Below are 132315 nucleotides of genomic sequence, written 5' to 3'. Positions count from 1 at the left end.
CTTTCTGCCCTCTGATTAATTACCATGATCATCCGTAATAAGTATAATGTCAAGGGTTTATGAAGCACGGCCCTGCAATTCACAGGTGCGGAAGGAACGACCGGTTTCCCATTTTGCAGATGGGTAAACTGAGGCACGGAGCCGATCAGCCGCTTGCCCAGGCCCGAGGGGTCACGGCGGTCTCTAAGGCACTGTGGGATGTGCCCCAGTACAGGACGAGGGAAACAGAGGGGTCCGGCTGGGCTCCCGAGATGCCGGGCGATGTAACTGGGACTTGAGCGAGCCAGTCCGGGTGGCTGGACTGGCCCGGCTGCGTCCACTGGAAGGAGGATGTGGGGATGTCTTAGTTTACTTGTGGTCTCAAATCTCTCCCCAGTGGTTCCTCTCCCAGCTTCAGTGCAGCGGTCTTCGAGAATTCTCCAGCCCTCACTCGTACTTGGGATGTGCCAACCCCTTGTACATCCCCAAGCCTTTGCAAGGGGCGGGTTACTCCTCCCGACGGCCCTTCCAGCCCTGGTCAAAAAATGTCCCAGGCAGAATTGGGGACTGATTGATACGAGGGCACAGCTCTACCTCAGGGCTTTGGATATGCTGCTCTTTTTCCCATGGATGTGTTAGCATTCTCCTTCTTACAGGTGAGGAAACTGAGGCAGAGAAGTAGAGGAACTTGCCCTCCCTAAGCAAGAGGATCAGTATGAGATCCTGAGCCCAGAGAAGGGAGGCTCGGATTTCCGGGAGAACCCTCATACCCTGCCACTCAGCCCCGAGCTCTAGAGGACACAGCAGGGCTGTTTCCCGGCCTGGCATGTGACATGTGTATCTATCAGCAGCCCACGCACTTGCACTTGTCTGAGTGGTCCAGCCACTTTGACCAGGAGCCTCCAGGTGTAACCCCGCCCATCCCTCTGCTGTGCCCCACCCCATGTCACCCTCACCCCAGCCAGCAGCCATCCTGGGCTAAAGTCCCTGCCTCGACTTTGGGCTCCTGGGAGCCAGGCTGGACAAGAAACATGGAGATGAGCAAAAATTGGTGGGTTTCTCCCCTCCGCTCTACCTCGTTCCAGCCCACACCCCATCATGGCCGGTCTCCCGGCTCCTGCTCTTGGCCCTTACAGTTTGTTCTCCCCTCAGTGTCCAGAAAGAGCCTAGAAACACCTGAATCAGGTTAGGTCCCTCCTCTGCTTAGAATCCTCCCTGGCTCCCACCTCATTCAGGGTAAAAGCCAAAGTCCTCCCCAAGGCCCACAAGACCCTGCATGATCCGCCCTCGTCCCCTCCCTCCTCCCCCACCTCTCCAGCTGCTCACCTCCTCAATGTCCTCTGAGCCCTAGAGCCCAGCTCCCGCTTCGCACATGCTGTTCCCCTTCCCACACAGGGCTGCCATTACCACCCCACTTTTGCAGATGAGAAAACTGAGGCCCAGAGAGGCGGAGCGACTTGCCCAATTTTACCCAGCGAGTCAGGGTCCGATCTGTGATTTCAGATTTGTTACCGGGGGAGCCTGATCCTGAAATGTGTGTTTCCAAAAACCCCCAGAGCCCCAGCCCAGGCTGGGCTGTGGGGCCCAGGGTGGATCTCTCAACCTCTCTGAGTTTCCATTTCCTCATCTCCTCCATGGGGGGAGCTTGAGGCCTGTCCTAGCACTAGGCACAGACCTGGCTCGGGAGTGCCAAGCTCCTGGCCCTTGTGGGAACTGATTCCAACCAGGAGCCGGTGGGGGCTGCGAGCCCTGTGACTCCAAGCTCCATCTGGGTGGAAGGGATACTTCAAAGATCCCTCCAAGGAAAGGCCCTGCCCCCGGCGCCTGGAGCTTGCTACCTGCCCTGGTGCCTACCAGACCTGATTGGTGAGACAGTTCCTCTTCAGGGCACGCCAGGCCTGACTCAGCCAGGCGGGGTGAGGGTAATCCCGGCAGCTGCTCAAACAGAGGCCAAGCTTGGCGGGGACTTTGGCCTCCTCTGGCTGCACAGAGGAACAGACTAGGGGATATGGGGACAGTGCCTGTGTACCAGGGAGGAGGGGCTGCCCTCGTCCAGGTGGGAGATGGCTGGGCCGGGTGGGGGTGGGGCTGAGGAGGCTGGCAGGGGCTGAACCTCCCTTCCCGTGAGTGATGGAGTGGAGCTGAAGATAGCTCTCTTCACACCAGCACCCCTGCTGTTCCCACCGCCCAGAATGCTGTTCCATTCACTCCCTCCTCTGACTTCCGGCACTCCATGAATATCTATTTCCGGCCTCTCTCTCCTCCATTCCCCTGAGTGGCTGCTCAGTGCTTGTTCTAGAACCTCACCGTCTGAGTCCATGCAGCATTATCTGTATGCTTGCCTGTCTTTCAATGTGGGGGCAGGGAGCACCTGCCTCCAGCCCTTGGCGCAGGTTGTACCCCTTGGCCCGGAATGCTGGCTCCCCTGCTCTTTACCTGAACGAACTTCTATTGGTTCTTAGGTCTTCCTCGACCCCCTCCCTTCCTTGCCCAAGCTGGCTCAGGGGCTCCTCTGGGTCCTCCTGCCTCCAACCCCTGGGGTTCCCCATCACAGCCCCGACTACACTCAGTTGTAACTCCCTGTTTCCCTGGTGTCCCATCTCTCCCACTCAAATGTCAGCTCGTGGACGAGGAGCAGGGATTTTTCTCTGCCTTATTCATGGTTATGTCCCCAGCGCCCGGCATAGGGCTGTGCATGTACTAGGTGCTCAATAAAAGAATGAATGAGGCAGAGTGGTACAGGGGTCTGGTGGTCAGGGGACTCTGACACCTCCCTGTCCCCTAGTGCCTACTACATCCACCATCAGTGTGGTGGGAGAAGCCAGCCCCATAGCAGGAGGATAAATGTCTCAAGCTCCCCAGCTGAGTGAGGGGTGCAGGGGGCAGGTAGAGGAAAGCTGAACGTGGGAACCCTCTGCCCCCTGGTGCCGATGATAGGAATGACAGGCTCAGCCCGCTCAGGACCCTCGCCCTGCCCTCCGCCCCTCTGCCCACAGGCACAAGGAAAGCCGTCCTCTTGCCACAAGGAGAGGTAGGTGGCGGAGGGGGTAGTGTGCGGGTAAGCCCGGGTAGTGGGCCCAGGATGCAAAGGCCATCTGTTCAACAGGCATCTCCTGAGCACCTGCTGTATGCAGGCTCCTACTAGCCAGCCCCCACCCCCATGGGGGAGGGGTGGTCTCATCACACGAGGTCATCAGCCTGCACGTGCAGGAAACTGAGGCTAAGAGAAGCAGCCACCCATCTCAAAAAGCACACATTTGAGTCATAAAACTCGAAACTGAGTCTGTTGTATTTCAGGAACGCTCTCCCCTGGCTCTTCAGATGATTTTGGCAACTTGGTGAATCACTTGTTGAATGAATGAATGAATGAATGAATGGACAGGTGTCTTGAAGCAGGTGGTGAACTCTGAGCAGGAATGGCCACAGGCAGGACTTAGAATCCAAAGAGACCTGAATTCCAGTCCCGGCTTGGCCACACCCAGACTGGGTGACCTGGAGCCTCTCTGGCCCTCAGTCTCCTCATCTGTGAAATGGGATGTTACCCTCAGAGCTGGCCCTATGGGGCTGTGATGGGGAACCATGAAGTGTTGCCAGGACAGCACAGAACCTGGGTGATGCCGCCTTGTCAGGCTGTGTTGCCTGCTGATTCTGGAGCTGGGAAGGAAGTTGGAAGCCGGCTCAGGGGCTCCCAGCCTGCCTTTGGGAGTTAAAGTCACAAAGACAAAGGCTGGGCTGGGCCCAGAGAGGCCAGAAGGGCAAAGTGCAGTCTTCCTGTTTTTCTTTGAGCAGATGGCCCAGCCGCCGGATGCTTGTCTGTCTGGATGCTTGTCCATCATCCCTGGAAATCACTCCTGTCTCTCTCAGTGACACCTCTGTGAAGTTTGCTCACCTTCTGGTGCTCTTACCACATCCCCACCTCTGGGGGAGGGACTCACCAGGGTCCCCAGACACCCAAGGGGTTTGCAAATAGAATTCCAGAGCTCTTCCTTAGAAGGAAAAACGTGCATCGCTCTTGCTCCCTCTGCTTCTACTCGTTGGAGCTGCCCTGCACCTTCTTATTTAATGTGTTAAGAAAGATGCCCACCTTCCATCCCAATTAAAACAGGTTTTGATAACTGTATCCCAGCGTAATGGGTTTCTGATGGGCTTCCTTCACCATCCTAGGTGTGTGATCTTGTGACCTTACGAACTTCTGCTAATAAGGGCCCAGGGCCCAAAAAGGTGCCCCTGCAAATAAGAGACATTTTCTCAACATGCCTTCCCGCTGCTCAAAGCCTGCTCTGGCTCCCCATTGTCCCAGGAGGGAGCCCTGTTCCTCCCTGTGACCTATAGACCCCTCAGCTGCTCCATAAGCCCGCCCCCTCCCTTTTCCCACCTCATTCCTTCATCCATTCATTTGTGCCAGCAGCATTTACTGAGTGCCTGCTGTGTGCCAGGCATGGGGGACTTCCGGAAGGAGGTGATGTCAGTGCTGAAGGGCATGTCAAGTGGGTGTGGGCCAGGCTGAGTTAGGGAGGGAGGGAGTTCCAGGCAGAGGGACCAGCAAAGCAGAGACTGAGAGGAGAAGTAGAAGTCATCTGTGTGGAAGACAAGCGGGAGAGGGTGGTGGGTTTCCAAGGCCTCCCAGTGGGAGCCCGGGCATAGCCCTTCAAGCAATGGGGAGCCATAGAAGGGTGCAGAGCCCCGCAAGGACACCCTGGGGTTTGTTTCCGGAAGAGCCAACCCTCCTGTCCATCCCTGGCAGAGGTGTCTTTAGGTAAATGCCAAACGGAGGACAAATTGGCTGGGTATTTAAAAATTACAAACCTGCAAACCCTCAGACTCAGCAAGTCCCTTCCTAGAAATCCAGTCTTTACATTGGAAATGACGAGGACACGCATGACTAAACGGGGTTGACAATAGTCAGGGTTGGAAATAACGATCCCCAAGGGTCTGGGTCCACGGCGCATGCGCAGCGCAAGGGCACGGCCTTGCGGAGAGTGGGAATTCTCTTTCAATAAAAGAAACAGTGAGGAGGGGCATCTGTGCAGCGCATGGAATGGCCTGGAACGAATAAAGCAAGGTGCAGATCAGGGTGTATAGAAAGCCGCCTTGGGTGTCAAATGTTAAGGAAAAACCCATGTGTATATCCGTCTTTACTTGATTTTCTAGATATTCTCTTCAAAAAATTCCAAGAAACTGGAGGGGCTGGGGTAGAGGGCAGGAAAGACGCTTTTCTTTTTTTTTTAACTAATAGACTTGATTTATTTATTTATTTTGGTGGGTGGGGGGAGGGGCAGAGGGAGAGGGTGAGAGAGAATCTCACGCGGGCTCCCCGCCCTGGTCGGAGCCCCCCACGGGACTCGATCTCACGACCCTGAGATCACGACCTCCGACGTTTAACGGATTGAGCCATCCAGGCTCTCCCCCACCCCCCCCCCAGTAGATTTTATTTTTTTAAAAGAGGTTTCAGTTCACAGGAAACAGAGCAAATAGTGCAGAGTGTTCCCGTGTGTTCCCCGCGCCCCACCCAGTTTTCTCCGTTAGTAACATCTCGCTTTAGTGAGCGACGTTTGTTACAACGGAGAGGTCATTTATGCACTGAAGTCCAGTAGTCCCCATTAGGATACACCCTGCGTGTCCTACAATCTGTGGGTCTGGATTGACAGAATGACACGTATCCACCGTAACGGGATCACACGGGATGGTTCCACCGCCCTGAAAATCCTCTGTGCTCCGCGGCTCATCCCTCCCTCCCTCCCTCCCACCCCTGACAACCACTGATCTTCTTAGCGTCTCCCTAGTTTTGCCTTTTCCAGAACGTCACATGTTTGGGATCATACCATACGTGGTCTTTTCAGTCTGGCTTCTTCTACTTAATCACAGGCAGCCTCCCTGTCTTTTCATGGTTTGAGACCGCATTTCTGTTTCTTGCTAAATAATATTTTGGGGCGGTTATCAGGGGAAAAAAGTTCCAGGGAGGGACACTTTTGCCTGATGTCCATCATTACTCCAGCCGCAGTCCACGCTCAGATTCTCGATCCCTTTGGTAGTGGGGACACTGAGGTTGAGCGAGCTGCCCCAAGTCCCCAGAGCCTTCCCCTGGACTGGCCCCTAAAGGACTTTTTCTCCGTCTGAGTTTCCTGTGCCATCTCTTTCACCATCGAAGCCCAAGTGTGGGTCCGTGTGTAGGACGAACTCTGCAGGAACTTTCTCCCTGGCTGCCCAGGGCTCCGGGGGACACCTCGCCTCTGTGACATGGGACTTCAGAGACGCATCCACCAGGTAACACAGCTGGGGTTCTGCAAGGTTCCGGCGACCCAGCTGCCGAGTGGGAGACAATGGGTTTGAACCCAGATCCCCCTCTTGTACCCTAACCTTGCTCTCCCACCTCGTCAGCCCATTTCCTCCTTAGCACAACCTCTTGGAGTAGATGGCAATGACTCTGAAAGAACTCCATCTTCTAGAGGGACCAGATTGTCTCAGCCCAGACTATTCCTTTACCTTCAGAAAGCAGCTGTGCCAAGAAAAGGAGGTTAGACGCTCAGATGCTTGAGTTCGAATCCTGCACTCCCACTTTTGGCGCCAGGCTTAAACGATTTTTGCTTTATGCTTACGAGAACAACTAAACTAAAAATACCGACAATACCAAATGCTAACAAGGATGCAGAGAAACTGGACGTCTCGGATGCGGCGGGTGGTGATGCAAAATGGTGCAACCCTTCTGGAAAAGTCTGGTGGCTCTTAAAACACTAAATGTGCAGTCATCACATGACCCAACGATCCCACCGCCACATATTTGAAAATGAAAACTGAGGAGCACCTGAGTGGCTCAGTCGGTTGAGTGTCCAGCTCTTGGTTTCAGCTCAGGTCATGATCTCAGGGTCACGGGATCAAGCTCTGCATAGGGCTTTGAGCTCAGCACGGAGTCTGCTTGAGATTCTCTCTCTCTTCTTCTCATCTCCCCACTCTGCCCCTCTGCCCACTCTCTCTCTCTTTCTCTCTCAAATAAATAAAATATTTAAAAAATATTTAAAAAGTAAAAAATAAAAATGAAGGGGCATCTGGGTGGCTCAGTGGGTTAAACCCTCTGCCTTCGGCTCAGGTCATGATCCCAGGGTCCTGGGATTGAGCCCCGCATCGGGCTCTCTGCTCAGCAGGGAGCCTGCTTCCCTTCCTCTCTCTGCCTGCCTCTCTGCCTACTTGTGATCTCTGTCTGTCAAATAAATAAATAAATAAAATCTTTAAAAAAATAAAAATGAAGATTTTGGGGGTGCCTGGCTGGCTCAGTCAGTAGAGCACATGAGTCTTGATCTCGGGGTTGTGGGTTCGAGCCCCATGTTGGCTGCAGATGACTTAAAAATAAAATCTTTAAAAATAATAAAACCCAACAGAAAATTTATGTTCACATAAAAACCTGTACATGATTATTTATAGAAGCTTTATTCATGATCACCAATAGCTGGCAACAATCCAGTTGTCCCTCAACGGGCAAATGTGGAACAAACAGGCGTCCATGGGTACAATGGAATATTCTTCAGTAACAAAAAGGAACGAACTATTGATACAGGCCACAAAGCTTTGGGCTCAAATGCTTTATGCTGCAGTGAAAGAAGCCAGACTCAAAAGACTATATATTGTATGATTCCATTTATAGAACATTCTCAGCAAGACAGAACTCTAGTGTGGGAGCGCAGATCGGTGTTGGGCTGGGGCTGGGGGGAGGGGCTGACACAAAGGGGCAGCGTGAGGGAATTTAGGGATATTGTGGAGTTTGGGAGCCAGCAGGACAGCAGATGATGATGACCCAGTAATCAGGAACGTCGTGGGGGCTCCCGGGCACCGAGGGAGCCCTGAGGGCATGTCTGACCCAGCCGGAGGGCATCTCAGAGGAGCGTGCATCGAAACTGAGACCTAAAGGCTGTACTGATAGCAGACAGTGGGCACAGCATGAGCAGAGGCTCCGAGGAGAGACATTCAGGAAACTGGAGCATTTATCTGACTGGAGTCCACAGGGTGTTTTTTGTTTGTCTTTTGGTTTTGATTCATTTGCTCTTGAGTTGAAAACTGGAGACTCCGTGGGTGGCAGGGCTGCCCGGGGATCCCACCCAGACAGCTCCAGGCCGGGTTCAGCCCCGTGCTGTGAACTCCGCCTAGCGTCGTTGCTCTCCCTGGTCTGTCATGCCCATTTTCCCAGACGAGGAAACCCACACTTAGAGAAGAGGTCCTTTATCACCTGATGTGACCTTGAGGGCAACTTTTACACAGGATTAATCACTCCAGATTCTGGGATCAGACAGGCCTGGGTTTGCTGAACATGTAAAAAAGGGTGGGAAAATCCAGGAAGCCTGCCTGTGGAGGTGACCCTGGAGGCTGTGGGATGAAAAGGAGCATGGTAGATGTGGACCTTGTAGTTGAGATCCTGGCAAACACGACTCCAACATCCAGATGCCTTTGTTGGAGACTTCTCCTGGAGGGTGCACAGAACCGGGGGGGGGGGTCGTATCTCAGAATCAACGCCCCCTGGGAGTAGCCTTCAGCCTGCGGGGGTGATGGATAAACACCCCCGCTCCCTTGCCCGCAGGTGGGATGACCGAGATGCATATCCTATGGTATCTCCCAGTGGTCCCCAGCGGGACTGAACCCCCAGTTGCTTGCTGGGCTAACCTGCCTTAAACACCCCCCCCCCCCCCCCCCCCCCCGCTTACAGGCTGCCTTTCCTTCTCAGTCTCATTTCCTTTCACAGATTGAATTATGTCGCTCCAAATTTGTATGTTGAAGTGTACCCCCCCGCCCCCGTAACTCGGAATCAGACTGTATTTGGAGATAGGGTGCTTAAAGAGGTAATTAAGTTGAAACAAGGTCACATTGAGACAAAACCCTCTCAGGGTACAGAAGATGGTACAGGTAGAGAGTCTTGGGCATCTGGGATTAGAGGGCCCCTGCCAGCCAGGCAGAGAGGAGACAGGGTGCTCTTCCGCGTTGGGGCCAGACCTCGGAGCCACGGAAGCCGCAGTGTTTGCCCCAAAAACCCATGAAGAGAAGCTTCGGATGTGGGCGGGGCGATGCCACCGCAGAAGCCTCCTCTGTGGTTTCAGGCCACAAAGGAAGGTTGCAGCTCATTTCTTCCCAGCCACAAAGGAAAACAGTTACTCGTTCTGGGCTGGGCGGACTTGACCTCAGCCATCTGGGCTGAGCGGCAGGCACTAAGCACCTCCGGGCGTCTCCTCCTTCGTGGGTCTTTCTGATTTATTCCCGCCGACGGAGAGCTGACCTTGGCCGTCTTCAGCGTGCAGCCTCTCTTGGCCCCCAGCTCAGAAGCAAAACACAGTTCCTTTTAAAGATAACTTTATTGGGGATGCCTGGGTGGCTGGTGTTAAGCGTCTGCCTTCAGTTCATGTCATGATCTCGGGATCCTGGGATGGAGCCCCACTTTGGGCTTCTCCTGCTCAGTGGAGAGTCTGTTCTCCTTCTCATCTGCCCCTCCCCACTGCTCATGTTCTCCCTCTAGCTCTGGAAGAAATAAATAAGATCGTTTTAAAAATAGCTTTATTGAGGGGCGCCTGGGTGGCTCAGTGGGTTAAGCCTCTGCCTTCCGCTCAGGTCATGATCTCAGGGTCCTGGGATCGAGCCCCGCATCGGGCTCTCTGCTCAGCAGGGAGCCTGCTTCCTCTTCTCTCTCTGCCTGTCTCTCTGCCAACTTGTGATCTCTGTCTGTCAAATAAATAAATAAAATCTTAAAAAAGAAAGAAAGAAAGAAAAATGTCCTGCACCCATTAGATGTCATTCTCCTATCCCCTAGTTCCTTGAGTCCTAGGCTACCCCTGGCCCACTATTTTGGACTCCTGTAAGACTACGGTGTTATATGTTATATGTGGTCTTGTTAAATGTTATATGTGGTGTTTTGCATCTGACCCCTTTCACTTAGTGTCATGTTTTCAAGACTCACTCTCACTGTACTGGAGCTTCCTTCCTTCTTGTGGCTAAATCACGTTCCATCATCCATGGAGGGACATTTGGGTTGTTTCTACCCTTTTTTTTTTTAACGATTTCTTTATTATTTTATTTATTTGAGAGAATGGGGGTGGGGATGGGTGGGTGGGGGAGGAGCAGAGGGACAGAACCTCAAGCAGACTCTCCACTGGGCACGGAGCCCAACGTGGGGCTCCATCTGATGATCTCAATACCATGACCTGAGCTGAAATCAAGAGTTGGATGCCTGGGGCACCTGGTAGCTCAGATGGCTGGGCGTCTGCCGTTGGCTCTGGTCATGATCTCCAGGTCATGGGATCGAGTCTGGTGTCGGGCTCCCAGCTCAGCGGGGAGTCTCTTTCTCCCTCTGTCCCTCACTCCTCCTCCACCGCCCACCCCCGCTCGTACTCTCTCTTTGTCTCTCCCTCAAATGAATAAAAAAGATCTTAAAAAAAAAAGAGAGAGAGAGAGAGAGAGAGTTGGATGCTTAACCCATTGAGCTACCCAAATACCTCTGGATTGTTTCCGCCTTTGCTGGTTATGAATAATGGTGCTCAGGATATTCAAGTACAGGTATTTGTGGTGTATGTGTGGATGCATATCCAGACGGGCCCTATGGTAATTCTAGGCTTAACCCCTTGAGGAAATGCAGGACTGCTTTCCCAGGGGCTGCTCCCATGTACAATCTGAGCAGCAGTGAATGCGGGAATTTCTCCACACCCTCATGTGAAAACACTTCCTGAGCCCATTTTGCAGATAAGACTTGGGTATCCTGAGGACAAGCAATGGATCACGGTCCCACAGCCTACTTGGGATCTCCCTCTCTCTCTCAAATACATAAATAAAAAAAAATCTTTAAATAAAATCATGGTAAAATATATATCAGATAAAATTGGCCACTTGAACTAATTTTAAGTGTGTAATTCTGTGGTGTTAATTACATTCACAGTGCTGTGCCACCACACCCCATTTCCAAAATTTTTCGTGGCCCCAAGCAGTTCTGCTCTCCTATAGCAATGACTTCCCACTGTCTGTGCTTCCCCTCTCTTCTACCCCGTCTCTGTAAGCCAACCTCTTCTAGGTGTTCGTATCTGTGACACTATATAGCACAGCCTACTTGTGTGATGAAAAATGGCCAGAATTCATTTTGGTTTTTAAATCTTTTTTTTTTTTTTTTTGGAGAGAGAGTGCAAGCAAGCGCGGGAGGGACAGAGGGAGACGGAGAGAGAGAATCCCAAGCAGGCTCCAAGATCAGCAGCACGGTGTCTGATGCGTGGCTCGATCCCTGGACCCCAAGCTCATGATCTGAGCCAAAACCAAGAGTCGGACACTTAACCCACTGAGCCAGCCGGGGAACCCTTCTTCTTCTTTTTTTTTTTTTTAAGATTTTATTTATTTATTTGACAGAGAAAGATCACGAGCAGGCAGAAAGGCAGGCAGGGGTGGGAAAAAAGCAAGCTCCCTGTTGAGGAAGGAGCCCGATGTGGGACTCGATCCCAGGACCCTGAGACCATGACCTGAGCCAAAGGCAGAGGCTTAACCCACTGAGCCCCCAGGCTTCCCTTCATTTTGTTTTTGAATAAAAGAAGCTAGGCCCTCGTGTGGGTATTAAGGAGGGCACGTATTGCATGGAGTACTGGGTGTGGTGCATAAACAATGAATCTTGGAACACTGAAAAAATTTAAAAAATAAAAAAATAAAAAGAAGCTAGGCAATGGTGCCAACTGCTACACCTGCCCACATTAAACACATAAAAGTGTCAGGTGAGGGCACCTGGGTGGCTCAGTTCGTTAAGCATCTGCTTTCTTCTCAGCATATGATCCCAAGGTCCTGGGATTGAGCCCCGCATCGGGCTCCTTGCTCAAGGGGGAGCCTGCTTCCCCCTCTCCCTCTGCCACTGCCCCCGCCCCCACTTGTGCACGTTCTCTCTCTCCCAAATACATAAATAAAAGCATAAAAAAAAAAGTGCCAGGTGATGTCTTGATGGTCTTCAGGTGTTAGAAGGACTGAGGATGAGGGTCAGAGGCCACTGCTGGCAGACGCCAGAGGCCAGGCCCAGGAGGAGGAGACAGCAATTTGGATATAAGGCCAGAATTCCAAAGGGACAGCTAGAAGGTCAAAGTCCCCTTTGGCTCATGGACGTCTGAGGACTTCCAGGCCCAAGGAATAAGGGGCTCACACTGGGGTCCACCAATAATGGACCAGGTTGCTTTGTTGGGTAGTGAGATCCTTGTCAACCCGGATCCAATGTTGTAATTGTCTGTTTACACGTCTGGGTCCCTCGAGGATCTGAGTCTACGATGGGAGGGATAGCGACTGTTTGGTTTGGTACAGCGGTTGGTATCCACTGGGCGCTCAATGGATGCTCTCTGAATGAAAAGTTGAATGCATTAGTGCACAGGCAGATTCCACCCATCGGGAAGGAGCCCCTGACTCTGGGCTCACAAGACAGCCTTCAGATCTTAGTAGTGTGGCCTGGAACGCAAGGCTGCCCCCCACCGTGCCCCCAGATTGTCGACGGTAAAAAGGGAAGAACGAGAGCGCCTACCTCCAGAGACAGAAGAGGAGATCCCGGTGAGTTAAACACTGGTGCAGAGTAAGGACTCCAAGAATCGGACACACCAACTCCCTCGGTTCTTTTAAGAGACAACGACAGAAAAACAGTTGGCGTGCAGCCTGTGGAGGGAATTCCAATGCTGGGTTGGATTGTTTTCCAGGATCCCTGAGATCATAGTGAAGTTTCGGGCCAGAGCTGTTTTTTGTTTCTGCTAATTCTCTCTCACTTCTGTGGTCAAAGATTGGGTCGTGGTTTTCTGATATCGCAAAACCCCCACCAGACAGCAAGGAGCATCCACTGAGATGGTGAGAAAACCCTTCCAAGAATACGGTGGTCCTGGTTGAGGACAGCACCTGTCATCCAGCCTGGGCACCTGTCCTTGGGTCCCCTGGGGTCTCCTTTTACAGTCACAGCATTCTCCCATTTTCTTAAAAACAGTTTTTTCCTGGGACGCCTGGGTGGCACAGTCAGTCAAGCGACCAGATCTCGGTTTTGGCTCAGGACCTGATCTCAGGGTTGTGAGATCAAGCCCCGTCAGCTCCCCACTCAGCGTGGAGTCTGCTTGGGATTCTCTCTCTCCCTCCCTCTGCTCCCTTCCCTGGCGCTCTCTATCTCTCTCAAATAAATAAACAAATCTTCAAAAAAAAAAAAAAACCCACAATTTTTTCCTGCGCACCAAAGGAATACATGCTCATCATAGGCAATTTGAGAACATTTTCAGAAAAGACCACGTTGGAACAAAAATAAGTTGTTCAACCGCTCACCAACACTGATGCTTTTGTGGCTTTCATTTTGGTTGTTTTTCTCTACAGAACAGGTATGTGCTCTGCTCTTTTCAAAAGTTATGATGGGTGGGGGGGCGTCTGGGTGGCTCAGTGGGTTGAGCCTCTGCCTTCTGCTTGGGTCATGATCTCAGGGTCCTGGGATTGGACCCCACATCAGGCTCTCTGCTCAGTGGGGAGCCTGCTTCCCCCCCTCTCTCTGCCTGCCTCTCATCCTACTTGTGATCTCTCTATCAAATAAATAAATAAAATAAAATAAATTTTAAAAAAGTTATGATTGCTCTGAAAACCCAACTTTGGAATCTGCTGTGTTGGGATAGTTTTTCCATACCATTGAACTTCCAAGGCTGTGATGGATTCTTTTTTTTTTTTTTAAAGATTTTATTTATTTATTTGACAGACAGAGATCACAAGTAGGCAGAGAGGCAGAGAGAGAGAGGAGGAAGCAGACATCCTGCGGAGCAGAGAGCCCGATGCGGGCCCGATCCCAGGACCCTGGGATCATGACCTGAGCTGAAGGCAGAGGCTTTAACCCACTGAGCCACCCAGGCGCCCCTGGATTCTATATTTTAACGTAAGAAAGACTATGTGTATGTCCTCATGGGCAGAGAGCTGGACAGGAGTCCTGCAATCACCAAAAGGTCTATGTGGTGGTTAAGATTGAGACCCTGGGGGGGCACCTGGGTGGCTCAGTGGGTTAAGCCTCTGCCTTCGGCTCAGGTCATGATCTCAGGGTCCTGGGATCGAGCCCCATGTCGGGCTCTCTGCTCAGCGGGGAGCCTGCTTCCCCCTCTCTCTCTGCCTGCTTCTCTGCCTGCTTGTGATCTCTCTCTCTCTGTTAAATAAATCTTAAAAAAAAAAAAAAAAGATTGAGACCCTGGGATCAAAATCTGACTTTTACCACTTTCTATATGTGACATCACCAAGGTGTTTAGACTTTCATGCCTCAGTTTATCCATCTGTAAAATGGGGATGTATGATTTCATTTATCTCAAAACAACCCTGGGCCCCCCAGTGAATAACTAGCAGAGATTTCCATGTTCCTTCTTAGAGATTTTATTTATTTGAGGGAGAGAGCGAGCACCAGTGGGGGGAGGGGCAGAGGGAGAGGGAGAAGCAGACTCCCTGCTGAGCACGGAGCCCCACATGGGGCTGGATCCCAGGACCCTGGGATCATGATGGGGGAGAGCAGAGGGAGAGGATGTCAAGCAGACTCGACTGAGCACGGAGCCCAACACGGGGCTCCAACTCATGACCCTGATACCTGATCTGAGCTGGAATCAAGAGTCAGATGCTTAACCGACTGAGCCATTCAGGCGCCCCAAGATTTCCATTTTCTTTCTTTTTTTTTTTTTTAAGATTTTATTTGTTTATTTGACAGACAGAGATCACAAGTAGGCAGAGAGGCAGGCAGAGGGAGAGGGGGAAGCAGGCTCCCCACGGAGCAGAGGAACATACCATACTGCCTTCTCAGCAAGTTATAAAAAATAATACCTACGGTACTATATTTTTTACACAAAGTTACAAAACATGCTTGCAATGTTGTCTGCTTTGTCATGATTCACTTGTCCCATTTAGAAGGCATATGTGTTTTATGGAGTTTTCTGCATTTGTGTTCCATTTCCTCATTTTAAAAAAGACTTAAAAAAAAAAAGTCAAATTACGCAAATGAGTTTGGAGCAAAAAACAGATGCCACCACCAGTGTTTTCTTTAAAAAAAAAAAATATTTATTTATTTGTGGGGGGAGGAGCAGAGGGAGAAGGAGAGAAAGAATCCCAGTCAGACCCCCTGCTGAACATGCAGCCAGGCACAGGGCTCGATCTCACGACCCATGAGATCATGAATGGAGCCCAAATCACGAGTGAGATGCTTAACTGACTGAGCTACGCAGGCACCCCTTCTTCTTCTTTTTTTTTTTTTAGTTAATAGAGATTACTTTTTTAAAGTTTTAGGCTTGAAGACTAATTGAATGTGAAGCAGAGAGTTACTACGTGTCTCCTCTCTCCCCAACCCGCAGCTTGCCCTATTATTAACGTCTTGCATTAGCGATCAATTACTTACATCCGATGGACCAATATTGATAAATGAAGGCAAAACGATGTTCCTATGGATGGAACCTGATCCAATATGACTGGTGTCCTCATATGAAGGATTAAGAGGCTGCCTGGGTGGCTCAGTCTACGAGGTGTCTGACTTTGGTACAGGTCATAATCTCAGGGTCCTGGGATCAAGCCGCATGTCCTGTTCTCCACTCAGCGGGGAGTTTGCTGGTCCCTCTGCCCCTCCCCCTGCCTGTGCTGTCTCTCAAATAAATAAATAAAATCTTTTTTTTCTTAAAAAAATTTTTTTTATTAACATATAATGTATTATTAGGCCCAGGGGTACAGGTCTGTGAATCACCAGGTTTACACACTTCACAGCACTCACCATAGCACATACCCTCCAAATTTTTTTTTTTTTTTAAAGAAGAATATTAAGAGACAGATTCTCCCGGAGGGAAGACCTCATGAAGACCATAGAAAAGACGTCCATCGGCAAGCCAAGGAGAGAGACCTCAGGAAAAACCGACCTTGCTTTCCTGCTTTCTTTCCAGACTTTTCAGTTGGGTAGTATTTTCTGACTTCTCACCTCTACCCCCAGTGATTATTAGTAAAATAACTTAACCGATAAAATGGCCCCTTGTTAGGGTCGGATCCAGGTTTTGTAGGACCTAAATGCACAAATATATCAATGCTGTTGATTTTACATGAACAATCAACCAGGTGAACCTACCCCCCCCCAGGCCCCTGTTGGTGGGCTCAGCATAATGCGATACTGGGGTGGGGGGTCACCAACGTGTGTGTATTTAAGATGCTTGATTTTCGGGCTCCTGGGTGGCTCAGTGGGTTAAAGCCTCTGCCTTCAGCTCAGGTCATGATCCCAGTGTCCTGGGATCGAGCCCCACATCGGGCTCTCTGCTCAGCGGGGAGCCTGCTTCCTCTTCTCTCTCTCTCTCTGCCTGCCTCTCTGCCTACTTGTGATCTCTGTCTGTCAAATAAATAAAATCTTTAAAAAAAATTAAAAAAAAAAAAAGATGCTTGATTTTCTTGGCTAGAGTGCTTTTGAAAAACATTTCCTAGGGACACCTTAGGTGGCTCAGTTGGTTAAACATCTGCCTTTGGCTCAGGTCATGATCTCAGGGACCTGAGATGGAGCTCTGCATTGGGCTCCTTGCTCGGTGGGGAGTCAACTTCTCCCTCTCCCTCTGCCCCTCCCCCAACTCATGCTCTCTTCCTCTCCCTCAAATAAATAAATAAAACCTTAAAAAAAAAAATCTCCTAAAATATAACGAAGGAGACCAGGCTGGGGAGAAATGATTTAGGACTATCTTAACACACCTTAAGCTCTATTATTAAGCAAATATTGGAGTAGTTCTATTTCTACAATAATGTTTAAATCTTTTCCTAATGGCTCTATAGCTTCCCTTCAAGAGCAGCTTTTCACGGTTTTCTAGAACCTCTGAACTATCACTGATAGATTGCACTAATTTTCTCTGTTTGTTTGGGTTTTTTGCCAAGCATCTGACATTTTACAATTCGCCGGATGCTTGCACAATTTGTAATTCGCCAGATGCCTGCACAATTCTGTTTCTTCGCACCAATTCAGTTGGCGTGGGATAGGGGGACTTGCAGGGTGCGTCACAGACACACTCCATTTCATCCCTCTGACCCGTGTGGGTCTGGGGCACCGAGGCGCACTTGGCGGTGGCTTGTCTGGGAGACTCTAGTAGGGGCCCACGTACGGCCGCGCTTTCCGCTGATGGCCGCGAGGGGGCGCGAGAGGCCGAGACGCACGCCTGGTCCTTGCCGGTAAGCCGGGGCGGGGCGGGGCGGGGGCGGGGCTGCCGCGCGGGGCTGCCGCGGGGGCGGGGCTTGGAGGAGGTACCTCACGCCTCCATCTAAGGGTCCTGTGTTCCTCTGGCCCGGGCAGGGTCAGCGCTCTTTCAGCCTCCAGTGGGCCTCCCATCCTTCCCACCCTTATTATTTTTTTTTTAATTATTACTTTTATTTATTTATTTATTTGTCAGACAGAGATCACAAGTAGGCAGAGAGGCAGGCAGAGAGAGAGGAGGAAGCAGGCTCCCTGCCAAGCAGGGAACCGGATGTGGGGCTCGATCCCAGGACCCTGGGATCAGGGCCTGAGCCGAAGGCAGAGGCTTTATTTATTTATTTTTTTTTTTATAAAGTGTTTATTTTGTTTTTTGTTGTTGCTTTTTTTTTAAGATTTTATTTATTTATTTATTTGACAGACAGAGATCACAAGTAGGCAGAGAGGCAGGCAGAGAGAGCGGGGGGAAGCAGGCTCCCCGCTAAGCAGGTAGCCCGACGCGGGGCTCGATCCCAGGACCCCAGGATCATGACCCGAGCTGAAGGCAGAGGCTTAACCCACTGAGCCACCCAGGCGCCCCAAGGCAGAGGCTTTAACCCACTAAGCCACCCAGGTGCCCCCTCCCCGCCCTTATTTATCCTTCATTTTCCCGCCCTCTTTGAGCACCAACCTTTCCTGTCCACTTTTGCCCACATTTTCGAGCCCTCATTTGCATTCCTGCGTTTTCCCATGCTCCCTTGCACCTCCATTTTCTCACCATCCTGCACACCCTCATTTTCGGGCCCTCTGCACCTGGCTCTTGGGCTCTTTGTCTCTTTATTTCAGTGAACGTTTAGAGAAAGTCGTGAAAGGACACACTCCTAGATGGGAACGTGGCCCGCAGTCGGGGAGGAGATGGTCACTCCTACGTGCAAATTTTTAGTTCCACATATTCCAAGAAGCAGATAATTTGACAAACATTCGTTAAATTAATTCAAATGTGTGTGCGGGGTGGGGGGGTCTTGATGCCTACTTGCACAATTTTTCCTCTGAAATGCCTGCTATGCACGTCTCATCGGGGCCCGCTGGTCAATGGCACTTGGGCTCAAGGAAATTTGCTTCACCTGCTGGGGCTGAGCAGAGGGAGAAAGGAAAGGTTTTGGCGGGAGTGGGGAGTGGGGCCGGAGTGGGGAGGGTGGAGCGCTGTCAGAGGTTTCTACCTTTATGTCTCTCTTGGAGTTTCAAAGCCCAGCGTTGACCTTGATCCCTGGGTCACCCTGAGCAGTTACCTTGTCCTCTGAGCCCCCTGAGAAGGGTGAGGATGAGTCATGTGAGCGAATGCGGAGGCAGAGGCTTGGGGGACCTGATGGCTTGTAGCCGGATTCTGCTTTCTGGAGCTCCTTCATTCATTCATTCCATATTGATTTCTCAAGCAACTACTGTGTGCCAAGCTTTGGGAACACAACCGTGACTAGGGCAGAGCTCAGGACCCTGCCCACTTGGAGCCCCCAGTCTAGTGGGGGTATTAACCGCAAGAGCGGTCAGTGCTGAACACTATGCCCACAGGGCCCAAGTGGCATCTGGGGGATACCAGGGCAGCCCATCATGCCTTTTCTCCACCCCTGGAGCGGCCTATTTGGAGGATGAGGAACCGGCAGGGGTAGCTCAGGGTACCTGCTTCCTGGGCACAGGGCATCCAATTATGACGTGATAGAGGCTTATGACTGCAGAGGGGTGGCTGCTGGGGCACCTCGCTGGCAGACGATCGGACAGCCAAGAGAGAGAGGGACAAGTCAGCCTTGGTGCCCCTGATCCTAGACCTATACCATCAGGGGAAACAGGAGCCCTGAGGTTTGTTCAGGAAGATGCTGACCTGAACGTCCGGAACCCCCAGTCTGGCCAACATGGATGAAATGCACACTCCGTATTCTTCCCGGAAGAGCCTGTTATCTTTCTTCAATGGCTTCATAGTTGTAAGTATGTCACCACCCAGGCCCTGGGGCTTTGCAGCCCTTCCTCTGTAACTGGCTCCCTCAAAGACAGAAATAAGTTGATCCAAATTCACTGGCATCCAGATCGGTGGTCCCCGGGGAAGCAGGAAAGATGTAGGGCAGACTGACGAGGAGCAGGACACACTGGGAACAGGTGTAGGCTCTGTTCACCCAGAGTCAGTGAAATCAAGCACAGAGGCGTGTGATGGGGGTGCTGGGAAGAAGGGGAGGGGGTTGGGGCTGGGACTGGTGGCAGAAGAAGAGCTTGACTCTAGGTCAAATCCTGTAGAACACTAAGTTGTTTGGGAAGGACAAGAGAGGGTGACTGTTGGGCACTTGGATGGCTCAGTTGTTAAGTGTCTGCCTTCGGCTCAGGTCAGGATTCCAGGGTCCTGGGATTGAGTTCCGCCATCAGGCTCCCTGCTTGGCGGGAAGCCTGCTTCTCGCTCCCCCACTCCCTTTGCTTGTGTTCTCTCTCTGTCAAATAAGTAAATAAAATCTTTAAAAAAAAAAAAAAAGGTAGTGGTTATTTTTTGGGGTCCTTTAAATTTCTCAAAACACCTTTTTTTTCTTTCTATAAAAGCGACCGAAAATGTGCATTGTTAACAAGGATTTGTTTTGGGGTGCCTGGGTGTCACAGTCAGTTAAGCGGCCAACTCTGGATTTTGGCTCGGGTGGTGATCTCCAGGTGGTGAGATCAAGCCCGCCCCCACAACCGTGGGCTGAGCACAGAGTCTGGCTGGGATTCTCTCTCCCTCTGGCCCTCCCCCACTCATCTGTGCTTTCTCTCTCTTTCTCAAATAAATAGATAAATCCTTAAAAAAAAAAAAAAAAAAAGACTCTCAGGCACCAGGGTGTCTCGGTTGGTAAATGTCTGCCTTCGGCTCAGGCTGTGATCCCAAGGTCCTGGGATCTAGTCTCTCATCAGGTCAATGGGGAGCCTGCTTCTCCCTCTCCCCTTCCCCTGCTCATGCTCTCTCTCTCTCTCAAATAAATAAATAAGATCTTTAAAAAAGATCTGTCCCTCCCCCTCTCGAAATAAATATTTTTTCTTTTTAAAGATTTTATTTATTAGATTTTTATTTTAGTTGTTTGCTTGTTATTATTTGCTTATTAGAGCACTGGAGCAGAGTGGGGGAGGGGCCGAGGGAGAGGGAGAAACAGGCTCCCCACTGAGCCAGGAGTCTGACGTGGAGCTCAATCCCAGGACCCCGAGACCATGACCCGAGCCAAGGGCAGATGCTGAACCAACTAAGCCACCCAGGCGCCCCTAAAATAAATCTACAAAAAAAAAAAAAAAGCGATTGTTTTGATAGCAGAATGGCATTAAGGAAAGGTCACCAGGAAAAAGGAGGCTATTAAATATCACTCCTCATCTTGTTACAGGTGTTGTAACATTTTCATGGGAATTAAATGAGATAGAACATTTAAAGAGCTTATGCCTATCATGGGAACAGTGCTGAATAAATACCATCACCACTTTCATACCCTTCCAGATTTTTCTATATACCTTTTAAAAACAGCAAAACGAACGCGGGAAAGCTATTGCTTTACAATCCACTTTTTCCCTTTAAAAAAATTTAACTTCCCGTCCTTTTGGATAGATTTTATTATTTTATTTTATTTATTTTATTATTTATTTATTTATTTATTTATTATTTTATTTTATTTATTTTATTATTATTATTTTTTAAAGATTTTATTTATTTATTTGACAGACAGAGATTACAAGTAGGCAGAGAGGCAGGCAGAGAGAGAAGGAAGCAGGTGCTCCATGGAACATAGAGCCCTATGCGGGGCTCGATCCCAGGACCCTGGGATCATGACCTGAGCGGAAGGCAGAGGCCTTAACCCATTGAGCCACCCAGGCGCCCCTAGATTTTATTTTTTAGGGCAGTTTTAGGGTCATGGCACAATTGAGCAGAAGGTACTGAGATTTCCCATATACCCCTGCTCCACACGTGCACAGCCTCCCCCACTAGCAACACTCCCCCGGAGCAGTAAGTTTGCTACAATTCAATCGATGAACTTCCATGGGCATTATCATCACCCAGAATGCATAGTTTTCATTAGGGTTCACTCTTGGTGTTGTACACTCTATGGCTTTTGACAACGAATCCACCATTTTAGTATTTATGGGGTAGTTCACCATATAATGCTGCTCTGTGCTCCACCCGTCTTCCCCACCTCCCCACTCACCCCTGGCGACCACTGGTCCTCTACCGTCTCCATAGTTCTGCCTTTTCCAGAATGACATATACTTGGAATTGTACACTGCATAAGCTTCTCAGATGGGCTTCTCTCATTCAGCAATATGATTTTGAGTTTCCTTCATATATTTTCATGGCTTGATGGCTCATTTCTTTTTAGTGCTAATTGTCCATTGAATGTACCACAGTTTATCCATTCACCTGCTGAAGGCTGTCTTGGTTGCTTTCCAGTTTTGGCAATGATGAATAAAGCTTCTGGAAACTTCCACGCGCAGGCTTTTGTGCAAACATTAGTTTTCAGCTCAGTTGCATAAATACTAAAGAGCATGACTGCCATATTGGTAAACATTCTCCTCCGACAATAAGGGTCAGACAACTACAGCCTTGTAAATTGAGAGGTAAATGGATAGATGGATATTATTTATTTGTAAATGAAATGTATTTGTTTATGAATTGTGCATGGCTGTCTTTAAGCTACGCTGACAGAGCTGAGTTGTTTCAACAGAGGTCTTATGGCATCCAAAACTCACAGTATCTGGGGCTTTGCGCGTGCGCGAGCGCGCACACACACACACACACACATACACATACACACACACACAGATTGCCAACCCTTGTCCTACAGCATCATTTGAAATAACTGTCTAGAGTCCCATTGCATGGCTGTGCCATGATTTACCTACCCAATCTGTATTATTGATTGCTTCAGGTAGTATCCTCCCTGAGCATTCTAATGCTGAGGTACGTATGTATGTGTCTATGAGGATATCAGATATTACACTGAATATCTACAAATGTAATTTCTAGGTAAAGGGTTTTATTGTAAAACCTTTAAGATTTTAAATATGAATTGCAAAGTGTCCTCCCACACGCCCTCTCCCTTAAAAAACCTTGTTGCCCGGCAACAGTATATAAGAATGTCTCTCCACATCCTCACTAACTCTGGGTATTAACATTCTTTAATGTTTTTGCTGATTTTATTGGCCTCTGCTCTTCCCCTCCCACCCCCTACACACCCTGGGAGAGTTCTATTTGTATACAACTAACAGACTATCTTTTCCTGTCTGATTTCTGTCCTAAAGATGTCTGGTGTGATCCTCATTGGCCTGGGCATCTATGTCAAATTCAGAGGGGCTGTCCTGGCAAGGGTCCTTGGGCTGTCCTCTGCATATCTCCTTAACACTGGCTGTCTGTGCCCAGCAGTGGGCTGCCTCATGGTGCTGCTGGGCTTTGCTGGGTGGTACGGAGCAACCAGAGAAAACAGAGGCGCTCTCTTGTTTGTAAGTTGGATCTGCACCCATCCCCCCAAACTCCCACCCCACCCCCAGGTGAATCCTTCCTTGCACTTATTACAAACCCCTGCTATCAGCATCCCCTATTTTTTGGTGCTTGTGGTATCTCATAGGATGGCATCACATCCATCCATCTTTTCCTTCATGATATATCTCGCTTAGAACTCCTACCCTACCCCAGGCCCTAACATTATAGTCTCCCAGGTTTTCTTCCCATAATTGGAAGTCTTGATTTCTCACTTTGAGCTCTTTGGCTTTTGGGAGTTTGCTTATGTGTGTGTGGTGTGAGGTAGGGGTCAGTCCTCTCCTACCTGCACTAATTTCCATTATCCTTGGGTCTTTCCTGGGCACACTGCTCTGTTCCATCGGCTCATGTGTATGTGTTCCCACTAACACAACACTGCTGCTATCATCATGTCTGCATTAGTACGTGTTCAAGTACATGAGATATGAAAGTTTGGAGCATGAGCAAGCAGACAACGTGTTGCCGATTTTATGCATCTTGCTTATTCTCACATGTAGGCCTTGGCTAACTCCCCAAAGGCCAGCTCCCAGCTTCCCCATTCCCATTTCCCTTAGAATTTTGTCTGAGTGGATTCTCCCACCTTAAGTAAAATTTGTCTCTAGAATTTTTTGTTTTCCTTCCTTACTGTGTTACTGCAAAACTCTGGTTATTTCAATTTGAGGTTTCAGACAGATCCTTAGTGGGGTCACCTTTCAGAGCATAAACAACCTTCACTGTTAAAAGCACCCTGCCCCCACCCTCCTTCTCCCTGAAGCTTTATCATCTCGTTTTCTTTCTTAATTACTCCACTCAGCAAATATTTATTGGACAGGTCCTGTGCCTGAAAAATTCCATTTCATTTTCAGTAAGATGTGGACGTTATTTTATTCATAGTTTAGCTTGGAGGAATCAAAGAGTCCTCACCCCCTACATCCAGCCCACCAGAGAATCTAATTGATTTTACCCTTTCCATCTGTCCCTCCAAAGCCTCTGAGATCTCACTCAGAAAAGCAAAATTGTTTTTTATGGTGTTGGGAGCCACAGAGGATTCTGAGCACTGAGGGATGCGCCCGGACTCAGGGGCTCACAAGCGCCCTCTGGTGGTCATTGGAGGAACAGAGTGTGGGGGACGAGGGCCCGTCTGAGAGAGGAGGGTGGAGGGACTGTGCTGGTCTAGATGGGAGAAAGTGGGGGCTGGGCCGAGTGAGGCTGTGAAGCCGGGGAGAAGTGGGCAGATTAGGGATAGATTCTGAAGATGAAACCTCTAGGCCATATGGACTCCTGGATATCTATCCAGCCACCTTGGTCGCCTAGAGGCAGGGAGGTAGTAATATTAATATTAATCCCCACAATCTATTACATGAACCACTTGTCGGGGGTCCCACAACTGCTAAGCCCTGCATCCACGTTTGTCCCTGTGGGCCCTGGCGTCGCCAGGTGTGTATCCATGGCGTGTTCCTGCCTTTCCATATCAGGACTAGGTAAGCCCAGCCATGGGATGGTCTGGCAACTCAGAGCCTCAATTAGCAAACACATTTTAATAATCATAATCAACTAGATGAAAGGAGAGCCAGGAGCTGACCTGCTTTGCCCCCATCTGGCCTCCAGACGCTCTCCAGAACTTACGGATGCCCCTTGAGCTGGTCCCATGCTCACATTGTATCTACAGGGAAACTGAGGCCCAGACTGAGCAGCAGGTTCTTGATGGGTGACTTCAGGACATCCCCTCTGCTGGCTGTCTTTCTCATTGTTTTCCATGGGGCTTGTGAATTTTGCCTGAAACATAGGCCAGCAAACGTAAGTTCCTCCCACCTCCCCACTAACCCTGCAGCCACCGACCTCTCACCAGGCATCTTCCCTACAGCGCCCCCCCCCAGCCCGCCCCATTTGCAAGAGTTCTCGCCTGCTTCTCCTCCCCTCCTCCTGTCTCCATTCTGTCCTTTCCACCGACCCTCCTGTGTCACCACGGGCGCCAGCTGTCAATGCACAGAGCCTTTACTGACCTGGAGGTCCCCTCCTAGGGTCTCCCTGGTGCCCAGAAAATGCAGGACATGAAATGGAGCTCCAGCTAGTGGTTCCAAGAACACCTCGGTGTCGGCATCCTGCACGACATGCAGGAAAACGCCCCGTGAAAGAAAGCAGCTCCACACCCCGCCCGGGGCTGAGTTCTTAACAAACTGAAGAAGCCACAAGACCTTGGGGTTGGGGGAGGGACTGTCCCCAACCCTGCAGGGACACTGGCTGAGCAGGCTCCCAGCCTCCTCCGGCCCCTCTGTGTCTTCCAGTGTCTCCTGTCCACGGTTACCATTCTCACCGTTGAAATCATAGTTGTCGCCGCCGTGGTCCTCGCCCTATTCCACATTGCGAGTTCGGTGCCGTTGTTCCCACCCCGCATTAGAAAGAAATCCAATAGCTATAGGCACTGCCCTTCCCCCCAGGAGCCATCCACAGAGTGATACCTGGCCCATGGGGCCGCAGATCGGGCCTCCAGACGTGGGGCGAAGAACCAAAACCCTCCGCCGTCCCCTCGAAGGCTCCAGGAGACGGGCCGAGTTAATTTCATTCACCATCTCCCTGGCGCTTGGTGTCGAAGCAATGGGCAAAGCTGTGAAAGCTGCTGGGGTTTTGAAAGGTGTCAGAAACAGAGGGCTATTGAGCCAAACCCGCCAAAATGACAAAGCACGGATGCTTTGACCCAGCTATCCCATCCCTAGAAATCATCCAAGCATTTGCTCGCTGGGGCCCCGAAGGACGTATATACCAGGATAGGCGGGAGATTGTAAGCATCGGTAGAAGGGTGGTTCATTTATACTGAAGTTCTTGGATTATTTGAGGGGGGATCCCAGGAGGGACCTGGAGGGACCGGGGGAGGTGAGGCAGGGAAGGGAACGCTGCCCATAAAGGAGGACCCTGTTGGGCAGTTGGGCTCAGTCCTGTGGGGGGAAGGGGGCATCTGGGAGCAGCACTGAACAGGGGGCTGTTTTCCACTCGACTGGCGAGTGAGCGGCAATACTGATTCACCTCCCATCAGTGTTGCTTGAGGGCACGCGTGGGCTGAGAGGCCACACAGGGAGCCCTCGGCTGCTGGCAGCGGGAAGCCAGACCCATGCGCCCAGAAATGACAAATCCCACTGGTACCAGGAGCCACTGCTAGTCTTGCTAACAACAGCCAGACGAGGAACCACGAGAATAGGATAAAGCAGGGAGAAGAATAATGAGACTACGCTTGGCTTTGACACACATCGAATATCTCTTCGGGGACACAGGAAACAGTCACCGTCCCCGTAGTGGAGTGGGAGGAACTGGTTGGCTGGGAGAAAAAGGTGGGAGGGAGACTTTTCGCCGTCTACCCCTCTGTGCTTTGTGGATTTGGAACCCATGTGACTCTTTACCTCATCCAGAAAACTTTTTAATTTAGACCTTGATTTAAAAAATAGAACATGGAATTTGCCCCTTTTGTGCAGCGATTGATTCAGTTGCTAAAGATGATCTTCAAATCTTTAATTGCATTCCAGCCAAATGGGGGAGGGGGGCGGAGCAGGCATGTGGGTGATTCAGAAGAGCAGATGATTCAAGTTTGTGGTGGGTACGACCAGATGCACGGAGCTCGAGACCCACGCTCTTCCCCATGTCCCTCTCTCGGGGGTGATGGCAGCCAGAATTTGTCCTCCTCCGGTGCAGACTCATAGCTGGGGGCGGGGGGGACTGTGAAAGAAATAAAAGAAAGCAGAAGGGAGGGCACCTGGGTGGCTCAGTTGGTTAAGTGGTTAAGCCTCTGCCTTGGGCTCAGGTCATGATCTCAGGGTCCCGGGTTCGAGCCCCACATGGGGGAGTCTGCTGATCACTCTCGCTCTGCCCCTCCCCCCACCCATTCTCTCTCTTTCTCTCTCTCTGAAATAAATAAAGTCTTGAAAGAAAGCAGAAGGGGAACCCCACCCACCTGCTCTGTCCCCAGGAAACCTCCCCACAGGGGGCACCTTGCTGTTTTGTGGGCCCATCACTTCTAGTTTCATCTATGAGGTTCAAGAAATGGCCTTGGAGCACATCTTCGCGACCCTGAGGAAGAATTACAGAGGTTACAATGAGCCAGATGACTGCTCCACAGAATGGGACTTGGTCACGGAGAAGGTGAGTTCCATCCACATCCCGGTGTGTGTTATCATGGTACAAGACCCCTAACATAAACTGGCATTCTTTTTTTTTTTTTTAAAGATTATTTATTTATTTGACAGACAGAGATCACAAGTAGGCAGAGAGGCAGGCAGAGAGAGAGGGGAAAGCAGGCTCCCTGCTGAGCAGAGAGCCCGATGCGGGGCTCGATCCCAGGACCCTGAGATCATGACCTGAGCCAAAGGCAGAGGCTTTAACCCACTGAACCACCCAGGTGCCCCATAAACTGGCATTCTTAACCATCTTTAAGACTCCAGTTCAGGGTATCAAGTACATTCATGTGGTTATGCGACCATCACCACCCTCCACCACCTCCCACCCACCATTCTACTTCCTGTCCCTGTGAATGTCACTCCGCTGGGGATCTCATGAAAATGGAATCCTGCAATATTTGTCCTTTCGTGACTGGCTTATCTCACTGAGCATAATGTCTTCCAGGTTGTAAGCATGGGTCAGAATCTCCTTCCTTTTTAAGGCGGAATCACCTTCCATTGTACAGAGATATACCACATTTGATTCATCCATTCCCCTATCAGTGAACACTTCAGTTATTCCCACCTTTTATCTATTGCGGATATTGCGCACGAACATGGGCATACGCTTATCTCTTCAAGTCTCTGTTCAGTTCTTTTGGGAATGCATATGGGAATGAAATTCCTGGATCATCTGATATTTCTCTGTTTAATTTTTTTGAGGGATTTCCATACAGTTTTCCACTGCAGCTGAACCATTTCACGTTCTCATCAATAATACACAAGGGATGGGGTGTCTGGGGCTCAGTGCGTTAAAGCCTCTGCCTTCGGCTCAGGTCATGATCCCGGGGTCCTGGGATCGAGCGCCACATTGGGCTCTCTGCTCAGTAGGGAGCCTGCTTCCTCCTCTCTCTCTGCCTGTCTCTCTGCCTACTTGTGATCTCTCTGTCAAATAAATAAATAAAAAATCTTAATAATGCACAAGGGTACTAGTTGCTCGGCACCTTTGCCAACATTTGTTATTCTCTCTCTCTCTCTCTTTTTTAAAATTTTATTTATTTATTTGACAGACAAAGATCACAAGTAAACAGAGAGAGGGAGGGGGGAAGCAGGCTCCCTGCCCAGCAGATAGCTTGATGCGGGCGGGGCTCGATCCCAGGACCCTGAGACCATGACCTGAGCTGAAGGCAGTTTTTTTTTTTTTTTTTTTAAGATTTATTTATTCAGGGGCACCTGGGTGGCTCAATGGGTTAAAGCCTCTGCCTTTGGCTCGGGTCATGATCCCGGGGTCCTGGGATCGAGCCCCACGTCGGGCTCTCTGCTTGGCGGGGACCCTGCTTCCTCCTCTCTCTTTCTGCCTGCCTCTCTGCCTACTCATGATTTCTGCCTGTCAAATAAATAAATAAAATCTTTTTTAAAAAAAGATTTATTTATTCATTTATTTGACAGAGAGATCTCAAGTAGGCAGAGAGGCAGGCAGAGAAAGGGGGGGGGAAGCAGGCTCCCTGCTGAGCAGGGAGCCCGATGTGGGGCTCCATCCCAGGACCCTGAGACCATGACCTGAGCCAAAGGCAGAGGCTTAAGCCACTGAGTCACACAGGCGCCCCTCTCCCTCTTTTTCCAATAACCATCCTCCCGGGGTGGGAGGCGGTGGCGTTTACTTCTTGAGTCTTGGTGTTTAAGGAGCAGGAACTGCCTGCCTGTGTCATCGGAAGCTCCTGGGGCAGGTAGTTTAGAAGGGGCTCCTGAGGCCGGGGAGAGTTTGGAAGGAAAAAGCATTGTCTGTCTCTAGGATTGTTTCACCTCTGAGTTTTGGGCGCGGGAACTGCGGTGGGGTCACGGGCAGGCTTGGGAGGCAGCCCACAATGGGTAGGGGGCTTCCGGCATCCCAGTTTTGGCTGCCGAGGCTTGAGATGGTGGAGAACATGTTTCATTCATTCTTACAGCCCTTCTGCTAATCTTTATTGAGCACCTACTGTGTGCTGGGCACTATTCAGGGCTCTGGGGACAGAGTGAGGGGATCAGTGTGGCTGGAGCTGAGTGAGTAAAGGGGGTGGGGTGGGAGCAGAGGAAGGCCTAGGGGCGACCGCGCAGGCAGATCGTGCCAGGCCTTGGAGGCCGCGGTGAGGCATTCAGCTTTTACCCCAAGTCAGATGACAGCCATGAAGGGTTCTGAGCCGTGATGGGCTGGAGTAAGGGAGGCTTTCGGCACAAGCCCCAGAATAGCATGATTGCTCTAGACAGTAGCCATGGTGACTGTGATTTCTATTGTTTTTTATTATTTTGATGTTTGAAAGGGAGTCTTCAAGTGATTATTCTCCTCTCTGCAGCAGAAGTGCCGTGGGAAGAAGAACTACACAGATCTTTCCATCTTCTCCTTTGAAATGAAAACTGGTTGGTTACTCCTGCCCCAGGAGCCGTGGTAAATCCATCAGGACCACAGTCTGCAACAGGTGCAATGTGTCCACAGACATCACCCACCAGGAGGTAACTCAAGACTTTGTTGGGTGTCATCTAGGTAAACCCCAAGGGCTGGTGACTTTTAGAAAAATTGCATATTTGCCGGAACCCCAGCGAGAGGGGTCAAGAGCTAAAGAGAACGACTGTCATTGGGTGTTCACTTCATTCTGACTACACAGCCTTAGGGGCTCAGTGTTCCCATCCTCATGTCTCCTATGGGGAAACTGAGGTTCAGGGAGGGGACAGTTCAATGTCGGTTTAAGTGGCTTTGGTGGAACTGGGTTTGGCCTGAGTCCGTTCCCTGGGCTACACTGCCTGCCTTACAGAGGGCTTAAGATATAGCAGTAATGATGAACAATGATCATTCTAGGAGAGTGATAGCTCCCACAGGGCCGGACATTCACTTGGTGAATTCCGTCCCCATCACATATCATGAGGTGGGGAGTGCTTTTCTCCCATTTTATAGATGAGGAGACTGAGGCACAGAAAGTTTCCCAGCGCTTACTCACCACATGACAGTGTTATCGCTGTATTTATTACCTGTGCTCACCACTCAAATGGTAGCCCCACCAGGCAGGAATTATATCTGTTTTGTACATCGCTGGGTTCCCAGTGCTTAGCTCACAGGAGACACTTAATCAATGCATATTAAGTAAAGGGGGCATTGAACCCGGTCAAGCTCAAGGCAACTCAAGCTTCCAGAACCAAGAATTGCCAGGGGCCTAGAAAGGGGAGCATGTCTGTGACTGCAGGGGGGGAAATGGAGGCCCCATCGCCCCACCCACTGTGTCTGGTCTCTTAATTTCTCTGAAACTGTTTCTTCACCCACAAAACAGAAAAAGGAATAGTACCCACTTCATGAGGTTAGAGTGATAAATAAGTGAGAAAACACATGTAAATAGCTGAGAAGTTGCTAAATACATGTTAGCCTTTCTGTTCATATGTAAAGAGCACCCAGAAATAACTAACAGTTACTGAATACTGGCTCTCAGCCCACTGTTATGTACTTCATGTAGATTTTTTTCTCTTGATCCTCACAAAAATCTTGGGTGGGAGATCCAGTGGGTCCCGTTTACAGTTGGGGAAACTGAGGCACAGAGTGATATGTCACTTCTCCAGGGTCACATAGCTAGCAATAACTTGGGACATCTGGTCATACTCTTATTCACCACACTTGGAGGTCACAACAGATAGATACTGGGGAGTAAGTGTATGTTCTGGGTGAGGCGAGGGAACGAGGAGGCCAGGGAAGATGCTGGGAGAGGGGAAGCAGTCAAGTGAGAAGGAGCCAAGATCCTTGTGGCTTTGTCCCCTTCTCCTGCCTGAATCTAAGAGGAATTTCATTGGCCCAAGGAGTGGGGCTAATGGGAACGTGAGAGTCCAGAAGCCCTTAGCCAGGTCCTGCCTGCTTTGATATTTGTACCCTCAGGGCTGTTCCCTCAAGGTCTAGACAATAACCAAGACTCAGAGCTTCAACTTGAGTGGGGGCTCACTGGAGGCAGCAGTGATACCGGTAAGGTCTAGGACCTTTGGAACACACTGAGCTCTTTTATTGAGCACCTACTGTGTGCCAAGCACTGTTCTGGCCCCTGGGGATTTCTGCCATTCAAGTGGGCATGGGGGATGGATGATCGTTTCAGTTAAAGATTCCTTCTGGGAAGGGAGTAAAGCAGGGTGACAGGATCAGGGAGGGAATCAGGGATGACTTCCCTGAGGAGGTGACATTTGATCAGTGACCTGAGGAGATGAGGGATAACCATGTGCATATGTGGGAGAAGATGGAGGAAACAGCTGGTGCAAAGGCCATGGGGTAGCAATACACTTGGCTTATTCACAGACCAGGGGGGAGGCCCCTGTGGCTGGGGCAGGGTGAGTGAGAAGAGGGGTAGGGGGAGATGAGGGCAGGGAACTGAGTGGGTAGATCACAAAAGACCTTGTAGGGTGCAGAGAGGGGTTTGACGTTTATTCTGAGTAGGATGGAAAGTCATTAGAAGAGTTTTAATATTCACTTTTTCACTCCACAAACCTTACTGAGCACCTCCTTTGACCAGGTGTTGTTGTAGGCAGAGTGGATACAACAATGAACTCCACAGGCAAAAATCTCTGCCCTCGTGAGCATTCTAATCAGCAGCGAAAGGCAAGAAATATGATTTTTTCAATTGGGCAATTTACTGTATGGTAGTGATACTTTTTTTTTTTTATTTTTGAGAGACTTAGAGAGAGAGCATGAGCAGGGGAAGGGGCAGAGAGAGAGGAAGAACCTCAAGAATCCACACTGAGCTCCCGAGGTCCATCCCAGAACTGAATTTCCTTTTCCTACTTCATTTAAAGATTTTATTTATTTATTTGACAGGGAGAGAGAGATCACAAGTAGGCAGAGAGGCAGGCAGAGAGAGAGGGGGAAGCAGGCTCTCTGCTGAGCAGAGAGCTGATTCAGGGCTTGATCCCAGGACCCTGGGACATGACCTGAGCCAAAGGCAGAGGCTTAATCCACTGAGCCACCCAGGCACCCCCTCCTACCTCATTTAAAAGACAACTGTAGGGACGCCCGGGTGGCTCAGTCGGTTAAGCCTCTGCCTTCGGGTTGGGTCGTGATCCTGGAATCCTGGGATGATGCCCCGGGGTTTGGCTCCCTGTTCAGCAGGAAGCCTGCTTCTCCCTTTCCCAATCCCCCTGCTTGTGTTCCCTCTATCACTGTCTCTCTCTGTCAAATGAATATATAAAAATCCTTAAAATAATAAATAAAAGACATCTGCACAAGGCAATACCTACAAAACTGTGTTTACTGACTGATACTAAGATGTAACTTATATGACCACAATAGCACAAAGAAGGGTGGAGAGAAAAGAGACATATAGGAGTAGAGTTTGGATATGCTACTGAAATTCATTTAGTATTGGTCTAAACTAGATTGTGAACAGTTACGATGTCAACTGTAGTCCCCAGGGCAACCGCTAAGAAACAAACTTTAAAATCCAGCAAAAGAAACAAGGGCATAAAAACGCTGTACTAGAAAGTACTTAACGTCAAAGAAAGTTGAGGTGAGCAATAGAACAAGGACAAAACCCAAATGGAAAACAAATAGCGAAATGGCATATGTAAATCTTACCTTCCAATAGTTACGTTGAAGATGAGGGGGGGCGCCTGGGTGGCTCAGTGGGTTAAGCCTCTGCCTTCGGCTCAGGTCATGATCTCAGGGTCCTGAGATAGAGCTCTGCATAGGGTTCTCTGCTCAGCGGGGAGCCTGCTTCCCCCTCCCTCTCTGCCTGCCTCTCTGCCTACTTGTGATCTCTCTCTCTCTCTCAAATACATATATAAAAAATCTTTTTTAAAAAAGTGAAAAAAAAGATGAAGGGATTACACCACTTAACCATACACTTTAGAAAGGCGAATTGTATGATATATGAATTTTCTCGATAAAACTCTCATTTTGTTAAAAAAAATTAAAAAAGCCTCCATCCCTCTGGGCCCCCAGGAAGTTGTTTTGTTTTGTTTTGTTTTTACTCAGGCGCTTCCCCCAGATTGATTTGCGAGATGCAATAGTGTTCTGCAGATCACTGCCAGCTGAGATTCATATGATCTGTTATTTTTAAAATGGGTATTTTTTTTTTCACCGTACAAATTTATATTGAATATATGTTTGCAAACTGTACCACGTTCTCTTCTCCAAGGAGGTCATAATAGTCCAGATCGCAGCAGGAAACAGAATGCAGCCCCCAGGTGGTCCTTTTAAGTTTTCAGGGGTTTCCTTGCTGAAGTGTGAGGTGCCGAGGGGCTAGCAACAGAGGGAGATTTTACTTCTCCTGGGCCTGAAGGTGGGGAAAGCAAGAGCCAAGGAAGAGGGGTCATCTGCCCGCAGCTGCCGTCTCGAAAAGCTCCGGGCGGACAGGAGAGAGGAAGCAGCCGGGAAGAAATACTCCAACTTTTCCTCCAAGCTTCTCATCTCCTGCAGGTGTTTTCTATTGGGCAAACCTAACCGGAAGTGAAAGGGCAGGGGTTTCTGGGAAATGTAGTTCGCAGGACCCAAGGTAGGGCAGAAGAGGGTGTTGATAAGATCTGTGGGAAACAAAGGGAAAATGAAAAAAGTCTGCTCACGACTGAGATTGATTGTGGAAAAAGGTTCATAGTGACTCCAGCCTGACTATGGGGGTGTGGGTGTGGGTGGGGGTGGGGAGATTTGGCTCTCTGTAAAACCCTGCCCTTCACTTTCTGGAGGAAGATGCTCCAGTCCCCCTCTCCGTCTATCCAAATTGCTCTGGGTTCGAGAGGTCCTTCGAGTTGGTTCAAAATTTCTTTCTTCCATTTCAGCTGCCAGGAATTCTTGCCACTTCGCTGCTATTTATCAAATGAGGCTGACAGAGCCAGGGGGATGACGGGACAACCTGACTTACCTGGCTGCTGGAGATTCTGTCTCATTATTATTTCTCTGTGGCCCTCACTGTTTTTGGAAGGAAGATTGGTAATAAAAGATTCTGGAAAGCCCTGTTATCCTGACTCCTTTTTCCTTTATTTTTTATGCCCCTGGTAATGGTTTTAGCCCTAAGTACCCGAATGGGATGATATGGCCTCCCTTCTCATGCAATTGTCTTGTTTTTATACATTTGTGGGAATAAAAACCCCAAACATTCACACACACAAAAACAAAAGAACTTGCCCAAAGAAATTCCTATATACCCATCACCCAGATTCAAGAATCATGTAGCGTCTGACATGTTTGTTTCATGATCCCCTTTTTCCCCTTGATGAAGTATTTAGAAACCAATCCCAGACAATGTCACTTTGCCCCTCATACTTCAGTACACAGAGATCTCTAAAAATGTATACAACTGTGTCAACCCCAATACTATCATCACACCTTGACTAAATGTTTGTGTCCCCCTGCCCCAAATTCCTATGTTGAAAATGAATCCCCAACGTGATAGTCTTGGGAGGTGGGGCCTCTGGGAAGTGAGTAGGTCATGAAGGCTGAGCCCTCACCAATGGATTAGTACCTTATAGAAGAGAGACCAGAGAAAGCTTCTTTGCTGCTGAGGACACTGCAGAAAAACCCAGCCATCTATGACCCAGGACACTGGTCTTCACCAGACACTGAATCTGCTGGCGCCTTGGTCTTTTTTTTTTTTAAGATCTTATTTATCTACTTGACAGGCAGAGATCACAAGGAGGCAGAGAGGCATCAGAGAGAGAGAGGAAGCAGGCTCCCCGCTGAGCAGAGAGGCGATGCGGGGCTCGATCCCAGGACCCTGGGATCACGACCAGAGTCCCAGGCAGAGGCTTTAACCCACTGAGCCACCCAGGCACCCGTGGCACCTTGATCTTGAACTTCCCAGCCTATGGACCTGAAAGAAGTGTCTGTTGTTTGTAAGCCACACAAATGAACCAAGGCAGCACCTTAGAGAATTAACAACCATTCCTTGTTACCACGCAATACACAGGCCACCATCGAGTTTTCCTGAATTGCTCAAAAATATCTTTTTCCATTGATTTCTCGGTATTTTGTTTGTTTTTTATCAAGATAGAATTGACACGAACATATTTGTTTCAGGTGTACAACATGATCTGAACCACAGCCATTGCCCAATGACTGCACAATAAGTCTAATGAACATCACCATACATAGTTAATTTTTTTTCTTTTTCTTTCTTCTTCTTTTTTTTTTAAGATTTTATTTATTTATTTGACACACAGACAGAGATCACAACTGGGCAGAGAGGCAGGCAGAGAGAGAGGAGGACACAGGCTCCCTGCTGAGCAGAGAGCCCGATGCAGGGCTCGTTCCCAGGATCCTGAGATCATGACCTGAGCCAAAGGCAGAGGTTTAACCCACTGAGCCACCCAGGCACCCCCCAGTTTTTTGTTTTGTTTTTTTTCTTTTTTATGAGAACTTTTAAGATCTGCTCTCTTGGTAACTTTCAAATATGTAATACAGTATTATTAACTATAGTCACCATGTTGTACATTACATTCCCAGGACTTAACACATTCGGTTTCTTTGCATTGGATCCAAATAAAGTCCACAAATCATGTTTGCTCGTCATGTCTCCTAAATCCCTTTTATTCTAATCCAGTAGTTCTCAAATTAGAGAATGCATTAGAATCCTCTGAATGTTCTGTGAAAGCACAGATGCTGGGGGGCTGCACCCCCAAGGCTTCTGACTGGAAATCTGGAGTGGGGCCTGGGAATCTGAATTCCAAATGATTGCTCAGGCAATGCTGCTAGAACTTGCTCAGAAAAACACTGCTCTGGGTTCTTCCTCCTCTTCTCCAAGCCCACCAACGTTTGTTACAGAAGGAGCCCTGCCACGCCTGAGTGGCTCAGTGGGTTAAAGCCTCTTCCCTGGTTCAGGTCATGATCCCAGAATCGAGTCCCACATCAGGCTCCTGCTCAGCAGGGAGCCTGCTTCTCCTTCCTCTGCTGCCTCTCCTTTTTGTCCTCTCATTCTCTCTCAAATAAATAAATAAAATCTTACAACAACAACAACAAAAGAGTGTGGATTTACTCCCTGCTTCTACTGTGAATCCTTTATCTTCTTCCTCCTTCCCCCATATTTCCCGCAAGTCACTGGTTCTCGGCCCTCTGGGAACTTTTAACAAAATGCCCAAGCCTGTACCCGGACTCCCACCTTCTGATTTAATTGGTTGGGGCCCTGCCCTGGGTCTGGGGACTCTGGCATTCACCCAGAAGATTCTAGGGGTGGGACGTGGCCTCTGCTGAGAAACAATCCAAGGGCTTCATCCAATGACCACAACCACCTGAATCAGTGCTTTCATTGGAGATTGCAAAATGGTGGTTTATCTAATCTATCCATCTTTCTTAGGGGGGGCAGGGGGGGATTTTGAGGAAGCTAAAATGAGCACGGCCTGTATTTGCTATTGCGGCAGTCACCTCCCACTGCAGGAAAAAACACACCAGTTTCCTCTGGAGCCAGCCCACCTCTCAGATTTCTGTCCGGAAACCAGATTCTGTCACGTGGTCTCAGCCAGCCAATCAGCACGTTCCATCACTTTGGCCCCCGGGGGCTGGCCCTGGATACTCGGTTTGGGGACTTGGGATGAGATGACCAGCTCCCTTGACGCTCACCTCACCTCGCGAGGGCAAGGCCACAGAGCAAAGGCACAGAGAACAGTTGAGAAGCCTGGGACAGCATTGTGAGTCCGTGGGTCTAGCTCCCCTTTGAGCTCTGCAGTGCATACATTCACTCGACAAACATCAATGGAGCGCCTGGTCTAAGTCATGAATGAACTCTTTGTACTCAGAACACTTTTTTTTTTTAAAAAGATTTTATTTATTTATTTATTTATTTATTTAACAGACAGAGATCACAAATAGGCAGAGAGGCAGGCAGAGAGAGAGGAGGAAGCAGGCTCCCCGCTGAGCAGAGAGCCCGATGCGGGGCTCGATCCCAGGACCCTGGGACCATGACTCGAGCCGAAGGCAGAGGCCTTAACCCACTGAGCCACCCAGGCGCCCCTAAAATCTTTTAAAAAAAAAAAGATTTTATTTATTTATTTGACAGACAGAGATCACCAGTAGGCAGAGAGGCAGGCAGAGAGAGAGGAGAAAGCAGGCTCTCCACGGAGCAGAGAGCCTGATGTGGGGCTCATCCCAGAACTCTGGGATCACGACCTGAGCCGGAGGCAGAGGCTTTAACCCACTGAGCCACCCAGGCGCCCCCAATAGTATTTTTTTTTTTAAGATTTTATTTATTTATTTGACAGACAGAGATCACAAGTAGGCAGAGAGGCAGGCAGAGAGAGAGGAGGGAGCAGGCTCCCTGCTGAGCAGAGAGCCCGACGCGGGGCTCGATCCCAGGACGCTGGGATCACGACCTGAGCCGGAGGCAGAGGCTTTAACCCACTGAGCCACCCAGGCGCCACTCTCAGAACACTTCTGACACCAAATGTGTGTGCGTTTGGAGGGGTTTCACACCAAACCACTCTCTCGGGGCACCAATGGGGTGTCCTAGAGTTCAGTTCTGACATTAACTACCCAGTAGTTGAGGCAGATACACAAACCTTAGGGCTCAGTCCGACTAGACCGCCCCCTCTTCAGATGCGGGTTTCAAGTATTGGGTCTCCGGGTGACCCATACTTCTGTTTGACTTGGCTCCAAAATTAGGGGGCTCCAACAATCCCCCTTCCCTGTCAGCCTTGATAATTAAAATCTCACAGTGCTCCCTAAGCACTTTAGTTACGATTATTAGTTAATTATGAAAGGATATAAATCAGGAACAGCCAAAGGCATAGGGTAAGGTTATGGAGAAGGGGGGCCGAGCTTCCATGCCCTCTCCCAGCATGCCTCCTTCCTGCTACCTTGATGGGTTTCTAATCTAGAAACTCTCTGAATCAAGCAGGGGGTGGGGGATGGGAAGGGAAGGGGTTGGGGGAGAAGCAGGGCTGAAGAGGGAGCCAGCCTGGGACTCCATCCCAGGACCCTGAGATCATGAGCTGAGCGGAAGGCACTTAATGGACTGCGCCAGTCAGGCCCCTCGTTTTTAGGCTTTTTATGGAAATTTCATCATTTAGGTATGATGGATAAAATCACTGGCCATTGGTGATTAACTCAATTTCCAGCTTGTCTTCCTTTCACTATAAGGTCAAGTGGCTGGGCTCATAGCTCCCACCCTCTAGTCTTGGCTTTGTCTTTTTTTTTTTTTTTTTTTTTAATTTATTTCTCAGGGAGAGAACTAGTGAACGAGAGAGAGCACAAGCAGGGGGCGCAGCAGACTCCCTGCCAGGGTGGGAGACCTGTGCGATCTCAAAACCCTGGGATCATGACCTGAACTGAAAGCAGATGCTTAACCAACTGAGCCACCCAGGGGTCCCATGGCTTGGTCTTTCTGGAGACCAGCCCCCATCCTGCAGCCACCTAGAGACGCCAGGCCTCTCATTAGCATACAAAAGACATTCTTATCACCTGAGAAATTCCAAGGATTTAGAAGCTGTGTGCCAGGAACCAGGGACAAAAACCAAGTTTTGGTTTTTCCTTTTTTAATTGTATCAAACAGGAACTGAGCTGGGTGTGGTAGTGAAAAATACCTTTGAGAAACTGATATTATATTGAAAGACACACTTGTTAAGTTAAACAAGTAAATTATATGGTAGTTTCCATTCTAGAAGCTATGGGGAGGAGGACACAGGAAAAGGACACCAGAAATGCTGCAGAGAGGCTGCAGTAGGAAACAGGGAGGGGACAGAGGGAAAGGGGGGCCAATGGGAGAGTGAGATTTGCACAAAGGCCTGAAAGAGGGGGTGAGTGAGAGGAGCCATTTGACTTCAGGCAGACAGAACAGTCAGTGCAAAGGCCCTGAGGCAGGGGCCTGGTGTGTTCAAATAGCAACAAGGCCAATGTGACTGCAGCAGAGCAAATGTGGGGGGCAAGTGGGAAGAACTGAGGGAAGTAACAAGTCAGATCATGCAGGACCTTGTGAGCCGCAGGGAAGACCCGGGCTTTTACTCTGAGTGGAGGAGCAATGGACAGTTCCGGTATGGACAGGATCCCACGGGCTGCTGGGGGCGTGGGGCACAGATCATCTTACTAGGACTAGTTGGGGGCAACATCACCCTCCCTACCACACAGCAAACTTCCCAGGGCCATGCTGGTGGGCATGAGGCCTGGCCCTTGCAGCCCCAGACCTGAGCCTCCTCCCTAGCCCGATCCAGACTCTGCTGCGTAATTACGCCTGGCCCTTGACCCACCATCTCCTTGGCTGCGAGTCAACAGCCCTCTTCCTGAAAACCACTTCTCACTAACGGCAATGAAAGAACAATTGCACAGGGACAGACGGCTTTATTTCCTCTTGTGGATAAACGTGCTTGTCTTTCCGAGTGGACATCAAAGAACTGCTTCCACGGGAGAACCACGTCTGGTACAGAAATGACCCAAGTTGGGAGCTCACTCCGTAGTGTTTGGGGATTATAGGGGAGAAGCCAGTTCGTGGAATTAGCGCTTCAACACCGAGTCCAAATTTCACCCCTTACTTGCCTTGTGGAGTGGATAGGAGAGAAAGACCCAAGAGCACGATCTCTGGGAAGGCCAAAGAAAGAAAGAAAACGAAAAAGCAGAACCCCAAACCCCCAACTGTGGTCATGGCCATGGAAAAATGTGCTGCTTAAAGCAAATGCTGAGAATGTAGGACCCAGTCTCGTGCTCCCTCTCTGGACCCCAGTCCCCTTGGAGTTAAAAAGTGGTTTTCCCACAGCCTCTGGCTTCATTTTTGTTTGTAAACTCAACAAATCTCCATCCCTCCGACCAGCCACCGCTGCCACCCCTGGGCCCACGGGATCTCCCAGGACAGAGGTTTTCGTTCCCCAGAGACAGTCGTGAGTGAAGCCTCCCACCCAAAATTATAAAATAAAAACTTATATTTTTAGAAGAAACAAACAAAAAAAACCCCTTTCCTACATTATTCCCAATTTTGAGAAGACCCAGGGGCAGCTGGCTGTCTCAGTTACTACTTAAGCTCAACTGTCCAAAAATCACATGTAAACATGAGGCTTACTTCACGTCAAGGGCAAGGCACAACCAGAGCTTTTTTTTTTTTTTTTTCTTATCATGCAGGCTATGACAAGTTGGCTTGTCCCTTAGATAATGGCACTTTGATCCACCATTTTTTTTTTTTTTTTTTCTGGCAAGCAGCTTAAGGAAAATGAACTAGTCCACAGAATCTTGACAGCCCACGGTGCATCTTAACAGGCTTTTTTTTTTTTTTTAAATAGCTGCTTTAATTTCTCTTTTATGTTAAAGTAACCAACATTTTTGACTCCTGCCCCCAAACATCCCCCAGACTCACTGTATGTATTTCCAGGAACTTGACCATTTCACTGGTCATCTGGATTGTTGACTTACAGAGATGCCCTCACTTTGAAGATCTAAGGGCAGCCCTTTGGTAAGGGACGAATGGGGCCCTCTAGAAATAAATTCAAAGCAGAGCTTCTAGAAAGAGCCACGTTCCACTTGAACCAGATCTTCCTCGCTTGCAGGAGGAGGAGGCTGAGATTTTTAAGGCTGTATAGCAAGTGGTTTCGGTGGCAGGGCCTGGGGGTGGAATTCAAACCATCTGTTTAGACCATCCTCCCAGGGTCTGTCAAATTCTGGGATGTTAGCTGGTGTTCCGGGCTATAAACAGGAGCCAGGTCACCGGAGTTTGGACTTGGGTGGGCAGGAACGACACTGAGCTGGGGTGGGGGGCGGGGTGGGGATCAAGATGGAGATCCCCAGACTGCACATAAGCTCCCAGCAGGAGCCCCTGCCAGCTGGGGACCCCCCGATCATGTGTCAACCAGGGACACTGATTCCCAGCCCATTGCCTTCAGCCTGCCACTCCCAAGCGCATCTGTGAAGAGCGTGTAGCAACAGTAATTACCCAATCTTGCCTTCTCGCCCCTTCAGCCCAACCCTACAGCTTCCCTTAGGAGGCAACACCCTCCATTCCTCCATTAGTAGGAAACATCACCTCTCTGGTCCCCACCGATGATGCGGCTCAGGAAATAGGGCTCTGGGTCTTCAAGGGTCCCTGAGGGGGAGAAGCGCAAGTCCTTCCATTGGCAGGTTGCCAGCAAGGGCAGGCGATGGGAACATTGCTTAATTTCCTTCTCTAGCAGGATGTAAGATGTGGAAAGACCTTGCTTAAAACATCACCAGCCAAATGGGGCCTGGGAGAGGCAGGTATGTGCGGGAGGGCCCAGGCTTCTGGCTCTGAGGTTAACTTCCAGCAAAAGGTCCCGAGTGGGAACTCCACGGGTTGGGCCATTCTCTGCCCAGCCTGATGGGGCCCACAGTTCCAGAACTCAATCCAGGGATCGGAGATGCTGCAGTAGATAAGCCAAAACAGTGGCGGGAGTGTGGGTGATGTGAAATCCCGGGGAAGCTCAGAAGGCACTTCTGGGGTCCCTGAAGCAGGGGTGAGGGGGCTCTGACTTCCTGCCCCTTTACAATGGGAAAGCTGCTCTAATTCGGCGTGCACAGGCAGAGGGTCTGCAGGCCAGCAGGGGAAGGGTCTTCGAGGGCTAAAATCACCTCCCTGCCTTGGAAGCTTGAGGTCTGAGGAGATTCACAGGCAGGCCTGGGACCACACCAGGGGTCCCCGAGAAAGGCATCGCCTTCCATGTCCCCAGAGATGAACTCTGAGGACCCACCCTGCAGGAGGAAGACGATGAAGCATCTTCGACCAGCTGGTGAACACCAGGCAATGCCCCACACAAGATGGACGAGGATGAGAGTTCTAACCCCAGAAGGCACTGTGGAGGCCCTCCCACCAGACGGGGTGGGACACGCTGCCCACACTCCCTCTGTTAGGATTCCTGAAAAGCAGCAAGCTCGTGCATGTCAGTGCCCCCAGACTCTGCCCGCCATGCAGAATCCCCAGGGCCTGGAGCTTGTGATAAGGCCGCTCAGGCAAGTCGTTGGTCATGCGGGAGCCAGGGCAGCTGGCGGGAGGGAAGGGGGCACCCTGAGCTTGGAAAAGCCCTTGTGGCTCATGCCTCAGTCATAGTCCCTGCCAAGGCTGGAAGGGGTAGGCAGGGGTTGGGGACCATCTCTAGCAGCTGCAGCTGCTGGGCTCAGGGGGCGTGGTGTCCCCCAAGGCCGGGCCTTTCCCATTGCTCCCTGGGCTGGAGCTGGGGTCTAGGGACTCATTCATCTTCTCACAGATGACGTCCACCAGGCGCTCAAAGACCTGCTTCACATTGATGTTCTCCTTGGCGCTGGCCTCAAAGAACTCAAAACCTGGAAGGACACAAGGTGGGAACAGCAGTGAGACCCCCGGAGGGCAGAGCTGGGGCTGTGACATCACCCAACCTGGTCTCCAAGCCCAGGTCTGCCCTTCATGTGGTTGTGAGACCTTGACCAAGTGCCTCGGTCTCTCAAAGCCTCAGTTGGCTCATCTGTAAAACGGGAACAATGCGGCTGCTGATAAAAGTCTGTGGCAGCAGCCCCTGTTGGGGCTATGCCAAGAATCTCTTTGTCACAAAGCAATGGCTAAGAGTCTAGCTAGTAACGTTCCAGGACCCAGCAGGCATGTAACAAACGGTGGGTCTCCCAGCGTCCATGGGGCATCTTCGATGCCCACAGTCTTGACCCACAGAATATATTAAAAGTGGCAATAATGAGGAGCACCTGGGTGGCTCAGTCAGTTAAGCATCTGCCTTTGGCTCCCTCAGGTGATGATCCTGGGGCCTTGGGATCGAGTCCTTGGGATGAAGCCTGCTTCCTCCTCTTCCTCTTCCCCTCCCCCTGCTTGTGCCCATACTCTCTCGTGCTCTTGCTCTCTCAAATAAATCAATAAAATCTTTTTTTTAAAAAAAGCGGTAGGAATAATGGTAATAAATAAGCAGCAGGAGCAGCAAACATCTAGGCGCCCCTAAGTTGTCTTTCATTTAAAAACAAAAAGCTTGTCCTGGGTACCTGGGTGGCTCAGTTGGTTAAGCGCTGAACTCTCAATTTTGGCTCAGGTCATGATCTCAGGGCCTGGAATGGAGCCCAGCCCCTTCTCCCTCTGCCCCTGCCCCACTCCCCTTCTCTCTATCAAAAATAAGAAGAAAATATAAAAAATAAAATTTTTTTTTAATTTAAAAAAGTTTGTCCTCCCAAAGCTAGGAGGTAGTACAAAGGCTCTGGGGACTCGCCCATGGTCCTTCAGCTACAAAAAGTGGGCTGCCTACCTAACAAGAAAGGTGTACATGGCAATCCTTCTTGTACCCCTAAAAGGCTGGCTCAGGCTCCGCCTACAGGGGGTGACCCCCCGGAATGGTCCAAGATATATCCACACTCACAACACCCACCCAGCTGGGCCAGAAATTCAAACGCCCACCATATAACACAGTGCAGGGTAAACAGGGCCCTCTCCCAGCACTTGTCATTGCTGTACTATAAAAATGCAATTACAATTAAAGAATTATGTGTGTGTAATTATCCATTTACTAGCCGTCTCTGTTACTAGAATGCCAGCTTGGGGAGGGCAGAAGCCTTGTCTTGTGCCTCGCACAGAGCAGGTGCTCGGAAACTATTTGCTGAATGATGGATTGAATGATGGAGGCAGACCATAAACTCAAATCTTTTACCCCCAGCCTAGTGATCATCCCTGTCACGCCACTGTCTTCCTAGGCAAGCCTGGCATTTCCTTTTTTTTTTTTTTTTTAAGATTTTCTTTAATTATTTATCACAGAGAGAGAGAGAGAAAGAGAGAGTGCACAAGCATGGTGAGCGGCAGGCAGAAGGAGAAGCAGGCTCCCCGCCCAGCAGAGAGCCCAATGCGGGACTCGATCCCAGGACCCCAGGATCATGACTCAAGCCAAAGGCAGGTGCCCAACCGACTGAGCCACTCAGGCATCCCATGCCTGGCATTTCCTTATCTGTACATGGCTCTGCCTCAAACAATTTGAGTTCTTTTTGTAATGCTATTTTTTTTTTCTGATTATAAATAGTGAAGAAATTAACTGAAGTTAGAAACTACCAAAAAATATCAAGATGAGTAGAAAAGCTATTTATAATCTCATCATCCAGAAACAATTACTACTGGTGTTTTGATATTTTGCTTTCCACTTTTAAAAAAGTATACAAGTTACACAATTATTGGGGTTGGGTTTGTAGGGGGTATTGCATGTACACGTGTGCATCAAATTCTGTCTCCTGCTCTGCACGCCAGTATTTTAAACTTTATGACAGAGTAGGAAGCCCCCTCACCCCTAGTCACTAGATGTTCTCTGCAAGGTGGGGGCCACATCTGTAAGTATCCAGCCCACAGATGGGAATCGTAGCTGATCTTACCAGTTCTAGGCAGACTGGGGATCTAGGCCCCAACTGTAAAGGCTGACTCCCCATCATAGCTGGAAATGAGACCCAAGTTGGAGTGCCCAGAAAACCCAGGGAACAGGGGAGCAAGTTTAATCAAACCACGAGGGAGCAGCCAGCCAGATCTCAAATGGGAGATATTCCCTCGAACAAAGACCCAGTCTGTCCAATAAATAGTAAGAAAAAAAGAAGACTGTGTATAGTCCAGGGTCCCTGAACTTTCTCTGTAAAGGGCCAGATGGTAATATTTAAGGATTTGTGGGCCGTTATGGGGTGCCTAGAGCTTTGTGTACAAGCATCAACAAGAGTTCACAGTCATGGCGCCTGGGTGGCTCAGCGGGTTAAGCCTCTGACTTCAGCTCAGGTCATGATCCCAGGGTCCTGGGATCGAGCCCCGCATCAGGCTCTCTGCTTGGCAGGGAGCCTGCTTCCCCCTCTCTCTCGGCCTGCTTCTCTGCCTGCTTGTGATCTCTGTCTGTCAAATAAATAAGTAAAATCTTTTTTTTTTTTTTAAATAAATAAAATCTTAAAAAAAAAAAAAGTTCACAATCATGCTAGCTAACACTCAGATACAACCGCCTGTGTGCCAGACTGTGATACCGGCCTCATGTCATATCCATTTAGTCTCCATGACAGCTTGATGAGCTGGGGCTCTCGTAACCTCCATTTCACACAGGTGGAAGCACAGGCCCAGACAGATGAAATTACCAAAGCAAGATCACAAGGTGATGGAGAACGAATATGAGTTAATGTTCAATCGGGGCCCGTGTTGGCTTATTTCATCTTTCTAACAGCACCCTGAAGGAGACACGGTTTTCACTGTTTTCCAGATGGGGAAATGGAAGCACAGAGAGGGGAGGCGATGTGCCCAAGGTTACACAGCTACTGGGTTGCAGAATGGGATTCAAGCTCCTGAGTCTGGGTTCTTACCAGCCCTCCCCTGTGGTGGTGGTTACATTGCCTCCTACAACGAAAGTTCTACGGAGGGCTTTGAATACTAAAATAGATTTCCTTTTAGCTTAGGGGTGCCTGGGTGGCTCAGTCAGTTAAGCATCTGCCTTCAGCTCAGGTCATGATCCTGAGGTCCTGGATGGAGCCCTGCTTCAGGCTCCCTGCTCAGTGGGGAGCCTGCTTCTCCCTCTGTCCCTCCCCACAAGTCGTGCTCGCTCTCTTTCTCTTAAATAAATAAAACCTTAAAAAAAAAGATTTCCTGGGGCACCTGGGTGGCTCAGTGGGTTAAAGCCTCTGCCTTCATCTCAGGTCGTGATCCCAGGGTCCTGGGATCGAGCCCCACATCGGGCTCTCTGTTCGGCGGGGAGCCTGCTTCCCTTCCTCTCTGCCTACTTGTGATCTCTGTCTGTCAAATAAATAAGTAAAATCTTAAAAAAAATTTTTTTCTTTTAGCCCAAATTTCCATTTATGTAATTCAAAAAGGTAGCCTGAAAACTCCTCCTCCCATCCCAGTGCCCTGGTCCCCAGGTCTCAGACGCACACGGGCCGCCGCTGTTACTAGATGTTTCCGTATCCTTCTGGAGTTTCTTCAGGCAAACCTAAGTGTATATTCTTATTCATATATATTTTTATACACTCCTGCAGGAGCCAGCAAACTCTGAGTCACAGGCCAGATCTGGCCCATCACCTACTTTTGTCAGCCAGGTCTTAAGAACGGTCACATTCATTCCCGTAAGCTCGATGGCGGCTTCCAGGTGGAGCTGAGGGCGCTGACAGTGACTCTGTGCCTGCAGATTACTTCCTGTCTGGCCCTTCAAGAAAACCTTTGCTGAGCTGCGAACTAAAGGAAGCAGCCAAGCCCACTTCTCTGCCGTTCGCTCTCCCCCGAGCCCCGTATCCCAGAGATGTTGCCACAGCAGGGCGTAAAGAAAGCGACCGTCCCTTCTCACAGCTGCGTAGTGCTCTGCCACGTGACTGTGCTCTATGTTTCGAGTCGTCCCCACCGTGAGATTTTCAGGAGGTTGCTAACAGTTCTCATCCCTCCTGCCAACAGTGCTGTGATTTGATATACTCGCCACTTCCCACATGGGTGGGATGCTTGGAGGATACATTTCCAGCAATGTTTTGGCCCAGTCTGGGTTCCCAGGACAGTGGGGAGTATCTGTCACTGAATTCCCTGAAATTAAATGCAGAAGGTGGCATACCTGTGGGTATTTTTCTGAGCAGAGCCTCACAGGGCAGAGGGTTGATGACTGTGGTTAGACCCGGGCCCTAAGGGTGGGGATTGGGGTTTCGTTCTAGGAGGTCCAGGGCCTGGGGTCCAGGCTGGGCACTAACCAAGGTCATCGGCGAGCCTCCGGCCATCCTCAGTAGGCACGACCCGCTCATCTTCCAGGTCACACTTGTTCCCCACCAGGATCACCTGAGCATTGTCCCAGGAGTAGGTCTTGATCTGCGTGGCCCTGTGGAGTTTGAGGGCCATGAGGCTAGAAATGGGAGAGTCAGGGGGATAGGGTGAAGGTCAGGGTGTCAGTGGTCTGCAAGCACTCACCAGTCCTGCACGGCGGCGAAGGACTCCTGGTTGGCCACGTCATACATGAGCAGGAAGCCCATGGCTCCGCGGTAGTAGGCTGTGGTGATGGTGCGGTAGCGCTCCTGGCCCGCAGTGTCCTAGACACATAGCAAGGTCAGGCCACCAGAAGCTACCCTGTTCCCCACACCACCCCTGCAGGGCCCTAAGCGGGCCACCATCCTGTGCTCACAGCCCCAGCCTGACGGGAGGCATGGCCCTGCCTCTGTGGAATTCCCAGTCTGAGGGGTCAGTGGCCTCTCACAGACTTGGACCTCATCTCGAAGAACAGACTCCATGACCCCATACAAGCGCCACCCGGGCCAGAGAGTACGGTCTCGATGCAGACACCCCGGTGCGCGACACCACGCTCATCATCATCGGTGGCCATGTTGGGAGCGAGAGCATGTCTCAGAGGAGCACACAGGTCTGTGAGGGATCCTGCGATGGGACCCACACCTCTTCCCCACTGGTCACCAGGACTTCTAACCCACCTTGGGTTAGCAACTGTCTGCCCCTCAGACCCTATAGGGCAGAGCATAGTCTCCTCATCCTGATGAAGTCGCCTCATAGATAATCCACCCCTCCCCCACTCTTCACATCTACCCCAAGCCCCCTCCCTGACTTGGGGCCACTCTCGCTCCCCCAGGGCCCCTCCCCACAGCCCTCCATCCTGTCAGGGATGTCTCTGGAAGAACCCCAGCCCCTCCTGGGCCAGCACAAAGACCCCTGTCCCTTTGCCCCAGATCCACAATGGCCGCCTGGCCCACCCAGATCTGCAGCTTGATCCTCTTGTCATGGCGATAGACCGTCTTGACCTTGAAGTCGATGCCCACGGTGCTGACAAAGGCAGGTGTGAAGGAGTCGTCCGCGTAGCGGAACAGGAAGGACGTCTTGCCCACGCTGCTGTTGCCGATAAGCAGCAGCTTGAACATGTAGTCGAAGTTCTGGTCGGCTGCATCCCGAGGGCCTGTCGGGGGGTCTCCGGCTGATGCCATCTTGGCCGAGAGCCTCTGGAGGGGCACCAGGAATGGCTCCAGCGTATACGCCAGACCCAGATTCAAATCCTGACTCTGCCCCTTGGAGGCTAAGTGACCTCAGAAGCATCCCTTGCTCTCTCTGGCCTTCAGGGTCCACCTCTGGAAAATGGGGATGCTTATCCAATGCCAGGACCCAGGCTGTGGGGGGCACATGGGGTGCCTCCTCTGGCCACTGAGGAGCCAGACCCTGCAGAAGGTACAGGTGTGGACTTTGCCCCAGAGTGAGCAGCTGGCTTGGCCCAGGTGTGGGCTGGGGGGAGGGGGGCCTGCCAGCTGGCTAGAGCCCCCCCTCATGGCCTGGGTGTTGACTTTGGCAGGGACACCTGCCCTGACCACCCCCCCCCCACCTCAACGCTGAGTTTAACCCCATCCCTGGCCTCCACAGGGAAAGGGGTTTTAGCGGATAAAGCCCGGGTTTAAAGCCCAGCTCTAGCCCCAAATGGGTCCTGCCACCTTCTATTTGTCAAAGGGGTGGGCCCCATCTCCCTCAGGGCAGGGCTGACTCACCCCAGCCCCAACCCACAGAGGCTGCAGTGACAGTCCTCAACTCTAAGGAAGCCACATAATAAGAACCCCCGCATCACCACTCCCTCTACCCCTGATCCTTCCTTTCTGGTTAATCTGAAGAAGCTGGGCTGCTTCATCTGGGTCCTTAGCCCTCACGGCCTCCCTAGGCCTCAGTTTCCCCAGCTGTCTATGGCCATGCCTTGAGCTGCACAGGAAGGCTCCAGGAGGCCTGGGTGAACCGAGGGCACAGTGGCAGAGGAACCCTTAGCAAAGCTATTTCTCAACAGCCTGTGGGGCTTTTTTCCATTTTAAAAGAGGACCGAACCTGCCCGCTTTCCTGCCCAGCCCTCAGCCCCACCCGGTGTTCCGGGAGAACGAGTTCGAGGAGGGGAAGACAAGAGGCAGGAAACCTTTCCCCATGCTGGGCAGGGCTGCCAGACTGGGGCCCTTACCCCAGGCCCAGACCCAGCCCACCTGTCAGCCGGTCCCACCTCTTCCTGACCATCTGGCCACCGTCCCTCACGCCTGGCACTAGATAAGGGTCCCCGGAGGGCTCGGCCCTGTCCCCTTGCTGGATGGGGGGCGCCCCCGCCGGTGCAGGGGGGCTCAGGAGCTTCCTCCCATCACCATATGGTCCCATCTCCTGTTCCCAGCTGGGCTCTCTGCCCCGCCCGCGCCCCATTAACGCTCCCCGAGCAGCCCAGCTGGGTGGGGGCGAGGGAAGGAGGCGTTCCCCCACCGCCCGCCTTTGTTCCCCGTGCCCCGGGCCCACCCTCTAGCCCCCGGCCCCCCAGACCTGCTGGGACGCGGAGGTGCGGGGCGGGATGCGGTCCCTCGGAAGGGGTTACCTCGCGTCGGGGGGCGCTTCCCGCGGGCGTTCCTTCTTCGAACTCGCTGCGGTCTGGCCCCAGCCGCGACGCCGACCCCGCAGCCGCCGCCACCACCGCCGCCGCCACCGCCGCTGCCCGCAGCCACCCGGATTCCGCGCGGGCTCCGCCCAGGCCGGGGAGGAGGGGCGGCTCCCCGGAGAGGGCGGGGCGGGGCGGGGCCGGTCCGGGGCGGGGCTCGCGAACGCGGATGGGGGGGAGGGCGGAGGGGCTGGACGCCGCGCGGAGCTGGGAGCAGCCTAGGGCCCGCCCCCCAATAATAAACTTTTCACTTTTCCTAACTAAGTGTAGAGCTCCTACTCTTTGCACGCAAATGAAGAGCGTGGATTCTGGAATCAGGTTCGAATCCCAGCTCCCCCACTTTCTAGCGCGGTTTAACTTTGTACGTGCTACTTAACCTCGTGGGGCCTATTGCCACCATCCCTCCAGGGGTCCCTAACAAGAATCCCTACCTCACAAGCCTGAGCGAGCTAGGTCCCTGTGGGCTAGGTCCCTAAAGCCGGCTAGGTCCCTGCGAAATACTCCGCAGGGCCCTTAGAATTGAACCTTTTCCAGATAAGGAAATGGAGCCTCAGAGAAAGGCACCTCTTTGCCTGAGGAAACGACGAGGAAATTTGGCACCCGGTCTTACGTGAGGCCCCAGAATTTTCTTCAAGGCATGAGAAGATCTGCAGGCTTTGCTGGAGTCAAATCCCAATGACTACATCTGAAGTCACTTGGTGAGCTCCTCTGGGTCCTCATTGCTTCGTGGGAACAGCAGCAGCTCCCTCCAAGGGCCACACGGATGTATGGAGATGACATGCATCGGGAATGACCGGCATATGATCAGTAACAGGCAGCCCCACAGTCTCCATGGCACTCAACAGTGGAGGTGTGCTTCTCACTCACAACGGTCATCGTGGGGAAGGAAAATTGGAGCTCATCATACTCTGCCTTGCACACTTCTCTTTGAAAGTGACTCTTCAGGGGCATCTGGGTGGCTCAGTGGGTTAAAGCCTCTGCGTTTGGCTCAGGTCGAGATTCCAGGGTCCTGGGATCGAGCCCCCGCAGGGAGCCTGCTTCCCTTCCTCTCTCTTTGCCTGCCTCTCTGCCTACTTGTGATCTCTGTCTGTCAACTAAATAAATAAAATCTTAAAAAAAAAAAAAAAAAAAGAAAGTGACTCTTCACACTTCCTTGGCCACAGCGAATCCTGTAGCCATCCCCGGTGTTGATGGGATGGAAAACAGGATTGTCCCCTGGGGCTCAGAACTGGCTATTGTTACTGTAATACAGTAATGTGTCATGGTTAGTGCCCTGCCTGGCACACAGCAGGTGCTCAATAAAGGTGCACCGTTACAGGAAGAGCTGGGGGTGTGCAACAGCCAACAGCCCAGATCATGCCGCATGTTTGTGGTAATGAAGGCCCTCGGCTCTACCTTTGCCCGCCCCTCTTGCCCGCTTTCCAGCTGGAGAAAAATGACAGCAGCCCTTTCCAAAGAAGTGTTTATTCACATCTGGGGCCTCAGCAGGGCCCGAGAGGAAGTGGGCGCTAGAGGCTCCCAAGGCCCAGGGCAAGGCTTGCAAGGCAGAGCCCATTGCTCAGGAGACAGCCCAGATTGCAAATGGAGGACAGGCCATGGTAGCGGAAAAAGGTCTGGCGGAGGACACTGTACTTGGGGTCCTTCTCCCGCAGCTGGCGATAGGGGTCCGGGCCCTGGTGGCTTCCAGGTACCTCCCCGCCCAGACCCCGCTCCTTCTCCACCCTGTGCAGCGCCCACATGGCAGCTGTGGTGTGGGGCTCCAGCCAGCGGGCGTTGACAGCAGACAGTGAGAGGCTCAGGAGCATCAGGCAGAGCTGGTAGGGTGGTGGGAGGAGGACAAGGTGAGTCAGGCCAGGGAGGCAGGAAGGAAGGGTCCCAGGGAGGGTCCTCCTGCATCCTCAAAGCCCAGAGGGGGATGAGACAGCATTAGATTAGATTAAAGCTAGGCCTCGCTGTCCTTCCCCAAACCCACTCTAGAGGCCCCAAACAGAGCTCCAGCTTTCATACGCTGAAACCAGCAGCTCCCAAGGAAAGCTTCCGTCCCCATCGCCTCTATTCACCTCCTCACCCAAAACCTTCTGAGCCTTTCCTCCTCTGATACCCAGACTGGAAGTTTCCAAACACAGCCTTGTCTCCACCCTGGGCGTATCTCTCTGGCCAGAACCTCTCTTCCCCAGATTGGGACAGAGCACCATAACTGTTTCCCCCCAAAAGAGCCTAAGACAGGGCCCATCCCCTCGATGGTCCCTGCCCAGACTCCAGAAGCTGAGATTGGGCCCACAGGGAGTGAACAGAAAGTCCTTGAAGTTCTAGTTACCCCAAATCCTCTCTGTCTCTTTGGGATTATTCTTGAAACCCTTGTCTAGCCTTTCCTGCCCGCATCTGAGAAATGTAATGGGGGCAGGGGGAAGGCAGGATAGAGAAATAGGAGATGCAGAGATGGTTCCCTTCCTTGTGGCTGGGGAAATGTGTGGGGGACTGTAAATTCCCAGTCAGGCTGGTTTTTAAACAATGAGCTGGGGTCACTGCCCCAGCCTAGCTGAGTCACCACAACTTGGCAGCAGGCCCAGCCAGGGGAAAGAGAGGGAGCAGCAGCCAGCAGGGAGACACTGAGGAATAGATAGGGCTGCTAGGGATTGTTGTGCAGGCTGTGCACTGCTCAAGGGTATCCAGAGCCCAGCTTTGTATCCACCAGGAAGGTGCAGTTGCTTGTTTGTTTTTTAATTCTCACAAAGGTGTAGCCATAGGTACCCAGTGGGGTCCTGGGAACGGATGTCCAGAAGACAGTGGGGCCCAAGCCCGCATACCTGGCTGGCCTCCCAGAATGTGAGCTGAGTCCAGGCATGTTGTGAAGCCAAGATGCAGAGGTTGATGAAAGCACAGCCCATGGAGATGTGAAAGTAGAAAGGGAAGAGTTTGCTCTGCACAAGGCCAAAGGTATGTCGGGGAAGGCTTCGGAAGAGCAGGAAGCCTGTGGGGTATAGGGAACCATATGCCTGTTAGGACACTTCCAGGTCTCTTTTCATTCAAGTCTACACCCTGGGTACCCATGATGTTCAGGTGGAGGGTCCCTACCTGAGATGAAGGTCACCCACATTTGCATGCCCCAGGCCCCCGACAAGACCAGTAGATGGACCATCTTAGTCAGGCTTCCTGGATTCCCACCTTCCTCCATCTTGCAGGCCTGGGAAAGAGGCATCGGGTCTTTCAGAGTTTTACCTTTGCCCCATGGTCTTCAGCCTGTGAGCCTGCTTAAGGGCAGGGTCACAGCTAACCCAGCAGAGATAAAGGGCTACCAGCCCGGGAATGCGGGTGGGGAAGACCCAGAACAATCCTGAGACAACCTCCAACCCCACCTCTCCAAATGTCAGCCCGCAAGATCTCAGGCTCTCTGGACCCCAGCATCCAGGCCGTCTCCGAGACCCAAAAATTTCAGTTAGCCCCAGCAGCTCAAACTCGCAGCCCTGGGTATTCAGATATCCCCCCAGTGACTCCCCAAAACCAGCCCAGTGACCTAATTCTAACAGTAAAGACCCCTGGTCACATCTCGGGGTCCCAAATATCACCAGAAATATCCTCAAAACACCTCCGGACACCCCATCTAATCCTGGGAAACCCCAAATCTCATCCCGAGGACACCGACCCTGTCACTGCACCCAGACCTCAACCCTCAGCACCCTGGAGTCCGAGAACAGAAGTGCCGGGCCAGATCTCGGGGGCCGGGTGGGCTAGGCTCGCTACCTCACTCCGCTGCTCCAAGATGGGCCGCGGACTTCTTCAGTCCCCTCCCAAGCATTCATCCCGCCTCCCAGCTGAGCCCGAAGCCAATTGGATCGTAGATCAGCCGCCTCCCGTACCACCCTCTTAGATATTGACTAATCGATTAGCGGAAAACAGCCTGGAATCCCGCCCCCTAGCCTGGCTTTTATCCAATTACGCCGCGGCTCCTAAGACCTGCGGAAACAGGAAGGCGCCAATAAGGCCTTTGGCTGCATCGGCAGGGGCGGAGCTAAAATGTCAGCCCCACCCCTCTCTGTGACTACCTTTAGGCTTTGCGCGTTTTGATGCGATGGTGTCCCCACGGGATCAAATTTCAGCGTCACAGCTGGGGACTGGCTTCGCGGTCCTTGAGGGGAGAGCATGAGCAGGTGGTATGTGGTAGGTGGGGGTGGAAGGGGGTCTGGAGCCCGGCGGGCTCAGGATTCTCGCCCCGGGGGGCGGGGCTCAGATTAATGACCCCGCCCCCTTCCCCTCCAAGAATTCTCTCCGAGACCCGGGGAGAAAACACCTGACGCGGGAGGGCAGGGGGAAGGTTAAAGGGAAGAGAAGAGGCTCGACTGGGGACCTGCCTGCAGTTGGCACTCAGAAATGCATCTTCTCTTTTCCCTTTCAAGCCTCCCAGGTCTCCTCTGGTCCCATTTCCCAGGTTCTCAGTGTGACGTTAGAGGACACTTTCCCACTACTGTATGTCAGGCGCTGGCATAGGTTAATTTACTTAATCACAACAACCCAGTAAAGTGGCTAGTATGGCATTCCATTTTTAGTTGGGGACACTGAGGCATGGACAGGTTCGGTAACATGCCAACATCACACAGATGGGAAGGGGCAGAGCTAAGATTCGAACCCAGGCCACTCAGCCGGAGAGTCCCCTGGCTTAATCATCGTATTGTACTGCCTCTGGAAGTGCGGGCTTCCTGAGACACTGATTCTGGAAGGGGTAGCCCAGAACATTGCAGGCAGAAGAAAAGTTCCCTAATCATAAGACGAGTGTGAAGTGAGTGCTTAGGATGCTGCCCAGCACTCAGTGAGGTGCTCAGAAAATAAGAGCTTAAAAAATGGATTAAGGAAGATTTTACAGAGCTGAGTTTCCTCCGGTTCCCAGCCTCAGCTAGCACAGGGCTTCGACTCCAGTTCTGCTGACATTTACTAAATAGATATGCCTTGCCTCTCCTGCTCATACTCCATGGCTCCCACTTTACCTGGGGAGGCAGATCTAAATTCCCCAGTTTGGTTTTCAAGGCCTTGCTTGAGTTGACCTGCTAACCTCCTCCTGCTTCCTCTTGGACCCTACCTTCAGCCATCCTGAACTTACCAGCACACAGCATGTGGTTCCACACCTCCAAGCTTTTGTCCATGCTGTTTCCTGCCAGGAATGCCTTTCCATTAGTGCCCAGTGTTAAGATCCTTTTTTGCTTTTAGGCTCTTCTGAGGCCTCACTTTCTCCTGTGGGGGTCTCCTGGATCCTTCTCACTACCCAGCCCAGTGCCTGGGGCTGGGATCATCTTTCATCCAGCTCCTGCTCCTGCCATCACTGGGAGGCCCTGTGTTCAGGGCTGAGGCCTCTCTGGGATATTAGGGAAGGTCTGGGAGTGTCAGGACTTGGGGACTGGTCTCAGTGCAGCCCCCTGTTTCCCCTTGTTGAAGCGACCCTCTTCTGGCTGGCCTACCCCAGGACCCTGACTACTCTGTACCCTGCTACTGCTCATCTCCCTTGCCCTCCAACGGGTGTTTGCCTGCTAACGGGAAGTGTGACAAGTACTGGGGTTTGTTGAGCGGCTTCCCTGGGGCTGGGGAGCTGGGAGGGGCTGGAGTGCCCTGGGTTGGTCCTCAGAAAGCCCTCACCCCTTCATTCCCCCAACCACCCCCCCTGTTCAGGCTCTTCCTCAGACAAGACCTTGAATTATACAATTCACTGGTCCAGGACCCCAGAGCCCGAGATCGTGGGGCCAGCTGCTTCTGAGAACACAGTGCCGAGTATAGACTGGAGGCTAGAGAGGGACTTGGAGCCTCAGTCGTATGGGTCTCCCATCTTCCAGAACCCAGACTCGCGGGAGCAGTGTAATGATCAGGACCTTCTGAAGAGGCATCGCAACACCACTAAGGTCACCCCTACCCGGAAGCATCTCCCAGCCACACCACATTCTACCTCTGTGGAGCTTAAGGAGGGGACCCTGGGTTGGGGGGGGGATCTTTCTCAGGAACCCTTACGATGTGTGAATTCAGCACCCAGAACAGCACCCAACGCTCAGCCAGCCCACACTAAAAATGTCTTAAATGAATGGATGAAGGGATGGGTGGAGTGGATGTGTGATTGTGTTTCTTAGTGAGTGATACTACCTGTGATAGTTTCTGGACATGACTGCCTGTGGGTCTGTGGTTATGGCTGTGTGTCTGAGTTGAGTGTGAGTGGATGCTCTGAGGTTCTTAACCACCTGGCGTGCATGGCTGTGTCTGAGCTTGCGTGGCTGTAGTTGTGTTTCAATGCTTATGTGCGGGCTGAGACACAGGGCTCTGCAGGTGTGCTGTTGGGGGCAGCCCCCAGGTCTGCACACACAGGGGACAAACCACAAGAGTATACTTCTGACCATGTGTGGGCTAGTGGGGGAGGGGTGCACTCGGGGTCTGGGACACCCAGGACTCAGCAGACCCACTCACACCCAGCCCCCACACAGTGGGTTGGGGTGTGCGAGGAGAAGCACAGGGATGAATTTCTACTACCCACATGTCCTCCTTTCCTAGAAGCCTTTGGAGACCAACTCTTCCAAAGTCAAAGGTGAGTACCTTTTCTCCGGACAAGACTATGTTTGGAAGACCCGCTGGTTTTACCCCCACCCTCTGTCCCAGCCTGGGAGGAGCCACACCAGCCATGCCCACTTAGCCCTCCCCCAGCCTCAGCTGAGTCTTGCCCCTGACCTTGGCCCGCACTCCTGTCTCTCCCTCAACCTCAACAGCCCCCAAACCTGCCCCTAACCCCCCCCCCCCGCCCCGAGCTTCTACTGGTCTCTGACCTGACCTTGCTCCTGCCCCCACTCCTCCTCGCCTTGGCTGACCCTAACCTCTGCTCATAGTTAAGTCCACCATGATGATTCCTGACTCCCAGAAGCTCCTGCGCTGCGAACTGGAGTCACTCAAGGCCCAGCTACAGGCCCAGACCAAGGTGAGGCTCCTCTGCCCTGCCCTCGTCGACCTCTGACCCTGTTCCCCCACGCCCTGCTCCTGCCCCCAAGCTTGACCTCTTCCCCACAGGCTTTTGAGTTCCTGAACCACTCAGTGACCATGCTGGAGAAGGAGAGCTGCCTGCAGCAAATCAAGATCCAACAGCTTGAAGGTGAGGACCGGCCAGGGGTTAAAGTCAGGCTGGAGGCTGGTCCTGTTGGGGTCAGCTGGGTTAGCCCAAAGTGAAAGAAGTTGGGTGGGTCTCGGGTCAGGGTCAGGGTCAGGGTCTGGTCAGGGTCTGGTCAGGGTTAGGGCCAGCTGCATTCAAAGCTGGGCTCATGTGTGGTTGGGGCTCAGTCATGATCCCATCTAATCTGCAGAGGTGCTGAGTCCTATAAGCCGCCAGACAGAGAAGGAGGGACACAAGTGGGGTGTGGAGCAGGGACGCCAGGAGCTGTATGGGGCCCTGGCTCAAGGCCTGCAGGGGCTACAGAAGACCCTGCGTGACAGCGAGGAGGTGCAGAGGACCCGCACCACTCGCTGCCTGCAGCTGCTGGCCCAGGAGATCCGGGACAGGTGGGCGTCACCAGGAGGGCAGCCTGGAAACTGTGGGAGAGAAGGGAGGCCAAGGAGAGGGAGCCAAAGGTGGGATGTGGGATGAGACAAATGGGAGAGGCCTGAGTAAGGAGACCTGGGGGCCATGGGAGGTTTGAGGGACAAGATGGGGGGATGAGGAGGCAGTGGGGAAGTGTGGGAAGCTGGGAGGCCAGATGGCAGGAGGAAGGAGGAGGAAGACTGGAAGCTGGAGATGAGATGGGGAGGGAGGCCAGGAGATCAGGGAACTGGACGTGATATGGGAAGCTGGAGGGAGGAGAGACTGAGGTTGGCAGAGGCTGGGGAGTTTGGGAGGTCAGGGGGGCAGAAGGTGGAGAGACAGAGGCCAGACAATGAGAGGCTGAGAGAATGGGAGGCTGGAGGTCAGGAGGAGGGGACAAGGGGCTGGGAGATTGGAGGTGGGGGAGTAGAGGCAGGAGGGGCAAGGTGGACAGGCAGGTTGGGGGAGGGGACAGATCCTAGGGGGATGGGAATATGACAGTTGGAGGAGGCTTGAGGAGGCGGGTGGGTGAAAGGGAGACCAGAAGTCCAGGAAATAGAAGGCCAAAGGCTGAGCAGGGAATGTGGGTCTAGGCTGCACTGTCCCCTCAGCAAGAAGTTCCTGTGGGAGGAGCTGGAGCTGGTGCGGGAGGAGGTGACCTTCATCTATCAGAAGCTCCGTGAGTGCCTGGAGCCCACGGTCAGGAGGGGGGTCCTTCTGCTGCTCTGGCCCCCCTGAGTTCCCTTCCCCTACAGAGGCTCAGGAGGACGAGATCACAGAGAACCTGGTGAACATCGAGAGGATGCAGAAGACACAGGTGAAGTGCCGCAAGGTGAGCGGAGAGGGCGGGGACCCTATGTGAGTTGGGGACATGGGACTCTCTGCTGGCCTCCACCGTCATACTGGAGCCAGAAGGACTGGGTTCAAATCTCGGTTCTGCCACTTAGTGGCTGCGGGACTGTGGTCAAGTCACTTCACCTCTCTGGGCCTCAGTTTCCTCATCCATATAGTGGGTCTGAGCAGCTGCATGGACTGCGTGCTAAACACTTTGAGGGCCACCTGACATATCATCGGTGCTAAATAAGGGTCGCTTTTCACCATTCTGATTCTTACCACTGTTGTCTCACACACACTTCCTACCCCGGGCCTTAGGTCCTGACCAAGATGAAGCAGCAGGGGTATGAGACATCCAACTGGCCGGAGACCGAGGAGGTGCCACCCGGAGGCAGTGGCTCCTGGAGGGATGACCTCCAAAAGGAGCTGAGTGACATATGGTGATGCCCCGCCCCCACTCTAACCTCTGACTCCTGACCTTCAACTGCCTTACCTTCCCACCAATCAGATCCAGCGGTGACTACCAGAACTGGAACCCACCCGAGTCCAGGCCTCCATCTCCCCCTGGGACTCACCTCCACCACCATCACCCCCTCCTGCCCCTGGTCCCCGCCATGCCTCTCCCCCCCGCCCAGGACCCCCAGCTCCCGGTCTCCCTGCAGGTCCGCTGTGCACGTGCTGCAGAACTCCTTTGATGGCCTCATGTCCTCTGGGGGCTGCCCCAGGGCCTTGAACCTCAAGGGTGAGGGGGGATGAGGTGCACTCTGGGCTGTGGGGGGGTCATTCTCCAGTTTCACACATGGCGGTCATGTTCAGAGGCTATATTTGGGGGTCACATCTGTTGGGGTGTTTTGGGTCCCATTAAGATTGGCCCGGGGTCGCTCAAGGTCACTGGGATCTTTTTAAAGGATCTGTGCAGTCAAATTCAAGGGTCCCTGAGGTCGTCATACTTTGGTATCACCTTGGGTCACATTCAAGTGACATAAGGGACACCTGCCCCTGATCACGATGCCACTCAAGGGTCACATTCAGGGTTTGTGGGTGAAAGGCCAGAATTGCACCTGTCGCTCCTGCAGGCTACAGGGGGCACCAAGGCCTGAGCCCTCTGCTCCCCTCCTGGGACTCAGACTCAGACTCAGACCAGGACCGTTCCCAGCCACTGTTCATCAAAAGCCACTCCTTCCCATCTGGTACGGAACCTCCCCTGTCCTACCCCACCCTTCCTCTCCTGGCTTGCCCTCCAGTGCCACAGAAGGACCCTTGAAGCTCCCAACCTGGGCATCTGCTCCCTGATTTCCAGCCCTGGGGTCCTCGGGACTAAGCTGGGCCCTGACCCACTCTCTCTCCACAGCCTGAGCAGCCGGGACTGCTCTCCCTGAAGACCCCCTCCAGAGAGAAAATAAACTAGCCAAGACCCTCATCCACCTGTGGACTGTTGCTCCTGCTGCTTCCTGTGCTTGAGAATGACCACCCTCACACCCAGTTTCCTTTCTAGGTTGGGAAGGGTGTGGGGACCCCAGATGCTGTTCAGAATGTGTAGGCTTCGGGTCAGGGGACAGTGTGAGGCCAAATTTAATAACAACAAGGTCAGGGGTCAGTCTGTCCAGATATGAGGATCCAGAAGGCCCTGGCGCTCTAGTCTACTGCCCCAAAGGGGAAACTGAGGCACAGGGAGGGAGGGTCGAGGTCCAGGGTCACGCTCGCACCCTGCCCTCCTCCTCCCCTCAGCGCCTCCACCGCCTGGTTCTCCCTCAACCGGCATCCTTCATTCCCTCCCAAATTTGTCCTAACCCTCTCCGGCCCCACCGAGAGCAACAGAGGCCCCGCCCCGGACCATGCTAATGAAACGCCGCGAGTCCCCGCCCGACTGGGTTATGCAAATGAAGCGCCAGGAGGCCCCGCCCCTCGCCCCTCCGCTGAGTCTGCGCGGCGCTGCCGGGCCGACGGCGTCTCCCATCTCCGTGTCCGCCCGCGGGGCCTGCGGTCCGTCAGTTCGTCCTGTCGCCCGGGTGACGTCTAAGCGGAGCGGGGGCTCAGACCGTGACAGCCTCGACCCGGTGAGGGAGAGGGGCTTGGGGCGCTCCCGGCATCCCCTCTCGCGGGCTACCGACCCTCGGTCTGTATGGTTCGGCCAGGGTTCGGCTCCTGCGGGTCGGGTCCCTTGTGGGTCCGGCGCAGGGAGGGGGAAGGGAGGCAGTGAGCTGGGGCTTGAGAACCGGCCTCGGGGAGGGGAGCGTGGAGATGGGGACCCCGGGCCGGAGAAGCCAAGCGGCAGGTGGTGAGGGTGACTGTGATTGTGTGCTTGTCATTTTGTGTCAGTGTGTGGTTGTGTAACTGTGATTGTGTGGCTCTGGGGATGCCTGTGTGGTGGATGGTCTGTGTGGTGGATGTGTGACTCTCCTGTGGCTGTCATTGTGTGGCTGTCATCACGGGTGTCACTCTGAGGGTGTGTGTGGCTGTGTTGTTGTGACTGCTATCCCTGTGACTGTGTGGGGCTGTCTCAGTGTCTGTACAGTTGTGTGCATATGACTGCCATTGTGTGTTCCTTCTGATGGTGTGTGGGGGCCCATTTCTATGTCTCAGTGTGTGGCTGTGATCATGCGCCTTTCTTGTGTGGCTCGGTGTGCAAATCCGTGTCGCGGTCCACGTATGTGCCCTTGTGTGGCCATGTGGCTGAGCTCGTGGATGACATCGTCTCTCCTGTGAGTGTCAATGTGGCTGAGACACTGTGAATGTGTATGGCTGTTGCTGAGTGCCTGGTAATTGGGGGTGTGACACCGTGACCGGTTTATGACCCCCATTGTGTGTGGTGACTCTTTTTGATGTAACTCTTCCCTGTGTTGGCAGCCCTGAGGCTCTGTCCCTGGTGATAGGGGGGTGAGCGCTGGTGTGGGGCTCTATGCGGGGCTGTGAAGTGTTTGAAGGACCTCCCCTTGTGTCCCTGTGACTGTGTGTGTGTCGGGGGGGGAGTTGTTTGATCTGTGTGGGTGTCTGTGACAGGCCGTGTGCACACTGTGCCATGTGTGTGAGTGTACAGTTGTGTGTTGTGGGTGTTGGGCACCTGTCTGAATGAGCAGGCCTGTCTTGTTCACCACCAGCAAAGTGCCTGTAACCTAGCAGGCACTGGGTCCTTGTTGGTGGGATGGACAAATTCTGTACTCTTTCTGTGTGTGTGTGTGTGGTGGTGGTTGGGATGGAGGCCGTGGCTGAGTTGTATACTCTAGGGATGCCGGCATGTGTGATTGTGTCTCTGGAAGGGTGAGGGGCCGTGGCCACGTGGGCATCTGAGATCTCTGGTGACCCTCGCCCCGCATGTCACACTGCAGAGCAAGCTGCGTGGATGGGGCACTGGACCCAGAGTGCCTACCCTCACCTTCCTGGGCCTCAGTTTCCACATCTGTGCAATGGGGTTGACCATCCCTGCCCTGCTGGCCGCCAGGAGCGGCTGTGAGTCTGTGGGTGTGGCGGAGGCCTGTGGGAAGCCATAGGGCCCTTTCACAGGTGAGGTCAGCCTGGGAGAATGGGTCGAGCAGGTGTGGCTCTGTTGGCCCCTCAGTGCTGGGGACTGAGGTTCGATTGGGGGAAGAGGAGGCTCATGGGGAGAAGATAGCCCCCTTGTGAGACAGCGAGGCAGACAGTCTGGGAGGAGGGGAAGAAGGGGAAGCATCTGGGATCGGAGGGCCTGGCCATCAGCCCAAACCAGTCAGGCACAGCCCATGGGGACAAGAGAGAGGAGCCCCTGTGGGCCATGGGGAAAGGGACTCAGAGGAGGAACTTGGTGGGGGTGGGGGACACAGAGCATGGGGTCCCTTATAAAGTATTTGAGGAAAGAGGATGGGGTCCCCTAAAAACCCATGGGGGTGAGAACCCTTCTAAGTGGGCCCTTCTCTGTGGGGGAGGGGTCCCATTAAGCTGGAGAAGTCTCTTCCAAGGACTGAGGGGAGGTGACCTGTGTGGTAGGAAGGAGAGACCCTCCTAAAAGGCATGAGGTCTGAATCTCCTGTGTGGGCTGTTGGGGGAGAAAACCACTGTAGAGCCTCTGGGATCCGGGCAGGGGATGGGCCGAGCTGCTTGTGTCGGGAGGCCTCCAAAGGGCAGGATCCTAGACATTCAGAGTCATGGCCAGAAGGCACAGCGGGTGGAACCAGGGCTCCTTTGTAGTAGTTCTGGGGCGGGGGTGGCGGTGGGGGTCATGGTGTGGCCAGAGGACTCTACGCAGGCAGGTGACCAGAGCCTCCCCCAGGCCCCGCCCTGGCGGTCCCATTCCCTTCCCACGTCCACAGGCCCAGCCTTCACCATGGCGGGAGGGAGACCTCAATCGAAGAGGAGTTTCTCCATCATTCCCTGCTTTGTCTTCGTGGAGGTGAGAAACCCAGTAACTCTCCCCCCCCGCCCCCCGCCCGTCTGCACCCCAGACTTGCTCCCAGACCCTCAGCGGGGAGGAGGCGCGTTCAGAGGTGACACTCCCAGAGTTCCAAGCCCGCTCTGTCCACACTTAGCGCAGAACTCTGGGTACCTCCCATCCCCTCTTGAGCTTCAACTTCCTTGGCTGTCCAAAAGGCGTCATCAGAGTCCCTTTCTCCTAGGGCAGTTATGAAGGTAAGAGATATTAATTCACGGAAGGGGTTTAGTATGATGTCCTGCCCCCAGTAAGGATTGTACTTTTGGGAGCTGCCAGCACTTCTGCCAGTAGTAGTATCTTTTCCTCTGTTGGTCTGTGTTCTCCCTCCCCACTAGCCCCTCTCTCTGGTCTGAGCCCTGGCCCAGTCCCCACTCACCCTCCCCCATCCTATCTCCTCTCTCCTTTCCATTCTACTAGTCCCTTCTCTTTCTCTTCTCCTCACCCCTACCTTGCCTTCTCTTTCCGTTTCTTTCTCTTTGTGTCTCCCAGGTCCAGACCACTCCCAGCTTCTCTCTGTCGCTCCCACTCTTTGTATCTCCCCCAGTCTTGATCTCTGTGTCTCTCCTCCCCATCTCGGTCTCTCTCCATCTCTGTGTCTCTCGCCACGGCCCCAGCCTGGACCTGACCTTGTCTCTTCTCTCTCTGTCCCCCTGCCATGACTGGGTGGCAGTCAGTGCTTCTGGGCATCGTGGTCCTGCTTGCTTACCGCCTGGAGTTCACGGACACCTTCCCCGTACACACCCAGGGGTTCTTCTGCTATGACAGTACCTATGCCAAGCCTTACCCGGGGCCTGAGGCTGCGAGCCGAGTACCTCCTGCACTCATCTATGCCCTGGTCACTGCTGGGCCCACCCTCACGGTGAGACTGGGGGTAGCCTTGGTCAGACCCAGATGGCAGGAGGGCCAGGTGGAGGTGGGTGGAGGGTTGGCTTTGAAGGCCAGGAAGACCCCCCCTTGATCTTGCCCACAGATCCTGCTGGGGGAGCTGGCGCGCGCCTTTTTCCCCGCGCCACCCTCAGCCATCCCCATCATCGGGGAGAGCACCATCGTGTCGGGGGCCTGCTGCCGCTTCAGCCCCCCACTGCGGAGGCTGGTCCGCTTCCTGGGTGAGTGATGCAGCCAGGGGGTCAGCTATGCAAAGGAGGTACGGGCCAGGTTCAGCCATAATAAGAATTTTACGGGGAAGAGGGCCTAGAACTGCCATGATGATGACCTCGTGAGGCAAAGAGGGTTGTGGGTAAGGCCAGGCACCATGGAGGTTCTAGGCACAGAGGAAGGTCTGAGCCAAACATGGTGGCAAATGTCAGGGCCCCAGATTGCTACAAGGAGAGGATCAAGGCAGAAAATGGGGACACGGGCCCAGGCCAGAGACCAGCCCAACCTTTATCCCATCCCAAGCAGGAGGATGAGAGCCCGGTTTGGGGTCCCAGCCACAATGAGTGGCCGTGGTGTAGTAGAAGGGCAGAGCTCATCCAAAATGGTGGTCCCTGTGACAAGAGGACTGGAGCTCTAGCTCTGGCTGATTGTTGATCCAGGGAAAAAGTGATCAATTCAATAACAGTGAGCCCAGGGCAGGTGTATAAAGAGGCCTAGAAATACCACCAGGATGGTCTTCGGAGATTTCAGGCGTGAGCCCAGTCCTGATGTCATGCTACTGAGGGGTCCTAGCCCAACTATATTGGGGTTCCAGGGGAGGACCCACTCCTGAGATGGTAGTAATCTAAAGGGGACAGAAGCAAGAGGCTCAGGGTGCCATCACGTTCGTCCCAAGGGGGGAGGACGTTGGCCCAGCGATAATGGGATATGGCTTTAGGGGGATTCACAGCTGTGCTTTAATGATGGTCATAGGAACAAGGCGCCGGGATGAGCCATAGGGGCTCACAGGAGGAGGGCCCTGGGGTATCAGGGGCCCAGCACAAACTCCCTCTCCCACTTCACCCCCAGGGGTCTACTCCTTCGGCCTCTTCACCACGACCATCTTCGCCAACGCGGGGCAGGTGGTGACCGGTAACCCTACGCCGCACTTCCTGTCGGTGTGCCGCCCCAACTACACGGCCCTGGGCTGCCCACCGCCCTCGCCCGACCGGCCAGGGCCTGACCGCTTTGTCACCGACCAGGGTGCCTGTGCCGGCAGCCCCAGCCTGGTGGCCGCTGCGCGCCGTGCCTTCCCCTGCAAGGATGCCGCCCTTTGCGCCTATGCGGTCACCTACACAGCGGTGAGCCCCAGAATAGGGGCACAAAAGTGGGAGGGGGGTGGCCAGTGGGCAGGAGGCCACTCTGGACTGGAACCTCTGATTCCTTCCCAGGGTAAAGTCACACCCCAGTGCTGTGACACTGCCCTGAGGGTGGTCCCACTCTTGGGCAGGACGTTCCGCAGACTGCCTCTTTTGGGTCTGGCCACGCCCCCTGGCCCGGGAATGCCACACCCAAGGGAGGTTGTTGGCTCCGCCCCGTGGGACCAAAACACTGTTCCTGGAGCCCTGTACTCCATTCCCGGGAGCCTAGCCATGTCCCCATGATGCTACAGGTCCCTAAATTTTGGCTGGGAGACTGGGCGGGTGGGCTTTCAATTGTCCCCTGGAGCCTGGGAGGGAGGACCCTCCCTCAACCTCCCCATCCCGCTTTGTCCTTGCCCTTTCTAGATCTGGCCACGCCCCCGGCTTGACCCACTGGGACTTCCTCTGTCCCCAGCTTTTCCTTGGCTCGCACCTCCTGTTGCTTTGCCTCCTTTTTTCTGGCGTCCGGGGACTAACTAGTTTCTATTCTTGTCAGTGGATCCCTGGGGTTTGGGGGTTCCACCTCCTGGAGTTCCTGGACCTGCCCCCTTGGGCCTTGACTCCACGCTCTGGTTCTGACGCGGTGGGCTAACCTAGCAAGCATCTTTCTCCATCTGTGACTGGTCCTGGGGAGACCTGGGCCCCAGACTCTGTCCACCGCTCTTTGGTGTCCTGACCACACCCCTATCCCTGAAAGGGCCTGCTGGGAGTTCACGACTCCATCCTCGAACTCCTGTCCCCCTGGCTCCGTAGCTCCTGGCCACAGCCTCTAGCCCCAGTGCCATTCCCAGGGGTTGTGGCCACGCCCTCCGGCCCGGAAGGCGGTAGCCACCTGCCATGCGTCCCCCTGACTGGTCTGGCTCCCACAGATGTACGTGACTCTCGTGTTCCGCGTGAAGGGCTCCCGCCTGGTCAAACCCTCGCTCTGCCTGGCCCTGCTGTGCCCCGCCTTCCTGGTGGGCGTGGTCCGCGTGGCCGAGTACCGCAACCACTGGTCCGACGTGCTGGCCGGCTTCCTGACAGGCGCCGCCATCGCAACATTTCTGGTGAGCCACCTTGCCATCCATTCCAGTATGGGAGACCCTCTATGAGCTTTCTGACCCAAGAAGCTGGACCGCACGATAGTGAAGGGTGTGTACTCTGTGTGGCCTTGGGCGAGTCCCTTTACCTTACCCTGCCTGGATGTTTTCATCTGTGAAATGGGATGGCAGGACCAGGGTATGTAGAGTGAGGTCCTTGCTTTGAGTGCAGAATTTGAAGGCCCACTGAAACACTGAGTAATCAAGCTAAATAATGTCTTAATGACATACTTTTTAAAAACCAAAAGTAGGGACGCCTGGGTGGCTCAGTTGGCTAACTCGCTGCCTTCAGCGCAGGTCATGATCCCAGGGTCCTGGGATCGAGTCCCACAACGGGCTCCTTGCTCAGCGGGGAGCCTGCTTCTCTCTTTGCCTCTGCCTGCCACTCTGCCTGCTTGTGTGCGCACTCTCTCTCTCTCTGACAAATAAATAAACAAAATAAAATCTTAAAACAAAACAAAACAAAAACCGAAATTAATGCAACAACATGTGATGTCCAAAATACCGAAAACGTAAAAGACAGAACCAGATCCTGCCTTCGCACCACTTGGCCTTACTTGCCTCACCCTGTCATGGCCTGTGGAATAGATAATAATAGTACCTACCTCTTAGTAAGGTGGAAAGAACAGTGCTTGGCACATAAATGTATTGGAAAATGTTAACTGAAAACCTGAGCCTCGGTTTCCTTATCTGAAAAATGGGGATGACATTTATGCCACTCCTACATTATTGGCTTCAGGCCTCAACATGCCCCTCTCACTCTGTCCCAGGTCACATGTGTCGTACACAACTTCCAGAGCCGGCGGCCCTCTGGCCGAAGGCTCTCCCCCTGGGAGGACCTGGGCCAAGCCCCCACCATGGACAGCCCCCTCGAAAAGTTAAGTGTGGCCCAGGTAAGGGGGGCCGGGGTCTGCTCCCGGCTGGAGAGGGTGGTAGGTGGAAGGGGACCAAGGAGGCAGGAAGTCAGGCAAGAGGTGGGGGTCTCCAGGCCTTGGGGAGGTAGAGGGATTACTTGTCTTTGTGGATCTTGGTCCTGGGGGACAGTCACACAAAATAGAAGGGTGTGTTTTGATTAATCCGGAAAACTCTAGGTCTTTCCCACAAGCTCTCTGCCTGATGAGCCCCTCATGGCTGTGGCCAGTGGGGCCCAGGGGGCCACTAGCCCCTTCCCTCTGCCTCTTTGTCTCAGGAACCCGAAGCCTGCAGGCCGCATTCGACACCGGCACGGCTCACCCCATCCAGTGAGTGTCGAGGGAGTGGGGGGATAACCGGGGGGACTTCCAGGTCAAAGTCACTGCCACAGAGGTCTCGCCTATGCTCTCGTGGCCCCCTCCCAAGCTTTCTGATCCCCTGACCTCTGACCCTGACCCCCAGAGTCGCAGAACTGTGCCCGCCGTGGCCACCTGATCCCCAGCTGCGTGTCCTCCAGGGCTCCAGCCATGTGTTCGTCGCCCCGTGTGCCCCGCCCTCGATTGAGGTCTGAGCCGACGCCCCTGCCCCTGCCCCTGCCCCTGCCAGCACCAACCCCCAGCCAGGGCCCCTCACCCTCCTCCCCCGGGCCTGGGGGGCCGGGTGGGGGCGGTGGACGTGGTCGGAAGTTGCTGCTACCCACGCCCCTGCTTCGGGACCTGTACACCCTTAGCGGACTCTATCCCTCCCCCTTCCACCGGGACAACTTCAGCCCTTACCTGTTTGCCAGCCGTGACCACCTGTTGTGAGGCCCCATGCCCTCCCAGAATCTGCCAGGCCCCCTTTCCTTCCCCGCCACATGTGTGGGTGCGTGTGCCATGTGAGTGCCAAAGCCCTCTGTGCACAAACCAGCCCGGCCTAGGCATTAGAGGCTGGCTGGAAGGACATTTGGGGGGCCCCCTGCCTCTCTTGCCCTCTGGGACACCCAAGTGGGCATTACTGGGAGGTGGGCCGTTGCCCCTAGGATTACTCTTTAAGGGCCAAAACCTGACCCCATTGGCCACTGCTCAGCCAATGGGAGCCCCCGGTTCTAAAATTTCTACTTAAAAGTAGTTTACTCTAGCCAGTGGGAGCCTCCCCTCATGTCTTAGAATCCTCAGGCAAGAGGGTAACTCCAGTTAGTGTTCAGCGTCTGAACAACCAATAGGAGTCCTTGGTTTTCAGAATTTCTAGGATGGGTGGGTATGATTCCAGTCAATGGGGGACCGCCAATGTCTAAGGACAAGCAAAGAAGAGGGAGATGGGGTCATCCTTTGTCATCGGGTCCTCTCTCAGATTCAGAGAGTCCAGCTGGAGCATGGGGGGCAGGCTCCCCCATGGCAGGGTCCTTGGGGCACCCCTTCCTCTCTTAGCCCCTCCCCCATTTGCAAACTCTCACTCAGTCCCTCCTAACTCCCAACTTATACAGGGCTTGCCCCAGTTCAGAGGTTTTGGGGTTCAGGGTGCTGTCTCCCCTTGTCTGTGCCCAGATCACCCCAAACCCTTCTGTTATTAGGGCTATGGGAGGAGACTTTTTTTTGCCTTGGAATCTGCCCTTGTTCTTTTCACTGCCCCCCATCCCGGGCCCCAGCCTCCTGCAGATGTGCCATCATGGGGGGTATGGGTGGAGCAGAGAGGGCTCCCCTGCCCCAGGCAGCCAAAGGCAGTGGGCAGAGGAGACACTGCCCCCCTTTCCTGCCCCCTCCTTATCTTTAATAAAGACCTGTTTGTAACAGAAGTGTGGCCACCTGCCTTCCTCCTCCCCCAGGTGTTGGGGTGTAGAAGAATTTAATCATTGGTATGTAGCCAAGGTGAGACTGGGAGTGTGTTTATTGTCACAGTGGATCTGAAAGTGATTATGGAAAAGCAGTGTGGGGTCATTGAGCCAGCGACTTTAAATCGTGGCTCAGCATTTCCTGGTTGCATGTTGCATGACCTCGGGAAAGTTAATTAACCTCTCTGTTCTATTGTTTCCTTATCTGTCAAATGCAGACAGCACCACAAGCTACATGTAAGGCACAAAAACACCTAGTGACGGGCCTCACGTGACTGTCTCCTCCAGGCACCTAGCCTGTTTCTGACTATGGCCTGGGTGCTGAGGACACAGGGAATAGGGTGAAGGCACTAGGAGCCCCCATGCCAACCCCCTAGCTGCATGGATGGGAGCAAGGGTTCTACTTGTGACATCGTGCTGAGACACAACCCTTGAGGACCCAGTGGAAACCGGGAGGCATGAAGGCACAGACTTCCTCACAACTCCACCATGGCTCTGAAGGGCTTCCAACAGGCCACTTGGGGCATGGAGTCATTCAGGAACTGGGAAGGTGTTCTCTGCTTCCCTCTCCTCCATTCTATTCATTCATTCAGCGAACACTATGGATCACCTACTGTGTGCCAGGTGCTGCATTGTAGGCACAGGGGCTGTAGCAATGAACAGAACGGACACAAATTTCTGCATCAGGGGGCTAACACTCTAATACATGAGACAGACAACAAGATAAATAAAATAGATACAGAGTCACAATTCCAAATTCCAAAAAGGTCTGAAAAGCAAAATTGTTTCATAACCCATTTGTGGCAAAACCTGGCCTTTACTGACATAAGGTTATTATAGCTTTTATTTATTGAAACTGATGTGAGTACTCTTATGTTTCATTCCAGATAAAGGAAAGTGTTTGATTTTGAGATGTTATCCCAGGCCCCACTAGGGATGCAATACAGAGTATTATACCATAGTACCTTTTAAAAAAATCTGAAAAATTCTGAATTCCAAGCTCTAGGACCAGGGGTTTAGGTCAAGGTTTGGGATCTCTGATATATTAGATATTGATAAGTGATAGGAGAAAACTCAAGCTAGAGAAGACAATGGGACAACTTTGGGTTGGGGGCACAGTTTGCAATTTAAAGAGGCATGAAGGAGGGAAGAAAGAACCACGTAAATACGGCTGGGGAAGGAAAGTTTGAGGCAGAGGGAACAGCAAGCACAAAATCCCTGAGGTGGGAACCAGCCTTCTGTGTTCAGGGAACAGTGAAGAGGCCTATGCAGTTCAGCTGAGCTAGGGAGGAGCCAGGTAGAGGGAGAGGAGATGGGGGTAGGTGTTGGGGCTGATTGTTGGGCGTGGGAAAGGGGATGGGAGCATGAGAGGGCTTAAGGCAGAGGACGATAGAATCACGGAGCCCCCTTCTTCACAAGACAGATCTCCTCCTTTCAGAGATCGTACCCCTGTGGGCCCTGTTTCCTTCTGTCCCACAGCTACCTTCCCGCGGGCAGGAAAGAAGCAAAACTTCAGCACAGCGGACAGCACTCCAGCCACAGCCAGCTAGCGCTGTCCGCGGTCCTGAAATCAAGTGCTGACCAAGAAGGGGTAAAGTGGGGACTGCCAGACACAAAGAAGCGTTCAGGTCTGCTAGAGAGGGTGGAGACAGCCGGCCTTGCCTTGTCCACACCTCCAACCCAGGATGGATAATTTTAGGTAGAAAATCCAGGCTAAGGTAGACGTACTTATTCAAAACACTTCTCGACATGCCCCTGCAGGTTCCACGGAATATCTAACTCAATGCAACCAAAACCGAGTTCTGGTTTATAATGTAAGTCAGACCACAACCCTCCTCTGCCCAAAGCCTCTTGTGGCTGGCTCCCCATGCATTCTGGTAAAAGCCAAAGTTCTCCCAGTGCCTCAGGGCCTTTGTGCTTAGAGGTGCTACCACTTGGAATGTTCTTCCCCCTCACATCGACATGGTTTGCTCCCTTAGCTCCTTCAAGCCTTTTCTCAAATGTCACCTTCTCAGTGAGGCCTGCCCCTACCACTCTATTCCAAATTGCAAAAACTAAACAACTGGTCCTACGAGCTCTTTTTTACCCTGTACAAAATTTGTTTTGCATACACTTGTCATTCACTCACAGACTATTTAAACTCCTCATTATGCTTAGTGGCCATTAGCTTCTCCCTCACTAGGATGTCAGCTCCACAAGGACAGAGACTTAGTTGTCTTCTTTTAAAAAAAAAAAGATTTTTATTTATTTATTTGAGAGAAAAAGCATGAGTGGGGGGAAGGGGCAGAGAGAGAGGGAGAAGCAGACTCCCTGCTGAGTAGGGAGCCTGATGCAGGGCTCAATCCCAAGACCCCAAGATCACAACCTGAGCCAAAGGCAGATGCTCAAAAGACTGAGCCACCTAGGTGCCCTCTTAGTTGTCTTTTCACTCCTGAAGCCCTGGTGCCTAGAACAGTGCCTGGCACACAGTGGGTGCTCAATAAAATTTTATTAAATGAATGAATTAGTCACTTGATGCTGAAAAACGAGGGAGAAACACAGACTGACTCTGAGCTGTCTACTCTCCTGTCCCCTCACACTTTGGTCCTCCATTCTCCTGGGAGCTTCTCTACAGCAAGGGTCCTTCCATCAGGACATGAAGACAGGCACCTGAGAAGGGAGAGAAAGAAGTGCTATGTGTACAAGAAATATGCCAAACATCTGCATCTCTGCCAACTTACTCAGTCTACATTTATGAGCACCTGTCGTGTGCTGGGTACTGTTCTAGGAGCTGGGGGTGGGGGGCTCAGCAATGAGCAAAAGAAAGAAATTCCCTGGTGGAGCTGGCGTTCTAGTGATGAGAGAGGCAATAAGGACATAATCTTGGAAATAAGTTGTTTGAAAAGAAATGAAGATGGATGAGAAGCTAAAGTGTGTAGGGCATGCACTTTTACACAGGTGATCAGGGGAAGGCTCTCCGAATAGGCTGTATTTGACCAAGACGTGAATGGAGTGGGAAAGTGAGCCACAGGGATATTTGGGAGCTGAGTGTTCTCCGCAAGGGAACCAAGTGCAGTGGGGCTGTGTTGGCCATGCTCCCGTGTATGTAACTACACGACTATGTGATACCGGTGTCACTACTGGGTGCTTGTGCATTTGGAGTGTTGCAAAGTGGGGTGAATCATGGGTTGTGCATCTTTTGGTGGGGGCTGAGATGGTGAGTTTGACAAGGAGTGTAACTGTGCTTCGTGTGTGTGCATGTGTGTAGAGAGAGCTGTGGGCACATTAGCTGAAAGGAAAGGAATCTATGTGTGTGTGCGTGTGTGTGTGTGTGTAATAGCAATGGTATGGTTGTATCAGAGTGTGTTTTAATGTGTGTGCAAGGGAAAGGGTGTGGGGACGTAAATGTGGGAGAAAGTGTGCATGGGATGCTTTGTGTCAAGGTAGGATAGGGCTGTGAACATGTGGGTTCTGGAAGTAGAATATATGCAGAGATGCCATGGGGTGTATGTGTGTGTGCGCGCGCTCGCACGTGTGCGTGTGTGGAGAGGGTTGTGGAGGCGCCTGGCTGTGTGGGTGGGTGTATTGGGGGATGCTGTGGATCTGTTTTCTGGCCCCAGAGAGAGCCCAGGAAATATCAGTTCCGCCCCGCCCCCTGGGTCTCCTGGCAACAGCACCACTTTGAAGTTACCAGGAGACAGAGTTGCCAAGGCAACAGGGGTGAGTGGCAGCTCTGGGGCGAAGTCTGGGTGAGGAGACCCAGTCAGCCAGCCGTCGCTTAATCACTCACCTTGTTCCTCCACCTTTCCCAGTTTCTCATCAATCCTACCTTCCTTTCTTCATTCATTCGTTTAACAAGCATATATTAAGAATGTACAATGATGTAGTCACTGTTCCGGGAGCTGGAGGCACCTAAGTGAACAAGACAAACAAGGTCTCTGCTTTGGCTGTCTCTTGGTCTCCCACCCTCTATGTATGTCTTTGTCTCTCCTAGCACCTTCTTTGGTCTATGGTCGTGCCTGCCCCCCTCACTCCAAGTAAAACCCCGGGAGTCCCAGGCCAAAGAGGAAGCCAGCTGAGACTCCTCACAGACCCTCAGAGGTTGCCCACGAATGTTTCTGAGCCTGCAGCCTCCAACACAAGCTGGGCCAATAGTAAGGTGCAGAGAAAGAAACACACAAGCTTCCCCATCACTCACTTTCTTAGTTGTCATTGGGTGACATCAGCAGAAACACACACGGACACATTCATCACAATATTCCTCTGAGATATCATGAGCTCCATTTTACAGGTAAGCAGACTGAGGCTAGGAGACTTTAAGTAATGTGTCAGTGATTAGGGCCTGTTTCCTTCAACTCTTGACCCTTATATTTGTCTGACTAGCGGATTAGTTCACAATAATAATATTCGTGCTGCTTCCTCAGCCAACTTGGGCAAAGGAAGGGCCTTTTCTTCCTGAAACGCCTCCATTCCTGCTCCCTCAAACTAAGTTATTTGCCCCTTCATCGGGGGAGGAGCTAGTGAGGGCCAATCTAACATTGACGGCAGACCCATGAACCAATGGAGAAGCTAAATGCATTATAACCAATGAGACCTCGGTTTGGGCGGGATTAGGGGCAGAACGGGCCGCTGATTGGACAGAGGTATGTTGCGAATGGCGGAGGCGCTGAGGCGAGTGCTAAACTTGGGAAGCTCGGCAGAGTCCGAGTCGGAGTACACAGCTGAGGCTGGATCGCCTTTGCTGCTGCTCGGCGGTCCAGGGTCTGGAAAGACGGCGCTGCTATTCGCGGCGGCCCTGGAAGCGGCAGGAGAGGGCCGAGGCCCCGTCCTCTTCCTGACCCGGAGGCCTCTTCAAAGCCTGCCCCGCGGGAGAGGAGCGGCGCTCGACCCCCTGCGGCTACAGGTAGCGGAGGGGTGGGACCAAAGGCGGACTAGTTAGTACCTGAGCGGATTGAGGGTTGAGTGACAGGTAGACAGACCAATGGAGGGGACGAAGGAAGGGCGAGCCGGAGCGGCCATTGTGGGGCGGAGTCATGAAATAACGGGGGAGTGGGGAGGATGGGGGCGGGACCACTGGTGCAATCCTCGTTAAGTTTGGGAAACTGTCCCGCGAGTGGACAGAGTTAGCGAAAGGAGACGCCCAAAAGGTAGAGTCAAGGCGTGGGTAAGAGGTGGGGCTAAACCTGTGTCTTTTTTTGGACACGGGGTTTTCTTTCGGGGCCAATCTGGAGGTTCCACTACGAATCTACCAGCGGGTTTTCCGTGGAAAGATTGCCTTAGTGACCTGGCAAAAAAACCGTACCAGTTCTCAGCTAATAGGGGTAATGGTAAATGCAGGATAAACAAAGGGGGTGGGGGTGCCTGGCTGGCTCAGTTGGTAGGGCGTGAGACTTTTGATCCCAGGTTTTTAAGTTCCATACTCACCCACCTTTGGTGTAGAGATTACTTAAAAATAAAATCTTATATTAAAAAAGGGGGGGGGAGGTAGGGGTGGGTACGTATAGAAGAGTATTCGACCAGTCGGAGCTGCTTCACTCTAGAAACAGCTATCTGGGACCTGAGAGCTTAGCGCAGGAAAGTATACAGGGCAGTAGGGCAGCTATAGCTGAGAGCCTGGCTTCCTGGGCTGAATCTGGTCTTTTCCTTTTTTCCTCCCTTTAGAAGATCCGCTTCCAGTACCCACCGTCAACCCATGAACTCCTTCAGCTTCTGTGCTCCGCCCATGAGGCCCGAGGCCCAGCCCCCTCCCTCCTGCTGCTGGATGGCCTGGAGGAGTACCTAGTGGAAGACTTGGGGCCCCAGGAAGCGGCCTACTTGGCTGCCCTGCTTCTAGACACAGCTGCCCACTTCAGCCACCGGATTGGGGCTGGCCAGGGCTGTGGGCTCATTGTGGCCCTCCAGATCCAGGAAGAGGGAGACAGTGGGGAAGCCCTGCAGCTGTCGCTGGTCCAGCGGTATTTCCCTGCCCAGTGCTGGCTGCATGTGGATGCATCAGGGCCCGGACAGCGCTGCCTCCGAGCCTGCCTGGATCCAGGCGGGCAGGGGCCGAGAGCAGAGTGGTGGTTGGCTTTCCGACCAGATGGAGAGATGACAGTCACCCCATGGCCTGCCCAGGCTGGTAAGCCCAACTCAGACAAAGGTTCAAGTTCTGAAGGCCAACCTTGAGTTTTGGTATGTGCCCAACCTCTCTATGCCTTGGTTTCCCATGGTGGGAATACTTAACTTCAGGGACATGTGCAGATTCAAAGACCTAAAGAATAAAAAGTGCTTTTTCTCTTTTGAAAAATAGCATTATCATGTACTTATTTTGCCCAGTCAGCATATTGTTTTGCTTTTTGAATTTTATAAAAAGTTTCATGATAAATGTAATATTCTGAGACTTCCTTCTTCTCCCACTCAGCATTGTTATTAAGATCAGGCCAGGGCCACCTGGGAGGCTCAGTGGGTTAATGAAGTCTTGACTTCAGCTCAGGTCATGATCTCCAGGTCCTGGGATCAAGGCCTGGGTCAGGCTCCTGTGCTGAGTGGGGAATCTGCTTGTCTGTCTCCCTCTGCCCACCCCCAACCCACGCCCCGGATCATGCTCTTTCTCTCTCTCTCTCTCAAATAACTAAATAAAATCTTAAAAAAAAAAAAAAAAGATTCAGCCATATTTTTTAGTTCAGTCCTCTCTCTCTACTGCATATAATGACCTGGGTGACTGTACCCCATTTTGTTTCATCAGATTGACTTATTTACTGCTTATGAACATTTTTTTTTTTTTAAGATTTTATTTATTTGACAGAGAGAGATCACAAGTAGGCAGAGCAGCAGGCAGAGAGAGAGGGGGAAGCAGGCTCCCCGCTGAGCAGAGAGCCCAATGTGGAGCTCAATCCCAGGACCCTGAGACCATGACCCAAGCCAAAGGCAGAGGCTTAACCCACTGAGCCACCCAGGCACCCCGCTTATGAACATTCTTGCACACATATACTGGCTCATGTCCATGAGGGCCTTTAGGGTATATACTAGATGTGGAATTGGTAGACTAGGTCTGCATATATTCATCTTTCCTTGGTTATGTCAAACTTCTAAAAAGTGGTTAAACGGAACTCCCAATGAGCCACCTGATAACACGGGTCCCATCAGAGTACTTTCTTAGAACAAGGCCTAATTCAAAATAAAACCTTACAAAATAGTGTCATTATTATTAGTGGCAGAGACTAGCTAGAGGCTCATTCAACAACTTTCCTCTCCTTGGGAGTACAGCTAAACTGTATTTTTCCCCAGCTGCCTGTGGTTCTAGCTGGGGGTCCTGTGACTGTTTCTGGCCAGTGGAATTTGTGAAGAAGAGATGATCACTACTTCTTAGGCCAACTCCCTAAAATGGCCCACCAAATCTTCTGCTCTTTGTTCTGCTTGTTGGTTGGCAAGATGCAGAGGACCCATCTAAAGATCTCAGGGTGGCCCTGGGGGGATGGTGAAGCCAGAGACCATTAGAGTCTGGGCTTCTCACTCATCCCAGAGATGGCTGCCCACCTACAGGTTTGCATTGAAATAGGAGAGAGAAAGCATTTGATGTGTTAAGCCACTCATATTTAGGAGTTGTTTGTTATGGCAGCTAGTATAACATATACTGACTAATTCATTTTATTATGATTATTATTCAGGTTGCCAGATCCAAAATTTGAGTTGGAGCTCGAGGCCTTTTACTGCTGCCCCTATGGCCCAGGCCCAGGGAAAGATGGGGCTTACAGGATGTTTGTAGAAGTCATGATGGGAAAGAAAAAAAAAAAATACACACACATACATGCATACACACACACACACAACTCTGTACAATTTTAAAATACTTCAAGGATGGACCGAGCAAGGATGGACTGGGCAGAAACCCAAGGGCGGCCTCACCAACCCTGCTCAATAAGTCTTAGGCCTGGACTAGTACTTGAGGTCATGCTGGGTCTCCAAGCATCTGAGGGCTGGAGTCCTAGGAGCAGGCCACATAGCTGGGAGGTGAAGGCTCCAGGGCTGGGGAGAGGCTGTTCTCATAAGGATTCGAGAAGGGGCCATTCGATGAGTCCCCCTGGGCTCCCTGGGAGCCCCCTGAGCTGTAGTCAGTTGAGATGCCAGAGTCGGACACCATGAGGTACAGGTACTTTATATGGGGTGGGGTGGGGGGCAGCTCAGGGGGCAGTGCCCTTGGGCGCAAGAGCTGGGAGCTGGGATCCAGGATGGTATACTCAAAGCTGGTACCCAAGGCCCCCTCTGGCCCAGGCTTCAGGGACAAAGCAGATGAGTAGGAGGATGCTTCTGAGCTTTTATCCGTGGCTACCATGTCCAAACCGCCATCAGGCCGTGGCAAATCCTCAGTGGGGGGGTTCCGGGGCAGCAACCACTTGTCCAGCACCAGGTAGGTGTCCTGGGTATGTTCACTGCCCACTGGCTCCAGCAGGTGTCCCTCATCCTCTGCCCCTGGCTCCACCGCCTGTGTTGCCCCCCAGCAGCGTTCAGAGAGGACTTCCAGGGGAGCGGGTGGGTCCTCTGCAAAGGGAGTGCAGGGGCTCCACCAAAGGCAGCCCTCATTCTGGTACAACCACAGCTGGGGAAACAGCACCAGCCTGCTCAGAGACCTGGGGTTCAGCCCTGGGAGCAGGGAAACCCCAGGCCCCGAGGGAACAACCCCACCACCTACCTGGAAGTTACCCTTGTGGGTGGTGAAGAGGCCCTCAAACTCACTCTCAGGGCTTGGGATGCCAGGCCAGATCTTCTGCTTCAAAGCTCTGATGAAGCCAAAAGGACCAAGTACATGGGTATGTGTCACCGAATACCCACCGGTAACCCCCTTAGGACCAGCCACAGGGGCGCAGACAGTTCTAGCTCCTTGTGATCACAGTGGAGGTAAAGGAGTGCATAGGGGATGGAAGAACAGAGGCTTGAGCTTGTGCATGCAAGCCCTACAGGTGGGTGACTAGAACAGGGTTTTGAAGGATGCATAGGAGTTCAATATGCACTGATGTTACTTCCCTTCTCACCCCTTTCCATAATATTCCCCCAATGTACTCAGAATAAAATTCAAACTTCCTCCCCACAGCCCTGCAGATGGCCTGGCATGTTCTGACCCCTGTCACCTCCCTCACCTCATCATTCACCACTCTTTCCTAACACATTCTGCTCTAGCCACAGAGCGCTTCTTGGTAGCTGCTTCGATGTTTTAAGCTCATTCCCACCTTAGGGCCTCTGCACTTGCTGTTTCTTTTCAATTTTCATGTGGCTGCCTACTTCTAACCTTCAGGTTTCCATTCTGATGTCACTTCTCAGAAGCCTTTTCTGATCAATCTGTCATGTCCCCATGCCCCATTTGTTGTTATGATATCACTTATCACAATGCATAATCAAATATCTGTTGGTTCCCTTGTTCTCAACCATGAGATCCACAAGGTGGGGACATATTTGTTTTCCACTTTCTCCCCAGTGCCTAGCACACAGTTGGCTCTCCTTATGTATTTTCCAACCAAGTAAATAAACAAGGCCTTGAAAGACACCTAGGAGACCACCTGGCAGACAAGGCAGGAAGGGCATTCCGGGCAGAAGGAACAGCATAGGCTTGAGGGTGTGAAACCACCTGTTATGCTCTGGGAATTCCAAAAACCTCGGGATGTCTGGTCCTACCATAAAGAATCTAAGGAGCTTGACAACAGGGGCAGGAGGCACTCAGGGTGTTAATTCCATTAAGCCCATCCGGGGATTTTACAAAAGTTGACAAATTTGGGAAAAGGAAAAAGCAAAGGAGTTCAAGAAGGAGCAGCCACTGAGGTTGAAGGAAAACCAGGTGAATGTTCCCAGGGAATTTTAACTAAGGGTCTGGGTTCGATCTGGCTCACACCCCAGCCCTGCCACTGACCCCTCACTGTGTCTCTCTGGGCAAATGTCTGCCTGTCTCTGAGCCTAGCTTTCCACAGCAAAAGAATGGGGTGGGGGGGAGTCTGGGCTAGGTGCCTGAATGGGGCGCTCACCTGCGGTGGGAGAGCAGGGCGAGCACGGCCAGCAGCAGCAGGATGAGCACGAGGATGAGGGAGAGCGTCAGGATGAGGGGGTCCAGGTCTGGGGAGCACGAAGGAAGTCACGGTAGTGGGAATGCCCCATATTCCATCCCAGCCCCTCCTACGCCCCTACCTGGGGCCTCACCACTAACTGTCAGCAGCGACGCAGGCTCGGACCAGGCGCTCCAGAAGCCACCGAAGCTCGGCTCGGCCATCCGCGCGCGTACCATGAAGGTGTAACGCGTTCCACCCCGAAGGTTGCTCAGGACGCACTCAGTGCGACCATCCAGGATCTCCACCTGGGGGCGGGGCCTGGGTGAGAGGCGTGGCCAGTGGGGCGGGGCTAGCAGAGAAGCAATGGGGGGGCGGCACCGAGCCAATCAGAGAAAGGAAGGACAGCTCCCCAGCGCGGCCGTGAGGGCGAAGGGCTAGGAAAGCAGGACGCCGCTTCCAGGAAGGCTTGGGGCCAAACAGGACGGGCCCCAGGGAGCAGAGGGCGGACTATTTAGGGGCAGGGCCAGAGCCTAGAGGGTCGGGACCTTGAGGGGGGTCTAGTGTTTGGGACACTGGGGTAAGTGGGATTGGGTCCAGGTGCGCTGGTGGGGCACTGGGAAAGAAGACCTGTCACTGGGCGTGTAGGTGTCTCGGGCAGGGAGATGACGGGCGTCAGAGGCTGGGTCTGGAGGGGCGAGGCCAGGGGGCGGGGCCGTGGGAACCATCTGGGCGGGAGGGAGGAAGGAGGCGGGGCTGTCCACCTTGGAGCCTTTGGGGCTGGCGTTAGAGGAGGCCTCACCTTCTGTGCGCCCGCTGCGACGTTGCCGGAGGAGATGTTCACTTCGTAGCGGATGAGGCTGGCCACCGGGGCCCCAGGAGGCGGGAACCAACGCAGTACCACGTGGCCGCCCTCGTCGGCCCGCCGCGCCAGCAGCCCCGCGGGGGGATCCAGGAGCACTGAGGAGACGGGTTGATCAGGTGGGCGGTGGCCGAGACTCCCTCGCCCGACAAGGTCCCCATTCCCTGCTAACTTACCCACTTCGTTGATGTGGATGATACGGCGATAGCGTGGAACGCCCGAGGATACCGCTGTGACGCGCAGCTCTAAGGGCACGAAGCTCGACGTGTCGGCCGTAGGCAGCGAGCACCAGAAACGCACAGCGCCGCGAGCCGTGGGCGCCTGGTGCAGGCTGCATGGCTTCCATGGCTCACCCCTGTGCGCCAAGGGGCCAGAGAGGGAAGGGAGCAAGTTGGGGCTAGGGGTGCAACAGTTTGCCTGCACCGTGGGCGCATTTTGGGCACGACCACCAAAGCGCGTACAACCAGCCCCGACGCACGCGACGCCTTAGTCCCATCGGAGGGGTGCTGTCCCCGGAATTGCTCTCCAACAGAGATCGCCCCAGCCACTAGGGGCGCGTGTCAGTCCCGACCCCGCGGGCTTCCCACCCACTGGGTAGGTGCCACCCGGTCCCGGACACCAGATATCCCAAAGCGTGAGCTCCGGGGCGCGCTCAGTCCTGCCCACCCGCCCCCTCGTCAGAGCGTGGGGGCGCTCCTCTTGCCCTGCTGCACTCACTCGAGCTGGTAGAAGAAACTGTAGTTGTCGGGGCCGACCCCGGCGCTTGCCTCTTCCTCCCAGAAACACACCAAGTCCTCCAACCGTTCGGTGAAGCACAGAAGCTCTTCGGGCTCACGGGCAGCCAGCAGGGCCGCTGCGGGCGGGAACAAGGGGAGGGTCGGGGGAACCCAGTCTTCGGGTCTCCGCGTCCTTCCCCTCCCTCCTGCCGCCTGTGCGAACCGATAAGAAAAAAGCCCCGCCTCGCTCTCTACCCCAAGCGGGGCCCCTCGAAGGGTCCCCAGAGGTGGTGCCCCCCGAACTCCCAGGCACAGGTTGCTTGCCTTACTGTTCCCAGACACATCCCCGCCCACCCCACAACGCGCTGGACCGCGCGCAGCCTGCCCGGCCTCCGCCCCCCGCTGCCGGCCCCGCCCCAGGCCAGGCGGGTCCCTGGATGTGTGCGGAGGTGGCGGGCTCCCCTATCGGCCCTGGCAGGCTGCCGGGGGCCAGATAACGCCAACCGTGACCCCCTCCCCCGCCCCTTCCCTCAACCCGGCAGGCCCGGGGATCTGGCGCCCGCATACAAACCGTGTTTACAGTCGCCAGCGGCCCGGCCCCTCTGCCTCGACCCGGGCTTTGTCCTCCCTCCCTCAGTGCGGGGTGGGCTAGGTCCCCTCTCCTCAGGGACTCTGGACGTCTAGGCCTAGACCCAGCACCACCCCCGCCCCATTAGGATATATCACGTCCCAGGGACCCCTGAAAAGATAAAATGGGAACTTTATGTCCCCCTCCAGACCCAGTCTGGAGTCTTAGACCCCGGCGTGGTACACCGGGTCCTAGTCTAAGAGGCTCAAAGACCAGTTTGGCCCCCAGGATCTAAACTGGAGGTTCAGAACCCGATATGATCCCCAGGAGCCATGCTGGAAGTTCAGGCCTGAGCAATGCGCTCTGGGACCTAGTGCGGGGGTCCCACACCGATCTACCCTTACCTTTACTTTCAAACTTGGGGTCCAGGGATTTGGGTGGGGAAGCCCAGGCGGCCCCAGCGAGCAAGAAACAGAGAGAGCCGACACTGGGCCAGAGGTGGGCCCGAAGTTGATCCATGATGCAGTCCCTGGCGATGGGGGGCCCAGGGCCCCTGCCCCCTGCCCCCCTTCCGCCCCTGGCACAATCCACAGCTGGGTCAGCAGCTGCCTCCGCCGGACACAGCTGACCAGGCCCTTCCCGGCCAGGCGCCTCCAAGTGGCAGCTCCCCCGAGGGGGCGGGACCACACGCAGCCTGGGCTGAGATAAGCGGGAGGCCGCCGCCCTGCTGGTCCCGCGGGAGGCGGCAGGGGCCCTGGGGGGCCCCCCCGCGGCCACTTGGGGGTGAGGAACAGTGCCGGTTTCTGGGTTTCTGAGGCAGACACACTGTCTTACTCTGTGACCCTGGACAGGTGACTGATCTTAGCTTCAGCCTTCTCATCTGTAAAACCCGGCTTGGCACATAGCAAACATTCAAAAAATGTAAGATACTGTTATTATCGTGCTAATCAACATCTCTTCCCAGGCTGGGTAGGAATAAATAATCATAATGGGTGGCCGGCGGTTGAGTGCACGGTGTTAAGCAGTGTGGCAAAACCGTACGTACCATATGATCCTGTAATAAAATAACATATATTCTAGATGTTAAGATTTGTGATTTTTTTGGAAAAGATTTTTTTTTTTTTGCGCTGTTGGGATCTTATTTTATTTTTAAAGATTTTATTTATTTATTTGAGAGAGAGAGTAAGAGAGCATTAGAGGGGAGAAGTTCAGAGGGAAAAGCAGACTGCCCATGGAGCCTGGAGCTCATGAGGGACTTGATTCCAGGACTCCAGGACCAAGACCCTGAGCTGAAGGTAGTCGCCCAACCAACCGAGTCTGGGGATTTTTATTTTATAAGGAATGTGCTGTTCTTTTAATAACCTGGAAAGTAATTATAGTTACACATGGTGAAAGCTATTTGCTTGAGCTGAGCTTCTCAAACTAGGGTAAACATCACCACGGTGGTACCTGCCTGGAGCAGGGCTGCATATTGGTGCCTGCCCTTCCTAGACCAGCCAGTCAGAACACTCCATTTCCTGGAGCACCGTGATTGGCTGGGGGTGGGCCTGTGACCTAAATGAATCCAATCAGCCTCTGTCCTGGGACTTTACCCGAAGTTACTGGGAGAAAAAGAATTTGCCTACATCCCATTGGTCAAGACTTAGTCACATGACTACATTTTGCTACAAATGTGTTTTCTACTTTGGGTGACCAGCTAAAAATTAGGTTGTTCTGTTGCCGCAGAGGGTGATTGGATTTGGTGGGGTGCGGGGTGGGGGGTGGGGAGTGTAGGGCGGACACAGTCTCATTCTCAGAGCAAATCAGGGCCCAGAGACAGCAACAAAATCCCGATGACAATTTTTGCCTCCCTGAATCCAAATGTGATTGAAGCTGGACCCACCGAACTTCTCATTTACATGAGCCATTAGTTTCCTTTTTTGCACATCTGCTTGGACTGGATTTTTGAACACTTGAAGCACAAAGAAACCAAAGCCCCTAGTTGACGTTCGGCACAGAAGAGAAGTTCCTCAGTGAACACATTATTGTTAGGATGGTGGTTGTTGACAGTTACGACTGTGTCGCAGTTGGCCCTATGGCTCTCTTTGTCTCTGCCTTCTCCATTACCTCTCCTTCCCCAAGTACAGGGAGACGGTGCACCCCTCTCCTTTCACCCCCACATCCTGTTGACTTATGGGTGATGATGGTATTTGTCTCTGATCCCAATGGATTTTCATTTCTCCACTCACCCATATATGTGGCAGAAAAGAAGGTCAGGGCCCCCCAAATGCTGGGGAGTCCCAACCCCTGTGTGTGTGTGATAGCCCCCCCCACCCCCTCCCATCTGGTTGTGTCTCACCCAAACCCTTTCACAAGGCTCTTAGATTTTTTTCAGTTTTTGTTTTTGGTTTTTTAATTTCTGTCATGATAGAGAACACGAGGCCTAGGCTCAGAGCAGACAAGACAGACCTGTTTCATAACTTTGGTCACTATTTTCATCCACTTTCGTCAGTTCTGATGTGTCTCCACCAGTTACAAGATTTCTCTGGGGAAGGTCTGCCCCCCGCCCCCAGTACCCTACCAGCCTTCTATGTTTATGGGATGAAGCTTTTCATGGCCCACCCATGAGCTGATGGCTCTGGAATAAGGATCTGGTGCCAAGAGGCTCAGACAGGTGTCCAAAGGGCTAAAACTGGAGATGGGGGGTCATGGGGTACAGAACGCAATGGGCTTTACTGGAGAATGGGACTTCTCTAGGAGAGGAAACCTCTCCCCACTCCCATGGTGAGGGAAGCTAATCCCCAACCTGCCCCTGGGGCCTGTGACCTAGAGAGAGAAGGGGGCCCCCTCAGGCTGAGGAGACTGTGGTTGTGGGCCGGGCCCCCTCCTTTCGCCGCAGCACAAAGTCTCCAGGGGCGGCTGGACTCATTGCATAGAAGACATTGGCATTGTCAGGAATCAGGAGCTCTGGCCAGGGCAGACATGATGGTTAAAGGCAGGCACAACCTCATACTTTCCCCACAAAAAACCTAGGTAACCTTCTCCCATTCACCAGTCTGCTCTGCAGAACAACCTTGGGTCCCTTCAGCCAGCACTAAGCCAACCTCATTCTCCTCTCATTCAGAACCCGGACAACCTCCCACACAAAGCCTGCACAACCTCATGTCTCTCCCACCTCGTGCCTGGGCAACCTCCTGCTATTTCCCTCCAGAGTCTAGACAACCACACTGCAAGGTGGGACAAACTCGGGTCACCCATCCCAAATGACTTCCTGCTCATTCACTCTCCCCCCCAGCCAAGTTCATGCTGCTCTCACCATGAACTTGGACAACTTCTGACTTCCTACATCCCCCTTGTAAAATCTGTGGCCCTCACTCTTTTTTTTTTTTTCCCTCACTCTTGATAGCCAAAGCCAACAGCCTTCTATGTTCCTTCCTAAATCCAACCAACCTCATGTCATGTCCTTTAGCATGTCACTCTCTTGCCTCTCCTTCTTGAGAACTAGGCGGCCTTCTACTTGTGTCTGTATTGAACAACATCGTGCTCCCCTACCCTGAATTTCAATACCATGTGGCCCTCCCCCGTGCCAAGTTCAGATAACTTCAGGATCTCCTTGCTGAGCTATAGCTCATTTCCTCACAAATTCAAGCCCAGACCCTCTTTAGACTCCTACCTCACCAGGCTGAGCCTGAACGACCTCATGATCCTACAAACTGAAGCCAAGACAACCTCCTTTCCTCCGTCTCCCATTTGACCTTGAACAACTTCACTTCCCCACAAATCCTAAGGAGACACCTTTAGTGCTCCTCTTGCTCACACAGCAAAGGCAACCTCAGGACCCTGGAAAATCGAGGCACCAATAACACTTCCTCTTACCCCCACCCTGTTTCCTCTTACCCTTACTCTGTGTCAGAGCCACCTCCTGGCCCTGTTAGGCCAGCCTGGATTCTAGTCAGTCTGCTGCCCTTGGAGCTAACCCCCAGCCCAGCCTACACGCAATCACTGCTCACCCCTGTCCCCAGGAAGGACTTGGAAGAGCTGGTAGTCCCGGGCCCAGGGCTGAGCCACATTGTGCTTTTCCAGGGCTCGCTGCACCACACTGGGGGCCTTGTCCTGACTAGTGAGCTGAGAAAAGATGGTGGGTGGTGAGGTGTGACAGCCAAGCCCCAGGGGGCAGGGCTGCCCAGCATGTTCCTGTCCCCATCCCTCCCTCACCAAGATGCTCCGATAGAGGTTCCCATGGTCATTGTCAATGCTGACGCGGATGACTCGAGCCTCCGATCCCGGCTGCCCCGGTACAGAGATGTGAGAGCTGCTCAGGGGCAAAGCCAAGAGCCGCAGGGCCGGCAGGTCCGGGCTCAAGGGCAGCTGTAGGCAGTGGGGAGAGGTTGAGTTGGGGGGAGTTATATGTCCCCCTACACAAGCGGAGCCTGGGGACAGGCAGTGAGGGTGCACTCACAAGCCCACATCCATGCAATCACATGTGGTCTGTATGTGATCCATGCATCACATACAGACCTTCGTGCCCTGTGACGAAAACAAATTTACACGTGACCCATACACATAGCACAAAGCTGCATTTATGCACAAGAAATCCCACGTGCACAGACAGCAGCAAGTACACACGTGCTTGTAATTGCTGTGCATCCACAAGTCCGTGAACAGTCCCATTCAGGGTCCCATGGATACTGTGGCTATTTATGCCCATGTGTCCCCTTTAGGCATGCCAATTCCTGGGGACACGCATATCCTCGCAGAAGTATAATCACACCCTGGAGTGCCTTGTGGGTGAGCTGACTTATCCAGATCAGAGCATAAGCCAGACCGAGGAACAGTCCCTCAGACAGGGCCATGAGATGCACATGGTCTCCTGGACAGATACCCAGAGTGCTCAGCCAAGCATGTTCTTATGTACATGCCTGGCTGTGACATCCCATGTACACACACAGACACACAAACACACACAGACCGACACACACAGCCCCGCAATGCACACAGGCAGGCCTAATACCTTGGTGTTGGGGCCCTGGGGCCCTGGAGAGGCCGGGGGACTGCCAGGAGGGTCTCTGGTTCTAGGACTAGATGGGGGAGACCCTGGGGACAGACTGTAGGAGACACAGAGTCTGAGGTCAAGTGGCTGCCCTGACCTCTGACCCTACCATGTCTAGTCCCTTCACTGGGATGCTCACCTAGAGGTGGGGGATGACGGGTCCCCAGGACTCCCAGCAGGGGATGAGCGCCTCTCTCGGGACAGCTTTCTAAAGACAGACACAAGGGACGAGGATGAACCTGGACTCACGCCAGGAGCAGCCTCCCATCTCTGCCCACATCACTCCCCAGGTGCACCCCAAGACTCACGCGCTGAGGCGCTTGGTGGGGCTGATTCGCCGCCGGACATGTGGGGAGCTGGGGCAGGAGGCAGCAGGTGGCTCAATGACACGGGAGACCCGATAGCTGAGGAAGTCAAGGTGCACGTTGGTGTGGGTTGGGGCCAGGAAGCAGCAAGGAATGAGGTGAAAGCTAGAATCAGTTGGGAGCTGCATTATGGGTGTGCGGGGTGGGGAGCAGGGGTTGGGCACTGAATACTGGCGTCAGGATAGCCAATGGGGACATATTATGGCATCAGGGTCTTATTAGGGATGAGACACAACAGCTTGGTTGGCAGGTCATACGGGGATTTTCAGAGTGGGACTGAGGAGTAAGATTTGGTCAAAGATAGAGTTCAAGGTCAAATCATCATTGGGGGTCAAGGATTAGGGTAATGAATTCAACAGAACGGAAAGAAACAAATGGGACTGTTGAATTGGATGGTCAACTATACCTCAAAGTTGGGGTTAGTTATTCCAAACTGGGGGAAAATGATCAGGCTCAGAGATACAGACTAGGGTTACCAGGGGGGTCATAGGTCAGAGAGGGTCAGAAGGTGGGGAAGAGAACAGATGGGACGGGGCGGGGGGGATGGCCAGCTGTACATTAAAGGCTGAAGTCAGAAAGTCAGACGGGGTCAGAATTTGAGGTCAGAGGTGAACTGGGGCCCTCCCTGGGCTGGAAAAAATGCAAGGTCATAGGACGGGAGTCAGGCTCAGGAGAGGGTCTGGGGAGTTGGAGAGGCACATGGGGTAAGTGGGTCAAGCCTGCCATCCAGAATCAGCCAGGGTGGGGGCTGGGCCAGGCCTGGGGTGGGGTCACCTCTGCTCCTCGCTGAGCTGGCACTGGGCACGCAGGGCGGCCAGGACTGGGGCGCGGGGACTCAGGCAGTAGCTCCCACACCGTTTCTGCAGCTGCTGGATGTGGGCCAGGATCTCCCACTCCTGAGGGGGTGGCCTCTCAGAACCAGCCCCTCCCCACCCCCAGCCTGTCCCCCCCACCCCCCGCCCACCATACCCATCCCAGTGTCACTCACCTTCCTCCTCTTCTCAAAGTTGATGAGATCCCCCTGGGGGCAAACTTTGTCTGAACCGGAGCCTCCAGAATCAAGACCCTTGAGGGTCACGGTCAGGGGCTGGGATGTCAGGAGCCCCACTGCACTAAGGGGGCTGGGGTAGGGAACGTGGGCAGGGTCAAGGGTGGGTTATCAGGAGGCCCACTGTGCTGAGGGTAGGTGGTGCTGGGGTCAGGAGTCAAGGGTCAGGGGTCAGACCTCCAGCATGTCCGGCAGGGCTGTGTCCAGCATAACCAGGTCCGTGAGAAAGGTGCCAAGGTAGGGGACAGGGCCCGGGGGCAGTTTCTGTGGTCCCCAGAATTTCAGTCACTCTCAGCCCCATCACGTACCACCCCCTTCTGTGAGGACCCTGCCTGGCCCCCATCCCAAACCACCTCACTCACTGGGGGCAGGTTTCCTGGGAGGGTGTCCTCCTCTTGGGGGCCCTCGGTGGTCTCCTCCTGGGGGAGAGGGAAGAACTGAGCAGTCCTGGGTTCTCTCTGACCCTGTCCTCAGGGAAGATGCCTCAAAACCCACCATATATGTCTGTTTTGCTTTCAGCCACCTCGGGCACAGCGCCTGGCACCCAGTAGCTGCTGAATTCAGAGCTCCCTGTTCCTTGACCTCTTATCCTAATCTGAGACATCCATTCACTCGCCGGTATTTACTGAGCAGCTCCTCTGGGCCCGGCACTGTTCTGAGTGCTGGGGAGGCCGCAGCGAGCAAGGGACAAAAATCCTGGCCTCCCAGAGCTGACTATTAGCAAGGGAGAGACAGCAACAAGCAAGCTCCGTGTGTAGCAGGCAGAGGTTAAGGGCAATCAAGGAGCAAGCGGGGTGAGGCCTGCGGAAGGTGAATGGGAAGAATGTTCTGGGCCAAAGGAACAGGCTTCACATTCCATCTGTTGTGGATTCACCCTAAGAACCAGCATCAATTGCAATTCAAATCTCAATATCGCCTACGGTAAGTCAGACTTGTGGGCAGACAATTCTGTTTTGCTTATCAAAGTCAAGTCCTAGGGTGATTTTTGTTTGTTTGTTTGTTTTTTTACACTTTACTCTTTGCTGTGACTCTGGCCTCAAGTGACCTTTTTTCCGTGTAACTTCTGGTATTTGATGAATGAATAAATAAGGCGGTCACTGAGTGTGAGCTATATTGAGGGCAGCAGAGGCAGTAAAACAAGGGGAAGGTCATTGCTGAGCAGTAGTGAAAGGACATTGAATGTTTTGACAATGACACGTGGTGCCCGCCCCCAGGTCTTCGTTTTCCTTTTTTGGGCCTGGGATCCTGGGGGGGGGGGGGGTCCACACCCATCATTACCTGGGAAAGAATCTCTCTACTACTGAGGTGGTTGTTCTCATCGGAGAAAATCTGCGAAAGTTTTCTGAAAGTGGATAACCTTTCCCTGGGGGGGCGGGGGTGTCAGGAGAGGGGTCAGGAGTCAGCGGCTGGGAACGTCAGAGCTGCGCTGGGGAGGAAATTCCTCCTCAGCGACAAGCCCCCTCCCCCCCTCAACTGCTTACTGCGCCCCCGGCTCCCCCCTCCCCCCCACCTCTTTACCTGCTGACGGCGCCCCAGCTGCGCTTGAGCCGGTATATGGGGTTAGACTGCAGGGCGGACAGTATAGCGCGCAGCGAGGAGAAGTTCCGCAGTTCCCGGCAGCGCTGCGGGTGGGCAGGGAGCCGGTGACACCCCACGCCTGACCCCAGCTATGACTCGCCTTTGATCCGAGACTTCTGACCCCAGGTCAGACCCCTAGGGACTGCCCAACAAGCTACCAGGGGTCAGCCTCTCCCCTCAGGACTCTCCCCGCTCCCCTACCTGCAGCCCCAGCCCCTCCCCCAGCTGCCCCTCCATTCCCTACCTCCCACCTTGGCTTCTCTTGTCCCCACTCCTTACTTCTCCTGGGCCCTAGATGTGCCCAAAGTATCTCTCCTGGACCCAGAGCTCTCCTCCCCGGACCTATGTCTCATCCTGGGTGTCAGCCGTCTAACCCCTTTCCTTCCTCCCTAGCCACTCCCCCACTCTCCTGGGCCTCCGTTTCTTTCTCTTCAGCCTTAAGGCTGTTGACCTGCCCCCATCCAGTCTCTCTCTCGGACCGCTGCCCCCTTCTCTGGGCATTGGTTCCTCCTCCAACCCACCCCCTCCTCATTAACCCCCCACCATCCCATCCTTTTATCCCTAGAACCACTCAGTGTCCCTCAGCCCTGGCCACCCCGCCCTGGGCCCCTCCCTGTTAGGTTTTCCCTTAGGGGTACCTCCTAACCCCAACCGTCCCCTCAGTCCCAGACCCTGGTCTTCTGCCTTCTGCCTCGCATCCCCTGCCTCTCACCAGGCCTAGTCCCTACCCCCATGCCCCGCCCCCATGTCCCCTTTCCGCGGAGGCGTACCTGGGCCACACGGATCCACTTCTCCAGCCGCTGAGCCCTCTGTGGGGCGGCCAGGCCCTGCTCTCCCAGCACGGAGCCCAGCACGCAACCGATCACCATGTTGAATTGGGTCACAGTGGCGCGCACAGTGGGGGCGGTGCTCGCAGCCCCTGGACGGTCCCGCTGTGACCACACGGAGCCTAGGCACTCGCAGGAACGCACGCGTGAAAACAGCTCCTGAGTGGAGGTGGGGAGGGTGGGAGGGTGCGTGTGTGGGTAGGTGTGTAGGATCTGTGTCAACGGAATCTGCCCCACGACCATGGCCTGCCCCGGTGCTCACCACGTCCAACAGCGTGAGCTGTTCGGCCACTTCATCTACACTGAAGTCTAGGAGGTCAGGGCCTTCCCGCCCCGGTCCAGCCTCCTCTTCAGAGCAGTTGTCGGGGGAGTCTGGGCGGGGTGTGTGGACAGCTCCAGGAGGTCCTGAGGGAGTATTAGAGAGGGTTAAAAACCCTCAAGTTTGAATCCAGGACTGGCTGTGTGATCTTGGACTAGTTCCTTGGTGTCTCTGAGTCTCACTTTCCTAATCTGCAGAAGGGAAACCTCTCTGGGTATTTTTAGGGGTGTCAGAGCAATGGTAATGCTCATTTAGCGCCTATGGTGGTAATCCACCCTCGGTAACTGAGCACACTAACCTAGTGAGGGAGGTACTATTATCCACCTCCCATGGATGGGGAAACTGAGGCAGAAACAATTTGCCCTAAGGTACACCTACAGGAAATAGCAGGGTGGGGATTTGAAGCCAGGTGCTTAAAGGCTAGAGTAGAAAAGAGTGGTGTTTTGGGTTTTGAACCTATATTAAAGTAAGATCTGGGGCGCCTGGATGGCTCAGTGGGTTAAGCCTCTGCCTTTGGCTCAGGTCATGATCTCAGGGTCCTGGGATCGAGCCCCGCATCGGGCTCTCTGCTCGGCAGAGAGCCTGCTTCCTCCTCTCTCTCTCTCCCTGCCTCTCTGCCTACTTGTGATCTTGCTCTGTCAAATAAATAAATAAAATCTTAAAAAAAAAAAAAAAGTAAGATCTGTCTGCCCTATTCTTGTGGTGAGAGGTGGTATAACTTTGTAGTTAACGGAAGGCTATAGTCTCAGTCCCAAGTTCAAATCCAGACTTGTCCTCCAGGCTTGCTATGTGAACTAAAGCAAACTCTTTAACCAGCATGTGCCTTGATTTCTTCATCTGGATTTTAAAAAATCAGAGATCATACATACTAGACAGCTATAAAGTACCCAATAAATAGGGATGATTTTTCTGTAGTGGGATTCTATAGTGGCGTCCACTAGGAGATATTTTGAAGTCAAAATCTGCCACAAGGGGGCCGACCTGCACAGTGAATTTGTACGCTCAGCCTCCAAGCGTCCCTCCAAGATATTTGTGTCCTTGGAAAACCTGTTTACAATAATCTGCACCTAGAACAAAGCTATCTTTCTCATAAACACCCACTAGTTTGGCTCCAGGAATGCAAAGACTGCCAGAGTCTGGGCTCTGTTTTGTTTGGAATATATGAGTGTTATTCACCATTCTCGAAAGTGAGGTCACCAGTGTTTATGCTGCTACACCTGTGTGGCCAGTCCTCTCCCCTGCATTAGCTGGTGTTTGTGGCTGTCACACTGACCGTGATGCTGTAAGAGACAAAGGCTCTGGACGACTTCACCACGTATCCTAGTAAGACATGGCGACACATATAGTTTATTATTGTGTAAACTGCTTTCGCTTTATTTCTCCTTCATCTTATAGTTACAGCACTATATTATTATTTTTAAATTGTCTTTGTAAGTCCACTTAATTATTTGTCTTTCATTTCAAATTAGGACAGATGGCGTTGCAAAATACTAGCTTGAAAAAGTTGGCATTGGAAAAAAATTTCACTTAAGCTAATCGAATCTGCAGATCTTATGGCAAATAGGGGGATAGAAGAACATGCTACATGTCACCATGAGACAGCAAACAGGTAAATGGAGAAGGTGAGACACTCCTCAGGACAAATGACCCATTTTTTTTCCCCTAATGACATTAAACAAAAGGCAAAGGGAGATTGTCATAGAATAAAACAGACCTAAGAAATGAAAGATCAAGTGCCTACAATAGATGTTTGCATTTCAAAGAAATAACTGTAAAAAAAAAAAAAGACAATTTAGGGCACCTGGGTGGCTCAGTTGTTAAGTGTCTGCCTTGGGCTTGGGTCATGATCCCGGGGTCCTGAGGTTAAGCCCCGCATTGGGCTCCCTGCTTGGCAGGGAGCCTGCTTCTCCTTCTTCCTCTGCCTGCTGCTCCCCCTGCTTGTGCTCTCTCTCTCACTGTGTCAAGTAAATAAATAAATAATCTTAAAAATAAAAAGACAATTTAGGGACAATGGAGGGATTTGAATCTGGACTGGGTTTTTTTTGTTGTTGTTTGGTTGGTTTTGTTTGTTTTGTTTTTGAGAGATGGTAAGGTGGAGAGGGGCAGAGAGAGAGATAATCTTTTTTTTAAAAGATTTTATTTTCTTGAGAGAGAAAGAGAGAGAACATAAGAAGGGGGAGGGTCAGAGGGAGAAGCTGATTCCCTGCCAAGCAGGGAGCCTGATGCGGGACTCCATCCTGAGACTCCAGGATCATGACCCGAGCCGAAGGCAGTCGCTTAACCAACTAAGCCACCCAGGGCCCGAGAGAGAGAGAGAGAGAGAGAATATCTTAAGCAGGCTCCACACCCAGCGTGTGGAGCCTGACTTGGGACTTGGATCTCATTACCCTGAGATCATGACCTGAGCCAAAATCAAGAGTTGGACGCTTAACTGACAGAGCCACCCAGGCCCTCCAGGACTGGGTAACTTTTGATATTAAGTAATTATTGCTGATTTTGTTAGAAATGGTTGTATACACGAGGTTATATTAAAAAAAAAAAAAGTCCTTCTCAGTTAAGGTGCGTAGAGAAGTATTTACATGTGAAGTGACATAAGTCGGGGATTTGTTTTCAAATCATCCTAAAAACACATTTTTATGTCAAATTCATTGGTGTCTGAGTATTCTTCATACTATTCTCTCTACTTTTCTCTATGTCTGCAATTTTTCATAGTAAAAAGTAATCCCAAAATAAAGATGTTAAAATAAAGTATATCCGGTGCACCTGGGTGGCTCAGTGGGTTAAAGCCTCTGCCTTTGGCTCAGGTCATGATCCCAGGGTCCTGGGATCAAGCCCCGCATCGGGCTCTCTGCTCAGTGGGGAGCCTGCTTCCCCCTCTCTTTCTGCCTGCCTCTCTGCCTGCTTGTGATCTCTTTCAAATAAATAAAATCTTAAAAAATAAAAAAAATAAAAAATAAAGTATATCCCAGAGTAGGGCACACAGTCGGTGTGAACACCAGAAATGTGGCTAGTGTGACCAAAGAACGGAAATTTTTATTTTAAATTCAATCTCAATAATGACATGTGGTGAGCAGCAACCCCCACTGGACTGTGTAGCTCTAGTGACTTGGAATCAGCTGGTGAAATCCCACAGGCAGAGGAAGAAGACACTTAAAAACCAAGGGGGAAGACAGAGGGATAAAATATATATAAATAACGGATTTTGTCACCAGGGAAAAAGAAGTGGCTGCTACTTTGTAAAGCAGAGACGAATGCGGCCACTTTAATCTGAGGATTAAAGGACAAGGATTAGGGATTTAGATGCTTTTGAGATCGGGATCAGGTCCAACACAGATGGATGATAGATGATACCTTATAAGCAGGATGCAATTATTCAATCAACAAATCTTTGTTGTTTCTGCCCCTGGGGACAGAGTCAGGGAAAAGGCCAGTGAGGGCTATGCATAAAAATAAGGCAGGCAGGGTGCCTCGGTGGCTCAATGGGTTAAAGCCTCTGCCTTCAGCTCAGATCATGATCCCAGGGTCCTGGGATCAAGCCCCGCATTGGGCTCTCTGCTTGGCGGGGAGCCTGCTTCCTCCTCTCTCTCTGCCTGCTTCTCTGCCTACTTGTGATCTCTGTCTGTCAAATAAATAAATAAATAAATAAAAATAAAAATAAAATAAGGCAGGCAAGGAGGCAGAGTGGGAGGATATATTTGCTTGGAGATCAGAGAAAGGGACAAGTTGAACAAAGACCTGAATGAAGTATGTAGATCTTTTTCCCTCTCCCCAAAAGCTCTCTGCGACAGAGGTTGGCAAACTCTATGAAGGACCATACAGGGCGTGCCTGGGTGGTTCAGTTGTTAAGTGTCTGCCTTCGGCTTGGGTCACGATCCCTGTGGGATCCCATGTGGGATCCAGCCCCACATGGGGTTCCCTGCTCAGTGGGAAGCCTGCTTCTCCCTCTCTCTCTCCCACTCCTCCTGCTTGTGTTCCCTCTCTCCCTGTCTCTCTCTCTGTGTCAAATAAAAAAATTTTTAAATCCTAAAAAAAAAAAGGACCAGATAGTTTGCTGATACCTTACTCTACAAGAAAATATCAGTATGGGTTCTTATGTCTTTTCACTTTAAGTGGGAGATTCTATTAAGTAAGAATCAGTGATAACAATGATGAAAATAATACTATTGCCAAGCCCTCAAGTGTTTACTTATTTGCTGGTTTACTGTTGCCTTCCCTAGGAACTGGAAACCCCTGTCCATTTATATATCAAGAGCCAGTAGCTAACTAGTTGTTGAATGAATAAAGAGGTCAACGAGGGAAATGCTATTATCTCCCCCATTTCACAGATATGGAAACAGAGACTCAGAGAGAGAAGGGACTTATCCAAGGTCACACAGTCAAGCAACTGGCAGAACTGGGATTTGAACCCAGGTCTCTTGGCTCCTAAGGTAAGTAGCAATGGAATAAGTTGTAGCGAAAAACAAAGGGCACCGTGACCCAATGGCAGAGTATTTTTGTAGTTAGGATGGAGGTGTAGGGGAAAGTGTTAGACAAATGCTAATATGTTCCACAAAGGGTCAATACTCCCATTATACAGGTGGGGAAACTAAGGCTCAGACACGGTTAAGAATTTTGCCCAAGACTTGTCACTCTGTGAGGGCAGAAGGCCACTGGGGGACAGACGATGCAGAAAAAGGCCTGCTCCGGGACCCTGTACCCCTCACCTGTCCATGCCTCAGGCTCCTCCTCCTCTTCCTGCTTTTGCTCAGCCTCCTCCAGGAAATCTCCCAGCAGCTTCTCTGCCTCCTGGGCCTCGGGCCCTGCTGGGGCCGCCCAGCCCAGAAAGGTGCAGACACTGCCTAGGTCCGAGTGGGCAGGGGGATCCCGGAAATCCTGAGGGTGATCCCGCAGCCAGGAGCCCAGCACGGACACCACAGCCCTGGCCAGAGTGGGGGGCCTCAGAGAGGAGCCCGGAACTCTGGATCTCGGGAGCTCCTACGCCGCAGACATGACCTTGGACCTCTAGGACCCCCACCCTCACCTATGGGAGACCAACCTTAAATTCTTGTTGACACGCAGACCTCCTCCCTCTGTCTTCTTGATCTCTATCCTGGGAAAAGCAACTCCCCCATCAGGTGAAGAGGGAGGCTAGGGGGCGCTTAGGGGGAGGGAATGCCGGATCGAGTCTGGGGGTGAGAACGCGGAGGTTTCCCCTTGGTACTGACCCTGGAGGCAGGGGCGGTGGCGGTGGTGGCAGGAGAAGGCCCAGCACGCGGGCGGTGGACACAAAGGCTCTGTGGGTGGCCAAGAAGGCAGGCACGAAGCCCGGGTCCTGCTCGCGGTCCCCAGACACCAATTCCTGCACCAGCCGCTCCAGCCTCGCCGCCCTCAGCGCCCGCACCTTGCTCGTCCGGTAATGGAGGAAGGCATCCGCCGCGGGGTTGGAGGCCTGCGGGACAAGGGGGCGGCAAAGAGACACAAGGAGTGGCCCCCAGAGCACCCCTTTTTCCAATCACGCCCATCTCTAAGTACTGCTCTTGACTCTGACCTTGACCATTTCTCTGAACCCCGCCTCCTGGATTCATGATTCTGCTCCATATCCAAACGACCCTCGCAATCCGTGCAGGACACGGCTCTTCCCCCAAGCCCCGCCCCGTGCCCTCACTCACTCTGCCCTCCCGTGCTGTTCCTAGCTCTCCAGCCGCGCTTCGCTAGTCGCCCCCGGGCCCGGGTCCCAGCCCTCCACCCCAGCCCGCTCTCACCCGGCCGCTTCTAGAGACCACCCCCAACTCCAGCTCCGCCCCATTAAACCTGGCCTACGTAGGCCCTACTACGGTCGGGTTTAGTCCCAGGTTCCACACTTATCAACCCCATTCACCTGGCCGCCCGCAGGCGCTTTTCCACCCTTACCTGGGCGCTTGTAAGCCCCGCCTCCCCCCCCACCCCACCCCCGGCCTCAACTCCGCCCTGCGGCTGTGCCCTCGGGCCTCTTCACCTCCAGGCCCCTCCACTCGGCCCCGCGCTCCACCCTCCAACCCCTGCCTCACCTGGCTGCCACCGGGCCCTGCCCTCGGGCTCAAGCGCTGACTGAGTTGCCGACGCAGGGAGACGCTGTACACGGCTCCGTCCTCGGTCTCCTCGCCCCAGTCTTGCAGCGGCGCCTGCACGCGGAGTCGGGCTCAGGGCGCCACGGGGGGACGAGCCCCGGGACCTCGGCCCCCGCTCTCCCGCGCAGACTCAAGCCGGGCCTTCTAGCACCATTCCCCCTTCCCGGTCAGACCCAGCGAGGCTCGGGGCGGGGTCCCGGGGCCGCAGGCAGCCTCCTCCCGGGCCCTGCATGGAGTGGGATCTGGGGACGTCCCAGGGTCCAGCCTCATGGAGTCTGTCTCTGTCCCCACCCGTAGATGAGCTCAGAGACGCCCCCCCGCCAATCTTAAGAGGTACCAACTACTGTGCTGGGCCGGTACGAAGGGTCCGATTTGCAGGGAGATAAGGTCCAGAAAGTAGGGACCTGGCGTTCCTGGACCTCAGGGTCGCCAGGGATGTGGGGTCCGAGACCCCTGGTCCCCTTACCAGGGCGAGCTCCTTGCCTGCTGTCCGATCCATGACCTGTGGCCGTCCGGCTCCACGGCGCGGCTGAGTGAGGCGGAAAGGCCGATGGGCGTCGGGCAGTGGCTGGGCATTGGGGCCCGCGGGGCAGGGCGGGGCGACCCGGCGGTGCAGGGGCGGGGCTGGACCCGTGGCTCTCGGTTGCCCCCAGCTGGACCCCAGCGCCCCACCCAAACCCACGGAGGTGAGGTCCCAGCTCTCCCTATAGGTATCAATCTGTGGCCAGGAGAAAGGACCCCTCTCTCTTCCAGGGAAGGAGAAGCTGTGTCTCCAGGTGTGGGTGAGCTAGTGTGTGTAGCTAAGTAAGTGGGGGGGCCAGTCTGCTCCCCTGGGGAGGACAGTACCCTGTCCTCAAATGCGGGGGGCTGTTTCACTCCAGGTGTGGGAGTAGCTCTTACTATCCTGGAAGTGGGGGTGTTCAATCTGTGTCCCCAGCTGATGGGGAGTCCGTACTCCCCAAGTCAGAGAAGGGTGGAGTCTGGGTCCTGGATTTTAAGGGCAGCAGTCTTTGCAGCGGCGCAGGGTCAAGGAGAGGCAAATACCCAGGGGGTTGATTGGTGACCTTTATTGAGCGACTCTGAGGCCAGCAAAGGCTCCCCTTGTAGATTTACTGTGGGAACATCCGGAGGCCCGGCCCCCTTCTCTACTCCCGGGCGCCACCGGCCTGTTCTGCTCCCTTGCCCCGGCTGCATTTAGCCCTTGAAGGGGCCCATGCGCCCGAGGCGGGGCCCAGAGGGGTTGGGAGCTCCGCAGGGGCCCGGAAGCGCCAGGTGGACGCAAGGGTGAGTCTAGGTCTTCTTCGAGCGATTGCGTTTCTTGCTGCGGGATTCAATTAGTTTCTGGGAACGAATCTTGAGCTCCGCGCGGCTCACCACGTCGTTGTCCTCTTCCTCACTTTCCTCTTCGTCTGCGCAGGGCAGTGAGGGGATCCGGGTTCCCATTCTTGGCTCAGATTTCCCTTCCCAGCCTTTACCACCCCTTCCCAACTCGGCCCCACCCCCCCACCTTGGCCCCCCGCCAGGCCTCGCACCGCTTTCCCTGGGTCGACTTGGGCCCCCAGCCCCGCCTCTTTTCCCTGACGGTACTGACCGAAGAACTTGTCCTTGAGACTGGCAAGGGGCAGGGTGATGCGGGTGTTGTACATGGGCAGCTTTCCCTCTAGGGTGGAGTAGAACTGGGGGAGGAAGGGAGCGGGAGACGAGAGTGGGTGCGGTAGAGGCTGCAGGGGCGTCCTGTACCCCCTCCTCCTCACCCCATTCTAAAATATACCCTGATTCCACATGACACCTCTGCCCACTCCTCCTCGAGTTTTTCTCGAGCCCAGCCGACTGACTCGTTCTTCGAGCTCCCCGGGATACCCAACCCCGCCCCTTTGACCCATATGACCGCCCCTGCTCTCAGGGTTTTCGCCCCTTGATTCCCCCCTTCCTCGCGTACGTGCACACACACTCCCCAACCCTGCCCACTGGCCTCGCGGACCCTCTGGAAGTTCTCCTGTCTCCTCAAACCTCACAGGTTGTCCCTAAACGTCATTTCCCACCCACAGGCTCCCCGGTTTTCTGCCCCAGCCCCTGCATCCTCAGCCCCGCTCTGGCTGTACTCGGACCTCCTGGTCGGTGAGGTGGCGCAGCATCTCGGGCACGTCATGGCTCTGGAGCTGTGCCTGCAGCTTCAGAAGCTTTTCTTCCACGACGCCCAGCAGGTCTGGCAGATAGTCACCGGCCTGGGGATCCAGCTCCTTTCCGGCGAAGGGGCCCTCCACCTGCGACGGGGGCGGGGCCGACTCAGCCCGGAGGGGGCGTGCCTCGGGGGCGTGTTCCGTCAGGGGCGGAGCTTTACCCCACTCGAGCTAGGTTTTCGAAGGCGAGGGACCACCGGCAGGGGTGGGGCTAGCGCCTGTGGGGCGGGGCCTCTGAACTCCAGAGACCAATGACAATGGGTGAACGAATGAGTGAGGGAAGGGGGTAATAACTCACCAGAAGTCATTTCGGGGATGACTTTTGGGGGAAAAAAAATGGGCCTCAGCTGCGGGCAGTGTGGGGCTCCCCCCGTCGCAGGCTGCCCAAGTGTTGCAGTGGGGTCTCTGAGGTATGGCGTGGGGAGGCAAAATGGGACCTTCCCGTGAAGATGCAACAGGGTCTCTGAAGTCTTGAGCCTCTTGAGAAGTAAGGGGGTTTCCCCGCAGGAACTGCAGGTGGGGACTCTGAGGAGTGGGGCTGGGCGTCCCCTTTCGGCGGGCTTCTGACGTCCTGGACAGGGCCTAGGGTCGGTCCCCTTTGAGTAGGGGCAGGAACCCCACCGTCTTGGGCTGCGGAAGGTTCTGCGCTGAGCTTCCTAGGCGAGGGGTGGGGGGCTGGGGGAGGTGGGAGGGTGCGCAGGCCTACCAATGTGATGTGGTTCATCTTGCCCGCCAGGTGTTCGAGGCCCTCCTTGATCATCTGTACCGCCCACATGGCGCGCTCCAGCTCATCCTGTGCCTCAGTGCGCCGCAGCTCTTCGGCCTTGAGGCGCTCCTGCAACTCAGCCTGCAGCTTCTGCTGACTACAGGCAGTGGGGAGGTCACCCCTGGAGAGCGCCTCCGAGCCTGGGCCCCCCCCCAGCCTCTCCCTTGGGCACCCGGGCCTCACCTCACAATCGTGGTCTCCCCGGAGTACTTGAGGTCTTCCAGCTCTCGCTGCAACCTCTGCTTCTCTTGCTTCAGCCTCGCCAGCGACTGCTCATTCTCGCTCTTGAGCGTCTCCAAATGTGTGAAGGTGTCGCCCTGTGCCAGGAACCGCCTCACCACCGCCTGTGGGCCACCCGCCCCCCCCCCTCAGGTCAGAGGGAGGCCTGGGCAGGCCTGAGTACACCCCCTCTTCCTTTCCCCTGGGCACACAGGACAGATGGCCTAAGCTGGTGGCTTCTGCACAGCGATGATGTTTAGGGACTCCGTGATTCACACTCAGCGCTGCCTCAAGGATGTGCAGTCCCCCAACACAAAATTTTGCCGGGCCCTTGTCTATGTAAGGAATTTGAATCAGCCCAGATCGGTGTGTGGTGCGGGGTAGCAGTGAGCATCATTGCTTTCCAAAATCAACCTGCCATCCACACTGTGACTGCGAATCTTGCCCAATCCACCGAGGAAATAAGGCCAATCTCGGGAGCTAGCTGCCCACCAGGCAAATTTCTGGGAAGGTGCCAGGCCACACTGCCCCAGATAACCCCGTTGCCCAGATGCCACAGAACTCATCAGGGGTTAGTTACCCTATGGGAGAAGTAGCAGTGGGAGAGTGCCCAAAGGGGAGAAACTGGACTGGGGCCCAGTGGGGTCAGCATCCACCCGAGGAAAACCTAAGGGTCTTAGCAAATGGCAAGGGAAACGCTGCAAACCTCAGGGCTCAGGGCAGGGGCCTGGCTTGCCAGGTCTGAGAGTGGCACCGGGCAGCCTACTGTGCCCCAGACCCTGTTACAGGGACTGGAGACACAGGAGAGACCAAACTCGCAGTTCTTACAGAGCTGACATGCCCAAGAAGTTAGCACCCGCCTAAGAGCAAGCAGGAAAGGGACTGATGGCCAGGGGAGACGGCTCGTGTGGGTTTTGCTGGGAGGAGCAGCCCCCAAAACGGGGCAAAGGCTGGAGGAGGGAGCAGTGTCTTTGCGGCTGCACAAACGGGAGGCTGCGCTTGTTGGCCTCACGGGCCTGGGCTCAGTCTGAGCAGAACTAAAGGACGGGGAGGGTTGCGGGCAGCGGGCAGCACTCACGTGGGTTTCGGCCACGCCGGTGGCATCCTTGACCTTGCCAAAAAGCATCTCTGTCTGGTACATGCTCCAGCGCTGCCTCAGCTCCTCCTCTTTGGCGCGCAGGCTGTCCTGGGTCGAATCCTCGGACTGCAGCAGCACGTGCTCACGCTGGGTCTGCTCACAGGGCGGGAGTCAGCTTTCAGGCAAGGATTTGGCGGTAGAGGCCAGAGAGGGGGAGCCGGGAGAGGGCGGGGCCCGACTGGGGAGCCAGGGTAAAGGCTCGGGGCCAGGTCAGGGCACCCAGCCAGGGGTCAGGAGTGCCGCAAAGGGTTGGTCAGCGATGGGCAGCCTCAGAGGCAGGGCAAAGAGGCGGGGTTAAGAGAGCGGGGGCGGGACCTCGAGTAAGGGGCGGGCTAGAGGCGGGACCAGATTTAGGAGTGGGGTGCGGTGGTAATCAGGTGGGGGATGGATGGGAATGATCGGTGAGTGAGGAGCGATGTGGAAGCTCCTCCAAACAAGGCGATCAGACGGAGGGAGGGCGGGGTCAGGGAAGTGGGAGGAGCTCTAGGCATCAGGTGGAGATGAGGGCGGAGTCCGGAGGACTGTTAAGAGCCGGGAAGGTCTAGGGTATGGCTCGACATAGGGGTGTGGCGGTACCTGCGAAGTCAGGTCTAGGCTGGGGCGGCACCCCGGGACCTGTGGACATGCCCACCTTGCGCTCCATGCGTTCGTTCTGCAGCTTCCTGTCCTCCGCGCGCTTCTTGCACTCGGTTATGTAGCGCTCCCGCTTCTTGCGCTCCCGGAACACGGTCTCCTCCAGATACTGCAGCTGGTTCTGGAGGCAGGGCCGGGGGACAGCAGGACCAGCTGGTCCCTACCGAGGCTCAGGGCCGGGGGACACAGCTGGGCCGGGGTGCGGGATCCTGGGAGACAGGCGGGAGGAGCTCGGGGACGGCTGGGGTTCAGATTCTGGGGCCAAAAGACCAAAGGAGTCTGGGTGGGAACGCCAGGGCCTGGCAGGCTGGCACCTTGGCGATGTCTCGGGCGTTGATCGCCTCCTGGTTCACCACTTGCAGCTCCTCTAGCTCGCGTTTTGCCCTCACCACCTCCGCCTCCATGAGGTCCAGCCGGTTTTCCAAGTGAAGGCTCTCCTCCTGGGGGGCGGGGGGGGGGACCGGGGGAGGGACAGGTCCGTGACCGCTGTCCCTCTGCAGGCTGGCCCTCTGACTTTCCTCCACACACCCCCCCCCCCAAGTCGCCCTGGTCCCTACTTGGAGATAGGCCCTGAGCTGCAGGTACACATTGGTAATGTGTTCGGCTTCTTCCGCCTTCATCCGGGCCTTCTCCAGGCGGTTCTCCAGGTTCCGCATGGTCTAGATGGGAAGCAAGGCTGGGCCGAGTCCCCTCCCCTCTGCAGTTCTCCTCGGGATCTCCACCCCTCCTCAACGGGCCTCACCTTGGCCACCTCTGTGTTGCCATTTTGCGCTTCGGCCATCTCCAGCTGGCGGAGGCTGTGCCGCAGCTGGAGCTCCTCCAGCCACTTCTGCCGTACCCCCAGCTGGTGCCGCAGCGCGTTCAGCTGCTTCACCTTCTCGCTCAGCCGGTGGTCCAGGTGCTCCAGGGCCTGCTGGAGAGAGGCGAGCCCAAGCGGCAGCCTGAACCCTCCCACCTAAGCCTTCCTCCCCTTCTCCCAGATCTTGTTTCTCCTCTGCCCCGGGCTCAGTGGCATCAGACCCAGCTGCCCCCCTGCTCCTGCAGATCGTCTCCCCACTCCCCAGTTGGCCACCCTGGCTGCCCTTCTCCACTTCCTTGGCCCAAGGAGAGACAGCCTCTGAGGCTTCTCACCTATGTGCACACCCACCCCCTCCATGGACCTATCCAGGCTCAGGGTCTGAAAACTCACCATAGCTGAGAACATCCACATTTAACCGCCCCTTCCCCACACCGGGAACTGCAGGCTCATATACCCATATCTACACTGCCTTCCAGGCACCTCAAAACCATTGTGTCCAAAATTGAGTACATGATCTTTCCCCAAGTACTTCCTGGGCTCTTCTCCATGGCAGCTCATGGCCGCTTCATCCTTCCAGGCACGCAAGTCCCCAAAACCCGATGTCCTCACCTTCTCTTCTTCCATCCCACCTACATCCAGTTCATTAGCAATGCTTTGTTCTGTTTCAAAGGGTTTCCCAGAGCTACCTCGTTCTTCCTATTTCCACCACTTTTTTTTTTAAATTTTTATTTATTTGACAGAGAGAGAGAGAACACAAGCTGGCAGAGTAGCAGGCAGATGGAAAGGGAGAAGCAGGCTCCCCACTGAGCAAGGAGCCAGATGTGGGGCTCGATCCCAGGACCCTGGGAACACGCCTGAGCTGAAGGCAGTTGCTTAACCAACGAGCCACCCTGGCACCCCCTATTTCCACCACTTTTGTCGAAGTGCAGCCAACACCGTCTTCATCTGGAGGACCTCCCCCCAAGCTTCCCTCTTCTTCCTCACACGCTACGTCATAAAATCTAAACTCTTAAGCCTGCTGAAAGGTTCAGCCCCTGCTGACCTTCTTTTCCTTTTTTTTAAATTAAAGATTTTATTTATTACTTTGAGGAGAGAAAGAGCCTGAGCAGGAGGGGCAGAGGGACAAGCGGACTCCAGGGCTCGACGTGGAGCTCAGCTCCAGGACCCCTGAGATCATGACCTGAGCTATAGTCAGAGGCTTAACGCACTGAGCCATCCAGGTGCCCCCTGACCCTCTTGACCTCATCTCCTACAGAGCCCTGCTCACGCACTCCCATCCAGCCACACTGGCCAGGTCTGTGTCTCCAATGCTCTACTCCCTTGCTTCTACTTCAGGGACTTTGCACTGGCTGTTCCCTCTGCCTGGATTGCTTTTCCCCAAATCATGTCCTGCCTGTCTCACTCTCAGCTCAGATATCAATGTCTTAGAGAGAGGTGGCTTTCCTGACCTCCCCAACCCAATCTAAAATGCAAACCCCTTGGGGCGCCTGGGTGGCTCAGCTGGTTGTCCACCTTTGGCTCAGGTCATGATCTTGGGGTCCTGGGATCTAGTCCCGTGTTGGGTTCTGCGCTCAGCGGAGTGTCTGCTTCCCCTCTCCCTTTGCTCGTCCCACCCCCGCTCATGCTTGTGCCAAGTTAATAAATCTGAAAAAAAAAAAAAGGTGCAAATCTCTGCCCCTATCTATTTCTTTTTTTTTTTAAGATTTAATTTATTTATTTGACAGACAGAGATCACAAGTAGGCAGAGAGGCAGGCAGAGAGAGAGGGGGAAGCAGGCTCCCTGCTGAGCAGAGAGCCCGATGTAGGGCTTGATCCCAGGACCCCAGGATCATGACCTGAGCCGAAGGCAGAGGCTTTAACCCACTGAGCCACCCAGGTGCCCCACGCCCCTATCTATTTCTGTTTAATTTATTTCCGGTCACTCCTGGAAATTACTTTATGTCTGCATTTGTTCTTGGTGTTTTTTTTTTTGTTTTGTTTTGTTTTGTTTTGTTCTTGTTTTTGTTTTGTTTTGTTTTCCTCCACTCTCTTTTCCCCACTAGGATATGAAGTTTTGGGAAGTGGAGATTGGTGTTTTGTTTTGTTTTTTTTTACTGCATCGTCCCCAATACCAAATACCATGCCTACCACGTGGTCAGTGTGTGATAAAGATTAATTGAGTGAATAAATGAGCACCAGCCAATGTGGAGAAAGGACCAGAGAAGGTGAGATGAGTCAGGGAGTCCAGCAGGGAGGGGACACAATTGGAAAGGAAGGGAGAAGGGAGAGGGTCAGTGGAGTGGGGATGGCGCAAACCTGTCCTGTCCTGTTCTTCAAATACGGCTTCTCTGACTTGCACTCCCGAATCACCGCCTGGACCAATTTCTCATCTCCCTGCAAAGAGAGGAGCCCAGTCACTGCTCACGCAGACCACCCTAACCTGAGGCAGCGCCCTGCCCCCCTGGGGACACTGCCCTGACTCTTCCGGATCCTTTGCCCATTTCAGCATCCTCACCTGCAGCAGGTCCGTCAGCTGAACTTGCAGGACCCTGATCTCCTCCTGGAGCTGGTTGATGGTCTCCTGATTCTTCTTGATGTTCCACTGGGTGCTCTCATAAAAGGCCTTCCGGTCCCCCTCTGAGGTCATACGAGGTACACAAGCGAAGTGTGTCATAGGGGGTCGGGGGCTTCCCAGAGGAAAGCTGTTTTTGTTATCGTTGACTTAATATCACAACGATACTTCAGTGGGAACACTTGTCATATACTCGATGCTGGACAAAGAACCTTCCAGCTGTCAAATACCCTATGTCAACAGGTACATATCCATATCATACCCCTTTACACATGAGAAGAATGAGGCTCAGGCTTATTAGATTGTTCAAGATCACAAGAAATCTGATTCCCGAGCCTGTACCTTCAACTACTGTGCAAGATTACCTTCTAATAACAAAACAGTTACCATAATGGTTCACATCAGAATTTTCCAACCTTGGCACGACTGATATTTGAGGTGGATAATTATTTGTTTTGAGCTGTCCCATGAACTGTCAGATGTGGAGCAGAGTCTCTGGCCTCTGGCCACTGGATGACCCCCACCCCCAACAATGTGACCACCAAAAATGTGTCCAGGCATTGCCAAGTGCCCACTGCGGAGCAAAATAGTCCTCTTCCATTGAGAAACATCGGTTTATGCTTTATAGTGTTTTACTATGTGCCAGTCACTGTTCTTGGCACTTTATACATTTCAACCCCTTACGGGGTTATACTCTTACTATCCCCATTTTTTAAAAAAGATTTTACTTATTTATTTGACAGACAGAGATCACAAGTAGGCAAAGAGGCAGGCAGAGAGAGAGAGGAAGGGAAGCAGGCTCCCTGCTGAGCAGAGAGCCCGATGTGGGGCTCGATCCCAGGACCCTGGGATCATGACCTGAGCCAAAGGTAGAGGCTTTAACCCACTGAGCCACCCAGGTTCCCCTTACTATCCTCATTTTACGAATAGAGAAATTGACAGCAATTAGGCTACTCATTGTCCCCTGAGATCAAACGGTCTTTGCAGAGCAGAGCCAAGATTTGAACTCAGAAAATCTGGCTTTAGAATCTGTGTTCTTTACCAACACCCCTCCCGCCCCCCCGAAGTGCGTGGTAGAAGAGTTGAAATTACACGAAAGAATGAAACACAGTCTAGTTGGTTCTGAGCCTAGGAAAGATTTCATAAGAGAGATAAGGAAAACCATGAACAAGTATGAGTTTTTGCCTCCAGTTTTTGCCACCTGGATGAAGACCGGTGGAAAGCCTGGTCGCAGGGCTGGGCGGGCACTGTTGACTCCTGATTCCTTGTGCCCTTTCGAGCCGTCTTACCTAACAGTTGTATCTTCCTTTGTAACTCTGCCACCTGCATGTGCACAGCAGACTTGCCCCGGAGGGCATGGAGGGGTCCCGCCTTGGAATGGAGTGGAAGCCAGGCCTGGGGCACACCCTTCATTTGGGAGTGACTGTGCTGGGCCTTAGTCTGACTGCCCTGGACCTTGCGGGAGGTCGAAACCTGGTCCGGAGAAGGCGGGATGTTGGTGGAAGCCGCCCAGCACAGGGGAGACGTCATGACTGGGTTGGGGCCTAGGGTCCCTGGGGATTAGGGTGGCAAATAGCAATCGCCCGGGTCCTGGATCCGTCTGCACGGGTTCCCCGGGCTCTGGGAGAATGCACTTTCCGACCGCTTGGCGGGGCCTCTCAGCATTTCCCGGTTGCTGGGTAACTTCTGCCCCGCCCCGCTCCTTCCAACGCTCCCATGGAAACCGTCCGCGTTCCACACCACCGCTTTCATTGGCTATCGCTGTGCAGAGGGGCGGTCCAGTTGCGGGCTGGCCAAGCCTCTCGGCTGGATATTAGGAGGGGAGTACTTTAGGGTCACCTGCTCATTCTTTTTTTTTTTTTTTTTTGGCGTTTTATTTTTGAGTAATCTCTACACCCAAGGTGGGGCTGGAACCTGCAACCCTGAGATCGAGTCACACGGTCTTTGTCGGAACCAGCGAGGCAACCCCTACTTTAAAAAAAATTTTTTTTATTTTTGAATAATCTCTACACCTAATATGGGGCTGGAACCCACATCCCCAAGATCAACAGTCCCGCTCCCGGACTGAGCCAGCCAGGCATCTCCTACTTTTTTTTTTTTTAAAGCACCCCCCACCCCCCACCCCCGCAACACCACTACCACTCCGCTGGGTTTCCAGGGCATTTTTCAGGAACCTTCTTTTCCGGCTGCAGAACCTGCCACTCCCAAGATGGAGGAACGGAGCGCCGCCATTAAGCGCGAACCATCAGAACGATCCCCTCTAGGGCTTCACAGGCCTATCCAAGATGGCCGTCTGGGTACCAGCCCACCCCTCCCCCATTTGCCACTCCCAACATGGCACCCTTGGGTCGCCGCTCCGCACGCGCGGCGTGACGCCGGAAGTGACGCGTCCCACACATTTCCGCTTTCTTTTTTCTGGAGGAACGGTTGGCTGCTGGGCTGGGGGGCGCGGTGGATATTGACCTTTGCCCCGGCCTCGTGTAGGTGGTGAATTAACGCGCGGGGTGGGGTGGTGGGGGTCACCCCAATTTCTTATTGGGGGCAGCTCGAGGGTGTTCGTCGGTAGAGTGGGAGACTGTTAACCCCTTTGACCAATTGGCGGGAATTGGATAGCTCACCAACCCTACCCACCCGTGCCCCTCCCCGGGCAGGGAGCGGAGGTTTTGAGCCTTCCCCCTTGATAAGAAAAAAATGAGACTCCCTCTGGGCAAGACTGGGGAGAGCCCCCCATCCCTCCCATATCGGAAGCAGAGTGAGCCCCCATTGCCCGGAAGCGATGAAGGAGTCCAGCTGGCTGGAGGAAGAGGTGACTTCCTTCGGCTGGAAGTAGCCCTCTCCCACTGACCGGCGGTCCCTTTCTTGCCGCAGCGTGGGTGCACAGCACATCTCCCCGCAGCCGGCTTCCTCCCCCCAGAACCTCTTTCCGGCCTGCGAGCTTCTGCGAGATGTTACTGTTCCTGTTGCTGCTGCCCCTGTGCTGGGCCGTGGAGGTCAAGAGGCCCCGGGGCGTCTCCCTCACCAGTGAGTCCGCCACTGGAGGTGGCTGGAGGTGGGGGTAGGGTGTGGGAGGGGCCGACTTGGCCCCTGGGATAGACACTTTGAGCCTTCTGCCTCAGTTTCCTGGCCTCTGGGTAGGGAAGGTGGCAATGCTCAGCGGCTGAGAGGCCCTCTTCGTGCCTTGGGCTGATGAGCCCCTTACCTCCTCCATCCCAGACCATCACTTCTATGACGAGTCCAAGCCTTTCACTTGCCTGGATGGCTCTGCCACCATTCCTTTTGATCAGGTCAATGATGACTACTGTGACTGCAAGGATGGCTCAGATGAGCCAGGTGAGTCTTTCTCTGTTCATTCATTCATTCATTCATTCGAGGTTTTTTGCGTGCCTGGGAAATGCCAGCCCCTGCGGTGCGGTTAGTGATCAAGACAGACCCAGTCCTGCCCTCCCATGGCTCCCTGTTGAGTGGGGGAAAGCAGGCATAGAAGTGAGTGGTTTGGTGAGGAGGGTCATAGCTGCTGGGGGAGCCCAGAGAGCCCCTCCGTCCCCACCCCTCGCCCAGCCTCGGGGGTCGGGAAGTGAGGTCTCCACCGAACCCTGAAGTGTGCTGAAAATGGAGGTGCCAGCAGGTGCAAATACCCAGAGATGGGAGAGAAGGTGGGACTGAAGGGCAGACAAAGACAGAAGCGGAGGCAGGGGATAGAGCAGTGGGCTGGGCCTCGTTCTGAGGGCCTTGGTGAGGGGCAGGAGAGAACATGGGAGAGTTTGATTTCAGTCCCTGAGGCCCTTCCTTCCCTTTCTGTGCATCAGTGGTCCTCAGCGTGCTGTGTGTGTGCACGTGTGTCCGGGATATCTGTCTGTGGGTGGATGTGATGAGTTAGCCCTGAGGTCACCTGGAAAACTGCCTTCCTCCCACAGGTACAGCCGCCTGTCCTAACGGTAGCTTCCACTGCACCAACACTGGCTACAAAGCCCTGTACATCTCCTCCCGGTGGGTCAACGACGGAGTTTGTGGTGAGTGAGATCCCACCGGGGCTGGGGAAATTGGCAGTGGGGCGGGGAGTAGGAAGGAGCCACTGCCCGGTCTGATCCCATCCCTGCTTCTGCTCTCAGACTGCTGTGACGGGACCGATGAATACAACAGCGGGATCGTCTGTGAGAACACCTGCAAGTATGTGGCTGGCAGCTGCTGCCCTCCCCTACCCGCCTCCCCTTCCCTCCCCGGGGTCCTAGCCTCACCCCACCCAGTGAACCAAGCCCCTCTCTTTTCTGCTTTGGTCCATCGAGTGCTCACTCCACCAGGACCTTGTGAATGAACACCACGTCGCCACTCCATCCCCGGCCCAGAAGCAGGTGCAGTTGTTTCCCAATTCAGCAGATGAGAAAAGTCAAGCTCAGGATAAAAAGTGACTTCCCCAAGGGTCCCACAGCTAGGTCAGATCAGAGCCAGGACTTGAACCCAGGCCAGTCTGACTCGAGACTCCCCATCTCTGAATCGCTCCGCTCTTGGCGGCAGACCCTGAAAACTGGAATACCTGCGGCAGGTGGTAGAAACAGCAGAAGGCGGCTGAATGTGAGGCAGTAGGGAGTGGTGGGCATTGTGGCATCTAAAGGAAACACTTGCCCCTTGACTTCGGTCGGTTGAAGGCAGGCGGCCAAGCTAGATTCGTTTTTCAGAGAAGCTGAAAATCCCAATACTTTTGTAAATTTGCCTGATGGAAGATCTTTTAGGTACAGGGTGGGTCAAGGGCAACCCAGTTACCCATCAGATGGCCTTCTCCTCCAAGAGTCTGATTTCTGTCCTTTTCTTTCTGTTTTGGGGGCCAAACTCTAGCCCCACATCTGAGCGTTCCCTAGCCCCTCTCCTAGGTCCCTACAGTGAGCAAACTCTGACCGCTATCCCTCCTCTTGGGGACAGGCATGAAGAGCTCTGAGCCTGGGGAAGAGAGGGGAGGAGGGTTTGCTCTTTATGTTTTCCCCGTGGGGTGGGCTGCAGGTGGGTTGAGCCCTTTTGGAAGAGGCCGAGCTGGTGAGCCCCAAGGGCCTCCCTGGGGGTGCTTGTGTGTTCCCTCCACCCCAGAGAGAAGGGCCGGAAGGAGAGAGAGACACTGCAGCAGATGGCAGAGGTCACGCGAGAGGGGTTCCGCCTGAAGAAGATCCTTATTGAGGACTGGAAGAAGGCTCGGGAGGAGAAGCAGGTGAGGGACCCTGCGGGGACAGCCCAGGACATTCTGGGCCCTGAGGCCTAGAGTCTTGGGCTGGTGAGGCTGGGTGGGATTGACACCCGCCCCTGACTAATGGAGTCCCAGGGCCAGTTACCATCTGTGTGTGCCTTGGTTTACCCATTTGTCTGCTGGCTGTTCAGTCATTGGTTAAGCCATTACCAGGTGGTGGGCAGCACGGGTGTTGTGCAGAGCCATGAGGGGCTGAAGCGGGCTCAGAGGAGCTCTCCTCCTGCATCCCAGAATAGGAGGGACGCCTAGCTGCATCCTGGTTCCGTGGTGCCCTCATCTGTAGGATGAGGCCAGTAACCATGTGACCTCCCTGTTCGAGGGGAGGACTCAAGATGTTGTCACAGCAGCCAGGGTAGTTCTATAAGGCAAGTGCTGCAAGGGCTGGGAGAAATCGTGTGCCCAGGCCACCCCTTGGGCTGCTGGACGGGTCAGAGTCCTCAGCCCTGTCCCCGGACTTCTGCCAGGCTCTTTGCAGGAGGGTTTCAGCTCTGTTTTTCTGCCCAGGGAAGGTTCCGGGTCTTTCTCCCCTCTATGCCCTGGCTGGTCAGGCCCCTCCTGAGGTTGGGGGTTGGGGGGGTGCAGTGATGTCCCTTCTGAGTTCAGAGGATAGTTGGGGAGCCATGCAATGAGGTTGGCTTTGAGTGACTTTTGCCCTCATGGGGGCGGTAGGAGCATCCTGGGAACAGCCTAGGCTGAGGTGTGGGGCCGGGTATTAGGACAAAAATGATCCCATGGCGGGGCTCAGGCTAAGACCCTTCAGCTTGGGGCCCCACAGCACACTCGTTCCTTCTTGAAATATCCACAGAGGCCCTGGATGTGCTGCGGTGTAGTGGGCGGAGACTGGAAACAGACCTGGAGCTGTCTCAGGGGCCCATTGTCCACTGAGAGGGACAGGTGGCCAAAGTGACACTCAGGGCCACTGGAAAAAGGGACATTTGGGTTGGGGCTTGGAGGCCTAGAGGAGACTTGTGCCTGGTCTCCTTCCTCCTCCCACTTGTTGTGGGGGCAGGAAGTAGGGACGGCTTCTGGAGGAGAAGGCCTCTATCTAAACTGAAATCTGTGGGATAACTCAGAGTCAGCCATGCAGAGTGTTCTAGGCAGAGGGAAAGCATGTGTGAGGAACGGGCGGCAGGGGGCCTGTGGGGGATCCAAATGCTGTCAGGGAAGTTGGACCCTGCGGGGTAAGAAAGCATTGGGGCAGATGGGGCTGGAGCGGTGGGCCTGGTTTGGCAGGCCCTGGGGGGCTGCCTCAAGGTGTTCAGGGTTCTCCGCAGGGAGCTCGGGGGAACCGCAGGAAGGGGGAGACCTGGGGACGCGTGCGCTTCAGGAAGGTCACCCGTGGCCGCCCTGTGGAGTGGAGGCAGGGAGGTGGCACTCGGGAAGAAGACAGAACAGGAGACGTGGCATCTTGCCTTTTGCCCACCCAGGAAAAGCTCGCTGAGCTGCAGGCTGGGAAGAAGTCCCTGGAGGACCAGGTGGAGATGCTGCGCGTGGTGAAGGAGGAGGCCGAGAAGCCGGAGAAGGAGGCCAAAGACCAGCACCAGAAGCGGTGGGAAGGTACGTCCCGGGCTGGCCAGGGCTGGCCCTTGTCTCTGGCTGGGAAGCGCCTGGGCCCGGGAGCACTGCTCGAGTGTGTCTGCTGACTGTCGATCATGGTGCCTCGGTCCCCCACGCGCCTCGTTGGCTTCGCCTGGGCGTCGGTCACTGCGTTCGAAAGTCATTTGGAGGAATAATCTGCCACCTAGCAGAAAGGATTTTTTTCCCGAGAGGAGATGCGCTTCTTTCTGCCAGCCACATGGGAATACTGCCATTGGAGGACTTCTGAATCCAAAGCAAAGGCGGGAGGGAGGCCCCTCCAACCTGTCAGGCAGCGTGAGCTGAGGTGGGAGCACAGGCTGGGGATTTCTGGCCCAGCCTCTCCTTAAGGGGACAACCCTGGGGTGAGGTCACAGCTTAGTTATGGGACGGGGGGCGGCTTTGGTTCCCTCTCCCTTGCCTCACACATTTTCATCAGCACAGACCTCCGGATTTGCCGGGAGCTTCCATGTTCTTTAACCTTCCTAAACGGCTCATGGCCCTGGCAATTTATGTCACTTCGGTTGGTTGAAGATGGTTTTTCATGCTTTGTCCAGCATTTTCTTGATTTGGGCAGGTTGTGCTGCCATTCTGGTAAATCGGGAGCCTTGGCCCTCGTCCTCAGTCTGTCCGGTGGGGGTCACCCTGTGGAAGCAGGCCAGATGGGAGGGGTGGGCCAGAAACCCCCTCCCGACTAGTTAGAGGACCAGGCATTGCAGGAAGGATTTGGAAGTGTGGCCCTGGCTACTCCCTGGGCTGGTAACCAGGAGCTGGGCAGCCCGTCTCTTGAGTCCACACAGCTGAGCTCCCATCTCCCTGGGCACCTGCTGCATTCTTTGTCCCTTCCTCTCTCTTCCTTGGTTCCTCATAGTCGGTGATGCAGCAGTTCATCAGTGTTCGTGGGGTACCTGCTGCGCGCCAGGCACACCCCAGGTGCCAGTAGTTTAGCACTGAACGAGATGGAGCTAGCCTGTGCCTGCCGAGAGGAGTGAGCCAGGCAGAGGGCACAGGTGCAAAGGCCCTGAGGCAGCCTCATGTCTGGTTTTTAAGGGACAGCAAGGAGGCCATGTGGCAGGAGGGAGGGAGGGAAGGGAATCAGAGGGGGAGGGGGAGAGACCAGGGCCGGGCCTTGGGGACCGTGGGGAGGACTTGGGCTTTTATCCCAAGCGTGGTGGGAGCCATGGCCCAGGGGCAGGTGAGCAGGGGGGCCTCTGGGCCAGAACCCCAGGGGCATCTGCAGCCTCTCCTTCCCTCAGCAGAGGCTATTTCTGCCTCCAGACCCTGGCTCCCACCCCCGCTGCTCAGACAGCTGTCCCCAGCCTCTGCCTTCCTGCCCGGTGCTGGGAAGTCGGGGAGTCTCCTCTCTCTGTTCATCCCGGTGGAGGATGACTTCCTAACCCATCCTGTGTCTCTGCACCTGGCCCTGCCCTTCGCCAGCCGGGTGACCGTGGACAGGTCCCTTCAGCCAGCCAGCCTCACACCCTCATCTGGGAGAGGGACAGTTGCCAGCCTGGTCTGCTGGGGCGTGGCAGGCCCTCTGGGGATGAGGCACAGGGGGGCCAAGGGAACCCCGCTGGTCCCATTGTAGATGGCTGAGCGGAGGCCCGGAGTGTGCTCCATCCTTGGGGCCGCATGGTGGCCGCTTTCCTGTTCAGCTCGACTGGTGGGGGTCAGGCCAGCAGAGGGGGCACTGTCCATCCAGGTGGAGGTCCATCTGTGGCCCTGTGGCCACTGGCTACAGCCCAGTTCCCTTGCATTCCTGGGACACTCCTGGAAGCCTTCCTGTCTTGGCCACACCCCACCCCGGTCTCCGTCTTGACCTTCAGTGTTGGAGAACAGGCCTGGGGTGCAGGGGCTGCTTCTCCTGGGGGCTCCCAGACATGGCCGATGCATGATCTCCCCCCGAGGCTTGCACAGTCTAGCCCCTGCTTATTCAAACCCAAGGTCCCAGGGTGCCTTCAAGCCCCACCCCCCATGTCTGCAAATCCTCCCCAACTCCCCACTTCGGAGTCTCCCCGCTATTGGCACTTCTTGCCTCTTCCTTGGTCCCCGCCCTGGCCAGCCTTTGGCAGCTCATGGCTCCCAGCCCCACTCTGTGCTCTTCCTTGGCCTGACTCGGCATCAGCGTGGGGCCAGGTGCACAGTGGGACACATGGGGTGTTGGGGCAGGGCAGGCCTCGGGGCGGTGGGTGACGGAGCCGGCCCCTCCACAGAGCAGCAGGCCGCCTCCAAGGCCCAGCGGGAACGGGAGCTGGCGGCCAGCGCCTTCCAGGAGCTGGATGACGATCTGGATGGGGCGTGAGTCTGCCTCTCCTGCCCTGGGCCTGGGGTCCCTCCTCTCACCTCCCCCTACCCTGTGCCTGAGCCCCACCTCCCCAGCATGGGTGCCTAGTGAGTCCCAAACCATAGCTGACCAAGCCCTTGTTACTCAAGTATAAAACAGATGCAGAAAAACGCTGAGGGTAGATAAAGGACCCTCCCCACCCCACCCAAGGAGCCCCGTCAGGTAGCTGGGGGTTCCTATTACTTTTCCCAAGCACGTTCTATGGCCTGGGTCACTTTGACGAAAGCCAGACCCCTTTTAATCCCACCGTGCCCCTGAACTTGCTGGGTGACCCAGGCTGATGGCTGAGTGAAGGGGGGCTGTCGGGAACAGGGAGTCTCTGTCTCTCCTTTGAGCCCCTTGAAGGCTGCGGAGTTCTCAGGACAGGGCAGGAGACGGGGCTGGGTCCCCCCTCCGACCCCAACCCCAGAGCTCAGTGACACCTCCCAACTTCTGCCCTCCCTCCCACTTTGCGGTCCTAAAATAAGTTCTAGGGGAGGGACCCTGGCAAGGGGGGAATCAAGTAGCAGTGCCTGGAGCCAGCGGGCCTCACCGCTCTGCCGGCCTCTCCGTGCACGCCTGCAGGGTCTCGGTCACCGAGCTGCAGACCCATCCGGAGCTGGACACCGACGGTGACGGGGCACTCTCAGAAGGGGAAGCTCAGGTACCCCATCCTTCTCCCTGCCCTAGGACTTGTAGAGGTCTCATCCGGGGTGACCTCAGGGCCAGGGGGCGGGGGCCAGGTTGGCCTGGGGCTGCTCCTGGGGCTGCTCCCAGGGCTGCCGGCGTGCCTGGCATGGCCGATGCCACCTGGCCTTGCCTGGGGTGAGGGGCAGGAGGCTGGAAGCCCAGCTCTCCTCCCTGCCCTTTGGGACCGGGTTAGGAACATGCCCGATTTCCCACCCACCTGGCCCCACGTGCCCCCCCCCCCCCAGTGTGTGCCCCCACTCTGCCCTCCTCCCGGGCCGGCCTTGGCTCTCTGTCCTAACTGGGGCTGGATCCCTGCTGCTGGCTCCTTCCCTGTCCCGCCCTGTCCTCTGCCTCTTCCCCAGGGCCCAGCGACCTTTGCTCCTGTGCTCTGGAGCTCCCTCTCCCTCTCTGTCTCTGTTTCTCTCCCCCCACCCCACATGCTCCTCTCCTCTGGGGCCGCCCTCTTTCCCACAGGCCTGTGCTGCCCCCTTCAGGCTGCTTGGCCTCAGTGCCCGGGCCTGGCCCTGGGTGGTCAGAGCAGAGCCGTGCCTGGCACCATAGCCTGAGGCCCCCCCCTCGAGAGTGCCTGGGGCACAGGGGCGCACGTGGGGGCCCCGATCTTGACGCTGCCCCCGACACGCACGCAGGCCCTGCTGGGTGGAGACACGCAAACTGACGCTTCTGCCTTCTACGACCGCGTCTGGGCTGCCATCAGGGACAAGTACAGGTCTGAGGTCAGTGGGGGTAGGGGAGGAGGTGCAGTACCCTCTCCGGGGCCCCCTCCCAAATGCCTCACAGAGGAACCGCCTCTGCTTCTGGCACAGGGCCGCCCTGGCCAGATGGGTCATCTGGGCACCCTCCCGGGAGGGCCCCCCCATCAGCTGTCTGTCCCTCCAGGCCCCTAGGAAGGGGCGGAGACACGGAGGCTGCCCATGGGGTGATGGTGTGAGCTTGGACTTGAGCCGGGAGGCGGGCAGACCACTGAGCCCGTAGCGCCCATTACCCGCACACCCGGCAGGTGCTCCCCACCAGCCCCCCGCCTGCACCTTCTGAGACTGACCTGACAGAGCCCAAGGAGGAGCAGCCCCCAGTGCCCTCGCCGCCCGTGGAAGAGGAAGAGGAGGACGAGGACGAAGAGGAGACGGAAGAAGAGGAGGAGGAGGAAGAGGAGGAGGAAGATTCCCAGGTGCAGGGGGAGCAGCCCCAGGTGTGTGTGTGGGGGAGAAGGGGGTGACCGGGTGGGGGCTGGGTTGCTGGCTGACTCTGCCCCTCCCCCAGGAGGCCCCACCCCCACTGGTTCCCCCGCAGCCTGCTGCCAGCCCCACGGAAGAGGACAAAATGCCCCCCTACGATGAGCAGACTCAGGCCCTCATTGACGGTGAGGGCCAGGCGGGGGAGGGAGGGGACCCTGCCCGATTTCATGCTCCCCATGATCCACACCTGCGGGGACGCCCGACGTGGGCCTCACTGGCTTCCCAAGATGGGCTTGCATTGGCCCTGAGCAAGCCTAGGGAGGGGCATCTGGGGCCTGGAGAAGCCATCCTTGCCCCGATGGGCCCCAGGGGCCCTCCCGCCTCCTCCGGCTGCTGCTTGTTTGTGCCTCCCCGGCAGGCGGGCTGGGAGCCAGCGAGGTCCCAGGAGTCCTGGCCCTCCTTCCGCAGGAGTGGAGAGCCTGAGCTGCAGGGCGGGGTCTGCCCTGAGGCTGTGGAGGCCTGGGGTGGGGAGGTGGCCTAGCAGGCGTGGGAGCTGGGGGATGCAAGTGTATCCGAAGCCCCCCCTCCCTCTTCTTCCGGGACGGGGGCGGTTGGGGCACCTCAGACCTCTTCCCACACTGCCCACCCCCTCCAGCCGCCCAGGAGGCCCGCAGCAAGTTTGAGGAGGCTGAGCGGTCCTTGAGGGACATGGAGGAGTCCATCAGGTAAGGGGGTGGGGGCTGGCCCGGGCAAGGCCATGTCTCCACCTGCCAGGCAGCCTCCCCCTGCTGAGCTCCCCAGAGGAGGTGGTAATGGGGAGTTGCCCCGGCAACGTCTGCTAAGGCAGGGGTGGCTCCCGTGGGGAGGGTCCCCAGATGGTGGGGAGCCGGAGCCCAGCCCTCGAGTGGCCCTCCCCTGCTGGAGTGGGACAACACAGTGGGCCTCCCTGTGTTGTCCTGAATGACGCTGCCCCTTAGTGGCTTGGCCTCCCCTTCCAGGAACTTGGAGCAGGAGATTTCCTTCGACTTCGGCCCCAACGGCGAGTTTGCCTACCTGTACAGCCAGTGCTACGAGCTCACCACCAACGAGTGCGCCCCCCACTGGCCAGCGGGGCGGGTGGAGAGTGGACATGGGGCCCCGCGCCAGCCTGAGCGAGGAAGGGGGAAGAGTGAGGGGGGGTGGGCTCAAGGGCGGTGGGCGGAGTTTGAGGTGCCCCTGTGCCCTGGGTGTGGGCGCACGGAGGAGGTTAGGGTCCTGGGCCCGCGCCCACCATCCCTGTCCTGTGACAGGTATGTCTACCGGCTCTGTCCCTTCAAGCTCGTCTCTCAGAAACCCAAGCTCGGCGGCTCCCCCACCAGCCTTGGGTGAGTGGGTGTCGAATGGATACCCTCCCCCCGCATCCCTGCCCCGGCCAGCGCCCCCTCCTCACCACCACCCCCCCCCCACAGCACCTGGGGCTCGTGGGCCGGCCCTGACCACGACAAGTTCAGCGCCATGAAGTATGAGCAGGGAACGGGCTGCTGGCAGGGCCCCAACCGCTCCACCACCGTGAGTGCCCGGGGCCCGGGGGTTGGGGGGAGGGGCGGGTGGGGGGGGGGCCAGGCCCACCTGAGCCCTAACCTGCCCATCCCAGGTGCGCCTGCTGTGTGGAAAGGAGACCGTGGTGACCAGCACCACGGAGCCCAGCCGCTGCGAGTACCTCATGGAGCTGATGACGCCGGCGGCCTGCGCGGAGCCGCCGCCGGAACCGCCGGCCGATGGCGACCACGACGAGCTCTAGCGCGCCGGGCGCCGAGGTGGGCAGGAAGCTGCGGTGCCGCCTCCGCCGGGGGTCGCAGCGGGGTCTGAGCAAAACTTCTCTCCTCGCCTCCGTCTCCGTCTTTCTCACATGGTCTTTCTCTGGCCCCAGAACCTCAAGGCACGGAAATAGCCCCGGCGGTGTCGCCCACCCACCCCGCTGTCTGTGGGCCAAGGCCCCCGCTCCGGTCCCCTCACCCACCCAGCGGGGGTCGGAACCGAGTGGAGCTCCGGGCCCTGCTCTCCGCCCCGCTCTCTGGGGGCCGGGCAGGGCCCAGCCGCGTTCCCAGGCCCCGGCGGCCTCCAAAGGTGGAATAAAGGAGTTCGCCCACTGGGCACCCCAAGCCCACCCCTGCCCAGGGTGTCTGCCTCCCGTCCTGGTGGGGATGAGTGACTTGACCTGTGACCTCAAAACAATAAATACGATCCCCCCACCCAGCCGGGCTGTGCCTGCCTTTCTTTGCTCAGGTGTAAAGGGGCCAGGGATGGGCGGAGGGAGGAACTGGGGAGAAGTGACTTTCGGGGGATGGTGCCCAGACCTTCTCCCCCATCGGGCTGGTGCCACAGCTTGGGTCTCATCAGAGCCTGATTGACATCTGAGATGCTCCGTGGGCCATGGAGCAAAGCCCAGCACCACAGGGCAGACGGACCCCGGGCCACTGACATCTGGGTTTCTGCCTGCACCCATTTCCCACCCACCCTGAGTCCCAGGTGTGTCATCGGGGAGCCCCGGGGCTCCACGTGACAGCAAGGCCCAGGGAGCCAGGCCCAGCAGCCTAGGTGGGGATGCACAGCTCCAGCCGATGACACACTCCCAGTGCTCCCCACCTGCCAGCACACAGACAGCCAAGGCCGTAAGATTCTGAACTTTTATTTTCTGGCATGAAAAGTACAAATAATTAAACAATTCCATGTAAAAGTCTGTTACCGCGGCCAGGCCTGTAATCCCGGTAATAAATAGTCTAAACGCAACGCAAAGTGTTCTTGTTGGGTTTTGGGTTTTTGTGATTTTTTTTTCTTTTTCTTTCTTTTTTTTCTTTTTTTCTTTCTTTTTTCTTTTTTTTTTTTTTTACAGTTCTTTATCACCTCCAACATGGACTCTGTCGTGATTTGAAACCTTCTGAATAAATAACAAGATGAAGGGAGGGCTGGAGGGGCTGAGCCCCCATCCCACGGGCCCTGCCCCTGACCCCCAGGGATGTGGAAGACCCCAGGCCCCCCCCCAGCCCCTGGGGTGAGGGGCTGGCCTCTGGGGAGGGGGGCCTGGCTGGGCTGAGTTCTGTGTTTTAGAAAAAGAAGTCCCCTCCCAGACTCGGGGGTGTCAGGGGCCTAGGCCTCAGTGTGTGGGGGGGGTGTGTGTGGGGAGGTGCCCCCTCTGCAGAGCCCGGCTGCCCCAGGGAAGGGGACAAACCCAGCCCTTATTGCTCACAGACGCCTCCTGCACGCTGCCCACGTGTGCACACGTGTCCCTGCGCTCGGAGGGCGGAGGGGAGAGAGCCCCAAGAAACAGCAGAGGGAGAGGGGTGGACCCGCTGGGGGGTGCGTGCCCTGCTGGAGGGGAGCTGGGAGGTCGGGAAGGACTTAAAAACCACAAGAATAAATAGGTTCGTGTATCAAGAACAAGCTAGGGTTTTCACCAGCTAAATAGGACTGAAAAAATTCTCAAGACGAGCAAAAATAATCCCATTAAGACCCCGGACGTCGCTGGCCGCGGGGACTGCCCCACAGAGCACACGCCCCCCGGGCGCCGCTCGGCTACCATTACTGTTATTAATAATTATTATTACTTTAATGATTCCACTTCCCCTTTTATAAATAAATTAGGCATAACCACGTCTCAGCAAAACTTAAAGAAACAAAGAGAACATCGTGGTTCCTTTAAACTTGCAAACTGGATGAAGGAACAGAAATATACACAAATGTCCTTACAGGGCAACAAGGAGAATAAATAGTTAACATAGCAATAAGTTAAAACTACAAGAAGCTAAATTCGGCAAAAAAGTACAAGAAAGTTAACTGGTGCCAGTTTATGTCTTTTTTTTTTCCTTTTTTTTTTTTTAAATCTCTTCTGTGTGTTTTTTTTCTTCCTTTTTTTGTCGCTTTTTTCCTCTTCTGTTTGTGTTTTTTTTTTTTTGTCGCTTTTTTGATTTTTTTTTTTCTTTTTGTTCCTTGCAGCAGAAGCTCCACAGACGTTTACTAACAAACACCGGGAGGGGTCGGGGAGAGAGAGCTGGGCAGTCAGATGGGGCCATGGCCAGACACCAAACGCAGGGACACCGGAGAAAGGGCGACTGAACTCGGGGTTTGCAATTCTCAGTTCCGACTGGGCCCGCTGCGGGGGGTGGGGGGCTGCGAGGGCTCCCAGGGGCTCCGGCCTTCGGCTTCTGTTGGAATTTTTTCTTTCTTTTTCTTTCTTTTTTTCTTTTCTTTTTTTTTTTCTTTTTTTCTTTTTTTAATAAATAATGAAAACTAGGGGAATGGAAAGTGTCTGGACTTTCCAGACAGAAGCCGGGGCTGGGGTTTGGGATGGGCGCGGCATCCCCGGCCCTTAGGAGTTTGGAAAGACGGAAAAACCCAACAAACTGAAAGGGGGTGACAAGTGGTGGGGGGGAAGGGAATTTGGGGCTGGGCCCCTGGGCCTGGCCACCCCAGGGTGGAGGTGGGGGCCTGGAGGGAACAGCGGGTACTTCCTGCTGGGGAGGCCTTGGGGAGCAGGAAGGCTCAGGGCCCAGCCTCCCCCGCTCAGCCTCTGGGCCAGGGCCTTGGCCCAGGGAGGTTCAGCCCCGGGGACAGGGGGTCCTTTGGCCTCAAGTGTTTGGGGGGGGGGGCTGCCTCCAGCCCACCATGACGCCAAAAGTGAAACGAGGTATCGTGTGTTTGGATGCATGGATGTTGTGTGTGCACGCCTGTGTTCGTGGGCGGCAGGGACCACGATGAGCCAGGAGAGAGCTCTGAAGAGAACCTGGGGCCGGGCTGAGCGGGGCCACGCGTCCAGAGGAGACCCAGGTGGCCTAGCTGGTGGAAGCGGACTGGGCCAGGCTCTGGGCCACGACCTCTCGCCTGGGCCTGAGGGATGCTATGGGCATGTCAGTGTCTCCTGGGTGTTGTATCCGTAACTCCATGACGGGGTGTCTAGGTTTGTGTGTCCACGTGTATCTGTCTCTGCTCTCACGTGTCCACGTGGAAACGTTTGCCTTCCGCACCCACCTGTGGCCGCATTTGCCCATGACAGTGTTTTTGACTGTGGCCACGTTTGCGGAGCCCCCTGCTTCGGTCTCCTGTGATTATCTACATGTGTGTCTGCATGTCTGGGTCTAGCCAAGAGCTCCTGAAGGTGTCCGGGGCGTGTCTCTGGGTCTCTCAGTGCTTCTGTGTGTCCCTGTGGGGTGTATGTGTGTGTGTGTGTGTGTGCGTGCGCGCGTGCATGCCCCCACGTGTCTTCATGTGGCTGTGTTTCTCTGTGTGGCCCCATGGACCCCCAGCCCCCAAGCCCTGCTCCCTACCCCTGCCCCAGTTGGTAAACATAACCTGCCAAAATATTTTCTTTTTTTTTTTTGTCTTTTTTTGTGTTTTTTTTTCAAGTTCAAGAATCCCCAGTAAAAATTCTCCACGAGGTCTTTTTTCCCTTTTTACAAAAATAGAGTTTTTCTTCCCCTCCCACCCCCCCTTTTTTTTTCATTTTGTTTCTGTTTCCAGCCCCTCCCCCTGCGCCTCATAATCCATCCAGGGGCTCTGGGCCAGGGATGCCCACACCCCTCCTCCGTTTCGCTTTTTTGGGGATTTTTAAACCTGTCCCCCCTCCCCTCAGGCTCATCTAGGTGTTGGGGAGGCCTGGGCAGGGGGGTCTGGGAGCGCACCCCCAGCACCCCTGCAAAGCCATCCCATGGAGGGTGGTTGAAGGTGGGGCGGGGGCACATCTCTGCTTTCTTTTTAGCCGAAAAAAGAAACAAAAACCATCGCCATGAACAAAACCAAGACGAGAGAGTGAACAGCCCAGCCTGGGGTGGGGGCAGGAGGATGGGGTGGGGGACCCCCAGGCACCCCCCCATTCCCTGCAGACTCTCCCCCCCCACCCCGAGTGCTCACCCTGTGGCTTCCGCAGGGACGCGGGGCCCTCGTGCCGTCGGTGGTCTGCCTGCGCTGTCTCTCTCGGGGCCCCTCTCTCTCTCTCTCTCTCTCTCTCTCTCTCTGCTGCCCGGGGAGGGTGGGGAGGGCGGGCGGCCGTGGCTCAGGCCTTGTGCTGTTTGCTGGTCTTGAAGGACACCTGCAGCACGCGCTCGCCCAGGCGGTAGCCGTTGAGGCTGGCGATGGCCATGGCCGCTTCGTCGTAGTTGGTCATCGTGACGAAGCCAAAGCCCTTGCACTTGTTGGTGGTGAAGTCGCGGATGACCTTGACGTTGGTGACCGCCCCAAAGGGCCCGAACAGCTGCCACAGCACGCTCTCGTCCGCCTCCGGCGACAGGTTGTACACGAAGATACACCAACCAGCGCCTGCCGCACCCCCCGACAGGCCCACGCCCGCGAGGCCACTCATGCCGTCGATGGCGATGGGCGAGAACCTGGCGATGAGCGACAGGGGACTACTTTGGGGGTCACGCGGGCTCTGCCCTGACCCCCGGCACACCCCTGAGCCCCTGGGACCCCTGACGTCGTCGTGACCTCCAGCCGTGCCGTGATCCCTATGTTGTCCTGACCTTGCTGTGGCCTTGTGACCTTTGCCCCCTGACCCCACCTGAACCTCCATCCTGACCTGCAACTGTGGCCTGAACTCTGACCTGCCCTGAATGTCAGGCCCTCACCCACAGTCCTGCCAGGAGCCTTCAGCTACATCCGGACCCCCTAACCTCTGACCCTACTGGGTCCTTGGCCCTGTGGACCCTGGCCCCTTCCCCACTCCTGATGAACTACCCCTCCCTAGGCACATGCTCCCCCCCACGGACCGCACCCTGCCACCCCTCCCCGGCTAGAGGCCCCCCACCAAGGGCAGCGCTCATCCCAGGCAGAGAGAGTGGCTGGTGGAGCGTCCCCCTCCCGGACCAGGTCTCTGACTCATAAAGCCATCCGCCGCCTTCCTCTGCCTCTTGCCAGCCTTTTCCTGCGCAAACTGTATGTTTAGGATCCACTCCCCTTTCTCTACAAGGTTTTGCTCCAGCCGGAATGGCTCCCAGCGCAGCAGCACTGGGGAGGGTTTGTTGACTGACTGTCAGAGGGCCCGAGTGAATGAACAGACAGGATTGGCTCCACCCTCGTTCCTCACTGCCTCCCTACCGTCCCGGGCCTTGCTCAGCTCAGAGGGGGCCCCAGTGGGGACGAACAGCTTGCTGGCTGGCACCTGGTCACGTCCGCGGTCTCGGCAGGGTCCCTGCCACCCCCTCTCCTGCCCCCTTCACAGCCCTGTTCACTGTTCCTCGGTCTCCTGCCCCACTAGGCGGAGATGATGAATAACGATAACAATAATCAGAGGAGCCGCTGCCTTTTATTGAGCGCCCACTACGTGCCAAGCGCTGTGCTCAATGCCACGTCGTCTCCACGGGAGACCAAGTCTGGCTGGGCCACGTTGGGTCCCCAGCCCCAAGCCCAGCGCCCGGCACTCAGTGCGTGCTCAACAGCTCCCCGTGCAGTAAACGCGGGGACCCTCACAGGGGCAGGAATGTGGACAACGTCATGCGGGCCACAAGGTCCAGCCAACACTCGGGGGTGGAAGGGGGCGTTCTGTGACCCTCAGCAAAGACCACCAACAGTGGCAGATGGGACTCGGACAGCAAGGGAACCAGGGGGGAATGGCTGTGACCGGGCCCATGGCCATGACCCCTTCCATGGGCTGGAGAGCGCCCTGGACAGGCCCTCCTGGGTCCGAATTCCATAGTAGTTCTTTCTAGGCATTTACTAGGCTTCATAGCCCCTAACTCTCCTAATGGACACGTGACTCCCTGACCCCAGACAGGGGGAAGACACAGCTAAGCTGGCAGCCCCGGTGGGGAGCTGGGGGCCGCAGGGCGGGGGCACTGTTACCTCTTGACTCCGTAGGCCATGTTGAGCAAGTTATCCAGCCTGTGGAAGCAAAAAGGGTGGTCATCCGTGGCCTCTGGCCACACCCCCAGCTGTGACTCTGGCCGGCCCTGGCCTGACTGCCCTCCCTGCCCCCACCCAGCAGGCCAGCAGCCCGGCCCTGCCCCCACCCGCCTGCTCCCCGCCCGGCTGGACACCGCCTGGCACGGAACCGTGGTCACTCGGGCACTGCCTCTCGCCCGCCCTGCCTCTGCCTGGCCTGTGCCCGTGTCCTGTCCTCCCCATCCCAGCCTGCCCAGTCCCACTCGCCTGCCCCCTGTCTGCGGGGCTCAGGTCCCCAGACGGGGAGGTTCAGGTCTCTTTGGGGTAGTGCCTGGATTGGGCAAGTGACAACACGTCGTGGTGCCTCAGGGTCTCTGTTTGTAAAATACAGGAAAGACAAGCTCCTCTCCCATGAGCACACAGCATGGGACCCCCAGCCCTGAGAGAGGGGGACCCCGATCAGGTGACTCTAAAGTATTTTTTTTGTTGTTGACTCTAAAATTCAAAAATTTTGGGTGCCTGGGTGGCTTGGTTGGTTAAGCATCTACCTTTGGCTCAGGTCGTGATCCCGGGGTCCTGGGATTGACTCCCCCCAACCCACCCCCTTTGAGCTCTCTGCTCAGCTGGGAGTCGGCTTCTCCCTCTCCCTCTGCCCCCCGCCCTCCCCCTGCTTGCACTCTCTCCCTCTCTCTCTCTAATAAATCTTTACAGAAAATAAAACTCTTAATGCTGATGCCACTCATAGTGCCCTGCATACATTGAGTGCCTGCTATGTACAAGGGCTTGGCCTCAGCATCTGACATACTCACACATTTCCCCTTTGCTGCCCTCAGTGGCCCCAGCAAGTGGACACCCTCCCAGGGTCCCTCTGCCCTGCAGGAATGGGGTTCAGGGAGGGTGGTTGCAAGGCTTGGACCCCCCCCAGCCTGTCGGGGTCCAGGGTGCTTGGGGCCTTACCGGAAGCGCTGCGTCTGATGGTGCAGGGGGCCTGCGTAGCGTCGGGCTGATGACTGGTAGAGGTGAGTAAGCAGGGCCTGGCCGGTCTTCTGACTTGGGTTGTTGGCGAACTTGACCGTGATGGGCTCTGCCGCACCCAGCGGCTTCTGCCCGTTCAGTCCTTTGATGGCCTCCTCAGCCTCGATCCTCTTGTCAAAGCGGATGAATCCCACACCCCGAGAGACGCCTGTCAGGGAGTGAGGGCGTCCTGAGGACCCTGCCCCCTGATGTGACCCCCTTTCCCACTTCTCCACCCCCTACCATGCCCGCCTTTTCCACTTTGGTCCCACCTCCGTGCCTTTGCCCGGTGCCCTGAAAAGTACATTGTCCCTGGCAGCCTGACCTGTGACCTGGTCCACCAGGATGCGGGAAGTGATGATGCGGCCATACTGGGAGAAGAGCTGCTCCATTTCCTTCTGGCTCATGGTCTTGGGGAGTCCACTGACATACAGGTTAGCATCACGGATGGATGCAGAGCTGGGTCTGGCATAGGACACCTGCAGGGAGGGCAGGTGGACAGAGGTGAGGGAAGACCTATTTCACAGATGGGGAGACTGAGGCCATGTCTTGGCCACCAGCGAGCAGCAGAAGTGCCTCACCTGTTCATGCAATAAATATCTCTCAAGTCATCTCCATGGGTGGCGCTGAGGGCTTGAGGGAGGGGCCGTGGCCGTGGCTGTGGTTGATAATGTGGCCTGGCCTCCATAAAGGGGAAGGGAAACCTGTCACTGGGTCCCGAGGTGGCACATATCTCCCTGAGGACCTCAAGTCCCCAGCTCCTGCTCTCACACCATACATTCAGTCAACAAGACATTTTCCGCTCCTTTGGAAAGTGAGCCCGGGACTTTGGCCCTTTTCTTTCTGACCATCCTGGGGCCCTCGGGGTCACTCAGGTCTTTAGCTGCCAGCTCAATGCTCATGACTCCCAAATGTCCGTCCCCAGTGTGGGCCTGACCCCCAAGCTGCATACCTGTGTGACACCTGCCTCCTCGGGAGGCCCCCAGGGTCTCGCAGGGGATTCCACTCAGTGAGGCTGCATCTAGGTCCCAACTGTCCCCAAGGACACCCCAGTTCAGTAGTGGTAGCTTTATCCTCTTGGGTGCTCGGGTCCCCAGCCTCCGTTGTCCCTGATGCCCGTCTTTCACACCCACATCCAATCTACCATCAATTCTTCCTCATTACCCAGAATCCACACTTGCCCCCCACTTCCACTGCTGTGTCCTGGCCCACCACCCACCATGGCTCACCCAGGCCGGTGCAGCAGCCTCTACCCTGGTCCCCGCTCCCACCCTAACCTCCCTTCTCTTTCCACCAAAGCTGCCAGAGGGCGCCTGTGAGCAACTGAGTCAGGGCACATCCTTCCTTTGGTCAGAACCTTCTGTGGCTCCCACCTTCCCCAGAGTAAAAGTCCTTCTCACACCCGACAAGGCCCTGAAACCTGCCCATCGGCCCACCCCCTCACTCTCATCTCTGCCCAGACTTTCTCTGTTTCAGCCACACCAGTCTCCTCCGTGTTCCCCAAACACACCAGGCACATTTCAGTCTCAGGGCCTTTGCTCTGGCTGTTCCCCTCGGCCTGGAACACCCTTCCTCTCCTTTCTTCTTCCAGTCTCAGCTGAAGTGTCCTCCCTGTCCTCTTCCATCTGAATTTGGTCCTCCGCTCCTACCCGCCCCTGTCACTCTCTCCAAGCACTTCTCTCAGTGGTGAATTAGACACGTTTTAGTATGATCATTCGATTTGTGTCATTAATTACGGTCCAGCCCAACAATGAAACTCTCTGCAGCTGTTTTAAAAAAATGGTGGACATGTATATTTATTTCCCAGAAACAGTGGTGAGTATTGTAAACGGGGGGAAAGAAAAGTCCATTTATAGACCAGCCTGCGGTGTAAGATGTGACCCCATCTCATTGTGTGCTTATCCGTGTCCTGGAAACACAGTCTGGGGGGGCTGCCCCAGATGCTAACAGGTTGACCTAGAGCTGGCGGGGGCCCTGGGGGGCACGAGCTTCTCTTTCCACTTATTTCTGCCACTGTCTATCTTCTGTAGCCTTCTAAATTAACCTCTGGGTAGATAAGGGTCATTGTCAAGGACCAGGCTTTTTGTTTGGCGTGGTGAGCTGGGAGGGCATAGAACTTCATTAGAAATGACTAATTAAAAAACGAACAAAAGGCGACCATCGACCATCGGGCCGGGGGGCGGGGGTCAAGATGCAGGCACTCCTAGGCTGGAGGTAGAGGGGTTCTAATTAACACAATTGTGCGCACCTGGGGTCCTCCAGGAACCAAACAGAAACCCAGCAGCTGCTCTTCTTCCCGGTAATATTCATTCAAAATCACAGCCACGGACTCGATGGTTTCCACTCTGGCCCACGGGGCTGTGAGTTTTGAGGCGTGAGGGCTTGTTGGTGAATCAGACTTAGGGGTGAGGGGAAGATAGGCCTGAGCTCCTGGGTGGGTGTTTGGGGTAATCAGGGCTCATGTGAGGCATTGAGCAGGACTTCTGGGGTATTTCCCATCCCCCCCATGATGGGGGCTGACCCAGGTCCCTCAGCTGGGTGTGGGCTCAGCCACAGCCCCTCACCAGGACAGGACAAAGGCAGAATCTTCCGGAACACCCGGTTGGGACTGACCATAGAACCGTGCTGCCCAGGCAGACACACACACACACACACACACACACACACACACAAGGCCACCCCACGCTCTGCACGGCCCCCGGTGCCTAGACCAGCAGAAGGGTGACTCAGGCTGCAAAGACATTCCCAGAGGCTCTGGGGGTCTTGGATAAGTACAGTTAAGAGTCACAGAACTACACTGGGCACCACTGCACAAACCCACATCCCATATGGGGCACAGCCCGACACACCCACACAGCCCCACCAGGTCACAGCCAGAGTCGCAGAGTGTCACAAAGCACCCGAGCAATAAACACCACATCCCACAGACACATAGTGACACAGACAAAGTCTGTAATAGCCGGACTCACGTGACAGCAGACACACAGTCACGGTGTCCCACAAACACAATGGCTCACAGCCCAGGGTATCGCGTGCACGCACGCACACACACACACACACACACACGCTCGCTCATGGCATTGCGTGCATACAGTGGCCCTCTGGATTTGTCGCTCTCATGCCCCAGGGCTTCTGAGTCTAGTTGGCCATGGAGCGACCCATCAGGTCACGACCTCATCCTCCCCCACAACGGGGGGAGGGACAATGGGGAGAGGGAGAGATTCCTGCACCTCTGTTCCCAGAGAGAACCAGGGGCCAGATGGGCACCCCCAGCTCAGCCTCCCCCAAGGTTCCAAAGCAGATTTGTGGGGCGGAGTCCAGACACCCCCAGGCGAACCTAGAGAGGGGGGTTTCCATGGCGATCCCCCCCCCCCAGGGAATCTGGGCTAGCAGAGTCCCAGCTGCAGCTGCTGAGAGGGGAGGTCATGGGGGGGAGGGGCGTTGCACAAAGGTGGGGGAGGGGCTCGCCCCTAATCCCGCCCTCCTAGACCCTAATTAGGCTCCAGATGGCAGATGGGCCCCCACCCCTCCTCCATTTCCATGACAAAGGCGAGAGGGACTGCCCATCCGACCCTGGTCACTCTGCTACTGCCAATGGTATGGCTACCTCCCTGAGCCACCAGAGAATGTGCGGCTGGTATTCTGACAAATAAGGAAACTGAGTTTCAGAGAGGCAGAGCCACTGGGCCCCCGATGCCCAGCTAGGAACCCTTGGAGGAGAGTTTCAACCACTCAGGGGATGAGCCATGGAGAAGGGTGGGTGGCAGTGGGGAAAGGGTGTGTGGCGAGGGTGAGGGGCTGTAGGGGTTCAGTAGCAGTGAAGGGGGCAGTCCGAGAGGGCAGTAATACGGGGGACTGGGGACAGTCGCAGACGGGCAGTCATGGGGGATGGGTGGCAGAGGGAAACGAGGGCACTAACCTTGATGGTCTTCGTCTGCAGCTTGAGGCCGTTGAGGGTGCTGATGGCTTTGTCTGCATCGTTGGGATCAGAGTAGTTCACAAACCCGTAACCGAGGCTCTGCCCTGTGGGCAGGACCAGAATGATGACCTCCCCAGACCTACCAGTGTCCTCCCAGACCCAGTCCTGAGAGGCTGACTGCCATCACTCAAGGTTATGAGACACAGGATCCCCACCTTACTGTTTCCTGAGAGTGTTACCTTGTCCCCAGGACACCTCCGATCCCCCAGAGTCCTGCCTGCCCCCATCACCCCTGAGACACCCTGTCAGGGGTCACACCTGTCTCCCCATCACACCTCAGATTCCCCAGGGTGCTACCTGCCCCCACCACACCTGTACTTCTGAGACTATCACCTCTGTCCCCTCCCTCCCCACCTGCCAGCAGCCACACCTGTGATCTTATCCCGAACCAACTTGCAGGATTCGATGTCACCAATGCTGCCAAAGAGACTCTTGAACTCATCCTGGGTCATGTTCTGGGGCAGGTAGTTGACGATGAGGTTGGTCTTGCTGTCATCAGTGGCTCCGTTTGTACCAAGGAGTGGCCCGTTGGGCAGGGCCGGGCCGGCCGGGCCCCCCGCCACCTGAGACTCCATGGCCCCGAGTATCTGCTGGAGACAACAGGCCACACCCGCTCACGGCCCAGTCCCCACACAGGCATCAGTGGGAGTGAGAGGGGCTCAGTGGTGATGGATCAGTCAAGTCTGACATGGGCTTAAACATGGAGAGAGGAGAAGTGTTATTCTAATAATCCCTTCCACTCCTCCAGCATCAGGCAAGCACCTTGCATGTGATTTTACTTTCTATGTTTACTTGCTATGCTTGCTAGGTTTGCCTGTTTGTCTAAAATCAGTCTGTGCATTTCTAGAAGAGGAAGATGAACACTCTTGTCTTCAAAATAAGAAATATAATACCTCCCTGACGATGTCCTGCTCTCCTCCCACCAAAGGGAATTCCTATCCCAAATGTGTTAATATTTCTTTTGTTTTGTGCATAATTATCTCCCTAGACATTTATCCCCCTCCCCCAGTTTTTCCACTGAGCTGTTTTTTATTATTATTTTTAAAATGTATTTATTTGAGAGAGAGTGAGTAGGGGCAGAGGGAGAGGAAGAGAGAATCTCAAGCAGACTCCCTCCCACCCAGCACTGAGCCTGATGTGGGGCTCAATTCCACAACCCTGAGATCATGACCTGAGCTGAAATCAAGAGTCGGATGCCCAACCGACTGAACCACCCAGGAGCCCCAATTATTATTATTATTATTTTTTTTTTTAAAGATTTTATTTTTAAGGGGCACCTGGATGGCTCAGTTTGTTAAGTATCTGCCATTGGTTCAGGTCATGATCCCGGGGTCCTGGGATCAAGCTTTGCATCCGACTCCCTCCTCAACGGGGAGTCTGCTTCTCCCTCTGCCTCTCCCCTTGCTCATACTCTCTCTCTCACTTACTCTCTTTCTCTCTCAAATAAAAAATAACGGCACCTGGGTGGCTCAGTCTGTTAAGCGTCTGCCTTGGACTTGGATCATGATTGCAGGGTTCTGGGATTGAGTCCCACATGGGGCTCCCTGCTCAGTGGAGAGTCTGCTTCTCCCTTTCCTTCTGCTAGTGTTCTTTCTCTCTCTCCAAAAAATGAATAAAATCTTTTAAAAAATCAATAAAAATTAAAATAAAGTCTTTTAAAAACATATTTTTAAGTAATCTCTATGTGGGGCTCAACTCACAGCCCTAAGATCAAGAGTTGTGTGCTCTGACTGAGCCAGGTAGGTGCCCCTGAGCTATTTAAATATACAACATAATAACACCAGCAAATAATGACAGCTTTATTTTTTTATCTCCAATCTACACCTGTTATTTATTTTTCTTGTCTTATTGCAGGGGCTACAGTGCAATAGTGGCGTTTTTATTCATGATGTTAAATGAAATGCTTTAAACATTTCACAGATAAATTTGATTTTTGCTGTGGGTTTTTACTTATGAGTGTTTAATTTTATTCTTATTATCCTAAGATGATTTTTTTTAAAGAAGGGATGTTGAATTTTATTTAATGTTTTTTCCCCCTGCATCTATTTCTTAATAATTGACATATAATATTACATTAGTTTCAGGTGTGTAACATAATGACTCAATATTTGTATGTATTGCAAAATTATCTCCACAATAAGTCTAGTCAACATCCATCACCATACATAGTTATAATTTTTTTTTCCTGTGATGAGAACCTTTAAGATCTACTTCTTTTTATTTTATTTTATTTATTTATTTGACGGAGAGAGAGATCACAAGTAGGCAGAGAGGCAGGCAGAGGAGGGTGGGAAGCAGGCTCCCCACTGAGCAGAGAGCCCGATGCGGGGCTCGATCCCAGGACCCTGAGATCATGACCTGAGCCAAAGACAGAGGCTTAACCCACTGAGCCACCCAGGCGCCCCTAAGATCTACTTCTTTAGCAATTATCAAATAAATTCTTCATGTATTTTACATATAAGGACCACACAGAGAAGAATTTTAAGGCCACATCTGGGCTCAGCAGGAAACAGTGCTGGGATTATCTGTCACGGACGTAGGAAGGTAAAGCAGCCAGCGTTTCCTTAGGTATTCTCCAGTGGCACGGTTGGCAGATGGGTGCCCTTACTTGAAAAATCAAATCGATTGGTAGGGTTTTCCGAAAGGGATGAATTAGGAAGGATTAGAAGCCATATTCAGTTTCAGCAGGAGAGATCACTGTGATTGATTAGCAATGTCTTTGAGGCTACAGAATTAGGAAGTCAGCAGGTACATTTTATCTCAGCCCTCCCTGAGCCAAAACACAATACCGTACTTGTTCCCAAATATTGGGCCTCCTGTGTGCCAGGCACAGAGCAAAGCCCTCTATAGGCAATGTTTATTTTTTTTTTTTTCTTATTCACAACCACCCTGAAAAGAGAGCTTAATTTCCCCTGCCTAACAGATGCTGTGAACTGGATGGCTGTGTCCCCTCAATTTCATATGTTGAAAACTTAATCCCCAATGTGATGGTATTTGGATATGGAGCCTTTGGGAGGCAATTAGGTCATGAGGGTGGAGCCCCCATGAATGGGATTCATGTCCTTATAAAAAGGGGCAAGGACGGGGTGCCTGGGTGGCTCAATCAGTTAAGCGTCTGCCTTCGGCTCAGGTCATGATCCCGGGGTCCTGGGATGGAGCCCTGCGTGGGGCTCCCTGCTCGGCGAGAAGCCTTTGCTTCTCCCTCTCCCACTCCCCCTACTTGTGTTCCCCCTCTCACTGTCTCTCTCTCTCTGTTAAATAAATAGAATCTTAAAAAAAAAAAAAAAGAAAAGAGGGGGACAGGATAGAAATGATCTCTCTCCACCCAGTGAGGACACAGCAAGAAGAGGTCCATCCGAAAAGCAGGGAGCAAGTCCTTACTGGGAAGCAACTCAGGTGGTACTTTGATCTTGGACTTCCCAGCCTCCAGAAGAAGATTTATGAGAAATAAATGTCTGTTGTTTAAGCTCCCCAGTTTATGGCATTTTGTTAGAGCAGCCTAAGCTGACTAAGACACCAGAGGGGGAAAGTGAAGTTCAACAATGTTTTAAAAATTACTAAAGGTCACGCAGCTTATAAATGGCGAAACGGGGATTTGCACAGGAGCGTTTCTGATCGAGTGTCTGCATTTTCAGCTTCCGCTGCCAACGGAAGGATAGTGCTAGCCCTAACCTTTCTCAGCTCCGTGGCCTTGGGTAGGCTTCCTAATGCTCCTGGAGCTCTGCTCCACTTTGCTGCAAACTCCAAGTTATTGGCACAGTGACCCCAGGGAAGGATCTAAAACCACACGTGGGTGCAGCTGGAAAGTATTCTGGGACCAGGTCTGCCATGGGGACAATCACAGGGAGCAGCTTGTCGTGTCTGCCATCCCTGTTTCGTAATCCCGGCTATTAATACTGGTTCTGCCCCATTGACATCTGTGGGCCAGGCACCGCGCGTTGCGGAGTGCTCCCAGGCATCATATCACGTATTTCTCCCAGTCATCTTTAGAGACAGCAACAGTCTCCATTTTATAAGTGAGGCAACCGAGCCCAGAGATGCTGAGTGATATCAATGGCGAATTCGATCTCAAACTTGGCTATGCTGGACTCCAAAGCTGTTTTTAATGACAGAGACCAATGCACGAGGGTGGCTCTGGCACCTTACAGGTGTGTGCCCTCAGGGATGATCTTAGCTCTTCTCCGAGCCTCTGCTGCCTTTCCATTTACTCTTATTAAAAGGATGGCACGAGGGTCAACTCCCCTGCGTCTCCAGTTGGCTGAGAGTGGCTGTCCGGGGGCTTCTGGGAGAGTTAGTTATTCTGCAGCCACATCCAGACTGAGCAGGAACACACCCCGGGGGTTGATTAGCAATGTCTGCCACAGGCACTTGCCATAAAATGGGAATGCACGATACAGATCTGCGTCCAGTTTCGTAAGGTTAATACTCCACTGATGGCCACGTATTGAGGCCCTGCTATGTGCCAGACAAAATCCTTTCTGTGACAATTTCTTGGCAATTCTTCCAACATCGAACATTATGGGACTCTTTCCTTCATTGACCAGAAGAGGAAACTGAATCTCGATGAACGGTTTAGGAATTTACACAAGGTTGGGTGGCATGCAGATGGTGGATCAAGAATTTAAATCAGGAGCTTGGACATCAGAGCCCACTTTACTAGTGGCCAAAAAGGCCAATAATAGTAAAACAAATAACAAAGTGAAACTGAGCCTGTACTCTACACCTAGCCAGGGCATCATGACATTTAAACCCACTCTGTTGGCTGAGTCTATCCATTCAATTCAACAAACATTTACTGGGTACCACCACGTGCCAGCTTCAGGCTCCAACCTCCTCACTGTGTATCCGCTGACACTCACACTGCCTCTCTGGGCCTCTGTCCCACCACTAAAGATATGGCACCGAAGTTCCCCACGCACGAAGATGGATTCTGAGTTCCCTTCTGGGCTTGGCAAACTAGAGTTCTG

At 54.1% G+C, this 132315-nt stretch overlaps 11 protein-coding genes across 21 annotated transcripts; 5 read left to right on the top strand and 6 right to left on the bottom strand.

Moving 5' to 3' along the window:
- Positions 1–19020: 19020 nt before the first annotated feature.
- On the top strand, positions 19021–33565 carry TSPAN16 (tetraspanin 16; the record flags this gene model as incomplete). The annotated part of the gene is made up of 7 exons (XM_080820047.1): positions 19021–19089; positions 22400–22597; positions 26634–26741; positions 29086–29149; positions 29226–29242; positions 30666–30728; positions 33524–33565. The coding sequence occupies 7 exons, from the start codon at positions 19021–19023 to the stop codon at positions 33563–33565; spliced, it is 561 nt and encodes a 186-aa protein (XP_080676173.1).
- Positions 33566–39772: 6207 nt separating this feature from the next.
- Positions 39773–49060, bottom strand: RAB3D (RAB3D, member RAS oncogene family). Of its 2 annotated transcripts, none has more exons than XM_080808860.1 (5): positions 48923–49056; positions 47298–47540; positions 46510–46628; positions 46296–46420; positions 39773–41942 (listed from the first exon to the last, which is right to left on the bottom strand). In XM_080808860.1, the coding sequence occupies exons 2-5, from the start codon at positions 47523–47525 to the stop codon at positions 41755–41757; spliced, it is 660 nt and encodes a 219-aa protein (XP_080664986.1). In that variant the 5' UTR covers positions 47526–47540; positions 48923–49056; the 3' UTR covers positions 39773–41754. The 2 variants fall into 2 exon arrangements, with proteins under 2 accessions (XP_080664986.1, XP_080664987.1); XM_080808861.1 differs by having other exon boundaries at positions 39844–41942; positions 48871–49060.
- Positions 49061–50430: 1370 nt separating this feature from the next.
- Positions 50431–52975, bottom strand: TMEM205 (transmembrane protein 205). 4 transcript variants are annotated; one of them, XM_080812648.1, is made up of 4 exons: positions 52724–52975; positions 52058–52166; positions 51790–51953; positions 50431–50796 (listed from the first exon to the last, which is right to left on the bottom strand). In XM_080812648.1, exons 2-4 carry the CDS (start codon positions 52155–52157, stop codon positions 50491–50493), a joined length of 570 nt encoding a protein of 189 aa, XP_080668774.1. In that variant the 5' UTR covers positions 52158–52166; positions 52724–52975; the 3' UTR covers positions 50431–50490. The 4 variants fall into 4 exon arrangements, with proteins under 4 accessions (XP_080668774.1, XP_080668773.1, XP_080668775.1 ...); XM_080812647.1 differs by having other exon boundaries at positions 52626–52778; XM_080812649.1 differs by having other exon boundaries at positions 52660–52778.
- Positions 52976–53007: 32 nt separating this feature from the next.
- On the top strand, positions 53008–58824 carry CCDC159 (coiled-coil domain containing 159). 2 transcript variants are annotated; one of them, XM_080812624.1, is made up of 13 exons: positions 53008–53133; positions 54407–54525; positions 54638–54864; positions 55502–55535; positions 55831–55919; positions 56009–56090; positions 56299–56494; positions 57125–57192; positions 57269–57345; positions 57666–57787; positions 58010–58089; positions 58424–58537; positions 58699–58824. In XM_080812624.1, exons 1-13 carry the CDS (start codon positions 53123–53125, stop codon positions 58701–58703), a joined length of 1224 nt encoding a protein of 407 aa, XP_080668750.1. In that variant the 5' UTR covers positions 53008–53122; the 3' UTR covers positions 58704–58824. The 2 variants fall into 2 exon arrangements, with proteins under 2 accessions (XP_080668750.1, XP_080668749.1); XM_080812623.1 differs by having other exon boundaries at positions 57107–57192.
- Positions 58825–61631: 2807 nt separating this feature from the next.
- Positions 61632–67782, top strand: PLPPR2 (phospholipid phosphatase related 2). 2 transcript variants are annotated; one of them, XM_080813955.1, is made up of 8 exons: positions 61632–61710; positions 62420–62608; positions 62720–62855; positions 63694–63965; positions 64895–65071; positions 65875–65997; positions 66294–66345; positions 66479–67782. In XM_080813955.1, exons 1-8 carry the CDS (start codon positions 61645–61647, stop codon positions 66820–66822), a joined length of 1359 nt encoding a protein of 452 aa, XP_080670081.1. In that variant the 5' UTR covers positions 61632–61644; the 3' UTR covers positions 66823–67782. The 2 variants fall into 2 exon arrangements, with proteins under 2 accessions (XP_080670081.1, XP_080670082.1); XM_080813956.1 differs by having other exon boundaries at positions 65875–65981; positions 66479–66607.
- Positions 67783–72446: 4664 nt separating this feature from the next.
- On the top strand, positions 72447–74429 carry SWSAP1 (SWIM-type zinc finger 7 associated protein 1). The gene is made up of 2 exons (XM_080797140.1): positions 72447–72708; positions 73467–74429. Exons 1-2 carry the CDS (start codon positions 72451–72453, stop codon positions 73968–73970), a joined length of 762 nt encoding a protein of 253 aa, XP_080653266.1. The 5' UTR covers positions 72447–72450; the 3' UTR covers positions 73971–74429.
- A 987-nt stretch (positions 74430–75416) lies between these two features.
- Positions 75417–80477, bottom strand: EPOR (erythropoietin receptor; the record flags this gene model as incomplete). Its single annotated transcript, XM_080819893.1, has 8 exons — positions 75417–76380; positions 76474–76561; positions 77795–77882; positions 77967–78120; positions 78615–78772; positions 78851–79029; positions 79392–79527; positions 80363–80477. The coding sequence occupies 8 exons, from the start codon at positions 80475–80477 to the stop codon at positions 75769–75771; spliced, it is 1530 nt and encodes a 509-aa protein (XP_080676019.1). The 3' UTR covers positions 75417–75768.
- A 1874-nt stretch (positions 80478–82351) lies between these two features.
- Positions 82352–95709, bottom strand: RGL3 (ral guanine nucleotide dissociation stimulator like 3; the record flags this gene model as incomplete). 3 transcript variants are annotated; one of them, XM_080828169.1, is made up of 18 exons in its annotated part: positions 82352–82904; positions 83948–84062; positions 84153–84305; positions 84949–85042; positions 85127–85195; positions 85296–85391; positions 86127–86248; positions 86341–86373; positions 86578–86664; positions 86754–86819; positions 87679–87763; positions 87919–88022; positions 88749–88964; positions 89068–89210; positions 93828–94098; positions 94325–94552; positions 95151–95264; positions 95677–95709. In XM_080828169.1, 18 exons carry the CDS (start codon positions 95707–95709, stop codon positions 82786–82788), a joined length of 2148 nt encoding a protein of 715 aa, XP_080684295.1. In that variant the 3' UTR covers positions 82352–82785. The 3 variants fall into 3 exon arrangements, with proteins under 3 accessions (XP_080684295.1, XP_080684294.1, XP_080684296.1); XM_080828168.1 differs by having other exon boundaries at positions 84949–85060; positions 86763–86819; XM_080828170.1 differs by having other exon boundaries at positions 86763–86819.
- A 555-nt stretch (positions 95710–96264) lies between these two features.
- Positions 96265–105026, bottom strand: ODAD3 (outer dynein arm docking complex subunit 3; the record flags this gene model as incomplete). Its single annotated transcript, XM_080810356.1, has 13 exons — positions 96265–96619; positions 96802–96886; positions 97319–97474; positions 98097–98253; positions 98340–98500; positions 99454–99606; positions 100145–100267; positions 100461–100586; positions 100704–100805; positions 100889–101059; positions 103241–103318; positions 103440–103561; positions 104786–105026. 13 exons carry the CDS (start codon positions 105024–105026, stop codon positions 96501–96503), a joined length of 1794 nt encoding a protein of 597 aa, XP_080666482.1. The 3' UTR covers positions 96265–96500.
- An 876-nt stretch (positions 105027–105902) lies between these two features.
- On the top strand, positions 105903–116742 carry PRKCSH (PRKCSH beta subunit of glucosidase II). Of its 3 annotated transcripts, none has more exons than XM_080821597.1 (18): positions 105903–105976; positions 106365–106517; positions 106710–106826; positions 107411–107506; positions 107606–107663; positions 108573–108690; positions 110154–110283; positions 112515–112599; positions 113210–113288; positions 113962–114048; positions 114333–114500; positions 114593–114692; positions 115163–115232; positions 115506–115595; positions 115797–115871; positions 115956–116055; positions 116141–116303; positions 116417–116742. In XM_080821597.1, the coding sequence occupies exons 2-17, from the start codon at positions 106442–106444 to the stop codon at positions 116285–116287; spliced, it is 1596 nt and encodes a 531-aa protein (XP_080677723.1). In that variant the 5' UTR covers positions 105903–105976; positions 106365–106441; the 3' UTR covers positions 116288–116303; positions 116417–116742. The 3 variants fall into 3 exon arrangements, with proteins under 3 accessions (XP_080677723.1, XP_080677722.1, XP_080677724.1); XM_080821596.1 differs by having other exon boundaries at positions 114333–114521; XM_080821598.1 differs by having other exon boundaries at positions 105906–105976; positions 114333–114521; positions 114623–114692.
- Positions 116743–120532: 3790 nt separating this feature from the next.
- On the bottom strand, positions 120533–127923 carry ELAVL3 (ELAV like RNA binding protein 3; the record flags this gene model as incomplete). The annotated part of the gene is made up of 6 exons (XM_080810801.1): positions 120533–120884; positions 122317–122355; positions 123313–123538; positions 123695–123848; positions 127289–127392; positions 127719–127923. The coding sequence occupies 6 exons, from the start codon at positions 127921–127923 to the stop codon at positions 120533–120535; spliced, it is 1080 nt and encodes a 359-aa protein (XP_080666927.1).
- Positions 127924–132315: the final 4392 nt, after the last annotated feature.

This window comes from Martes martes, assembly GCF_963455335.1.
Source record: "Martes martes genome assembly, chromosome: 1".
Lineage (NCBI taxonomy): Eukaryota > Metazoa > Chordata > Mammalia > Carnivora > Mustelidae > Martes > Martes martes.
The sequence above is the reverse complement of the archived record's forward strand: the minus strand, read 5'-3'. Positions and strand labels throughout refer to the sequence as shown.

Excerpts from the sequence above, each read along its gene's own strand:
- RAB3D (XM_080808861.1), bottom strand. The coding sequence starts at position 47,525 with ATGGCATCAGCCGGAGACCCCCCGACAGGCCCTCGGGATGCAGCCGAC. Across the intron at positions 46,629-47,297 it reads GGATCAAGCTGCAGATCTGG|GACACTGCGGGCCAGGAGCG; the intron begins GTGGGCCAGGCG and ends CTATGTGTCTAG. Across the intron at positions 41,943-46,295 it reads GAGGCTCGCCGATGACCTTG|GTTTTGAGTTCTTTGAGGCC; the intron begins GTTAGTGCCCAG and ends GTGTCCTTCCAG.
- TMEM205 (XM_080812648.1), bottom strand. The coding sequence starts at position 52,157 with ATGGAGGAAGGTGGGAATCCAGGAAGCCTGACTAAGATGGTCCATCTA. Across the intron at positions 51,954-52,057 it reads GTGGGTGACCTTCATCTCAG|GCTTCCTGCTCTTCCGAAGC; the intron begins GTAGGGACCCTC and ends TATACCCCACAG. Across the intron at positions 50,797-51,789 it reads CATTCTGGGAGGCCAGCCAG|CTCTGCCTGATGCTCCTGAG; the intron begins GTATGCGGGCTT and ends CCACCCTACCAG.
- CCDC159 (XM_080812623.1), top strand. Across the intron at positions 55,536-55,830 it reads CAACTCTTCCAAAGTCAAAG|TTAAGTCCACCATGATGATT; the intron begins GTGAGTACCTTT and ends CTCTGCTCATAG. Across the intron at positions 57,788-58,009 it reads AAGGAGCTGAGTGACATATG|GTCCGCTGTGCACGTGCTGC; the intron begins GTGATGCCCCGC and ends GTCTCCCTGCAG.
- PLPPR2 (XM_080813955.1), top strand. The coding sequence starts at position 61,645 with ATGGCGGGAGGGAGACCTCAATCGAAGAGGAGTTTCTCCATCATTCCC. Across the intron at positions 62,609-62,719 it reads CTGCTGGGCCCACCCTCACG|ATCCTGCTGGGGGAGCTGGC; the intron begins GTGAGACTGGGG and ends TCTTGCCCACAG. Across the intron at positions 65,998-66,293 it reads AAAAGTTAAGTGTGGCCCAG|GAACCCGAAGCCTGCAGGCC; the intron begins GTAAGGGGGGCC and ends TCTTTGTCTCAG.
- SWSAP1 (XM_080797140.1), top strand. The coding sequence starts at position 72,451 with ATGTTGCGAATGGCGGAGGCGCTGAGGCGAGTGCTAAACTTGGGAAGC. Across the intron at positions 72,709-73,466 it reads TCGACCCCCTGCGGCTACAG|AAGATCCGCTTCCAGTACCC; the intron begins GTAGCGGAGGGG and ends TCCTCCCTTTAG.
- PRKCSH (XM_080821596.1), top strand. The coding sequence starts at position 106,442 with ATGTTACTGTTCCTGTTGCTGCTGCCCCTGTGCTGGGCCGTGGAGGTC. Across the intron at positions 106,518-106,709 it reads CCGGGGCGTCTCCCTCACCA|ACCATCACTTCTATGACGAG; the intron begins GTGAGTCCGCCA and ends CCTCCATCCCAG. Across the intron at positions 106,827-107,410 it reads GGATGGCTCAGATGAGCCAG|GTACAGCCGCCTGTCCTAAC; the intron begins GTGAGTCTTTCT and ends TTCCTCCCACAG.